The sequence below is a fragment of the Nannobrachium achirus genome (genome assembly GCF_963921795.1).
Source record: "Nannobrachium achirus genome assembly, chromosome: 18".
Lineage (NCBI taxonomy): Eukaryota > Metazoa > Chordata > Actinopteri > Myctophiformes > Myctophidae > Nannobrachium > Nannobrachium achirus.
In genome coordinates this window covers 53250389-53381926 of record NC_137825.1, presented here as the reverse complement: position 1 = coordinate 53381926, position 131538 = coordinate 53250389, and the positions used below count along the sequence as shown (strand labels likewise).

The window sequence follows — 131538 nt, the reverse complement described above, 5'->3', positions numbered from 1 at the left end:
GGTATTGAAAAGTCCTTAAATTGTCACTTTAGAAATGTTCAGATACCCTCTATACACTTAAACTTTATGCTGGTTTGTTTACTGTTGAGTGGGAAAGCAATGTTGCACATTAAGTTAATCATCTGGGGACCCCACTCTCCAAATAATTTGGATTAGCATTGCATTAGAGGAAGTTACAGTCAAAACATATGACATATTACAGTACATTTTTACATTCCTTTCTGTGCCAAGTAATATGTTATATTCCATTTCTCATTACTTTAATGAAACGCCCTTGAAGGAAGTGGAAACATTTGAATTAGAATTTGGCAGAAGCTTAAAAATATATAAAATAAGTTAGTTAGTTTAGTTTCTGAAAGGAATGTGTTTTTTGACATGGTTATATGATCCTATTACCAAATGTACAGTATTACTCGACAAGCCTTGACGAGTTGTGAGCCTGTAGATCGTCTATGTTCACTATTTGGCCTATGAAGGGAGAATTCGGACGGGGCCGGGCACATACACATCACCGACTCAAATCTCAGAGAGGGTTCTCTCCGCTCCGGGATCGGAGCGATGACAACTGGGCGTAAACCGTTGCTATGTCAACAAAAGGACATCACTGGACACTAATTTGTCCCATCAGTAACCTGACAACGTCCCAAAAGAATTCCATTTAGTGTCACTGCACATGAAAGATTCAGTGACCTACCAACCAGCAAGGGGATAAAAATAAGACACAGCTTGGCGTGTATTTCTCACTGTTGGGTAAAACGGGCAGAAACAATAAGTGATGCATTTGGCAGGAATTCTAATGCGTTGGCATTTGCCGCGGCCCGGGGCGTGAATGAACGGACACGACCGGCGATCCTGGCAAGGTGGGTATAAATAGCATGGGAAGATTTTGACAAGCGCAGACCCAGCCCAGGGGCGTCGCACCAAATTCGGGGCCCCGGGTACAAGGATTCACTGCGGGCCCCCCATGAATTTTCTTCGTAGGGGGAAGGGGGGTTTAACCCATTTAGACTGACTGGGAACACATTATTTTGAGCTTTAACTATTGAAAAATAGCAGATATACAAGCTCACAGAGTGGCACTGACTGAGACTGACTGGGAACGCATTATTTTGATCTTTAACTATTGAAAAATAGCAGATATACAAGCTCACAGCGTGGCACCGAGTGCCACGCTGCAAGCTTGTAGATTTGCCATTTTTGAAAAATCTTGAAATATTTGAATATTTCAAATCCTTCTAAAGGTTTTATGTAAAACCTAAGTTTCTATGTCAGTGGTGCTCAAACCTTTTCATGTGAAGGACCCCCAAAATGATATGTATTTGGACACGGACCCCCATCTCAAAATATATGACTCCAGGGACCCCCCCAGAAGCAACATTTGAGTTACAAAATGTTCGCTTAAAAATATTCAAAGATTTGCACACATTTTCACGACTTTTCAAAAATAGCAGATCTACAAGCTCGCAGCGCGGCACTCGGTGCCGCGCTGTGAGCTTGTATATCTGCTATTTTACAATAGCTAAAGTATAAAATAATTCATGCCCCCTACACCTTGGGCCCTGGTAACTCAGTCCCACTCCCCCTTCCCCCCCTTGTGACGCCCCTGATAGCCCACATGCCTTCCCCCCGGGCCAGCTGTCCAAGTCTCTCTTGCTCTGCGCCCGCCATATTGACAGCGAAGGCGAGGGGATCAACAGTTCCCTCGGAGCACACTGGACACCACAAGGAGCAATCCAAACAAGCTCTTCTGATAGGAAAGGGTCATAATGGAATAGCCAGATACAGTTTACACAGTCTATAGTGGGGCACTTACAGTATTGTACGTCAGTGTTTGATGTTACAGTATGAACACGTCCGGTGTTAAACTCAGAATTGTTGCTCAAACACTCAGACTTTATGTAGTTCTATCATATATGATTCTGTAACCGTGCTGTGTTCTCATTCAGGCACGTGCATAGACATCAAAGGGGGCTTGAGCCCCCATGCCCCTTTTATCCGTCTGTAAAAAGTGCCCTCTCCAGACCATGATTCCAGTTTTTACTATGGTGAAAGAAATTGACTATGCTTAGTTCAGTGTGGTATCGAGCACCGAAAATAGCCGACCTCCAAGCTCACAACGCGTCGCAGGTTGGCTATTTTCTATATTTTCAACAAAAGGCCCCTTTTCAAAATGTCAGCTCCTGCCTCTCTAACATTCTCTGCACGTCCCTGTTCTCATTGACACATTTTTTGTGACGAGTACACCTACACATCACAAAAATAACCAATGAACAAAAATCCACACTGACACATTCACGCTCCTTGACGTGGTAAGCAGGACCCTGGCTCAACCATGCCATGACATCTGTTAAAAACCTTGGCCCTCTGCTCTTCACAGCTGAGCTTTCAGCTGCTCTCGTGCACCTGCGTGTGCCGTGTGCACAAGCTTCGGCGTTCACTTCCTGTCGTGGCTCGTCCGTGGACCCGTCCCAAGCCACATCCCCCTTAACACCCCGCGTATGAGCTGAAATCGAGAACGTCGCCATTGAAGAGAGCCGCCGTGTGGCTAGCTGTACCCTAACAAGCCAAACAAAAACATACGTTACCTAAGAATAGAATCTCCTTCTCCTTTACCGACTTCCTTCCGAGTCCTGCTGAAATCACCTCAGGGGTCCCTTCGGGAAAAAAAAGAGGTCGAGAGCTGCCGCAGGTTCCCCCTCGTCCGTCCTGTGGATATTAGCATGTAGTGCACTTTGGTACTCCCAAGTTTAACCTACCGGCTTTCTGCCCACCATGTCCCCTCTCATTGGTGGGCTGTGTTGTGCGTGTGTGAGTTATGGTGCCCCCTCCCCACCCCTCCAGAGCCCACCCACGCACATTCACCACCCACTAAACCTGTCCCACAATCCAAAAGCAGGGATTACTGTGCAGTGCATGCATGCCCTGGGTGACACGTTTGGCCACAGCGACAGACAACAAGGCACACGTAAATTAAATACTTAACCACTTTAACCATTATTTTATGCTTTAACTATTGAAAAATAGCAGATATACAAGCTCACAGCGCGGCACCGAGTGCCGCGCTGCGAGCTTGTAGATCTGCTATTTTTGAAAAATCGTGAAAATGTGTGCAAGTCTTTGAACATCTTTGACCCGAGCTTTGACCCGACTTCTAAATCCTTCTTCTAAATCATGTTGTTCTCAAAGCTTTTCATGTCAAGGACCCCCGAAATTACATGTATTTGGCCGCGGACCCCCATCTCAAAATATGTTGTTCCAGGGACCCCCAGAAGCAAATATTTGAGTTACAAATATTCGCTTTTAAATAGATATATTCAAATACTTGCAAAAAAGAAATCTTGATTTTTCAAAAATAGCAGATCTACAAGCTCGCAGCGCGGCACCGTGAGCTTATATATCTGCTATTTTTCAGTAGTTAAAGCAGTCAATAATCCTAGGCCTAAATGGGTTAAACAAGTGGTTCTCAAACTTTGATATTCGAAGGTCTCCCCTTAAAGGACAACTTTGTTTTTTTTACAACAAGGGTTCATATTTTAGATTGTATATTTTAGACACAATAAACTGCTGGCTTATTGTGTCTAAAAAGTCATATTTAGCCACTTGTACGCATGCCCCCATGCGTACGCATGCCCCACATTTTAGCACGGTAAATACAACAAAAAAATATGAACCTTTGTTGTAAAAAAACAAAGTTGTCCTTTAACTTTGACAGTGTACAACCCGTTATGGTCCATTTGGTTCCGTTTTTGGTTCCGTTTGTACACTGTCCATTTAGACCCCTATAAAGGAACCTAGAGAGTCCCTGAAATCCACTTTGAGAACCACTGATAAACTCTGTATACTTCTTTGAACGGAGTCACCCAAGGGTCTATCCTTGGCCCACTTCCTTTTTCCCCCTCTACCCTAAATCTCTTCACTGAAAATGGCCAAAATGGCCACTCAGCAGAAGGCCTCACGAGGCCTTGAGCTTGTAGAGCTGCCATTTTCACCTAATGTTGCCCAATGCCCAGAATAGGGACGCTAGGGTTCAAGGGTTAAATTCAAGCACATTTCAAGGACCTTGACAGTGCAGTCAGGGTTCAGATACAGTATATGAAACATATTGAAAAGCTGTCATTTTTCAGTTTCAGAGATTCTTTAAAATATACCAAAACCTTGTCACACCAGATTTGCTTTTAAGTGAGAAACGGTTCAACTTTAAAAGTATTGGGTCAATTCAAAGGGGTGTTAGGTCACAACATTCAAGGGCCCAACTGAGATATAAATCACCCGGCGACTGGATATATTGTCCATGTCTGTTTAAAATATTTAAGTCATGAAAGGACAAGGCTGGATATTTTAAATAGCGGCTCCTTCTTCTTGCCTTGAATTTAAAACACATATATTGTCGTGGTCGGGTGGAAGTTAGTTTTGTGTATATCATTTTAAAAATTATCTAAACTAGTGATAACAGCCGATCTACAAGCACACAACGCCTCGCACCGCGAGGCGTTGTGTGCTTGTAGATCTGCTATTTTCACTAGTTTTGTGCCACAGTCTTGTGTGATGAAGCAGGGCTTTGCTTTACAAAAAAAAACATTAAAATTTGAAACTTGTCTTGGAGATACGAGGTTTCGGCCCGACAGTGACGATATAGTTCTAGCACTAAATGACCGATCTCTCCATTAAAAAGGTGCCAGCGTCCTGAATATGTAGGTTTTATTAACCCATTTAGGCCTAGAACTAAAAATGCTGCGAGCTTGTAGATCTGCTATTTTTGAAAAAGTCGTGAAAATGTGTGCAAATCTTTGAATCTATGCATTTTCAAAGCGAACGTTTGTAACTCAAATTTTGTTCTGGGTGGTCCCTGGAACTAAATATTTTGAGATGGGGGTCCGTGGCCAAATAAATATCATTTTGGGGGTCCTTCACATGAAAAGTTTTGAGAACCACTGACATGGTAGTCTCTCAAGAACAGACTAACTGAGCTCCAGTTAAGTGAAAAGGACCTTTTCTTTGACGATGGCTAAGCCAGATTGCTGACATAGAAACATGGGTTTTTTCAAAAAATCTTAGAAGGATTCAAAAGACACTTATAGAATCAGGTCAAAATTCTAATTTTCACGATTTTTCAAAAATAGCAGATCTACAAGCTCGCTGCGCGGCACTCGGTGCCGCGCTGCGAGCTTGTAGATCTGCTATTTTTCAATAGTTAAAGCATAAAATAATGATACACAATAATGTGTTCTGAATGGGTTTAATCATGCCCGTTCATTCATGCAGTGCATGTCTGTCCGCTGGCAGCGAGTCAACAATGCCACTACCTAGTTCCTCCCCACCAACGCACACATGTTGTCCCACATTCAGATGACATGGAATCGGCACATTCCCATGGGAATTAGCAACATGCCTGAGGAGGGAGTGTGCAGTGGAGGAGGAAAAAGTACTCACATTTTGTATTCAAGTAAAACTATCAATACTGCAATGCAGACAGACTACTGATTACTCATGCCATGGAGACTTGAGTTCAATAATATTTTTTTGTATTTGTCGCATTCCTAAGACAAAAATGTGATTATAGTGAATTTAGCCCCATTGATTCCGGAATCAATGGGGTACATTTATTGTAATACATTTTTTTGTCTTAGGAATGCAACAACAAAACTAAAAATATTATTCAACTCAAGTCTTCATGGTGTGAGTAATCAATAGAAAGAAGGTCATTTTGGGGGTGAACTACTCCTTTAAAGTACCAAAAGTAAAAGTACAAAATGTTTGAAAATAGCAGATCTACAAGCTCCTTAGATCGTCTATTTCCAAATAGCCTAGGTATAAAACAGGGCTAAAGTTGTTTATGTATGTTTTATAATATTATAATTCATATCTGCAAAGTAACTAGACGCTAAAGCTTTCAAATAAATGTAGTGGAGTAAAAGTACAATATTTGCCTAAGTAAAAGTATAGAAAACTGGAAATACTCAAGTAAAGTACAAATATCTAAAAATTGTACGGTACTTTGCACCCACTGTGTGGGGTTCTCTCTTTCCCTGGCAACAAGTGAATGGATCAGTGCTCGGCCAATAGGGGGGATGTGGGGTGCGGGGGGGCCGACACGTCAATGGGTTTTGTCAGTTGGGTTTCCTCTACTGTTGTTAGGGTCTCGGTGTCTATACATAGACGTTTGGATGGCCAGTGTCATTAGCACTCCTTAAGCCTTTCAGAACGGGTAGGCTACACATTTTGTGTATCAATATTTTATGCTTTAACTATTGAAAAATAGCAGATCTACAAGCTCACAGCGCGGCACCGAGTGCCGCGCTGCGAGCTTGTAGATCTGCTATTTTTGAAAAGTCGTGAAAATTAGAATTTTCACCCGATTCTATGAGTGTCTTTTGAATCCTTCTAAGTTTTTTTTTAAAAACCTATGTTTCCATGTCAGCAATCTGGCCAGCCATCGTCAAAGAAAAGGTCCTTTTCGCTTAACTGGAGCTCAGTTAGTCTGTTCTTGAGGGACTACTATGTCAGAGGTTCTCAAACCTTTTCATGTGAAGGACCCCCAAAATGATATGTATTTGGCCACGGACCCCCATCTCAAAATATTTAGTTCCAGGGACCACCCAGAAGCAAAATTTGAGTTACAAACGTTCGCTTTGAATAATACATTATATCCAAAGATTTGCACACATTTTCATGACTTTTTCAAAATTAGCAGATCTACAAGCTCGCAGTGTGGCACTCGGTGCCGCGCTGTGAGCTTGTATATCTGCTATTTTTCACTGGTTAAAGCATTCAATCAATAATTTTAGGCCTAAATGGGTTAAGGTCACGTCCGTCCCCACCCATTCATACCACTGGCATTGATGGAATTAACACGCTTTCTGCTGAACAGGGGCTTTCTAAAGCTTTAAATCAAATCAGGGGTCTTCAACTTTTACAGGCCAAGGACCCCTTAGTTGAGAGATATGAAGTTAAAGTTCTCAGAATACGGACACTAGGGTTCAAATGGTTAATATAAAAAAAGAGAAAGAAGATTTGGAGGCCCCCCAGTTGTAACTCTGAGGACCCCCTAAGGGTCCCGGACGCCCTGTTGAAGACCCTTGCTTTAAATCAAACATGGCAGGCGGCCCGCTCAGGGCAAAGTAGAGTTTAATGTTTCCATTTCGACATGTAAATGATTGGTCGTTCATTGAGCAAGCGTTCTTACTGGTATGAAAATGTACTTGTCGTGTCTCCCACGTTTATCAGTGTATGGAATTTGATTAAAGTCATGCTGGCTTGTGGTGGACATTTCTGTAAAAATTAAATTTTTGCCATGGACATACTGTACAAAATGAGTGGACAATAACACAAAGAACTCTGAGAGTGTAACAAATGGAACCAAATGGACCCTATACACTATACAGGTTCCCTTTGTACACTCAGAGTTAAAGGTGTATTCAGTGATAATGAAAGTGGCCAGGGGTCATCTTGTCCCTTACTGGCTTACAGTAAGGGACAAGGAAATGTTCTGTTTTTTTTTGTTACAGGAAATGTTCCGTTTTTTATAGATTTTATTTTTTACACCATTATAATGTTCTCGTTTTGATCATTAGACCCAATCACTGAATATCGGTAGGCCTACGTCTCCAGCTTCAGGATAGGTATGATACTGATTTACTACGAGACTATGGCATTTTATGAGTTCAGTAGTTTACAATCTAGGCATTTAGCAGACATTCTTAATTCAGAGCGACTGTGGTTCTCAAAACTTTTAAACATCATAACATAACTACGGCCATACTCTACCCTGATTGGTCGAGGACTGGCTGGCCACGGAATCTAGCTATGCTCGTAACACGGGCCATGGTGGAAGTCCATATTGTCAGTACACATTCTAGTGAGGGGAATGAATGGAAAATGTACCAATTATATTTTTATTTGAAAGAAATACAATCACTGAATATACCTTTAAAGGACAACTTTGTTTTTTTACAACAAGGGTTCATATTTTAGATTGTAATTAGAGAAAAGAAAAAGTGAGTGTTAAAATGTTTTCATTTGCTTCGTTCTATTGTTTTATCGCGTTTACCGTGCTAAAATGTGGGGCATGCGTGGCTAAATATGTCTTTTTAGACACAATATGCCAGCAGTTTCTTTATTACTATTTACAGTAACACTTATAGCCCCCATAAGTCACATACAACCATGAAAGGTTGCGTTGTATCTTGGGAATGGGCTTATTCTGTGTAAAATTACATATTTAGCCACTTGTACGTATGCCCCCAACCACTGAAATAAAAAATTCTAAAACAATAGAAAGAAGTAAATGAAATCATTTTAACACCCATCTTTTATATTCATAGTTACAATCTAAAATATGAACCCTTGTTGTAAAAAACTAAAGTTGTCCTTTAAGGGGGCCCTTGCAAATAAAACATTTGAGAACCACCTACTAGTTGGGACTCATAATGTGCCATAGAGTCACAGTAAATCAGTCATAAGTCATACATATTCTGAAGAAAACCTGGAGACCTGACATTCAGTAATTAAAGGGATATTCCACTTTCAACAGGGAGCAGTGGTAGGGCCTCTCTCCACATACACACCCATTGTAACTTCAAACTCCATTTTAACCAAGATAGATTCATTAAAATAACACCCATTATTTTTTCTGGTGACTCATACTACCCTCCTAACACGTGAGCAGGCCGCGTTTTTTCGATAACTTTTTTTCATTTATTTTTAATAATTATTTGGGAAAATGGAAAAAAATGAAATACAAAAAAAATATTATTAACTCATTTAGTGCCACCCCTTTCACCACTAGAGGGCGCCCAGTGGCCAGAGAAAATCCCATAGAGATATGCTGGTATATGCAGAAGCCCTGCAGCCATGACTTGCCTGAACACTTTCCTTTGTGCATGACTGCATGTACAGGAAGAGGATGAAGTTAGCTTGAAGTTAGCTATTGGCTACCAAGCATTTTAGAAGCCTTATTTTCGTCAACTTAGCCATGATTAAACCTTGCACACCTCATGCATGGGAAAAAAACAGAGAAGAATGAGCTCTGAAAAATCCAATGCAATCCTGGATTGCATTGGAGTGGATTTGTGCAGTTTGTTCACAGCTTTCAAACAAAAAAATCCGATTGGAAATCCGTTCAGGCATTCTTGAGATAATCGCCATTATGTTTTACATGTTATGTAAACAAACATGGCTGCCCTGTATGTTAGATGGGGTTGTATGGGGGTGGAACATGCAAAATCGCGATTGAAATCATGTTCACCAGATTTGATGGGGTCCAAAAAAAAAAAAAAAAAATTCAAAAAATTTTTTTTCAAATTTTTTTTATTTTTATTTTTTATTTTTTATATCCCGAACTTGTTCGGGATAGGCACCCTGTGATATGATCATATATCCCGAACTAATTCGGGATAGGCACTCAATGAGTTAAGAAAAAATGTATCGAAAAAACACGGCCTGCTCACATATTAGGAGGGTAATATGAGTCACCAGAAAAAAATAATGGGTGTTTTTAATTAATCTATCATGATTAAAATGAAGTTTGAAGTTACAATGGGTGTGTGTGGGGAGAGGCCCTGGGCCTGGAGGGCCTGGTAACATTTACATCAAATATCTAAATATTCAATCAAGCTATAATTAAAAACTGTTCAGGGTGTTCATAAAAGCCTGATTAGATGATAAAATTACCAAAAGTTTTTTTTTGAAAGTGAAATATCCCTTTAAGTCCTATGATCAAAATAAGAATATTATAATGGTGTGCAGAAAAGAAAATCTAAAATTTTCCACGGACACATTTGTCCGTGTACGGACATATCGATGACCTCCGAACTAGGGATGGGACATATGACATATTCATATCACGATTATTGTTACCAAATAAATTGCTATTTACGATATTATCGTGATAATCAAAATATCGACAACATCCATTATCCCCGGGCGGAACATTTGCCAAAAAATAGCCGATCTACTAGCTCACAACGCGTCGCGTTTAATCGGCTATTTTTTGGTAAAGTGATTTGGTCGAGAGTGAATAAAAGACGTTATTTCCAGGTCCGTTTGACCAATAAGAGGGTTTAAATGGCACCGGATATGCAGCTCAGCAAATAAAAGCTGAATTGATCCCAGTGCATGACGGAGGATAATTTCACCATATATTTAAATCTCCACAATACGATTATCGTTGAGTGTTTTTTTAATCACGATAAATGAAAACGATTATTGTCCCATCCCTACCCTGAACTAAACCCACTTATTGAACTGAATGAAGTGATGTGCCGCGCCGCCTCCCCCTCCCAACCATGAGCTCTGTGCATCTCAGCCAAAGAGGAACGTCTCTTCTAAATGGACCTTCACAAAAACAACTTCAAGGCTAACAATGGAGCCACACAGGAGAGAGGATAATGTACACACTGTGAGCTGGCCTCATTTTAGAGCCAAACCGCCTAATCATTCTCTCATTGTCTTCCAGTCAAGCAGAACTGCCACAGTGTTGATTTCTGGCCACCAGGGGGCCCAGGAGATAAAGCTACCGTGAGGATGTTAGTGTCATTAGATGTGTTCCAAAAGCTTTTAGCCCGTGACCCAAAAGAGAAATTAGCCCGGGACCCAAACTAGAGAAACTCTGCTATTTTCACTACTTCTTAAACATTAGGTTTTATAATTTATGGAAGTTCTTCTATTTTTTTTTTATATTTATTCCTGAAATTACATCATTACATTCATCATGAAAATCTTTGCTTTTTTAGTTTTTTTGAAAATGTGTCCGCGACCCACAAATAGGTCCCGAACCCGTGTTTGGGAAACAGTGGCGCAAATTGTTAGCCTGCCAAGGCAATACAAACTAAGTAGGACACACACACTAGGGCATTCACCAAATATTCCAATATTCGAATATCAAAGTCTATTCGACGTTGTTCACTGAAGTCGAATATTCTTTTTTATTGTTTTGTCTTTAAAATATATATATTTCTTCATGGTTTATAAAGCTTGGCTAGATAGGAAGTCATAAGAACCCTGACAAGCACTTGGAATTCTAGGTATTACATTTAATGTGACTCGGTTCCGCAGATAAATATTGTGAAAATAGCCGGTCTACATGCTCACAACGCCTCGCAACGCGAGGCGTTGTGAGCATGTAGATCGGCTATTTTCACAATGTTTGCCTCTTGCTTACTTAATATTTGACAGTTTGGCCAGTTCTGTCGAATATTCTACTGTTCGAATACTTTGAGGTCGAATAATTCAAATACTAAAAATCACTATTCGTGAATGCCCTAACACACACACACACACACGCGCGCACACACACACACACACACACACACACACACACACACACACACACACACACACACACACACACACACACACACACACACACACACACACACACACACACACACACACACACACACACACACACACACACACACACACACACACACACACACACACACACAACCGTGGATGTGTGGACACAAGCAGGTCCCCCGGCAGCGCAGCTGTGGCAGTGAGAGGTTTAGACCGGGCCCCCGCTTTTACTGCCCTCTGCATGCATATCAACATGTATTTACTCGGGTTGTCACAACAACTTTTTGATGACACAAAAAGGGGGCCAAAGGGGAGGGGGGAGGGGAGGGGGGGGCTAAGGGGATGTCGACAGAAAAGGCTAAAGGAAGTCAGGGGGCGTCTCTGCTCTGGCGCGGGCTCGTTTTTTTGCCAACGGGTCTGAGGCCCTAAGCTAGATGCAGAATAGATGTTCCAAGACTCAAATTTAGAGTTAACATTTTTAACTCATTTGCTTCTGGGTGGTCCCTGGAACAAAATATTTTTAACCACTTGAACCCCAGCTTGCCTATTCTGGGGGGAAGGTTCACCAAAAATAGCCGATCTACAAGCTCACAACTAGTGAGCTTGTAGATCTGCTATTTTTGGTGAAGAGAGTTGTCGTAGATGGAAAAAGAACTCAAGTACAGTGCAAATCAGGTCTGTTTTACTAAGCATAGTGAAGTGATATTGATGCAGTGATATCGATGGATTCCAAATATTATCAAATTATCTCGCGGCACCCCAGGGTCCCCCGACACCCACTTTGAAAACCCCCGTTCTAAATCCTAACATTTTTCTGAAAAAAAAAGAAAAAGAAAAGAAAAAGTATGTCGCTATATCAGTGGTTCTCAACCCACTTGAAATGACCCCCGAAATGATATGTATTTGGCCGCGGACCCCCATCTCAAAACATTTTTGTTCCAGGGACCCCCAGAAACCCTCTAAATGTGGGTCTTGGGATATCTATTCTGCATCTAGCTTGGGGCCTCAGACCCGTTGGCAAACGCCAGGTCACGTCTCTGGAAGGGGGGGGGGGGGGGGGTCGAATTTCTCCTCCGCATGACATCACCCAGTGAAATTGTCACATAGAGTACGTCAAACCAACCTGGTGTTTTGTACAACTTTATTTAGCTCATTTTGTCACCATTGTCCTCTCCTTTTTTCAATGCTGGAAATTCTTTAAAAAAAAAAAAAAAAAAAAAGGCAGCTAAAATTAGACGTCGAAATCAATAGAGAAGGCCTTCATTTGCAGTGACATTCATCTCAAGGTTCTGTAATGATGACAAATCCCCAAAAATATGCAGAGCTTTGTTGACGAGCCATCAAGTTCATACAGGTATAAATCTGGAATGAATGCCGACCATCGACATAGATTATGTTATAGACATAGATTATGTTATAGATGGAGATAGAATTCGAATAACTGAATGTATAGATCAATATCAGAAAATTTAAATATTGTGTAAAAAAGCATTGCAGATGCCAAAGCACCCCAAATCATAACTGACTTCGGAAACTCTCGTGTAATATATTTCAGAGTTGTATGAAATATGGACTTTTGATATTCACAAGCTGTATGCCATAAAAATTCAAAGTTTTAACAAAGGTTCGGAATAATTCACTGAATGTGCAATGCATCTAGAATATATGAAACTTTCAAGAAATAAAAGAAAGTTTCAAGAATAATTACTGTTACAAAATAATTTCAAATTGTCTGAGATTGATCGACATGGAACAAGAGTATTAACCTGGGCTCTTGGGGAAGGTGAACTTCTAACAGTTTCTATACAGCCCATTAGCGATTAAAAAGATGTTCAGTGTAAAATCTCCATAGATTCGATATTCCTGTAAAAAAAAAAAAAAAAGAAAGAAAAAAAAAGAAAAAAAAAGAAGAAATCACATTAAACCATTCTGTTTTGCAGTTGGCAATGGCTCTCTGTATTCACATCTGGACAGTTTAGAACAGTGGTTCTCAACCTGTGGGTTGGGACCCCCAGGGGGGTCCACACATAATAGGTACATATTTTTTGGTCCCCAGATAACAGTGAAGTGACAATTAGCCAGTAGCTATGCCCCTCCCCTAAAAGCTTTTGTCCAATGCTAGCTTAGCAACCGGCAGCTTGCCAAGGCTGTTGCCAAGGCAAACCTTGGCAAGCAGGAAGTTCTTCTAAGCTAGCATTGGACACCAGCTTTTTGGGAGGGGCATAGCTACTGGCTAATTTCATGACACCTTAACGCGCCTCATTCCAAGTGCTTGTCAGGGTGGGAGGGAGGGGGTCCCCAGTTCAAATATGATTATTTTGGGCGTCGCGGCCTGAAAAGGTTGAGAACCACTGGTTTAGAACAACACCTTTGCAATCTCGTTTAACCACTTTCAATATGGCGTCTTCATGTCATACTGTAGGCAAAAAAAAAAAAAAAACACGAGATCACAACGTGTCACATTGTTATCTTATTGACTGGCTATTTTAGGCTCGAGTAGATTTCCAAATTTAAGTGCATTTTTTGAATAGATATCGTTTAGAGACAAAACAGAAGAAATGTTTTTGGACCAACACACCATGGGGTAAAAGGTAAAGGCACAAACTTTCTTTTTTTTTGTTTTTTGTCGATTGATTTCCCCACACAAAGTCTGTGAGGGTAAAGCTGCATTCATCCACTATACTACACTGAACGCCTACAATGTTTTACAACCCGCTTCAAACTAACTATTACAAACAAATAACGCATTTGTTTGAAAGCATATGAAATATATTGTCGTTGTCGGGTGGAAACCTTGTATGTCCAAAACCGTTTGTTTTGTAAAAAATAAATTAAACTAGAGAAAACAGCCAATCTACAAGTAAATCTGCTGTTTTCACTACTGTTGTGCGACAGCCTTGTATGTATGATGAAGCAGGGCTTTGCTTTGCGAAAAAAAGTACGCATTTGAAACTTGGAGATACAAGGTTTCTGCCTGACAGTGACGATATATTGAATGTATGCTGGCCACAAGTATCATAAAGGAAATATCTAATAATATTGTATGAGAATGAATGACCCACCTTTTTCCATTTTTAACTATGACTATATATCCAAGCTTCTCAATGCAATCTTTCAGTCTAAAATTCTATGACAGCAAACAACACTGAAAACTGAAAAATGAAATGTACCCCAACCTATATATCAAAATCCCAGTTGTATGGCTCAATATACAACCAACCCCCAGACCTGATAATGCTTTGAGCAACACCAGTACTCTGGCGGTCAACGGTTTGCTCACATGAATCAAAACAAAACGGAAGTGAGATTTTAGTGTTTAGTCTAGTGCATTTTTTTCTAGGGATTTGATCATAATATGATGTCACCTGTTACATTGTGTTACAAGGGAATGTGTACATTCAGTGTTTCTCTCTTGCATAGAGAAGTGGAGTATCCTTTGCCGTATCACACAGCGGCCATTTTTCTTATACATCATACTCGAGCCCACCTAGATGACATAAGAGCAAAATGGCCACCGTATGAATATGGTCAATAATTGGGCTGTAACCTGACTGCTGTTAAAAAAAAAGAAAAAAGAAAAAAACATTCCCAAAATGTCTACGTATTGTTTGTAATTTGTCTCAAATGGCAAAGTAAAAGAACAAAACAAACCCAAAACACTGTTTTCTTTTTTAAGGCAGAGATATCTCAAGAGTGGATGGTTCAATTCTGAGCCCGTTACAGAAAACCAAAACAGCACGCTTAATTTCTTCTATAAATTAAAAACATTATGGAAATTAGTTTTCCGTTTGAAAATCCTTCATTAGCTAAACCTCAATCAAGCAATATACCGGGAAATCTTAAGGATTTACTTGGCTGAACTCTTTGGAAACCAACGCCTTTCAATGTCAATGTGTTGTACTTGAGAGTGGCAGAGCCATCGTGTAGCAGTCTTATTTCATAATGTAGCAGCCCAGAACCCCACAAAAATAGAGGCCTGGGGAAAGAAATGATGGTCTAAATCCCTGACGACAGGCGGGGAGAAAGAAAAGGGGGGGATAAAAGCAAGGCGGGGGAGGGGAAGAACATCTCACCCCATGTAGATGGTACTGTATGTGCTGCAGGGTAAAGTGTGTGGTGTTGAAAAAGGACCGGTGCGTCTCGTGGTCGATTAGCCCCCGAAGAGAACAAAGTCTCTGTCTCTGTCAGAGAAGTGCACGTCCCAGGTCAGCGGGGAGCGCTGGGTGCACCCTCCGGTCTCCAGATCGCAGGCGTATCCCGCGGGACAGCAGTGCTTTAGATCCGCGCAGCACGCGGCCTGCACCGGAGGGGGAAAAGCAGGTTAGGATAGAGCCGGCTATCTGTCCAGAAGCAGGCATCGCATCAAAGTACCTGAGGCCTTGCAGAGGCCACTGGGGCTCAGTTCAAACACTGATCATGAACAAGAAAACTGAAGATAAAACATCATTTAGGGCTGCGTATGGCTTTTGCAGTGTGGTCTGTGATGAAGAGGTTTTTATATAACCTGATTTGCGTCAGATGGTGGCAGTAGTGCGTAGGCTACCGCTCTACTTTACCATCTGAGATCTCTCGGGCAGACTCGATGTAAGGGGCGGGCCATTTTTTGAAATTCTTTAGCAGGTGATTGGATGTGGCCGTCTCTCTGTCACAGTCTGGGAGTGCCAACTCCAACCACTCATATTGGCCTGTCTGCATCCACGTGGTCTGCAATCAGACTCTATTGGCTCAGAGCCGCTCAGAGCCCGCCCGTAGCTGCCGCTGATTGGTCCGGCCCGGGGCTTTACGAGCGTTATCAACTCCCACCGAGAGATCTCAGATGGTAAAGTAGAGCGGTAGCCTACGCACTACTGCCACCATATGATGCAAGTCAGGTTAGTTTTTATAGTGTGCATTCACTAATAGTGATTTTTAGTATTCGAATTATTCGACCTCAAAGTACTGGCCAAACTGGTCAAATATTAAGTAAGCAAGAGGCGAGCATTGTGAAAATAGCCGATCTACATGCTCACAACGCCTCGCAACGTGAGGCATTGTGAGCATGTAGATCTGCTATTTTCACAATATTTATCTGCGGATCCGAGTCACAATAAATGTAATACCTGCAATTCCAAGTGCTTGTCAGGGTGGGGGTCCCCAGTTCAAATATGTTTATTTTGGGGGTCACAGCCTAAAAAGGTTTGAGAACCCCTGGCATAGAGCAATAACAAATTCATCCATCAGGGGCATCGACAATTCATTCTTATGACTTCCTATCTCTAGCCAAGCTTTATAAACTATATATTTTTTAAAGAGAAAAAAAAAAAGAAAAAAAGCGAATATTCGACTTTGGTGAACAACGTCGAATAGTGACTTTGATATTAGAATATTTGGTGAATACCCTAGTGTGCTTCTATTTTAATCATTTGTATGTTTAAAGTGTTTACATGTGTCTTGTCATTAAAGATGGCTCATTATATTATTTGAGTTCCAATAGCGTAAACCTGAAACTGTGTCAGTATGACCTTAAACCTGAGCTGTGTTCATCAACTTGAGATGAGATCATATTATGCAACATTGTGCTACCCAGGTGGCTGGTACAGAAAGATAAGTACACAGGGCTCTTTTCTCTATAACGATGTCTCTCTCTCTCTCCCCCTCCTTTGAGGGGAGTGTCTAATTCCTGTATGAAAACTGTTGCCTTTCTCGGTCTCTGTCAGATTGCATTATCTGAATAAACCAACGTATTATTGTACTCCGTTTTCTCTCCTGATATTTGGCTTCGCGTCTTTTACTTTTCAAAATAACTCTTGACTCAGAGCTTTTTAATTCTAAGGTTAACCCATTTAGGCCTGAACACATTATGACGCAATATTTTATGCTTTAACTATTTTTGAAAAATCGTGAAAATTAGATTTTTGACCCGATTACATAAGTGTCTTTTGAATCCTTCGAAGATTTTTTGAAAAACCAATGTTTGTATGTCAACAATCTGGCCAGCCATCGTCAAAGAAAAGGTCCTTTTCACTTAACTGGAGCTCAGTTAGTCTGTTCTTGAGAGACTACTATGTCAGTGGTTCTCAAACCTTTTCATGTGAAGGACCCCCAAAATGATATTTATTTGGCCACGGACCCCCATCTCAAAATATTTAGTTCCAGGGACCACCCAGAAGCAAAATTTGAGTTACAAACGTTCGCTTTGAAAATACATATATTCAAAGATTTGCACACATTTTCACGACTTTTTCCAAAAATAGCAGATCTACAAGCTCGCAGCGCGGCACTCGGTGCCGCGCTGCGAGCTTGTATATCTGCTATTTTTCACTGGTTAAAGCATTCAATAATGCTAGGCCTAAATGGGTTAAAAGATCCTATTTATCAGTCTGTGATGTCAGGGAGAAAGGTTGTTTGTCTGTATTCTACAACATTCAGTGATGACAAAAGATAACTCGACTGCATTAAAAATATTGATTAGAAGGTGCCTGATAGCCCAGTGGTTAGGGCACATACTGTACCACATGGCTGTGTTGCTTTTAAACAGGGGCCATTTGGTTCCATTTGTACACTCTCAGAGTTATAGAGCATCGCAGTGAGGTGTCAGAACTTCTCAGAAGTCCATTTTCCATTCATTTTCACCATAGGGTTTTTCATTATCAGCCACAAAGTCGTAGCAATTCAATGTACACTTACCACTAGGCTGGTGGTTGTAAAATGGTTCTATATGCTCCTGTAGAACCCCCGAGTATGTATGCAATCACTCTAGTTTTAGTAAAAACACATTTTAATCAAGATCGCACGGAGAAGAACTGCATTTCCCATACAGCTACATCCCATGAAATTGACGTCTGTGATTGGTCTAGCTTCTTCTTCTTTCACATATCGTGCGGTTACCGCGGAAGTAGCTACTGCCCCCTGTCTTCCCGGCGGATTATTGCACTTCAGCAGAACTCTGTGAGCGATCGTCTTTCTTTTACAAATATGATGCACTATGTTAAGGATGACGATAAGAGCGTCCACAGAGATGAAAATCACTACATTTCAGTCCATATGCTGGCCTGGATAACTAAACTGAGCGTGATTTAAGGGCTATATTTCAGGAAACAAGTGTCATTCGCAATGCATTCTGGGAGTGTAGTTTCCGCAATTTTAAAAATAATACACATATAATACACAGTCTTGTACCCTGCCCTTTTTTCAGCTTTCTAATTAATCTTTGCATTCAAAAAAAATTGAACATTGACATGATTCCTCTCCAGCCGAGGTGGCTTTGTCCCCGTCATCACCAGAGTGAGGACGGGGTGGGGCTTCAACTGCGATGCTCTATGGCAGTGATACTCAAACTCCGGCCCGCGGGCTGGAATTTTGACTGGCCCACCAGATAGATAGATAGATAGATACTTTATTGATCCCGAAGGAAATTCATTGATGAAAGCAGCCATTGAAATCGCCGATTTTCGCCGATTTTTTTCTTCTTTTTTTTACCATTGGCTCTGCCTGACCAATTAGCATACCCAAAACGACATTGTATGCCTGCAAATTAAATTAAAGAGAGATGTAGGCCTACTGTAGCTCTACTTAACAACTCCATCATTAGCCATTTGGTAGCTAAAAGGTCTGGGAATCTAATTTAAGTATTGTTTGATTTTATCTTCCTTTATAGCCATAACTAAATCTGTTTTCACAAGTTTATTTTCTGTAAAAAGCCATTTGTGTTGAATGTGGGCCAAGTCATGAATAACATTGTGAAGCAATTGAAAGAGAGATGTGCTCAGCTATATTTAATGTTATCCCACTTGATAGCAGGCAGACAGATAGACAACAACCCAGACAAATGTACATTAGTTTGTTTTAGTGTTTATGTCGAATATGCTAATTGCACAGAATTATTATAAAAGAGAGAAATTACTTTGAAATTACTTTGATTACAAATTGTGTCATTGACAGAATATAAACGGAATTACAAGCCATAAATAATGCGCATTGCACTTGTCTTAAGTTATGTGGAAATAAAGCAAATAAAAGAGAATTTATCAAGTAATGTCATTTTATCAACTGGCCCGCGGCCCCTTGACATTTCTGTAATGTGGCCCACCGGTTCAGAAGTTTGAGTATCCCTGCTCTATGGGGGTCCTACACACATTATAATGGTGTGTAAAAAAACGGACAAGACAAGGCCAAGTCTTTGCCACATTTTGTCCATGTAGGGACACATTGATGACCCCTGCTCTTAACTCTTTGAGTGCCACCCCGTTCACCACTAGAGGGCGCCCAGTGGCCATAGAAAATCCCATAGAGATATGCTGGTATATGCAGAAGCCCTGCAGCCATGACTTGCCTGAACACTTTCCTTTGTGCATGTACAGGAAGAGGATGAAGTTAGCTTTAAGTTAGCTATTGGTTACCAAGCATTTTAGAAGCCTTATTTTCGTCAACTTAGCCATGATTAAACCTTGCACACCTCATGCATGGGAAAAAAACAGAGAAGAATGAGCTCTAAAAAATCCAATGCAATCCTGGATTGCATTGAAGTGGATTTGTGCAGTTTGTTCACAGCTTTCAAACAAAAAAATCCGATTGGAAATCCGTTCAGGCATTCTTGAGATAATCGCCATTATGTTTTACATGTTATGTAAACAAACATGGCTGCCCTGTATGTTAGATGGGGTTGTATGGGGGTGGAACATGCAAAATCGCGATTGAAATCATGTTCACTAGATTTGATGGGGTCCAAAAAAAAATTAAAAAAAAAAAGTTTTTTCAAAAAAAATTTTTTTTTTTTTTTTTTTTTTAATATCCCGAACATGTTCGGGATAGGCACTCTGGTATGCGATAATATATCCCGAACATATTCGGGATAGGCACTCAATGAGTTAATACCTCAACTGTTGCCAAAAAAAAAAACCTTTGTAGGGCTTCTCCGCCATGCCCGAGGAACCCCAAGATAAGCTTTAATTTAAAAAAAATCAAACCTCGGTTCGAAGTGGAGCGGTGAATTTGAGCAGCTGTACCCTATGTGAGTGAGTGAGTGAGTGTAAACTGTGCCTGTGAGTGAGTGGTGAGTGTGCCTGGCCTGCACAAAACAGCGCCCCTCCTTTAACTAGTGTGTTGTGTGTGGCCACTCAAGGTATTGCCAGGCTACGGACGGACACGGCCACCCAGCCAGCCACCCACATACCCACGGACATACCTGTCTATTGGGAGCGCTTTCACCGCTCCAAAAAATGTATCGCAGCAGAACTAAAATAGGCCGGAACTAATCCTCCAGAATCGGTTTCAACACGGACACATTATGGAGCGGACCGATTAACATTGAGGCCGAAACAGGAAGCGGATGGTCCGTCCTCTATTCCGGCCCGTTAGCTTTCTGTGTAAACACCACGGCTTACAAATAGAGAACGGGTGGATGAATTTTCAACGGATTTGAGGAGCTGATGGAATACCCGCACAAACGATGCATAGCAGTGTCCGATCGCGCAAGATGGAAACTGGATTGCGCCCGCGTTAACAGGTAGGAGAAGCCAGCAGTGAAAGACATAGAAAAATCTTCGGTTTGCTCGGCTGTATACAACCAATGAGTTAATAAGCCTGAGGGGGAGTTTTTCGTTGCCACCGTCGCAAAAAAAACGCTTTCTCAGGGTGGGACAATATTGGGCCTCTGCTCTACATGTAAGTGTCTTAAGACAACCTGTTTTGATTTGACGCTTTAAAGGTGATACACCATGAAATTTCACTTTTCCTATTTTAAAACCTTTTTTTGGGGTCCCACTAGCACCTTCTATCCTCACAAAGTCCCATTTCTGACCGTTGTGTCTTTCTCTGGTTTTGAGAAGGCGAAGGTTAAAAGTATCCCACGGGTTCTCAAAACAGGCTATCCAGATTTGCTGCCGATTGTGACGTCATCTGCCGATTGTGACGTCATCATCAAAAAAAAAAAAATGTTAAAAAAAAAGAAAAAAAAAATCAAACGATTTGGGGGGGGGGGGGGTGGCGCAGTTCAGGCCAAAGGTGGTACTGCAGCTGAGCCATTCAAAAATGAGAGAGGCTCTCAATTCAGGAGTGGTAATTTAGCCTCAAACCTTTTGAAAAACGTTTTTGGGACATAAACAATATGACATAAATACTTTTTAAATGCATGGTGTATCACCTTTAATAAAACTGAACTGAATCGAACGACAGGAAATAAATTCACTGGGCTGTACCTTGGGGGAGGGGCAGCAGGCCCACTGCGTGGCCGAGGTCTTGCAGCACGTCTCCCGGCGGGAGCAGTGGAAGCTCCCCGCGGCGTCACATGGTACGTCCTGGTCGTCCGGGGCGGTGCCTTCCTGTTCGGGGCGGACCACTCCGGTCAGGGGGGTGGCGTGGACGACCAGGCCGCGGCCGGCCTTCTTCTCGCAGGTCTCCGTCTGCATGTTGCACGTGTAGCCCTGAGGGCAGCAGTGTTCGTGGTCGTCGCAGCACACGGCCTGCGGTGAGAGAGAGAGCCAAAGAGTGTCACCACTAGGGCTGTCACAATTATTACATAATCGTCTAATCGTGATTATTTGACATTATCGCAATTATTTTGTCATAATCGTGAATGTTGAAAAAATTCCGAAATAGTGGAAATAGCAGATCTACAAGCTCACAACGCGTCGCATCGCGACGCGTTGTGAGCTTGTAGATCGGCTATTTCCACTATCAAAGTTATTTTTTAAGTAGTAAGTTGTCAAATATGTCAGTAATTTCTTTGTATATTTAGGTTATGTGTCATATCTACCATGTACAACATCAAAGCCTAAAAGCCAAACAGAAATGTAATTATCAACGACAAAAACACAAATTAAATCGTTAATCGCCAATTATTTGAGTGACAATTAATCGTCATGTAAAATGTCATATCGTGACAGCCCTAGTCACCACGGTGTCGACTTCGACAGCAAATTTTGATGCAGTTTTAGTCATAGTCTTTTGAATAAAATTCCATTTAGTTTGAGTCATAATTTAGTCGGCTGAAATGTGTTGGTGTTAGTCTAGTTTTAGACTAACACCATTGACTAAATCAATGAATTTTAGTCGCCTAAATCAGGGGTTGACACTAAGGTCTCAGAGGCACTTGCCCGTCGGGCAAGTATAGATAATTTTCTACTTGCCCAAAGGTCAAGCCCACTTGCCCCGAAAAGTAAATAGCCCATTAGAAAATGAGGATAAGTAAAATGTAACACTTTAAAAATGTCATACCTCAATCTTGATCAAAATGCCTACATAGTTATGATTGAATATGACTATGGGTTCACACCTATTTTATATTTTTAAGCGTAGCAACAGTGAAAACGACACATTATAGGTTAACAGTGCTTTTATTTTACATTCCACAGACCAGAAGACAGAGCGCTTTGGCCATGTTCAGGTGTTTAGACAGATATCTCGCACTGTGTTTATAGACCGTTGCGTCCCCTTTCAAACTAGCACCTGCCTGGTTGGGCAACCTGAAAGCAAACTCCACCTGCCGGGGGCAGGTGGGCAAGCCTTAGTGCCAATGCCTGCCTAAATCTACAGTTGATTTAGTTGTCTGAAATGTATCTTAGCAGGCCGTGATAGCCTGATTTATACTTAGCTGCGTGCCGAAAATAGCCGATCTACAAGCTCAACGTGTCGTTTTCGGAACGTGACACCTGCACACAACCAAACAAACGACTATATGTGTCTCCACTAGTCCCTCCCTAACATTTTAGTTTAGCTGTTGTTTGCTGACGTAAAAATGTTTCATGTAGGGATGAGGCCGAATATTCGGCACCGAAAATGTTCGGCCGAAAATGGCTAAAAATGCATTTTCGGTTTTCGGCCGTATAGTTTTTAAAACCGAATAGTATAGCACCGAATAGTGTGAAGAACAGGGGTCCAGTATAATCTCTCAAAAAGCAGCCGCAGCACAGCAGCATCAGTAAACATTCTCTCTCTCTCCCCCCTCACTCACTCACTCCGTCTCGCATTCACTTCACTTCACTAGTCTGCGCAGCTGCCGGCTAACGAGTGTAGCCTATGTATGTCATTGCGACCTGTCGCTCGTTGTGTAAGCTTAGCTCCGTGCCAGGCAGCGTGCCTCCGTCAAGCTCGTTAAAGTGTTCATTGAGCAGGAGCAGAGCCTCAGCGATTTTGATTGACAAAGATAGCAGTTAGTAGAGTGCTGTTTGTCAATTCTTTGTTGCTACAGAGCATAGCACTAATCAGTGCTAAGGGCTAACAACAACAATGCATAAGGATGTCTCTGTCACTGGTGTTAGTTGTGTGAAGCTTGTCAGAGTGTTTGTCAGCGAGCGTCTCGGTTTGGCTGCAGAGTTCATGTTCAACCTCTTCCAGAGAGAGATGGAGACACACACAGTGTGTGTGTGTGTGTGTGTGTGTGTGTGTGTGGGGGGGGGGGGGGGGGGGGCATGTGCTATAGGCACATGGTTAGTAAAAAAGATGTGAGATGTAGGGTCCTGTCTGGACTCTGGAGTTAGATGGATAGATGAGGGACAGACGGTAGGAAGAGTGGGCACTAAGGAGGAGTGGGCACCTTGATATCAAGTTCTAATATTTCTATAACTGCTAAAAAAAACAATATACAACCAGTTAGACTCCCTAATCGGGAGATAATATCTCCACAAATAGGCCAAAAGTTTGTTTTACCAATTATCAAGACATACGGGCAGTTGACAGTTTGCCATGGTTACTCATTGAAGTATGGAGATCCCTAACAGAATCCCTTTTATGCCCATATATGGAGATCCCTAACAGAATCCCTTTTATGCCCATATATGGAGATCCCTAACAGAATCCCTTTTATGCCCATATATGGAGATCCCTAACAGAATCCCTTTTATGCCCATATATGGAGATCCCTAACAGAATCCCTTTTATGCCCATATATGGAGATCCCTAACAGAATCCCTTGTATGCCCATATATGGAGATCCCTAACAGAATCCCTTTTATGCCCATATATGGAGATCCCTAACAGAATCCCTTTTATGCCCATATATTATGGAGAAATCCCTGCTCTAGGTATCTGACATCAGTGTGATGTCACCTGTTTATGCCCATATATGGAGATCCCTGATCTGCGTATCTGGTTGCTATGGTAAACAGTTGGTTGCTAGGGTAAAAAAACATGGTTGCTATGTTAAACAGTTGGTTGCTAGGGTAAACAGTTGGTTGCTAGGGTAAAACCATGGTTGCTAAGGTGGTTGCTAACGTACACTAACAAACCAGCAACAACAGACTGTTGCCACAGCAACGTACACAAAGGTTTGTGTACACATGTGGTGTGATGTCATACTGATGCGGAGATATGAGCAGGGCAAAGGTGTGACGTGTGACGTGTGACAGACGGACGGACGGCCGGTGGAGGTTTTCATAGTAAACTGCTCCCTGACGGTCGCAATCATTTGGGCATAAAGAATAAGTTCAATGATAAATGTAGGGCTGATAATGACATACGTGATATGGCATGTTCAAATCATGTAATCAAAAAGTTAATTTTGAGCCCTGATAATGGTGATTATTATTATAGTTTTGTATGGTTTTGACATAAGCACGTTTGCCATAATAAGGTAGCTTTACAACAAATGGTACAAAAATGGTAATAAAAATACATTATGCGCATAATATATATTAATAATATTCGGCTATTCGGTATTCGGTTTTCGGCGAAATGTTTCCACTATTCGGTATTCGGTTTCGGCCAAGAATTTTGCTTTCGGCACATCCCTAGTTTTTTGCCGTTGACAATTACATTTCTGTTTGGCTTGTAGGCTTTGAAGTTGCTCACGGCAGATATGACACCTAACGTAAAAATACAAAGAAATGGCTGACATATTTGACAACTTTATACTTAAATAAGAACATTGATAGCGGAAAATAGCTGATCTACAAGATCACAACGCATCGTGAGCTTGTCGATCTGCTATTTCCACTATTGACTATGACGATTATGACAAAATAATTGTGACCATGACAAATTAAAAAAGTAGACATGCCTCCTCGTGGGGGCGATCACAACCGTCTCCTCCTCCAACGTGAAGCATACTACATTCATACACTCATTACTGTCCCCCTGTGGACTCAATGAGGAGTTCGATGTTAAACCTTTTTTGTAATTAATTAACTTTTTTGTAATTAATTAACCTTTTGGTTTGTTTATTCACTGCTTTTTTGCTTTGGTTACTCTTATTATTGTGCACTATTGTGTTTTTGTAACTATTTATTTGTTGTTATAGTCCAGCATTATTGTCCTTACTATTTTGAATACTTTTTGTATACTGTTTATTTTTCTTTTGGTCTTTTTGTTAGGCGTTTATTGAGGGACACTGTATTGTATACATGTTATTTTACTAGCTACTTTTTATAGCTTTAACCAGTTTTATTTCTGGTAGATTATTTAATTACAGACTGTTTAGCCCTTTCTACTGCTCAAGATCTTGTAAAAATGTTTAATACTACACTGTGTCACCCCAGCTGTTACGCATGACATTAATGTGTCCTCTTTCCGGTTATTTAACTGGCTAGCCTTCTCTGTTCTTCACTAGACCTGATGAAGACCCCGTGAGGGGTCGAAACGTTGTCACGCTGATTTTTTATTAATAAAACTACGCCTGGAGCTTCTATCCAGTGCGCGGACATTCCTCTCCTTAAATTAAAAAAGTCCCCCACCTTGACCAGAGGGCAGCAGCCCCAGTCTCCCGCGGCCAGCTTGCAGCAGGTGGTCCCGGAGGCGCAGCTGGTCTCGTCGTCGCACTTGATGTCCCCCAGGGCGGCGCTGGCGGGCGCGCTCAGGGCGGCCCGCTTGGTGGACCAGGGGATGACGTGGGGACCCCTGGCGCAGGAGGAGTGCTTGGTGTTGCAGGTGTATCCGTCGGGGCAGCAGTGGTCCCCGTCGGTACAGCAGACCGCCTGCGTGGGAGGGAGGGAGGCAGGGGAAGGTACGGTTAGGGTTCCCCACATTTTTTACCAATTCATTTTCAAAACTTTTCCAAATCTTTTCCAGAATATTGAACCCAATTTCCAGGACTATATAACGATAATTCAGCTCAATAACAAGTCGCTTACTCCTATGTGCAATGCCCAAAGACAGGTAGTGTATGCCAGTGGTTCTCAACCTTTTCAGGCTGTGACCCCGGAAATAATCATATTTTAACTGGGGACCCCGGCACCCTGTCCCTGACGAGCACTAAGAGTAGAGGAATTTTGTATAACATGTTTCTATTGTGAAAATAGCAGATCTACATGCTCACAACGCCTCGCGTTGCGAGGCGTTGTGATCAGGTAGATTGGCTATTTTCACAATTTCTGCCTCTAATATTTGACAATTTGGCCAATGTTTAATTTGTCTTTTCAGAGGTATTAACAAAATCAATAACCAAAGACAATGCATAGCTATTTTTTCCAGGACCTTCCAGGACCCTTGATCAATTCCAAAACTTTTTTTAATTTCAAAATATTTCCAGGAATTTCATGACCGTGAGAACCCTGTACAGTTAGGCCTGTCACAATGATTACACAACCGTCTAATCGCGATTGCTTGACATAATCGTTTCCATGTTGAAAAATTCACATTTTCAAAAATAGTGGAAATAGCAGATCTACAGCAGATTTCTGAAAAAACCTATGTTCCTGTGTCAGTGGTGTGCAAACCTTTTCATGTCAAGGACCCCCCATAATGATATGTATTTGGCCACGGATCTCAAAATATTTCGTTCCAGGGACCCCCAGAAGCAAAATTTGAGTTGCAAATATTTGCTTTAAAAATAGGCCTACATACAGAATATTCAAAGATTTGCACACATTTTCATGACTTTAAATTCAAAATAGCATATCTACAAGCTTGCACTCGGTGCAGAGCTGTGAGCTTGTATATCTGCTATTTTTCAATAGTTAAAGCATAAAATAATTCCAGGTCTTTAAGCATTTAGCAGACGCTCTTAACACATATGGTGCCAACCCCGAGTTTCCCGAGTTTGTATTGGTACTAGTGCTGTGCCAACCCCGAGTTTCCCGAGTTTGGGCCGTTTTTGAAAAAAAAAAATCTTTTTTTTTTTCAACATTTTTTTTTTCAAAAAAATGTTTTGGACCTCCAGAAATGTATTAGGCATGATCGCGATCGCGAAATTGCATGTTTAACCCCCACACCAACCCATTCTTTCAAACATGGCAGCCATGTTTGTTTACATCTGTAGAAAACATAATGGCTGATAAATCATGAATGCCTGCACGGATTTCCAAGCGGATTTTTTTGTTTGAAAGCTGTGAACAGCATCTACACACGTGGTGCATCATCTAGGCATGGGCGTGCACTTTTTACACACTTGCACAATTACATGGAAGTCTATGGTAACCATGGCAACGCAGGACATTGGCCGGAAAAAATCATTGCAACATTGCAAGTGTTAATCCAGAGCGAGTCACAATAAGCGAAGATTGTTGGGAAGTTAGTAGGGCTGGGACTTGATTAAAAAAGAAATCTAATTCATGAGAGGCGAATAGCCGATCTAGAAGCTTGTAGATCTGCTATTTTTTGGGCAAATGTTCCGCCCCAGGATAATGGATTTTGATTAACGCGATAATATCGTAAATCGTAAATGTCTTTTGTCACAATAATCGTGATATGACGTCAGGCCAGAGACGAGACCTCTGTGTCCTTACCTTCCTCAGGGGACAGCAGCCCCACTTGGAGGTCTTGTGCATGAAGCAGCAGGTGGTGTCCCGGGGGCAGCTTGTGTGGGGGTCGCACATGTTCTGGTCGGAGCGCGACGCCGCCCCGCCGACGGAGCGGGCCGGCGTCTTCCGGAACCAGGGGAGGCTGAGCCCGCCGGGCGTCTCGCACGTCTGCTCGGCCACGTTGCACTTGGAGCCTCGGGGGCAGCAGTGCAGGTGGTCTTTGCAGCAGACAGCCTGTGAGAGAGAGCAGGGGGAAGGGGGCAGCGGTGATTTGGTCGGCTAACACTATGACGAAAAAATATTCGTCGACTACCTTCTTTCACCGACGAAAGCTAAATGAAAACTGAATAGAAACTAAGCTATGATGACTAAAACTGAGACTAAATATTGTGAAAATGTTGTCAACAAATAAAAACAAGGCTAAAATGTTAGGGAGGAACAAGTAGAGAAGAGATCCTGTAGAACTAAAAGGCAATTCATTTTATGTTTGGTTACACGTTGTGAGCGGTAACATGTCCTTGGTTCGAACTCCCTTTGGTCCGACCACCTAAACCTAACCTTCAGTAAAACTATGCCTAAGCCTAACCCTAACCTCAGTAAAACTATGTCTAAGCCTAACCCTAACCTCAGTAAAACTAACGCTGGTGAGTAGCTGACCTGCTGACGCTGGTGAGTAGCTAACCTGCTGACACTGGTGAGTAGCTGACCTGCTGACGCTGGAACCTGCTGACGCTGGTGAGTAGCTAACCTGCTGACGCTGGTGAGTAGCTGACCTGCTGACGCTGGAACCTGCTGACGCTGGTGAGTAGCTAACCTGCCGACACTGGTGAGTAGCTAACCTGCCGACACTGGTGAGTAGCTAACCTGCCGACACTGGTGAGTAGCTAACCTGCCGACGCTGGTGAGTAGCTAACCTGCTGACGCTGGTGAGTAGCTAACCTGCTGACGCTGGTGAGTAGCTAAACTGCCGACGCTGGTGAGTAGCTAACCTGCCGACGCTGGTGAGTAGCTAACCTGCCGACGCTGGTGAGTAGCTAACCTGCCGACGCTGGTGAGTAGCTAACCTGCCGACGCTGGTGAGTAGCTGACCTGCTGACGCTGGTGAGTAGCTGACCTGCTGACGCTGGTGAGTAGCTGACCTGCTGACGCCGGTGAGTAGCTGACCTGCTGACGCTGGTGAGTAGCTAACCTGCTGACGCCGGTGAGTAGCTAACCTGCTGACGCTGGTGAGTAGCTAACCTGCTGACGCTGGTGAGTAGCTAACCTGCCGACGCTGGTGAGTAGCTAACCTGCCGACGCTGGTGAGTAGCTGACCTGCTGACGCTGGTGAGTAGCTGACCTGCTGACGCTGGTGAGTAGCTAACCTGCTGACGCTGGTGAGTAGCTAACCTGCCGACGCTGGTGAGTAGCTGACCTGCCGACGCTGGTGAGTAGCTGACCTGCTGACGCTGGTGAGTAGCTAACCTGCCGACGGTGTTCAGACCAATGGGAGTTCGAACCATGGGGCAGTCCCCGTTGTGAGCTAGTAGATCAGCTATTTACAGCATTCAACCAAGTGTAAAATCAGGCATTACGACGTCATCAAGGCCTAGCAAATACATTTTTGTGGAGAAGATCAACTGTAGATTGAGTCGACTAGGGGGTTATTTTAGTCTGATGGGTCTGAAGCTGTGCAGAGCTGAGCATACTGTAGATTGGAGCAGCCAGCTCCAGTGTAATCCAGTTAACTCATACCCTGCCAAAAAATATGTTTCTATGATAAAAACGTCTTTAAAACGTCTTTTTCACTATGGACCTCCCTGCCAGACGTCTTCTGAACGTCTTTTTAAAAAAAATAATAATAAAAAAAAAAAAAAGAAAAATTGAAAAAAAAAGTTTTTGAAAAAAAAAAATTTGGACCTCCAACAGTGTACTAGGCATGATCGCGATCGCGAAATTGCATGTTTAACCCCCATACCAACCCCATCTTTCAAACATGGCAGCCATGTTTGTTTACATTTGAAGAAAACATAAGGGCTCCTTTCTCCTGAATGCCTGAACGGATTTCCAAGCGGATTTTTTGGTTTGAAAGCTGTGAAAAGCATGCACATGCATAGTGCATGATCTGTGCACGAATGTGTGCACCAGCGTGCACACTATTTTTTTAACCCTTTGTTGGCGAACCGGCAATATAAGAGGTCATCCCACTTTAAATATGGCACCGACTGAGTTAAGTGCAAGACTGTTCTTTCAGTTTCTTTGATCTGAAAACCTAATGCTTTATTGAGTCTATGAAGTCAGACACAATGTCATGACACAATGTGCAATCAAATGTCTTTCACCTAAATCAAATGTGTTTTTTTAATCAAATAAATAACTCTCTCACTGATTAAGCCTGTCACAATAATTACATAATCATCTAATCGCAATTATTTGAGGTAATCGCAATTATTTTGCATAATCGCGTCCTATTCATTTCCATGTTGAGAAATGTTCATATAGTTTCAAACACTTTCAAAAAATAGTGGAAATAGCAGATCTACAAACTCATAGATCTGCGTAGATCGGCTATTTCCACAATAAATGTATAAAGAATAAAGTTATTATTAAATATGGCAGTCATTCCTTTGTATATTTAGGTTATTCGTCATAATATCTGCCCTGTGCAACTTCAAACAAAGCCAAACAGAAATGTAATTTATATTCATATGCTCCAGTGTTCAGCGACAAAAGCAACTATTAAATCCGTTAATCGCAATTATTTGTGTGACGATTAATCGTCAGGTAAAATGTCATAGTGGTGACAGCCCTATGGATGCTACTGACCTGAGGTAGGGGACAGCACGCCCACTGGCCAGACGTGTGTTTGCAGCAGGTGGTCCCGCCCGGACACATGGTCTGCTGGTCACACTTCTCTGCGCGTGCCTGCACGTAGGCCTCTCACAATTATTACATAATCGCCTAAACGCAATTATTTGACATAGTCGCAATTATTGTCATAATCGTTTCCATGTTGAAAAATGTTGATGTATTTTCAAAACATTTTCAAAAACAGTGGAAATAGCAGATCTATAAGCTTGTAGATCGGCTATTTCCACTATCAATGTTGACAACTTTAGTTTTTGAGCGGTGGTCACACCGTCTCCATAGCGTGGCCGTGTGTGTAGGTATGTTTGTTTGTTAGTTAGTTTGTTTGTATGTGGGTGGGTGGGTCTGTATGTAGCCTCAAGCCTGTGTAGTACCTTTTCTGACCACACATGTTAAGGGAGGGGCGCTGTTGTCCAGGCCCCACACACACACACACACACACACACACACACACACACACACACACACACACACACACACACACACACACACACACACACACACACACACACACACACACACACACACACACACACACACACACACGGGGGGGGGGGGGGAGAGAACCACCGCTCAGTTCACACGGGTGTGATTTTTTACAAGGGTTTATATTTTAGATTGTTATTAGAGAAAAGAAAAGATGAGTGTTAAAATGTTTTCATTCACTGCTTGCTATTGTTTTAGTGATTTTAGTATTTTGATTTCAGTGGGTGGGGGCATGCGTACAAGTGCCTAAATATGTCTTTTTAGACACAATAAGCCGGCAGTTTCTTTGTTACTATTTATAACAGCCCTCATGAGTCACATCTGCCCATGAAAGATTGCGGTGCATCTTGGGAATGGGCTCTAAAAATACATATTTAGCCACTTGCATGCAAGCCCCCAACCTGGGGGCTTGCATGCAAAATTGCAAATCAAAATCGTTAAAATCACTAAAACGATAGAAAGAAGTAAATGAAAACACATTTATTCATCAAAACACTCATCTTTTCTTTTCTCGAATGACGGACTATTTGTTAAGAGAAGACTGTCGCACAACCAGTGGAAATTCATTCACTCGAATGACTATATAAAATATCAACCTGTGTTGTAAAAAAACAAAGTTGTCAAATATGTCAGTTGTTTCTTTGTATATTTAAAGTGATAGTTCACCTATTTTTGACATAAAGCTGTGTGAAATACTTGCCATTAAAACAGTGGTTAAAAATGTATTAATTGATTACCAGAGTCCCGTGGTCAGAGTTCTGGTCAGTTTTAGATGAATATTAAGTAGTTCCAATGGGCTGGGGGCCATTTGGCGTGGCCCAATCATTGAAAATAGATTAATGCACAAAACTAGCGTCATTTGTATTGTTGGCCTATTTCTACCATATAGAGCGAGGTTTCGTTCTGATCAGCTGCCTGCAAAGCACCTTGTTTTGGGGAAATACGTTGCAGCGGCGTAGTGATACTGGACACAAAAAATAGTACCATGTGACAGAGGGGTCAAAGTTGAACGAAAGTTGGTCTATTTGGTAGAAATATGTCAACAATACAAATGAAGCTAGTTTTGTGGATTCATCTATTTTTAATGATTGGGCCATGAGCCCCTGCCAAATCACCAGAACTACTTTATATTCATCTAAACTGACCAGAACTCTGACCACAGGACTCTGGTAATGGATTAATACATTTGTAACCACTATTTAACCCATTCAGGCCGGGTACACATTTTAGTGTATGGGAGGGGCTTAAAGTACATGTACAGTATGTATCAACATATTTGTTTTTGTAGGCTAATTTCTGATTTGGGCCTAACTATAGGTTAGGCCTAAATGGGTTAATGGCAAGTATTTCACACAGCTTCATGTCAAAAATAGGTGAACTATCACTTTAAGTTATGTGTCATATCTGCCATGTGCAACTTCAAAGCCTACAAACAGAAAAGTTATTGTCAACGACAAAAACACAGTTAAATCGTTTAATCGCAATTATTTCAGTGGCAATGAATTGTCAGGTAAAATGTCATAATGGTGCGGGCCCTACCTGGACGACCATTGGGGCCACCTTCTCCACCCAGGGCAGGGAGGGCAGCGAGCGCGAGGGGTCGTCACAGGTCTCCTCTTCCAGGTTACAGACCGTGCCGTGCGGGCAGCAGTGGATGTGGTCGTCGCAGCATACAGCCTATGGGTGGTGGTGGTGGTGGTGTGGCAAGGAATTAATCCATTTAGGCCTAGAATTATTTAATGCTTTGACTATCGAGAAAATAGCAGATATACAAGCTCACAGCGCGGCACTCCGAGCTTGTAGATCTGCTATTTTTGAAAATCCTGACATTTTGTGCAAATCTCTGAATATCTCATTTTTAAAGTGAACATTTTTAACTCAAATATTTGCTTCTGGGCCATCTGGGGGGTCCCTGACACTATATTTACTCACAAACAATATCGATATCTAGTCAAAAAAGATGTTAGAATAATAAGATTGCGCCATTTCAGATTCGTTCATATCCCCCAGCCAACTGTAGATTTAGTCAACTCAAATCTTTTGATATTAAGTCGACTAAAACTAGACTGGAACTAAAACATTTCAGCTGACTAAAACTTTATTACATTTGTATGTAAAGACTAGGACTAAATAATACAAATCAAGATGTCCATGTCAAAATGAGGGCATTAACGACTTGTAATTTTTGCAAGTCGACTCGACTCAGTAAAAAGTCGACTGTATCGGGGCGTCCGCTGGCCTAGTGGTCTAGGCGCATACCACATACTGTATCCCTGCTGTATTCGCCAGTGTTTACATAAAAAAACATTGGAAACAGCCAGCTGTGCGCTATGGTAACACGTGGACATGTTCGCGCACATAGCAGACGATATGTGCGCAGATCATATGCCAGGCGGGTAAAAGCTACAGCTACAGCTAAAAAAAACAACAAAAAAACACGTGAAAAAATACCATGTTATAGCCGTATAACATGCCGTACAGTCAGCTTCCTTGTTTACAATGGAAACCTATGGGACCGGAGCTACAATTGGACCTCAGACCGGATATGGAAACCTAGATCCGGTCCAAACCGGAAATACGACCGGATACAGTTAGGAGGCGGGCCTAAAGAGCCAGAATCGGCTATAATCAGCGATCATACTTTTAATCGTTTCATAATGATTAAAGCTAATTAAATCTTCGGGCTCCTCGGGCATAGCAGAGTGGTACAGCGGGAAATCTCCGGTTTCGACGGGGATCGCAGGAAATGAGTTAATAGGGATTGGGGAAACAAACGGAGGGAATCAAAACAAAGTGACGCCGCTTCTTCAGGCTTGTGTTTTCCGCCTAGACTGGATCAAACCGCCCGTTGTTAACGATCACCAGGCTTTCCCCCAAGAAAGCCTGGTGAAGGCAGCGAGGTTAGTCAAAATCAACACTGCCTCAGATAGCTGGGTGTCCTACTGACCTGGTTCAGTGGACAACAGGCCCACTCTCCAGCGGGGGTCTGACAGCAGGTGGACTTCCCCGGGCAGGAGGTGGACTCGTCACACTTGTTGTTGTCCGGCGGGGTGGCCGTGGGGAGGGCAGGGACCTTGCTGTGCCAGGGCACCGTGCCGCCGCCGGAGCCAGAGTCACACGTGGAGGCCGGAAGGTTGCACACGGTGCCGCGGGGACAGCAGTGGAGGTGGTCTTCACAGCACACCGCCTGTTAGGAGGGTTAGGTGGGAGAGATTTAACCCATTTAGACCGAGAATTATTTAAAGCTATACTGTGTAAGTTGCTCAACTAGTGGTCAGTAGCTCTATAGCAAACCGCGGTCGCGTCCGCGTCTTCCGGCCGTTTTTCGCCGTGGACCGGGCCTCACTCCCCCGCGTCTGCCTCCACCTCGCCGAGATCTATCTTTAGAGGGGTCCCTGGTTCCTGTGCGTTCAGGCATTCCGGAGAAACGGACTCTTTCACCCGAGTATATGCTGTTGTTTTGTTGAGGCAAGCTACTTCCTGAGAAGTCAGCAAGATGCGCTGTGATTGGCCGGCAGTGTATAACCCTCGCTGTGATTGGCCGGTAGTGTATGATGACGTTAGCCTAGTTCCAGACCCTGAATCGCTAGCCACACCCCTTTACATTTTTTGTTTTGGCGATTCAGGGGTCTAGAAGTGCTCTCATTGAAGAGTCCTCCCTCGGTTGAAAATCTGTACGGCGAATCAGCGTCGTGAATCAGTGTCTTGTGATCAGCGTGGGTGGGGGTTTCCCAGAACTCATGTGTGTTTCCAAGTACACCAGCGCTGCCGCCGTACCGTACCGCGCATCGCGTTGCGATAAAATGCGGTAAATGGCGGTAAAATGCGATCGTATCGATCTCGCTATGAAACACCAGTAGCAGGCATGTTATGTTGTGTTTGATTACTAGTTCGTAGTGCTCCTATTCTGACTGTTTGGTTAGCAAGTAGCACTAGCAAGCTAGCTAGCCACTAGCCAGCCACACTATAGGCATGTTTTCATTGCAGTTCCGGAATTTTCCCGGCAAAATAAAGAATTATAATTAGCATAACTTGCCGGGAGTTTAGTTTTTTGGGTGTTTTCACATGCCCTCATCAGCAGCAAAAATACTGGTATCGCTCGTTTTCACTAAGGCATGAAAACCAGTGTTGCCAGATTTTGCGAGAGAAATAAGCAACCAGGTGTACAAAAATAAGCCCCAAAAAGTGATATTATCTAGCCACACGAGCACTTTAAAACTATACGCATCGCCGCATCAGCTACTTGAAAATTGCCAATCTACAAACTCACAACAAATAAACCGCAACCAGCCACTATCAATACATACAAGCAACTTTACGGAAATCAAGCCCAGAGTCGCTTATAATTAGCAGACATGGCAACACACGGACTGAAAGACCTGCAAAAAACACACGCGGGCTGAAAGACCTGCAAAAAACAGTCTCCCCAGTTCGGTTTGGTGCGTCTCTTCTCTCACCCTGAACGCCTCAAATGGATTTAACAAAATATTCTTCATGCAACAACACAAGGTTCAGAAAGGATCGCTCATGCGTTATGCAACCTGTTGGGGGAAATCTCGCTCTTAACAGCGAAACGCTCCCCCCATGCACTTGTGGCTTGTGGGCTTGTAGATTTAGCTTTTTTTTCACGCGTCACTGTAAACGATGGATGACCATGCAGACTCGATGCTCGCTGCTCTGTAATGGCTGTGTGGGTCTGTGTGTCTGTCTGTCTGTGTGTCTGTGTGTGTGTATGTAGCCTGAACTTCCTAAACTTCGGCACGCTACTAGTCCCACAGTTTTGCCACCACACACTCGCGCCATATGTCAAATCGACCGGCTTACTCGGGAATCGTGGGCTAGTAACTTGCTAAGAGAAAGGTTCAATAGTTTAATTGATATTAATTTATTAGTGAATTAATTTTCCCCATTGACTTATAATGGGAATCGCAAAAACTCACATTCAATTATTTGTCTCTCGCAAACCATAGGGGCTAGAGTTTCAAGACTTGGAGAGGAGGTTCATAATGGTTTCAAGGATTAAATAAAAAATAATTGTGTCATTTGGCCGCATGGTGGCGCCATAACACCCCACTTTACGTTTTGGCCCGTAACTCTTGAACCGTAGGTCGGAAAATTAAAAATATTTTTTCCCTGGATTCCTTGGGTCATGACGCATCTCCCCATATAGGCCACGCCCATTTGCGCCATGATAGATTTTCCGCCATCTTGAATTTTCTCCAAAACACACTTTTTGCTCCTTTTCCTACATATTTTCTTCAAATGTCACAAAAATCGGTACACATGATCCACACACACACACACACACATGATCCACACACACACACACACACAGCTCCACTTCACACGGGTGTGATTTTTTTTTCACGCGTCACTGTAAACGATGGATGACCATGCAGACTCGATGCTCGCTGCTCTGTAAAACACTTTTAATCATGCAACGAGGAGAAACTATTAACTAATGATGCAGCTCTTTGAGTTGGTAAAGATTCCAGCTTTCATCACAAGTTGCATCCCGTCTCCCGTTCTCCAGACCGGACTTGTATCAAAACCCACACAGTTTAATTAAAAATCACACTCGTGTGAACTGAGCGGTGGTGTGTGTGTGTGTGTGTGTGTGTGTGTGTGTGTGTGTGTGTGTGTGTGTGTGTGTGTGTGTGTGTGTGTGTGTGTGTGTGTGTGCAACAGCGCCCCTCCCTTAACATGTGTGGTCAGAAAAGGTACTGCCAGGCTACATACCCGGAGACAGACAGACATACAGACATACAAACAGACAAACAGACAGACAGACAGACCCACACACACGGCCACGTATAGGAGCGTTGTGACCACCGCTCAAAAATAGGCTATAGAATACAAATAAGTTTGAACCATGAGCAAGCTCAGAAGGTTCAGAAAGGATCGCTGCATGATGCAACGTGTTGCACTTGTGGGCTTGTAGATTATTAGCTGTTTTTTGAGCGGTGGTCACAACGCTCCTATACGTGGCCGTGTGTGTGGGTCTGTCTGTCTGTTTGTCTGTTTGTCTGTCTGTCTCCGGGTATGTAGCCTGCCTGCAGTAACCTTTTCTGACCACACATGTTAAGGGAGGGGCGCTGTTGTTCAGGATAGGCCAGGCATAGGCCAGGCACACTCACACACAAACACACACAGGGGGCACACACACACACACACACACACACACACACACACACACACAGGGGGCACAGACACACACACACACACACACACACACACACACACACACCACCGCTCAGTTCACACGAGTGTGATTTTTCTTCTTCACGCAACACCATAAACGATGGATGACCAGAGAAAGAAAGAAATATAGACTTCTGCTGTGTTTGTCAATGCGATTCTAGCCTAAATAATTAATCCCCTATTCAAGGTGAAGCTGTAGACCTACTTTATTTCTATATATTCCTTTACATTCAGGTCGTTTTCAATCCCAGATACAATGTTTTAAACTGTTAACTGGCTCCTTTCATGCACCTGGTTGTCCAAAAAACGGCAAATTCACGGCATGCGTTTTCACTGGAGGGAAATTTGTATTGTCACGGTACTTTCTGCAAAAATTACTAGGTATTTTCCCGTCAAATTTCAGCCCCCAAAACTGCCGGGACACAAAATAAGTGGCCGTTTTCACATGGCGTGAATTTCAAAATTGTGTTGGTCGGTGAACCAATCGCTGAAGACTGCCTCTTTTTGGCAACGCCCATCCCTGCAATCGCCTTGGGGGAAACCACTTTCAGACTGAATAATGAAGTGAAACGAAATGTCAATTCAGGCTGAGTGTCAGGCTATGATGACGTAATTTTTCCGCGAAAACCGGACCCCGGCGAGGATCACAGAAAACATATAAAGAGAAGGCTTTAGAAGCTGAAAATAACAGAGTGGGTGTTCTAAACCTTTAGCGATTTAACAGTTAGGACAATTTTAAGATTTGTTTTATAAAAAAAGTTACATGGTATAACTTTAATGCTTTTAACTATTGAAAAACAGCAGATATACAAGCTCACAGCGCGGCACCGAGTGCCGCGTTGCGAGCTTGAAAAAAGTCTTTGAATATTTTCACCCGATTCTTTAAGTGTCTTCAAAATCCTTCTAAGGTTTTTTGAAAAAAACTATGTTTCTATGTGAGTGGTGTTCAAACTTTTTCATGTCAAGGATCCCCAAAAGCATTATGTATTTGATGGGGAACCCCCATCTCAAAATATGTCGTTCCAAGGACCACCCAGAAGCAAAATTTAAGTTACCGTACAAACGTTCGCTATAAAAATACATAAATTATATACAAAGATTTGCAATTTTATAAAGATTTTTTCAAAAATACCCTCCAGAAAAATATACAATGGTCAGTATACAGCAGTGGTTTTCAACCTTTTTCATATCCAGGTCCGTTATTTAATCACAATTATATTTGAATGACAATTAATCGTCGTCGTAAAATGTCATAATCGTGACAGCCCTACTCACACACACGCGCACGTGCACGCACACACACCCACCTACCTCAGGCAGAGGACAACACACCCATGTTCCCTGGGCTGATTTGCAGCAGGTATTCCCGGTAGCGCAGGCCACTGAAGCGTTGCAGGGCACTTCACGTACTGAGAGAGATGAAAACAGTAAATCGTGAGCTCAAGGGGAATTCGGATCGATTTGACAATGCTCGGACAGGACAGTCCAAATCGATATTAGCGATAAACAAAGAGTTTCTCGACCGCGGCGATCTTATAGATCTGCCATTTCCGCTATTTTTGAAAATGTTTGAAAAAGGAGTAGCCTATGAAGATTGTTCTAAAAATACATATTATACAGATGAATGGAAAGGATTATGTGAAATGAACTGCGATCATCTCAAATAATTACGATCAGGTGATTATTTAACTCATTTACCGCCTCTCCCGATAGTCTAGAGAAAATCCCTATGTTCCTCTCTGCCGGTCCTCATAATCTCATAAAACATAAAAAAGTAAAATCGCTGTTTTATCAGCAATCGGTGTCTAATCGCAAGTGCTTCCGGTCACACTTCCGGTTCCGGCCGCATATGGTTTCTGTATCCGGTCGGGGGTGGAACATCCGGCCGGATACGCGTTAGCTTCAATGTAAACAGTTGCAGAGGGAGCTCAGTGCTGGAATGGTCTTTTTTCATTCTGATTTTTTATTTGAAAGCTGTGATCGTGTCTACACACGCCTGGAACATGATCTGTGACATCGCGCACCATCTGTGCACGCACGTCCCCAAGTTAAAAGGTAAGGACACGGCGGCAGTTAACCCATTCAGTCAATGTTTAAAAGACAGTAAATGAGTTAATAAGTGACAGGCCTAACCTGTGCTCTGTATAGCAGTGGGTGCTGTCACAGTGGGTGCCGTCACAGTGGGTGCTGTCACAGGGCTGGTGACGATCTTGGTGGCCGTGAGGCTCCGCAGGTCCACGCAGGCGCTGTGGGCCAGGTCACACTTGGTGCCGGAGGGACAGCAGTGCAGGAGGTCCGAACAGCACACCGCCTGTACACGTGGAACGGGAAGAAAGAGCAATAGAACCACTTCTGTCATACGATACATTAGACAAGTAGCACTCCCTAAGGTCGAGTAGCGACCTTAGGCCGGCGCTTTTATCTGTTGCTTCCCCTTTCAATATGACAGGGGAAATATTGACGGGCGGTCCACAAAGATTGCGACGCCACCTTGAAATCAACCCAGCTCTAGCTGGAACGCAATAAATGCAAGGGAAGGCAGTGATAGAAAACTGAAGTGGTGTTGTTGAGATTGTGGAATAATGCTGCCCCATGGCACTGTTCCAATCCGTACAGCGCGAAGAGAAAACAGATCGATCTGAAGACAGGTGCGACGCGGCTTTTGAAAAATGTTTCGTCTGAGCGGGAAAAGAAAATCAATTTCACCGACATTGAGAATGAGTCATATCGTCGTTGTCGGGTGGAAACCTTTTATGTCCAAAACCGTTCGTTTTTCATTTATCATTTAAAAAATGATTTAAACTAGTGAAAACAGCCGATCTACAAGCACACAACGCCTCGCGGTGCGAGGCGTTGTGTGCTTGTAGATCTGCTGTTTTCACTACTTTTGTGCGACGGCCTTGTACGATGAAGCAGGGCTTTGCTTTGCGAAAGAACGTACAAATTTGAAACTTGGAGATACGAGGTTTCCGCCCGACAACGACGATATGCTTTAGTCATTTAGCTGACATTCTCATCTAGAGTCACTTGACAGATAGTCGACAGGAAGGAGGATTCCGTGTCTTGCTCAAGGACACTTCCACGGGACACAGTTTAGATCTGGGTGAGATGGACTCAATATAATGTGTTTGACCAAAATATCTCTGCATCGATATACACTGCGACGATAATATCTTTAAATTGCAGATCTACAAGCTCAGAATGCATCACAATACAACACGTGAGCCTTGTACAGTGGTTTAAGCTATGTTTGCCATAAAAACGTTGTTTTGGTTGTTGTGAAACAAAGTAACAATATACATTTTATTTTTTTATTTTTTATAACTTCATAATGGTTGTACACACATACAGTATATTGCAATACAAATCCTCAGCTCTAGACTGGAGCTTATTGCATTAAAGGACAACTTTGTTTTTTTACAACAAGGGTTCATATTTTGGATTGTAATAAGAGAAAAGAAAAAGTGAGTGTTAAAATGTTTTCATTTGCTTCGTTCTATTGTTTTATCGTGTTTACCGTGCTAAAATGTGGGGCATGCGTACGCATCGGGGCATGCGTACAAGTGGTTAAATATGTCTTTTTAGACACAATAAGCCAGCAGTTTCTTTATTGCTATTTACAGTAACACTTCTAGCCCCCATAAGTCACATCCAACCATGAAAGGTTGCGTTGTATCTTGGGAATGGGCTTATTCTGTGTAAAATGACATATTTAGCCACTCGTACGCATGCCCCCAACCACTGAAATAAGAATCTCTAAAACAATAGAAAGAAGTAAATGAAATAATTTTAACACTCATCTTTTATATTATTTAATTACAATCTATAATATGAAACCTTGTTGTAAAAAACTAAAGTTGTCCTTTAACCACTTTACTTTGAAACTAGACGATCAAAAGCTCACCTGCTATTTCGAAGGCCTTGAAGATGCTATTTACTGGCTTGTAGATCTGCCATTTACTTGCGAGATCTACCCCTTGCAGATCTGCCATTTCCAAAAGAATATTGATTTCTGTAAACAAAAAAAATCAGGGGGGAAGGGGGATCCCTGACATAAAAAAAAAAAAAAAAAAACCTGATAGGGGTCCGTGGCCAAAGACCACCATTTGGGGGTCCTTGAGCTGTGGACCCCCTCAGCTTGCAGTTACTCACGTTGGGCATGGGGCAGCAGCCGTAGGTGCCATTGGCGGTCAGACAGCATGTGGTTTCATCAGGGCACGAGGACACTTTGTCTGGACAGACCACTGACAGTGACGAGAGACGAGAGTTCATGTGTTATTACTTCAGACAAGGGGAGAAGAGTGGCACGCAGTCTCATGAATAGATGATAAATCTAACTCACTGCTACAGGGCTGGGGCGATAACGAATGAACATGGCTACAACCAGTCAGTAAGAGCGAGATCATTTAGCGACCTACAACCGGGTCGCAACGTCGTCGGTAGTTTTCAGCGAACGGGTCGCTAAATCGAGCGACCGGGTCGCTAAATCAACCGACCGGCCCGGTAAATCACCGACCGCGCCGCTAAATCAACTGACCCGGTCGCTAAATCTACCGACCTGCCTGCAGTTTTAGGTCGGTAGAATTAGCGACCCGGTTGGTACATCTAGCGACCCGGTCGGAAGATTTTGCGCCCCGGTCGTTAGCGACCCGGTCGCTCGCTTTAGCGGCACGGTCGGTGATTTAGCGACCCGGTCGGGAGGTTGCGTCGGCAGGTTAGTTACTGAGGTTAAGTTTAGGGTTAGGGTTAGGGTTAGGTTTAGGGTTAGGGTTAGTAGCCCTGTCGGTGGAAAAGCGCCCCCGGTCGCTGGATTTACCTACCTGGTCGGATGTTTTAGGGTCCCGGTCTGTGGATTTAGCGACCCAGTCGAAAGATGTTGCGTCCCGGTCGTTGGCTTTAGCGTCCCGGTTGGTCGATTTAGCGACCCAGTCGATGGATTTAGCGTCCCGGTAGGTGGCTTTAGCGTCCCGGTCGTTCGATTTAGCGACCCGGTCGCTCGATTTAGCGGCACGGTCGGTGATTTACCGGCCCGGTTGGTATAGCTTTTGCAACCCGGTCGCTGAAAACAACCGACCGCGTTGCGACCCGGTTGTAGGTCGCTAAATGATCTCGCCCTCTCTCCAAACCAGTACCTATCTATGGAAAACACTGACATTTATAATAACGTTTATTTTCGAAAAGAATGTGGAAACTGTTGAGGGTTTGCCTAACGTGGTTAACCTGGAATTATTTTATACTTTGGCTATTGAAATACAGCAGACATACTGTACAAGCTCATAGCGCGGCACCGAGTGCCAAGCTTGTAGATCTGCTATTTTTGACAAATCGTGAAAATGTGCGCAAATCTTTGAATGTATTAATTTTCAAAGCAAACCTTTGTAACTGGGAGTTCACATATTTTGAGATGGGCGTCCGCGGCCAAATACCTACAATTTTGGGGGTCTTTGACATGAATTAACCCATTTAGGCCTAGAATTGTTGACTGCTTTAACTATTGAAAAATAGCAGATATACAAGCTCACAGCGCGGCACCGAGTGCCGCGCTGCGAGCTTGTAGATCTGCTATTTTTGAAAAAGTCGTGAAAATGTGTGCAAATCTTTGAATATTATGCATTTTCAAAGCAAACGTTTGTAACTCAAATTTTGCTTCTGGGTGGTCCCTGGAACTTGATATTTTGAAATGGGGGTCCGTGGCCAAATAAATATAATTTTGGGGGTCCTTCACATGAAAAGGTTTGAGCACCACTGACATAGTAGTCTCTCAAGAACAGCCTAACTGAGCTCCAGTTAAGTGAAAAGGACCTTTTCTTTGACAGATTGCTGACATAGAAACATTGGGTTTTTCAAAAAATCTTAGAAGGATTCAAAAGACACTTATAGAATCGGGTCAAAATTCAAATTTTCACGATTTTTCTCTCGTTTGACATGAAAATGTTTGAGAACCACTGACATACCTGTAGAAACAATGTGTTTTTCAAAAACCTTCGAAGGATTTGGAAGACATTTATGGAATTGGGTCAAAAATATTCAAAGTCTTGCACAAATGTTCACGATTTGCTGCATTGTGAGCTTGTATATCTGCTATTTAAGTTAAAGCATAAAATAATGGTTAAATTGGTTCAAATATAACGTTCCAGGTATTAATGGCTTAACCCGTTAATGGCCGGGAATGCATTACGCATTATTTAATGCTTTAACTATTAAAAAATTGCAGATATACAAGCTCACAAATAGCAGATATACAAGCTCACAGCGCGGCACCGAGTGCTGCACTGTGAGCTTGTAAATCTGCTATTTTTGAAAATCGTGAATATTTAGACCCGATTCTATAAGTGTCTTTCTTCTAAGTCCTTCTAAGGTTTTTTGAAAAACCTATGTTTCTATGTCAGTGGTTCTCAAACTGTTTCATGTCAAGGACCCCTAGAATATTTAGTTCCAGGGACCCCCCAGAAGCAAATATTTGAGTTCAAACGTTCGCTCTAAAAATACATATAATATATCGATGGCCAAAACGCAAAACCTCTTCGTTGGGAAAATGAAAAAATAAATGTGTGTGTTAAATACCAAAACCTCCTATCTACGATTTTCTGAAAAACATGTTTCTATATCAATTGTGCTCAAACTTTTTAAAGCCAACCACCTCTAGAATTATGTGACCGCGGACCCCCATCTCAACATTTTTTGTTCCATTTCCAGGTGAAAACCCTCTATCTGCAGTCAACAACATGCAGATAGGAGGTTTTTACCTAGAAATAGTTAGGCTATTCTTTTTGTTAAATAACACTTTTTACAGCACTTAACTCATTGAGTGCCAATCCCGAACTAGTTCGGCTTTATTAGCGTATCGTAGTGTGCCGATCCCGAACAAGTTCGGCTTTTAAAAAAAAAAAAAAAAAAAAAAAAAAAAAAAAATTTGAAAAATTTTTTTTTGAATTTTTTTTTTTTTTTTTGGGACCCCATCAAATCTGGTGAACATGATTTCAATCGCGATTTTGCATGTTCCACCCCCATACAACCCCATCTAACATACAGGGCAGCCATTTTTGTTTACATTACATGTAAAACATAATGGCGATTATCTCAAGAATGCCTGAACGGATTTCCAATCGGATTTTTTTGTTTGAAAGCTGTGAACAAACTGCACAAATCCACTCCAATGCAATCCAGGATTGCATTGGATTTTTTAGAGCTCATTCTTCTCTGTTTTTTTCCCATGCATGAGGTGTGCAAGGTTTAATCATGGCTAAGTTGACGAAAATAAGGCTTCTAAAATGCTTGGTAGCCAATAGCTAACTTCAAGCTAACTTCATCCTCTTCCTGTACATGCACAAAGGAAAGTGTCCTTTCCTTTGTAAAAAAAGTCATGGCTCCAGGGCTTGGGCATGCATTACCAGCATATCTCTATTATTCTCTGGTCACTGGGCGCCCTCTAGTGGTGATAGGCTGGCACTCAATGAGTTAATTGAAATCCAGACATTCTACAGTTCTGTTACAAGTATTACCATTAACATTGTTTATCAAAAGTTTCACCCCCTGACACCAATCATTAGCAATCAACAAGGCGATGCAGAGAGGAGGGTTTGAGCTTCATCATTTTGCCACTTTTGCAAACCTGTCAAATGTCATGTTCTTGTCACATGACATTTTTGTCAAAATGAGGGGAAGAACGATCTTGCAGACAGACTGACCATGTGCAGCATAGCCTGTTGTCCTCATTTCAAGTGAAATCCAAAAATCATGAAATTTGCAGATAGGAGGTTTTGCATTTTGTATTATTCAAAGATTTGTACACATTTTCACGACTTTTCAAAAATAGCAGATCTACAAGCTCGCAGCCGTGAGCTTGTATATCTGCTTTTTTTCAATAGCTAAAGCATAAAATAATTCCATGTCTTAACACATCTACTGCCTCTTAATCTGAAGGTTGCTTGGTGCCTCGGCGCCACGTCGTTTCCTCCGTCGGCCGCCGCTATTATTTTGAAGGGCCGGAAGGGGGTTGTTTTTGTTTTTTTGGATTATCACTTGACGGCAACGATTACGTCATCTAGTCACATGACAGTGTGCGACAAGAAGATGAAGATGGCTGCGCCCTGCCTTGAGCCTTGTTTACATTTAGATCTGCTGCAAAATGTCTCAAAATGGCTATTTTGTTTAAATGAAGTTTCTTTATGGGCCTCTCCATTGACTTAACATTGAGGAGCTTCACTTCGCGTGCACGCCCAACGTGCGTTGTAAACAAATCGCCGACATTACCGATGCGAGCGGGACCGGAGCGACATTAAGTAAGTAATAATATCTTTACTGTATATACAGTAAGATTCACAGTCCTCACCGTCAACGGCGCCATGGTATTAACCCTTTCAATGACAGTCCTCACCGTTAACGGCGGCAGAACAGTTAATATGGTGAGATTGCAACCAGGTCTACAGCACAGCAGCTCTTGCTAAAACGTGCTAACGTTCTCACCATCATTGGGCAGAGCGGTGAACTTCCTGGTCAGAGGGAGCCGAGTGTCACCAGACCTGCACATCTCATGCTCCAGGTCACATGTTGTGTTGCCCGGACAACAGTGCAGCTGGTCGCTACAGCACACGGCCTGTTTGGCGCACGCACGCGCACGCACACACACACACGCACACACACACACACACACAATTGAGCTTTATTGGCATAAAAAAAAAATCTGTTATCCTGGGCACTATACTACTCTCCCTCTGCCAACCTGGGGAGAGCCCCGAACTGAGCTCATGCTTCCTTCAATGCATTAGCATCTTATCACCTGACAGGGGCGAGTTTCCCCTGTAGGACGTAGCAAGTGGAAGGAACACGTTATTCCAACCAGTTCCTTTCCCCTCCATCAGGCGCCCCGGCTGGCCAGGGGGACGCATTATAGAGACCAGGATTACTGCATGTTTTTGTGAGGGTACCTAACCTAGGGAACACGGGGAGAACATGCAAACTCCACACAGAAAGGCCCTTTCGCCAAACCCACTTAGGGTGTGATGACGCAGAGGAGCGGAGGAGATGTCAGGCTTACAGTTAGCCCTGCACCTCACACTTAACTGCACATTTTGACGAAGGGGTGGCAGTCGAGGGATGGTTCATACAGCGCTAAAGCCCATGTACTAGAAGCACTGGTTGTCAGGAAATAGATGCTAAGGTTACAACCCAAGACCATGCTGTCCAGTCATGTGATACAGTTACTTGTATTCTAGATTGCATAATTATGAATTGACTATGTTGCTGTGAATCAACATTTGCTGGTGAAGAAATATATTTCCTATATAAGTTCCTCAGGCACTTTTGATACTAATCTGTCCCATTTTTTTGGACGATGGGTCTTTTTGCTTTGATACTAAGCAATAGCTCTGAAAAAGCCTAGTTTATCCCTCTTTAATATTAAGAATAGTGTAATGTTATACCTTTTTTAAAGACAACACCCTTAAACACTTACAATTGCAAGGTGCAGCAGCAAAACACATCATTTATAAGATGTTTAACAGAAACTCACCTTTTTTTCCATTACATCTCTAACAAGTGACAAAACTAGGCCAGTGTGTCAGTGTTCAAGTTTCGTCAGATTAATTGAAACCCTGCCAGGTACACCATAAACAACTGCTGTCAATTATTTGCTGCCTTCTTACACGATAATATAGTGAGTTTGCAGTACCCTGTTATGAGTTTTGCCATTTTAGTCGTCTAGTAGTGGTTCGCAAACCTTTTTGTCTCAGGGCACCGCTGTAAATAACTTTAATAACAGCACCGCACATTTATGTCAAATATGTCAATCTAACCTCCCAAGATACAGTATGTCACGAGGAAAACCTGAGAGAATATTTGTTGCCATTAAGAAACTTTTTATATTTATACACCAAAGTTAGCCAATCTACAAGCTCACAACTCAGGGATCAGGGATCTCCATATAATGTGGAAGAATTGTATTTTTTGATCAACGTTTGCATGTTATCTCACCTATGTTACCACATCAATACAGCATGGAATTGTGGATAAAATGTTATCCAACGACAAAAAAATGTTTGTAGGTTTTGGGTCTGAGAGGCTAAATCTCATCAAATGGTGGTCTGCGGCTCAAATGATGAATAAATAATGAACCATGATGTGAAAAAGGTTGAAAACCACTGCTGTAGAAGAACCGAGGACGGGTACAGAAGTTGTCTTTTGGGGACAGAAATGAAGGGAGCTGTGCATACCTCTGGGTAGGGGCAGCAGCCGTAGTCACCGCTGGTCAGTAGGCAGCAGGTGGTGCCACCCGGACAACTGCTCTTACCACCGGGACAAGTCTCAGCTGCAGACAGGAAGAACACAAACACTAGTTATTAACTCAACCTCTGCCAAAAAAATACCCCTTTGTACCCCTTCCCTGCCATGCCCGAGGAACCCGGAGATTTAATAAGCTTTAATTAAAAAGAAATAATTTATCGAAGCGGAACCAAAATAGGCCGGAACTAATGCTCCTTCTACACGGACACATTATTGAGCGGACCAGTTAACATTGAGGCTGTGAACCGGAAGCGGATGGTCCGTCGTCTATTTTGGCCTGTTAGCTTTCTGTGTAAACTCTGCGGCTTACAGACGGAGAACTTATTGATCGATTGGAAAAAATGGAATACGCGAACACACGATGCATAGCAGTGTCCGATCACGCACGATGGGAACTGGATGAGCGCCCGCGTTAACAGGTAGGAGAAGCCAGCAGTGAAAGACATAGAAAAATCTTCGGGCTCCTCGGCCGTAAACTACGAATGAGTTAAGGTGATATCACCAGCATAATCATAGAACAATAAGACTACCCTGGCATTAGCCAGACTGACGGATTCACTCACACGTTCCTCCACGCCACGGTATTAGTCTGGACTTTGGCCCATAGGGAGCCAGTATGAGAAATCAGAAAATGACCGGGCCAATCAGTGGCTTATCAGTCTGGCTAATGCCAGGCTACAATAAGACTGCAGTTGTACCTTTCTTCTTTCTCACTTTGTTCTGTGGCTTGAGACATAATAGTGTGGTTTGACGGACTGGTTGGTTTGTAACGTTATAACTAAGGCTGGGACTTTAACTGATTAATTGCGATTAATTAATTACAGAAAATTAACACGATTAAAAAAATTAACGCATTTTAATCGCACTTAGTTTTTGCACCACAGAACCTTCAGTTTCGGCCATACCGATCATAGCGATGCACCAACCAAGAAGAGACAACAAACGCAAAGGGAGAAGTAGCCGATCAGAACGCTTTGCTTGGCCCACTGGATGCGAAATTTAGATTTAAAAAAACTCACTTGTTGATTCATTCATACAACAAAATGAGTTTTACTTATACTTCTCAGGTCAAATATCGATGTGCGATTAAAATGTGATTAATTGCGATTAATTAATCACAGAGCCTGTAATTAATTATCATCCCAGCCCTAGTTATAACATATCCTCAGTCTTTGAATGCACCGCACACACACGTAGACAGAACTAACACACACAGACACACCTGGGGACTTATACTCCTGCCTTCTGGCAGGCAACTTCTCCAGCATGGGGAAGGACTCCAGTGTACTGGACACACACTTGGAGTGGATCAGGTCACACTTGGTTCCCTCTGGGCAGCAGTGTTGCTGATCCTCACAGCACACGGCCTGCGGAGAGGAGAGAGATCAGTACTTCTTGGTCACTTAGGATTCCCTTAAATAGCATGCGCTTTTTACACCAGATAACGGTAAGACTTGGAGGTCTGTACAACACAACCACTTCAGTGTAGGGCCGCAACTATCCATTATCTTTTAGCCGTTGTTCCATTCTTTATTATAGGGGTGGGCAATATGGTGATAATTATCGTTGAGACGATACAATGTCTTCACGATATGCCTTTTCAGAGGTATGGTATATATCGTGATACAATAAGGGAGCCTGTTTAATCGTTATGATTCATAAATACAGAGATTCATTGCAGAATTCAGTTTAAACCTGCATTTTGGTCTAAATCAGTAGTTCTCAAACTTTAAAAAGTCAAGGTCTCCATGTAACTCTGACAGTATACAAATGAAACCAAATGGACCCTTATGGGTCCATTTGGTTTCATTTGTATACTGTCAGAGTTACATACTTGTAAAGTTCAATTTAGACCTTCCAAGAGGAACCAAAGGGTCCATTTGGTTCCATTTGTATACTGTCAGAGTTACATACTTGTAAAGTTCAATTTAGACCTCCCAAAAGGAACCCAGAGAGTCTAGTTTTTGTTAAGTAACTTGAAAAATAAACATAAAAACCAACGTGAAAAAGAATCGTGATAAGATTGTGTATCGTGATACAGCTTGGGAAAATATCGCGATATTGTATTTTTCCATATCGCCCACCCCTAATTCTTTACTTTTTTTAAATTCCATGATTTTGTAACCCATTTTTCACCCAGTGCCAATTATCTGATGTAATCCTGGGCGCTGCACTCCCTCCTACACTCCAACCTGGGGAGACAACGGACTGACCTCATGCTTCCTTCTATGCATGAGGAGTCCAAGTTGTTTCTTTTCACCTGACAGGGGGGAGTTTCCCTGGTTTGGACGTAGCGCGTGGAAGGAACACGTTATTCCAACCAGTTCCTTTCCCCTCCCTCATGCGCCCCGGCTGGCCAGGGGGAGGCAGTATAGAGACCAGGATTACTGCATGTTTTTGTGGGGGTACATTTTTACCCTAGGAGACATGGGGAGAACATGCAAACTCCACACAGAAAGGCCCTTTTGCCAACAACGGATTCAATCGTTCGTTTCACCGTTGCACCCCTACTTACGAGCATTAGTACCTGGCAAGCAGTTTTGATTTCGTCTTTGAAAAACTTTGACAAAAACATGTTTGCCGACTACCCTTTTTCAATGACGAAAACTAACTAAGAACAAAATAAATGATTGAAGCTAAGACTAAATATATTAACAATTTCCTAACAAAGAGAAACTAGACAAAAATGTTAGGTAGGGTTTAGTGCAGAAGAGATCCAGTAGAACTAATAGACATTTTCATTTTATATTTGGTTGCACTCGGGTGTTGCGCTCTGAAAATAGGCACCATCAAGGATCACCAAAATACTTATTTGTCGACAAAACCAACTGTAGATTTAGTCGACTAAAATCTTATATTTGGTCGACTAAAACTAGACTAAAGCTTTTCAGACGACTAAAATGGGACTATGAATAAAGCTAAATCAAAATGTCCTGTCAAAATCAACGCTGCTGCCAAGACAAATACCAAAACTGAATACAAAGTGTACTGTAGGCGTGTCAACAGCGAGATTTGTGAGCTGCTGTGATCGGAGAAAGATATCAAATGGAACTGATGAGGTGCAGTTATATGATGTTATATTGTTTAGTAGTGAATACATAAAGATAAATAAGACAATTTTGCATAAAATGGAAAATTATCTTTGGCACACAGGCAGTCAGTCAGTATACAACAATAAAACATACATAAAATACACAATGCATTAAAACTATACAAAATGCATCCAATGCAACAGTGCAACAAGTGATCCAAGGGCTGTGGAGGTTGGAGCTCTTCAAACTTTTTGGTTATGGTGCGGTTGTAAATATCCTGAAGTTGCAATTGTTTGTTTCCAATGATCTTACTTGCCTGATTAACTACCTGGGTGAGCTTGTTCCTATCTCTAACTGAGAGGTTCCCATACTAGGAGACAATATTAAAAGTGAGAACGCTCTCAGTAAGTGACCTAGTGTAGACCATGGTCAGGGTGTGTTTACTGGCATTAAAACTTCTCAGCTGTCTGAGAAGATAAAGCCGCTGCATTGCCTTCTTGTAAATGCTATCTGCATTGGTCTGGAAGGTGAGTTTATTATCTATTATTGTTCCCAAATACTTAAAAATCAGTGACCGGCTCCACTTCCTCCCCGCTCATTGTGACAGGCCTGAAGATGGACATTTGTTAGTTTGAGTGCGAGTCCTAAAGAACCAGTTGTATATTTTAGAGCTTGACCCACAAGACAAGACCGACTTGCCCCAACCCTGACTCTCAGGTCATAATTGGCTGAAGCGAAAACAATAACACATTCTCTTCTCTACCGCTCTGGTTAAAAGCCAAGAACGTATCTCTTTCACACAGCAATAAAACAAAGGGGCCGCTGACTGCAGCAGCATCCATGCACTCTCTACCTCTCCTCCCTCATCCTAGCTTATCAGCAGCTGTGTCTCAGGGTCATGTTCTGAAATATACAACTGGTTCTCAGGACTCACACTGACTCAAACTAGCAAATGTATTCACTACTAAACAATATAATATAATAATATAATTGCACCTCATCAGAACACAACCACCTTAAAGGACAACTTAAGTTTTTTCATATTTTAGATTGTAATTAAAGAATATAAAAGATGAGTGTTAAAATGATTTCATTTACTTCTTTCTATTGTTTTAGAGATTCTTATTTCAGTGTTGGGGGCATGCGTACAAGTGGCTAAATATGTCATTTTACACAGAATAAGCCCATTCCCAAGATACAACGCAACCTTTCATGGTTGGATGAGACTTATGGTGGCTAGTGGTGTTACTGTAAATAGCAATAAAGAAACTGCTGGCTTATTGTGTCTAAAAAGACATATTTAGCCACTTGTACGCATGCCCCCATCAGGGCTCCAGACTAACTTTTTTCACCTACGTCCCGGGACCGTCCCAAAATACAAATTGAACCGTCCCCAAATGAATGTAATCCGTCCCAAAAAATAATAAAAATAATAATAAATTATTGCAGGCCTATTAGTATTACTATTATAATAATATTTATTATTATTGTTATTGTTGTTATATTGTTGTTGTTGTTGTTTTTGTTGTTGTTGCTGCTGGTGAAATTGGCTTGACAATCCTTTCTATTTTTATACTGTCATTTGTGGCTTCTAAAAATCTTACCTCAGCCAGTTTGCTGGTGTGATTGTCATATACGGTAAACTAAAGAACCAATCATGCACGACTGTTGGAGGAATTACGGTAAAACTGGGTTTGTACTTTGTCCGTACGAACGTGTTGCGCACTAATCTACAACCCTACAACTACGCGCATCCTCAGGGCTTTGAGGGCTTTTAGATCGTCTATATGCTCACCGCACCGCACAACACCGTCGTACTGAAAGAAGTATAACCAGTGCCATCCACGCTTCATCGAGTGGAGAGTGCAGACGCGTGCAGTCTGCTCTGTGCTTCACAGCAAGCGATTCAGATGAACTGCTGCCGAAATAGAGTTATTTATTATGAGTGGACCGGTTGTTTTTGAGAGTTTTAGAGACACTACTGGACTGGAGAAAATAAGCTGCCACACGGCACGGGAACTTTGTAAAATGAATGCCAGCTTGCACGGCTCACGGCTGGTTGTGATGAAGTTGATTAGACGATTAGACGAACATATTCACGTGACATAACGTCTTGTAATTGGGAATATAGGCTATAGGTTTATAGAGATGACAAAAGTTAAACAAACCGTTGATTTAATTACAATGTGTCCTACTCCAATATCTAAACAACTGCTCGTGCTGCTCACTAAACGTAGGCTATGTGTCTGTGCTTGGTGCATTGACAGTGTTCCGTTTTACATTTTCATTAATAATCACAATCCAAATCATATAACGTTACTCTTTATGAGGCGAAGCAGGGGGCGGGGATGCTAAGATTTATCTCTCAGCCACAGCTTGTAGATCGGCTATTTTCCACTAGTTGTAACCCAGACAGTCTGTTCTCTGCCTCATTCTGCTAGTTAATCTCTTCAAATTGCGCAGCATTTTAGCAACTAAGTACCTGAAAAGGATGATCAGCACTGCCTGTGGTAACTTCTTAAACATTCTGTTTACATCATAGCCTATTCATTTTCTGTGAGTCTCATGCTGCGAGTTTGCACACCATGGTTTGAGCAGTGACATTGATATGCGCCGTTGGCTCAAAAAAATCCTCTACGTCCCGAATGCGTCCCAGGGGAGATTCATTTGCGTCCCGAACACATATATTTAAGTCCCTGGAACGTAGGGATGCCGTTAGTCTCGAGCCCTGGCCCCCATGCGTACGCATGCCCCATATTTTAGCGCGGTAAACGCGATAAAATAGAACGAAGCAAATGAAAACATTTTAACACTCACTTTTTCTTTTCTCTTATTACAATCAAAAATATGAACCCTTGTTGTAAAAAAGTTGTCCTTTAAAGACTATTAATCATTGTATATATCCCTGCACTGCCTGCATGTAACCTAAGATAAGAAAACTGTTAAGCCTCTATCAGAGTCCAGGGTGAAGAGCTATTCACTTCACCGCGGTGTAGTTTTCTAGCTATCACCTAAAAATACATAACAAATCCTAGGTGATAGCTAGGAAACTACACCGCGGTGAAGTGAATAGCTCTTCACCCTGGACTCTGATAGAGGCCTCCTTTCACCAGTACATATTTTGTTCTAATTCTTGTATTGTATTGTATTGTGTACACGTAAGCAATTTATCATGAGAGGGAGTGGAACAATCCACGACCTTGAATGGTAAATTGCTTTTCTACCACTTTTCCAATATACATGAAAGAAAACACATAGTTGTAACTTGCAAGGATCTTAAGTTACAATCATTATTGCCTATAAAACCTCCGCCACAACAGCAAATAGTTCCACAAACAACATTTTCTAGTCACCACCAGATGGCGACAACTCCATACTTATCCATGCTGAGGCTGATGTCTAGCTTACAGCTAAGCTAACGTCAGTTAGAAGCACCGTTTCGGCCGTAAATAGAGGCTGTTCGCTTCCAGAAAGGCATAGGTTCAGAGAAAAGGGGCTTTAAAGTTGGCGGATTGCATTGGATCCAAATAAATCGGCGACGATAGTACGTTCGCTAGTAAACATAGTACGCCCGCGACCGTCATTTGTTGGTTGGGGAAAGGTGTTCCGACTCCTTTCTGAAGTCCCCGGATGCGTTACATCACGTATTGATCTCGGAAATGTGCCTCATTTACATGTGCATCCGGGATATTGTGCCTCATTACCATGTACATCCGGGCATTTCACACAGATGAGTATTGTTGGCTCATTTACTACTGTTTTAAGCCAATCACAATCCAGTATTTGAACATGTGACTAGAAAAAGTGGTAGAAGTCTGCTTTGGCAATGTAAACGTATGTTTTCGCACGCAACGCATAAAAACCTTTGAATTGAATTGAAACAGAGAGAGATGCAACTATGGGTCCAACCTTGGCCAGCGGACAGCAGCCCCAGGACCCGTCAGGAAGCTGGCAGCAGGTGGTGTCGTCCGGACATTCTGACGACTCGTCGGGACAAATGACCGCCTTCACTCCCTCCTGCGGGGACCAGCCACCGTGAGCCATGCATACCAATGACACCAACACACGTGCAACAACGGACTAGCGCTCACCGACTTGAAAATGACTGAAAGACGGCGGTATTTAGTGCTGAAAAACCTCCTCTATTGGGATGTAAAATGGGAGAATAAAGCTTTGAAAAATACGCATTCAAAGGTTTTCACGATTTTTCAAAAATAGCAGATCTACAAGCTCGCAGCGCGGCACTCGGTGCCGCGCTGTGAGCTTGTATATCTGCTATTTTTCAATAGCTAAAAATAATTCCTAAAAAAAAAAACATGAAAATTTGTGCGAGTCTTCGAATAGTTTTGACCCATTTCTATAAATGTCTTCAAAAGTCAGAGGTTCTCAAACTTTTTCATGTCAAGGACCCCCAAAATTACATGTATTTGGGTGCGGACCTTCCAGGGACCCCCACCCCCCCCCAAAAAAGCAAATATTTGAGTTACAAATGTTTAAACTTAAAAAGATATATTCAAAGATTTGCACAGATTTCCATGATTTTTCTAAAATAGCAGATCGACAAGCGTGTGGATCTGCTATTTTTCAATAGCTAAAGTATCAAATAATTCTAGGTTAATGGGTTAATTCCTGCTATTTAATGGGTTAAATAGCAGCCACTTTTTACACCAGATAACGGTAAGACTTGGCGAGGTGTACAACAACCACCATGAGCCATTGAGCCATGCATACCAATGACAGGAGCACACGTGCAGCGGACTAGCGGTTACCGACTTGAATATGACTGAATGACAACAGTATTTAGTGCCGAAAAACCTCCTCTATTAGGGTGTAAATGGAAGAATAAAGCCTCAATTAAACCGTGCTGTTTTTCTTTTTCTCTATAGCTCATGACAACTGATTTGACATTATATTTCTGTCGGAGAGAAAGTTTCTGCAAGCTTGTAATAAATAGTGAATGTTTATTTTCTGAAGGGCTGTCCAAACCGTCTCCGACCCACCGGACTCTTCGTCGGAAAGGTCCGGTTTAGGGCTGTCACAATTGTTACATAATCGTCTAATCGTCTAATAAGCTCACAACGCGTTGCATCGTGACGTGTTGTGAGCTTGGAGATCGGCTATTTCCACTATCAATGTTCTTTTTTAAGTATAAAATTTAATTTCTTTGTATATTTAGGTTATGTGTCATATCTGCCATGTGCAACTTCAAAGCCTAAAAGCCAAACAGAAATATAATTGTCAACGACAAAAACACAATTAAATCGTTAATCGCAATTATATGAGTGACAATTAATCGTCATGTAAAATGTCATCATCGTGACAGCCCTAGGTTCAACTACAAAATGATGTCACTCGCATTTTCTGAAAAGCGCTACCCGGAATTAGTGTTCGGATAGCTGCGCGTCGGAGCGTCAGAACTTTCCGACGAAAACTTTGGTGGTCGGAGACAGTATGGACAGCCCTCGAGTCCTGCCACAGTATTTCTGAAATGTCCAAAAGCATTAATAATTATTCTAAACTTTCAACACTCTGAAGGCGCGGGTTGTTTGCCCCTCGACAACAGCAACAGCTTCTATTGAAAAACATCTCTTGTGCTGCCGTTTCCTGTATGACTGTGTCGTGCATACGCCATTCGTTGCATTTTGGCTTATCTTTTCATCTAGCTGAGTGCACCTGTAAAATGAGACTGTGGTTTCAGACGGGAAGTCCCTATGCGAAACATTATTTCTGAACTTTTGTCAGCATTAGTGGAGGGCCCGAAGGCTGATCGAATTTCCAAAGATTGCCATGCTCGGAGGGAAAAAGGGCACAGAAGCAGCTAATGGCAGCCAAACGTAAAACAAATGCCCATGATTTGCCAGGCACATGCAGGTGATGAAAGCATCGGGGCGTATTAACTCTACATAACGCTATTGGCGTACAAGGTTGATGGTTTGATGCGAGAACCAAACGGCTTGCTGCCAAAACCTCAATTATCATTTACTTTGGCGAAAAGGTCAAACTGAGTGTGATAAATCCCTAGCCCATTAAAACCTGGAACGCATTACGCATTATTACTTTTACCATTATTTTATGCTTTAACTGTTAAAAAATAGCAGATATACAAGCTCATTACACAGCTCACAGAGTTGTGCATTGCAAAGCTCACAGATACTGTATACAAGCTCACAGCGTGGCGCCGAGTACAGCGCTCTGAGCGCTGCGAGCTATTTTTGAAAAATGTGTGTGGAAAATTCTACTCGGAGGTACAAGAACTGAATCAGAATAGGCTTTGCCACTTGAGAACGACCTGGAGCTCAACGCTCAATGTAACAATAGATAATAAAACATGGGAAAGAATCTTGCTTTTACCCTCCAGAATTTCTATATGCAATAGATACAGGGAGATGCAATATAATATCCTACATAAATGTGTACATATCCCCATATACAGTACGTACAGTAAATATACAGCAGGCGTCTCCCCAAACTGTCCTAAATGCAAAGTAACAGCTGGAACTAGATTCCATTGTCTACGGGAGTGCACACATATTCAGACGTTCTGGAGAGTAATAAGCAAAGAAATCCCCTTGTTTGCCTATTAGGAATATATCCCAGATTCTGTGAAGATGCACAAATATATAGTTATATATCTTTTAATGTTAGCCAGGAAAACAATTATGACAAAGTGGGTCGGAGATGAATCCCCGTCTATTCATGTATGGAAATCTCTAAATATGTGAAGCAGCCATTCTAGAGAAATTGAGATACCGTATTAACTCATACTCTGCGATCCCCTTCGAAACCGGAGATTTCCCGCTGCACCGCGGTGCCATGCCCGTCGACCCCGTAAATTTAATTAGCTTTAATCATTATGAAAGGATTAAAAGTATTACCGCTGATTTTCGCTGATTCTGGGATACAGCGTGGCAACGGATATGTCTATTTCAATGGGGTTTTTTTTTATTCGAAAGCTGTCACCGAGTCTACACGTCTACTAGATGAGTCGCGCACAGATTGTGCACGGTGCGTGCGCGTGCCCACGTTAAAAGGTAAGGACAATTTGGCCGCTGCTTACTACAGCTATGTTTAAAATGGCAGCAAAATTGTTAAAGGAGTCATTCAGACCAAAACACATACAGGGTTAAATCTGCCTTTTATCGTACCCCTTCATACCTGCTTTAGTCGATTTTTTCATAGCTGCCCCTTTTGCTAGATTTCGGCTGCCCCTGTTGCTAGATTTCGAGGGCTCTCTCATAACTAACACAGTGGATTGTCCTTAGGCTAGTGCGGTTATTTCTTTAGCTTCATAGTTAGTAGTTTTTAATTGGATTGTGTTTACACAACATCCTGAGACCAACCAGCTATGAAAAACAATCGACTAAAGCAGGTATGAAGGGGTAGGATAAAAGGCAGATTTAACCCTATATGTGTTTTGGTCTGAATGACTCCTTTAATGAGAAAACACAGCTGTTCTCTAGAATCTGGGAGAAACCACTACATTTGTTGGGACTAAAACTCAAAGAGTTATGAAATGTATTCGTTATCAGCGGCATGTGTGATCTGTCTGGTGCTCTTAGGTATCACTGTGGACAATTGATTGTTTTGATGAGGTGTTTGTGTGTCTTTGTATGTGATGGAGTGTTCTCACAACTCTGTACAAAAATGTTAAATCTATAAAAATAAAAAATAAAAGAAGAAAGAAAAAGGATTGGAAATCTGAGCTATATGTCTGTAAATGTGTCTGTATGTGCTGTGTCTTTTTTTCTTTTTCTTTTTAAATCAAAAAAACAAAACAAAAAAAAACTAAGTCTTCAAAATCCTTCTTCTAAATCAGTGGTTCTCAATTTCATGTCAAGGACCTCCAAAATGACATGCATTTGGCCGCGGACCCCCCCCCCCCCCCTCCCCCACCCCCCCAAAAGAAATATGTTGTTCCAAGGAATCCCCAGAAGCAGAGATTCGAGTTACAAAAGTTTGCTTTGAAGAATATGTGTATTCAAAGATTTGATCTGCTATTTTTCAATAGCTAAAGCATAGGATTAGTCAGGTGAAAAGGGAATGTGTATCAGTCTGAAGTAAAAAAAAAAAAAAAAAACTAGTTCTGTAGGTGAACTGGTCTGGAAGTACCTGCAGTGGCCGCATTATGGGCTGCTGGGCAGGCCGTCTGCTCAGCCAGGGCAGGGAGACCGTCTTGTTGACACACTTGGAGTGGACCAGATCACACTCTGTCCCCTCATAGCAGCAGTGGAGGTGGTCCGAGCAACACTCGGCCTGCAGATGGCGGCATTGGACACAAGTACACAATATTGCATATTATTGCAACCCATTTAGGCCTAGAATTATTGAATGCTTTAACCAGTGAAAAATAGCAGATATACAAGCTCACAGCGCGGCTTGTAGATCTGCTATTTTTGAAAAAGGTCGTGAAAATGTGTGCAAATCTTTGAATATATGTATTTTCAAAGCGAACGTTTGTAACTCAAATTTTGCTTCTGGGTGGTCCCTGGAACTAGATATTTTGAAATGGGGGTCCGTGGCCAAATACATATCATTTTGGGGGTCCTTCACATGAAAAGGTTTGAGCACCACTGACATCGTAGTCTCTCAAGAACAAACTAACTGAGCTCCAGTTAAGTGAAAAGGACCTTTTCTTTGACGATGGCTAGCCAGATTGCTGACATAGAAACATAGTTTTTTTTTCCAAAAATCTTAGATGGATTCAAAAGACACTTATAGAATCGGGTCAAAATTCTTATTTTCACGATTTTTCAAAAATAGCAGATCTACAAGCTTGCAGCGCGGCACTCGGTGCCGCGCTGTGAGCTTGTATATCTGCTATTTTTTTATATTTAAAGCATAAAATATTGCGTCATAATGTGTTCAGGCCTAAATGGGTTAACTATGACAGTGGTTCTCAACCTGAGGGTCGGGACCTCATATATTATATTCTAAATATTTTGGCCACATTTTGTCCAACTTAAACAACCAAACACGATGAATAACGTCCTGTGCGACCTCGGTTGTCGCCCTTAGGCGTCTTGCTGGTATTAAAATACCACGTAATGTTACAATCTGATGTCACAGAAAATATTACAGTCCACAATTTGGCTGCAACATATGGCAGATGGCATCCTGGCATACCGAGAACAAAATGAATACACCATTCTACTACTGGAAGACCAACATGACAACATTGAAAGAGAACGTTACAAAACAGGAAACAGCCCGGCAATAACCTGACTCAGAGTGAGTGGCTTTGCTTGTATTGCAAACTGAGACAGACAGTTGTGTTGACAACGGTCTTGAGATAACCTACTGATAACATATGTGCACAGTAATTCAGATAGGGGTGTGTGTGTGTGTGTGTGTGTGTGTGTGTGTGTGTGTGTGTGTATGTGTGTGTGTGTGTGTGTGTGTGTGTGTGTGTGTGTGTGTGTGTGTGTGTGTGTGTGTGTGTGTGTGTGTGTGTGTGTGTGTGTGTGTGTGTGCGTGTGTGTATGCGTGCGTGCGTGTTATTTAGATAGCATATGGTCTAGACAGATGCTAGGATTGATGTTTAGCTTAGCAAACTGTTTTCTTTGTTTGCGAACTTTGCGCCCTGTTGTATATGACTAGGGTTCATACTTCATCAGGATAAAAGCATCTGCTAAATGCCTAAACTGAGAATTGTATGTTAGGATTATTATCATTAGCTCTTTTCTTCGATAGACCTTTATTGAGCCCATGGGGCAACTGGTATATTAATACAATGCAGTATTAACAACAAGTATCAATCTCAATAGCCAAATACTAACTCAAAGTTTTCAATGACTCTATCATGGTTACAATGGAGTTTGAAGTTACCATGGGTGTGTACGGGGAAGGGATGGGGAGGGCCTGAAGCAAATGAAAATCTGTCCAGGGTGTTCACAAAAGCCTGATTAGAGAACCCGAACCCGAACCCTAACCCTAACCCGAACACCCTTTGGTCCGACCACCAAAACCTAACCTTAACCCTAACCTCAGTAAAACTATGCCTAAACCTAACCCTAACCCTAACCTCAGTAACCGTGACGCTGGTGAGTAGCTAACCTGCCGACGCTGGCGAGTAGCTAACCTGCTGACACTGGTGAGTAGCTAACCTGCCGACGCTGGCGAGTAGCTAAACCTGCCGACGCTGGTGAGTAGCTAACCTGCCGACACTGGTGAGTAGCTAACCTGCCGACGCTGGTGAGTAGCTAACCTGCTGACGCTGGTGAGTAGCTAACCTGCTGACGCTGGTGAGTAGCTAACCTGCCGACGCTGGTGAGTAGCTAACCTGCCGACGCTGGTGAGTAGCTAACCTGCCGACGCTGGTGAGTAGCAAAACTGCCGACGCTGGTGAGTAGCTAACCTGCCGACGCTGGTGAGTAGCTAACCTGCCGACGCTGGTGAGTAGCTAACCTGCCGACGCTGGTGAGTAGCTAACCTGCCGACGCTGGTGAGTAGCTAACCTGCCGACGCTGGTGAGTAGCTAACCTGCCGACGCTGGTGAGTAGCTAACCTGCCGACGCTGGTGAGTAGCTAACCTGCCGACGCTTGTGAGTAGCTAACCTGCCGACGCTGGTGAGTAGCTAACCTGCCGACGCTGGTGAGTAGCTAAACTGCCGACGCTGGTGAGTAGCTAACCTGCCGACGCTGGTGAGTAGCTAAACTGCCGACGCTGGTGAGTAGCTAACCTGCCGACGCTGGTGAGTAGCTAAACTGACGACGCTGGTGAGTAGCTAACCTGCCGACGCTGGTGAGTAGCTAACCTGCCGACGCTGGTGAGTAGCTAACCTGTCGACGCTGGTGAGTAGCTAACCTGTCGACGCTGGTGAGTAGCTAAACTGACGACGCTGGTGAGTAGCTAACCTGCCGACGCTGGTGAGTAGCTAACCTGCCGACGCTGGTGAGTAGCTAACCTGTCGACGCTGGTGAGTAGCTAACCTCCCGACACTGGTGAGTAGCTAACCTGCCGACGCTGGTGAGTAGCTAAACTGCCGACGCTGGTGAGTAGCTAACCTGACGACGCTGGTGTGTAGCTAACCTGACGACGCTGGTGAGTAGCTAACCTGACGACGGTGTTCGACCAAACGGGAGTTCGACCTATGGGACAGTCCCCATCCTGAGTCACACATTCCAATGAATACTTGTACCTTTTTCCCCCTTCATCATTGGATGTTCTGGGAAAGACTCACATTTGGTAGGGGACAGCATCCGTATCCTCCGTCAGGGGTTTGGCAGCAGGTGCTCCCGTCCTCACACATGCCACCATCAGGACAGATCAGAGCTGTGCACAGGCCCACCACAGCCAGGCACAGGAGTCCCACCCTCAGGGTCTGGTGAGGCAACAAACATCACTAGCGACTCGTAGCCAACATACAGTGGTTTTGTGGTAAGAGGAGACTACAGTATGTGGCTAGGGCTGTCACGATCATCACATTTTACGATGACGATTAATTGTCATTCAAATGTAATTGCGATTAACGATTTAATTGTGTTTTTGTCGTTGACAATTACATTTTCTGTTTGGCTTGTAGGCTTTGAAGTTGCACATGGCAGATATGACACGTAACCTAAATACACAAAGAGATTACTGACATCTTTGACAATGTTATACTTTTAAATAGAACATTAATGAATTAAAATGAAAATATGTGAACATCTTTCAACATGGAAACGATTATGAAAAAATAACTGGGACTATGTCAAATAATTGCGAGTGGACAATGATGTAATAGTGTGACAGGCCTATATATGTGACGTATGGAAAATAAAATGTACCATATCTTATTTTCTACCCATTTTTGTGGTTTCTGGAGTATTTGGCCACCAGGTCCCCTAGCATACACAGTATTTACCACAATAAAGAAATGTTTTACTAAAGCTTTTACTATGAGGTTCATGTCCCCTTTTATCTATGCATAGCACTATAGCCTTGGACATTTTTATATCAATCATTGATATAAAAAGGTATGTATTTGAGACATTGACAATGTCTCAAATACATACCTTTGCCTAACAATGCATGGGGTTAATTTGTAGATGAGTTATCTTAACCATTATCTTTTATACCTTGGCTATTCAAAAATAGCAGATATACAAGCTCATAGCGCGGGACAGATTGACGTGCTATGAGCTTGTAGATCTGCTATTAAAAAAAAAAAAAAAAATCTTTGAATATACTGTATATAATTTGACATTTTAAAGTGAACATTCATAACTCAAAATCTTTGCTTCTGGGAGCGGCCGGTTATGTTCTATCACACCCTTAGTTCCTCTGCTGTGTATCTAGCAGTTAAACAAAACTAAAAAACAAAAGGGCACAATGTGATTTGACTTCATATTGACTCCAAATATATATGTTATTTTTCAATAGTTAAAGCATAATAATGATACACAATAATGTGTACCCGTTCTGAATGGGTTAAGGCTGTGTGACCCACATACAGCGCAAGTGTTTTTCTTACCATTGTGAGAGGTGTGCAGGCGGAGACAGGGAAATGGAATTCAGCTGTTATTCACCTACACACTCAGCTGCAAAGCATGCTCCCTGTGAAGAATGAACAGGGCACAAGAAAACAACTTGATAACTTCTATAGAGCATCGCAGTTGAAGCCCCACCCCGTCTTGACTTCCCTCTGGGGTCGGAAGCGTTTTCTTCATTCATTTCTTCCATAGACATTTCATAAAGTATTTATTTAAACGTTTTTAAGCCTCGGACAAGCCACCTCGGCAGGTGAGGAATCATGACAATATTCTTTTTAACGATTAATTCAAAAGCTGAAAAAAGGACAGGGTACAAGACTGTGTACATCATTATTTTAAAAATTGCGGAAAACTACACTCCCAGAATGCATTGCTAATGACACTTGTTTCCTGAAATATATCCCTTAAATCACGCTCAGTTTAGTTATCCAGGCCAGCATATGGCCTGACATGTAGTGATTTTCATCTCTGTGGACGCTCTTATCGTTATCTTTAACATAGTGCATCATATTTGTAAAAGAAAGACACTCGCTCACAGATTTCTGCTGAAGTGCAATAATCCGCCGGGAAGACAGGGGGTAGTAAACTACTTCCGCGGTAACCGCAAGATACATGAAAGAAGAAGAAGCTAGACCAATCACAGACGTCGATTTCACCGGATGTACATTTTTAGCAGTATGGGTAATGCAGTTCTTCTCCGAGCGATCTTGATTAAAACGTGTTTTTTACTAAAACTAGAGTGATTGCATACATACTCGGGGGTTCTACAGGAACCATTTTACAACCACCAGCCTAGTGGTAATTGTACATTGAATTGCTACGACTTTGTGGCTGATAATGAAAAACCCTATGGTGAAAATGAATGGGACGTTTACTTCCGACACCTCACTGCGATGCTCTATCACAAGCAGTGTGGCGTAAAGTAACTAGATGTACGTATTTAAAGCCATACTGTGTAAGATGCCCAACTAGTGGTCATTAGCCCTATAGCAAACCGCGGTCGCGTCCGCGTCTTTCGGACGTTTTTCGTACCTTCAGACCCCCGCGTCTGCCTCCACCTCGCTGAGATCTATCTTTTAAGGGGTCCCTTGTTCCTGTGCGTTCAGTAATTCCAGAGATACGGACTCCTTCACCCTGCCTGGTAGGCGAAATTACCTAGAGAAGGGATGGTACAAACGGGCGACAACAAATATGGCTGCCATAGCGACCCCACTTCAAGATGCGCTGTGATTGGCCGGCAGTTGTATAACCCTCGCTGTGATTGGCCGGTAGTGTGATGACGCAATTTTGGCGCGAGATCCGGTCCACGGCAAGGATCTCAGCTTACATACAGAGAAGGCTTTACAGGCTGAAATTCACGGCGCGGATCTTCTAAAACTTTTGTGATTTAATAGTTAGGAGAATTTTAAGATTTGTTTTATAAAAAAAGTTACATAGTACAACTTTAAGTGCGGTGTACTTTTACTCTCCACTACATTTTGTTGAAAACTTTAGTTAGCCTACTATAGTTACACTGTAGATATAACTTATAAATGTATAAAACATACATTAACCTATCTAGGCCTATTTTATACCTCGGCTATTTGAAAATAGACGATCTGAGCTTGTAGATCTGCTATGTTCAAACATTTTGTACTTTTACTTTTGGTGCTTTAGCTTTAAAGTAGCCTACATTTTGATGCCGACACTTCCATACTTTTTACTCCAGTTCATTTTTAGAATTCCAGACTTTTACAGAGAATTTCTGTACAAAAGTTTCATATTGGTCACCAACACTCCCCCTCCCCCTGGCACATCACTGACTTGGCTCCACCCATTCTCTCACCTGCACTGATTCACCACACCTGCACCCACTCAGCCCAAATCAGTTACCTGGTGACTATATATACTGCCCCAATGCTCAGTCACTCAGTTTCTCTTTGGCAGCAGCAACAACACTCATGGAGAGCCCTGTCCTGGAAGAGCCTTGCCCTTGTTTATGGTCAATGAAGTGAGTTCAATGTTTTCCTATATGACTTGTACGGTTTGCCTAATGCCTATATGACTTGAAAGGTTTACCTGAATGTCGAGCCTTGGCTTATGGTTTCACCTTGAGTTGTAATTGTATTTATGTGTAGTCCTTATGCCTTATAGAGTATTGACCTTGTGTTGCTATTTATATGTATTTACTGTAACTATGTTCTCTTCATTTACTGTATGTTCTTTTTATCTATTTTATAGAATAAAACCATTAACTTTATAAATCACAACCATCTGGAACTCTTCTTCTTCGCACTCTGACCGGTGCAGCCAAGGCAGTGTTGAAACCAGACTCAAAACCTGGAAAGATCCTACCCTTTGTAACATGGTCCTTCGACGCCGAGAATGTCAACATTGCATGGCTGGAGAGGAGCCCATGATGTCTACCACTACTTCTCCTCCAGGGCGCCGCCTCCTCCGGAGCCCGGGCTTCCTTCGTTGTCTCCGCCTCCTGCAGCCCGGCACCCTCCTAGTCTCCGCCTCCTGCAGCCTGGCACCCTCCTAGTCTCCGCCTCCTGCAGCCCGGCACCCTTCTAGTCTCCGCCTCCTGCAGCCCGGCACCCTCCTAGTCTCCGCCTCCTGCAGCCTGGCTCCCTCCTAGTCTCCGCCTCCTGCAGCCCGGCACCCTCCTAGTCTCCGCCTCCTGCAGCCCGGCACCCTCCTAGTCTCCGCCTCCTGCAGCCCGGCTCCCTCCTAGTCTCCGCCTCCTGCAGCCCGGCACCCTCCTAGTCTCCGCCTCCTGCAGCCCGGCACCCTTCTAGTCTCCGCCTCCTGCAGCCCGGCACCCTTCTAGTCTCCGCCTCCTGCAGCCCGGCACCCTCCTAGTCTCTGCCTCCTGCAGCCCGGCACCCTTCTAGTCTCTGCCTCCTGCAGCCCGGCACCCTCCTAGTCTCCGCCTCCTGCAGCCCGGCACCCTCCTAGTCTCCGCCTCCTGCAGCCCGGCACCCTTCTAGTCTCCGCCTCCTGCAGCCCGGCACCCTTCTAGTCTCCGCCTCCTGCAGCCCGGCACCCTCCTAGTCTCCGCCTCCTGCAGCCCGGCACCCTTCTAGTCTCCGCCTCCTGCAGCCCGGCACCCTTCTAGTCTCCGCCTCCTGCAGCCCGGCACCCTCCTAGTCTCCGCCTCCTGCAGCCCGGCACCCTCCTAGTCTCCGCCTCCTGCAGCCCGGCTCCCTCCTAGTCTCCGCCTCCTGCAGCCCGGCTCCCTCCTAGTCTCCGCCTCCTGCAGTCCGGCACCCTCCTAGTCTCCGCCTCCTGCAGTCCGGCACCCTCCTAGTCTCCGCCTCCTGCAGCCCGGCACCCTCCTAGTCTCCGCCTCCTGCAGCCCGGCACCCTCCTAGTCTCCGCCTCCTGCAGCCCGGCTCCCTCCTAGTCTCCGCCTCCTGCAGTCCGGCACCCTTCTAGTCTCCTACTCCTTCTCCTGCTGTAAGGCCTCCTCAGTCTCCTCCCCCTCCTGCAGCCAGGCCTCCGCAGCCTCCCCCAGCACCTGGGCCCCCTCGTCCACCACCACCTGAGCCCCCCCAGCCCCAATCCGTGCTCATGGGGCTGCGACACCACTCATCACCAATATGACCTTTTTAGATTTGTAAATACTGTCGTATTTGGGGCGGCTGTACAAAAGTTTCATATTGGTCACCAACACTCCCCCTCCCCCTGGCACATCACTGACTTGGCTCCACCCATTCTCTCACCTGCACTGATTCACCACACCTGCACCCACTCAGCCCAAATCAGTTACCTGGTGACTATATATACTGCCCCAATGCTCAGTCACTCAGTTTCTCTTTGGCAGCAGCAACAACACTCATGGAGAGCCCTGTCCTGGAAGAGCCTTGCCCTTGTTTATGGTCAATGAAGTGAGTTCAATGTTTTCCTATATGACTTGTACTGTTTGCCTAATGCCTATATGACTTGAAAGGTTTACCTGAATGTCGAGCCTTGGCTTATGGTTTCACCTTGAGTTGTAATTGTATTTATGTGTAGTCCTTATGCCTTATAGAGTATTGACCTTGTGTTGCTATTTATATGTATTTACTGTAACTATGTTCTCTTCATTTACTGTATGTTCTTTTTATCTATTTTATAGAATAAAACCATTAACTTTATAAATCACAACCATCTGGAACTCTTCTTCTTCGCACTCTGACCGGTGCAGCCAAGGCAGTGTTGAAACCAGACTCAAAACCTGGAAAGATCCTACCCTTTGTAACAATTTCTATATTGCTGAATCAATATAATTAATTAATAAGTTCCACCACTGATCACAAGATCACAAGTGCGATCAAGTCATCAAGAGAGACCCTATATCTGACATTGATTTTCAGTGCAGGCTGTAATTTGACTATAATCAAATTAGAAGACACTCTAACTGGATGTATTTTTACTACACTTTTAAACATTCATTCATATACACCAGGGGTCTTCAACGTTTTCAGGCCAAGGACCCCTTAGTTGAGAGAGAGATGAAGCAGGGACCCCCACAACCTGTTCATAGATTCCATATACCGTAGTTTCATTGTTTTACAACACAATCATCAGTGTATTTTGGATTCATGTCAATTTGTGTTTTCAGATATCTAACCACTTGAACCGTCAATACTTAATAAACTTGACCTTTCACTCTGTACTTAGTCTGCTCTTTTTCGCCTCTACACCAAAGATCTGCTATTTTTGGCTAAAGTTCTCAGAATATGGACCCCCTGTAGTAACTCTGAGGACCCCCAAGGGGTCCCGGACCCCCTGTTGAAGACCTCTGATATACACTGTAAAGGCAAAAAGATGTATAGGCTAGGCTAGGCGGCTAATAATAATGCTAACTAACTAACCTGCCGTGCCGTGCCGGGGGCTTGAGTGACACATCGTCAGCAGCATCGTGTTGCAAAACAACAAGAGCAGCCTTACTTCTTACCTCGTGTGTTCAGTAATCAGCACATCAGCTCCAAATGGCACATGTTGTGTTGTGTCAGCCGTTTCCTTGCTTCAAATGTATATATAACCTGTCGATCCAGCAGTAAAAGATGTATCTATTATCCTTATCCTTCCCACAACAGAGTCTGACTGGCAGTTTCTCCACAACACAATTGAACAATCACATGACACGCTGCATCATGTGACCCATGTGGATCACTGGTTCCCAAACTCTGGGTCGGGGCCCATTTGTGGGTCACAGACACATTTTCATGGGTCGCTTAATTTTGTGTTTCCTTTTATTATATATATTTTTATTTGTGTTCATTGTTTAATTTGTGTATTTTTCATTTCATTTGTTTTGATTTTGTGAGAAAAAGAGCATGTATTGTTGCATACATCTATATAATTTTGTTTGTGTCTTAAAGTAGTTGTTCACCCACAAAATGACTTTTTTCACACTATGGAGACTTGAGTTCAATAATATTTTTGGTATTTGTCGCATTCCTAAGACAAAAAATGTATTATAGTAAATTTACCCCCATTGGTTCTGAATGGGGACCCAAATGCATTTGGGTCCCCATCCAGGGTGAGTTACTCCTTCAATAATGACATTTGTTCAAATAAAAAACACTTGAAACTACATTTTGTTTTGAATTATTATTATTATTTCAGAACATAAAAAAAATAAATAAATCATGATTTCATAAAGAAATCAAAGAAAAATCTAAGAAATTTCATAAAAAATAAAACAAATGTTTAAAGTGATCCCTGACTAATACGACAAATATGCCTTAATACATTATAATTGTCCTCTATAACTACAATGTAAAATTAAAAACACCTTAATTATTTTATTTCTTCTAGAAATAGCTAATCTTTCACTCAACAGGGGAAATGCCTGTCGCAAGTTGATGATGTCATAAATGTCATGTGTGATCTATCCCTATGGAATTTATGGCATGCATGTGCAAATAAAAACAAACTTAATACTTCATATGGTTAATATGAGCATCAACTCAATATTTCAAATGTGTTTTTTGCACATGCATTCCATAAATTCCATAGTGTTAGATCACACATGACATTTATGACATCATCAACTTGCGACAGGCATTTCTCCTGTTGAGTGAAAGATTAGCTATTTCTTGAAGAAATAAAATATTGAAGGTGTTTTTAATTTTACATTGTAGTTATAGAGGACAATTATAATGTATTAAAAGGCATATTTGTTGTTTTAGTCAGGGATCACTTTAACAACTACCGACACCAGGCTAAAACATTTGGGAACCACTGATCTAGTTTCTCATAGCCTGGAAGGACACCAGCACTGTGATTGGCTAGTTGGTAGGACAATGTCGGCTCCAGTATGCAGTTCCCGTGACAGCCCACTGGCCATTGTGGCCAATCACAGAGCGACCCTCCGGGCGATGGGATCTGGGTTTTTAAAGGGAGACCACATGAACCACACGAATCAAGAACTGAGATTTTAACATGTAGGCCTACACTGACTGTTATCCTAGAATGGCTGTGATATTACATCATAGGCAGTGTATCATAGGCCTAAATAAGATATCTGAGCGGCTAGATATATTTTATATGCGCAGAATTACAATTAAAATGTGGTGAACCACAGTTACAAGGGGGCTGACCCAGGCGTTTCTTCTTGAAATGCATAGAATTGGATCAATCAGTAATTTAGTAGTAGAGTCTCAGCAACAACTACACCAATACCACCTAATCAAGTGCTGTCATCAGTATTTTAAAAATACCCAGAACCATTTTTCTATTATTGTTTGATGTGCAACATCTTTATTATTCAACCTCCGCCCGCCAGTCAGTCAGTCACCCCTCATGTCACGCTCCATATATGGCCATCCTTGTCCCTTTTTATGCCCATACATGGAGATCCCATTCTGACCATCTTGAATTAGGGCCGATGCATATAGGCCTACTCCACTTCAGAGCCGATTGCCGAATTTCGGTTCGGCTCTGTCTAAACTACAATATGGCGTCATTCAGAGGTTCTGGGGACGTGTTCTGCATTAATTCGTCTGTTCTGGCCTGGTGTTTGGGCTCCTGGGCCTGATAGGCTCAACCAGGGATCCAGGTCACCTCTGAACATAATAAGCCCTTTTGCAAATCCCGCCCCATTCTGCCCTGTTACTATGATAGGACATTTGACCCTGGGCAGATTGTTTTTATAGTGGCAGTGAATGGGATTTTTTTTCCCCTTCATAGCCTCATTACAGCTATATAAAGTACCAAAGGAAAAACATCTAGGTGATATTAATAAAAAGGGAAGACAAAGGTACAGTAATTACATAGCAAAACAGTAGTTTTCCCCCCGAAAATAAATGTTTTAATTAGTTTAATCCTCTGGATCAGAAAGAGAATAGACCGCGCATTGCATCCTGGGTAGGAAGAGGACAGAACTATAATCCTAACCTCACATAATAGGCTGGCTTTTCATAATTCTGCCCATTTAAAATATATGTACCCAATCGTGACTCTTAGACCATTGATATGGTCCATGTGAACTAGTTTGTTGAAGCTTATTCATTATGATGAGCGAGATCACGGCCGAGATCGCGGCCGTACCGGGCGATCGCCGTGTCGCGCACTGCGGACAGTTTTGAAAGCCACATTTAACATTCTCCAGAATCTCCACTGCACAAACTCCACCCCCGATAGCAAAAAGTGAATGTTTTTTTCTGGTTGGCCAGTCAGGGAGTCTCAGGGACCAATCAGAAGGCTGACAAACGGTCTATTTGGGTCATTGTTGAATAGTTGCGGTCAATCGATGCGTTTTAAAAAGTATCGTATTTTCCGGACTATAAGGCGCACTTAAAAGCCTTTCATTTTCTCAAAAAACTACAGTGCGCCTTATAGTCCAGTGCGCCTTATATATGGATCATTCATTGACATTGACATTCCCTTTAGCACAGCTCCATCTGTTGGATGCATAACGCGACGGTAGCGTCTATTATGTGCGCCTTATAGTCCGGTGCGCCTTATATATGAAAACAGTTAGAAAATAGACCATTCATTGACAGTGCGCCTTATAGTCCGGTGCGCCTTATAATCCGGAAAATACGGGTAAACACATAAAAGGTTTTAGCGATATATTGCAGCCTAAAACATAGTTTGAGTTGTTTTCAACACAGCGCTTATTAAATAAAGTCACAAAACAGTGAAATGACCGTGTAAACCATTTTATTTCTATCTTGTTCCAAGTACAGAAAGTATCAATGTACAGTTTACAAACAACCGACCAGGATTCATGAAGCAAATGATTTTCAACGCATATATGTCGGCCTACAAAGTAGGTGTTGTATTAAACAGGCCATACATCAGGAACCAAGCAGAAATCAGCATGTTTCCAGAATGCCATCAGGACCGTCATATATACCCAGCAGGGACGTGCTGGCCATTGGGAAAAGCGGGACAACTCCCGAACGGCCGGTTCATTCTCGGGCTGGTCCAGGCCGGGCCATTATGAAAAAATTCAACTGTTTGCACAAAAGTAACAATTTAACTGTTTGCACAAAAGTAGTGAAAACAGCAGATCTACAAGCACACAACGCCTCGCACCGCGAGGCGTTGTGTGCTTGTAGATCGGCTGTTTTCACTAGTTTAAATAATTTTTTAAATGATAAATACAAAACAAACTGTTTTGGACATACAAGGTTTCCACCCGACGAAATATAGGCCTAATTCATGTAATTGGCCCACTGGCTTGTCACTTGTCATGATCTGAAATGGCAAATCTAGTAGCAGCAGCGCTATAGAGAGAGATCTCTCTCTATAGCGCGCAATGAGGGCCTCTCCAACTCTTTTTTCCCGGGCTGAATCAGGGGCCCAGCACGTCCCTGATCCCCAGCACTCAGCATTTGGTGTAAACCCGTTGCCGAGCCGTCCCGTTGTAAAACTGTCCATATATCACGAGTTCATAAACATCATTCAAGAAAATGTCATCCGAGAAGAAAACCTTTCTCTAAATAAACAAAGACCAGCAGGGGAAAGCCACGATTGCACAACTTAATAGTAGCTAACGTCGTACCCGTTCCAAAAAGGTACATTTACAGCAGAACGACAGAACCACTCAGTAGCAATTCACTCAGAACTGGGTTGATCTCCACACTTGGAACCTACGACACACCTTCAGCTTTGTACCGGAGGCTACTGACACATGAGGCTTAAGAACAGCAAGCAAAATGGTGAAAAGGACAACATGACTTCTACACAGTCTTTAACCACTTAAGCCCTATATACTTTGTCATTATGATGAATAGCAAAAATTGGATGGCGACGCGTTGTGAACTTGTGGATTGCCCTTTTTTTTATGATTGGAATTTCACCTACAGTATAATGATGCCCCAAATAGGCATGCAAGGTTGAAAGTGGTTATGGATTTCCATCATTTTCATTTGAACATCAACATGTCTCTCCCTTTACCAAAACTTGACTTACCGCAACAAAAATGTTATACGATTGAAAAAAAAAAACATACATTTTGTTCTCTTTAGTTTTAGTATAGGAAAGCTATTAATAATCAATGAATGTGATATCGTCACTGTCGGGCATAAACCTTGTATCTCCAAGTTTCAAATTTGTATGTTTTTTCACCAAGTAATCCCCCGTTCCATCATACAAGGCTGTCGCACAAAAGTAGTGAAAACAACCGATCTACAAGCACGCAACGCCTCGCACCGCGAGGCGTTGTGTGCTTGTAGATCGGCTGTTTTCACTAGTTTGAATCATTGTTAGAATGATAAATGCAAAATGAACGGTTTTGGACATACAAGGTTTTCACCCGACAACGACGCTATATAGCTGAACAGTTCACAGTCGTTTATGCGTCATAGGCAGTGATGAAGCTACAGCTACAAGTGGGAGCATGTTGGTCAGTGTGTTATCGTTGTAAACATTCACGACCGGAAGTGGATTTTGTTAGGAGTGAATCGAGGTGAAACTTAGCTAAGTTAATTTGGCAACATAATAAATTCAATGCTCTGATGATACGTCATTATTCTGTGCCAAAACAAAAAAGTCCTGGACTGATTCAAAAAAGTTTCATTTAAAAACACCCTATTCTACATATTACATGCACATATACACATAAAATCTCATATAGTTCAAGTTCATACCATTTACAAGTTTGGTGGGGGGGGGGGGGGGGGGGGAGGGTACAAGAAATGAGGAGTATACCAAGACATATTAGGTGCAAAAACAAGTTAATTTGTCATCGATTTTGGCAGGCATGCTCCCCAGAGTGACGTGTGTTATTCCATAAATGCAGTGTGCTTATTAGTGTGCATCCGACAGGTTAGTTATGTTGACATTGTCACTAACTGCATTTAAAAAAACAAAGAACCTGCATGCCTATCACCGAACCCTATGTGAAAGAAGGCACTTACAGGAAGAGGGGGGGGCAGACCTCCATTCAGAAACACCCCCACTTAGAAACATCCCTATTCAGAAATACCCCCACTGAGGTTAGGGTTAAGCCCGTATCAGAGTCTACAGTGGAGACCTATCCACCGTAAATTTGAGGTGGAAACTTTTCCACCTCAAGTCAGAAAATAAGTGCAGGCCATCATAGTCACGGCCCACGGTGAAGTCCTTTACCCCGTCTAGACCGGTTCAGGTCGACCAATCAGTGAACGGGGTGTAGAGCCTGCCTGTCTGATAGTAAAAACAGAGAGATGTGTTGGGACTCACGGTGGAAAGCTCTCCACCGTGAGGAATGATGTAATGTAACGTTGAAGTTTCATGACTCAAAAAGACTCGAAAAGACTACACCGCGGTGTAAAGCCTTCCACCGCGGACCCGACTATGATACGGGCTTTAGGGTTTAGGTTAGGTTTAGGTGACAGCTCCATTTAGAATAATGGAAGTCAATCTTCTGAATGGCAATGTTTCTGAATGGAGATGTGGCGCTGCCTATAGGAATATCGCTTTAGTAGATATTTGGATAACTGAATAGGCAGCACTGTGAGTAACATTAACCGCTGCGAGCTTGTAGATCTGCTATTTAAAAAAGAAAAAAAAACATGAACATTCGTGCAAGTCTTTGAACATCTTTGTCCCGATTCTATGAATGTCTTCTAAAACTAAAACGTGCGTTTTTGAAAAACACACGTTTCTACGCCAGTGGGACCCAAAACCTTTCATGTCAAGGAACCCCTAGAATTTAATTTAGCCGCCGTCTCAAAATATTATGTATCGGGGACCTCCCCCAGAAGCAAATATTTGAGTTACAAATGTTCACTAAAAAAAAAAAGATATATTCAAAGATTTGCACACATTTTCACGACTTTTCAAGAAGAGCAGATCTACACGCTGGCAGCGTGGCACTCGGTGCCGTGCTGTGAGCTTGCATATCTGCCATTTTTCAATCGCTAAAGTATAAAATAATTCCAGGTTCCACGCCTACAAGCTGAACCTATACACGCTTATTGGGGGGATTAGGGTGTCACCTGTTCAGGGGGCCCAGAGAATCGTGGGAACTTTCGGTGCCTTTCCGCTTATTTCGTACATTCAAATACATGCAAGCTTCCTATTACCAAGTGGTCTTTTAGATGCCAGGGAGTCTATTTACACACACGGAACATCACGACGAAATCCTCTGTCGGTAGCGGAAAAGGTCTCAACAACAGTAGGAAGGCGGAAATGCAGTAATTTGGCAGAACCGTAGGGTCAGTCAGGGGCGTCACATCAAATTCTGGGCCCTGGGTACAAGGATTCACTGCGGGCCCCCCATGAATGTTAACTATTGAAAAATAGCAGATATACAAGCTCACAGCGCGGCACCGAGTGCCGCGCTGTGAGCTTGTATATCTGCTATTTTTGAAAAAAATCAGGGAAATGTGTGCAAGAAACCTATGTCAAGGACACCCAAGATGATTATGTATTTGGCCACGGACCCCGATCTAAAATTTTAGTTCCAGGGTTAGGGTTTCACACATTTTCACAATCTTTCAAAAATAGCAGATCTACAAGCTCGCAGCGCGGCACTCGGTGCCGCGCTGTGAGCTTGTATATCTGCTATTTTTCAATAGATAAAGTTATTAGGGCCCCTCCACCTTGGGCCCCAGTAACTCAGTCCCACTTTCCTACCCCTTGTGACGCCCCTGGGGCCAGTGGTAGCCTACTCTTAAAGTCAATGAATTACACGAGAGGACAAGGTAGAGTCGAACGCGAGGAACAACGTTGCAAATCATTAACCATGGGACTAATCAATTACACCACGAAGACACAGTAGTAGAAGAAAGAGGAAACCAATTACATCCCTGAAAGGAGCAAAATGCACAATGAACGTTGACGTCTCAATGAACCGTTGACGGTAGGGGTGTGTGTGTGTGTGTGTGTGTGTGTGTGTGTGTGTGTGTGTGTGTGTGTGTGTGTGTGTGTGTGTGTGTGTGTGTGTGTGTGTGGGTGTGTGTGTGTGTGTAAGGTGGAGTGTGTGTTTGTGGCGGTTACACGTAAAAAAGATTGAAGGCAAAAGTAATCAACCGACACACAATATCTGGAGATATTTGGGGCCTCTCTGTGCACGTCATTTGGGAAACCTTGGTCTTAATTACAAACACATGGCAGCAGAGTAGCCATGGAAACACATGTGCACGTCTACTTTCAACTCTCTACGCTTCAATTATTCGTATAAAATCGTAATTCAATTCCAAACGCTGGACGAATCATCGCACGATCACTCAGTGCTGTAAGTGCTTTATTCTCCTCCTAACTCGTGTTTTGCTCTTTGCGATGGCTATTTCCAAAGTCAGTTTATGCAATGGCTCAGACATTGGTTGAGTGGTGTATGGGGGCTGTAACGATTATGACATTATGACGATTAATTGTCACTCAAATAATTGTGATTAACGATTTAATTGTGTTTTTGTCGTTGACAATTACATTTCTGTTTGGCTTTTAGGCTTTGAAGTTGCACATGGCAGATATGACACATAACCTAAATATACAAAGAAATTACTGACATTTTTGAGCACTTTATACTTAAAAAAAGAACACTGATAGTGGAAATAGCCGATCTACAAGCTCACAAGTTGTGAGCTTGTAGATCTGCTATTTCCACTATTTTTTACTTTTTTTTAAATAAATATATGGACATTTCTCAACATGGAAATGATTATGACGATTATGAAAAATAATCGTGATTATGTCAAATAATTGCGATTAGAAAATGATGTAATAATTGTGACAGCCCTAGTGGTGTATATATAAGTGATAGGATTAACAACAAACTGGATAGGTTTCAGGCTATACGAGTGAAAACCAATGGGGGTGGATGACAGCGAGACTGAGAGAGAGACCCGACCATTGGCCAGCGGAGCATGGTTGTGCTTATTGTGATCTCGCTTTGTTGAAACGACACTCTCCTTTTCCTCATCGTCCACGTTTGAAGAGATCAAGGAATTTCCCACTCCGAGGATTGTAAAGCGAGATTTATACACCAAAAAAAAAAAACAGCGGCTCCACAAGCTCACATCGCGGCACAGCGGAGCGCGTTGTGAGCTTGCAGAACAAGGTATAAATCCGGGGGAGGAAAAAAGAGCTCCATTTGTTCGACCCCAAAACAAAGATGCTTTATTAGTGGCCAAGCCACGGAGTGGCTGGGGGCCACTATTGATATTGAAGTTTCTATCATTACTTCTTGGGGTGGAAGACCATGAGAGGCCTGTCCTCGATCTTCTGCCACGGGCTCTTCTTGTTCTCGTCCTTGTCGTCGTTGAAGTCGTCCTCGGGGCTGGTCATGGAGTCGCGGCGGTTCTCGCTGTTGTTGCTGCTGCGGCTGCTGTTGACGCGGCTCCGCGTCCCCCGCCGGGGGATGGTGGAGCCGCGGGAGGACGGCGGGTCCTCGTCCAGGAGCGGGGTGAGGGAGTTCTCCTCGGGCGACACGGGGCGGCCCTCGCTGCTGCTGGGCTCGCTGTGGTCCGGGTAGGCCAGCTTGGAGTAGGTCTTCCCGACGCCGTGTCCTTTCCTGCCGCCCGTGCCCCAGCCACCGCCGCCGCCTCCGCCGCCGCGCTCGTCCTTCCCCTTCCGGTGGGACGCCGCCGCCACCTTGCGCTCGTGGGCCTCCTGGGGCGTCTCCAGGTTGACGTCTCGGATGCCGCTGCCGGGACCTCCGCCTAGGGGTGGGCGATATGGTGATAAATATCGTCGAGACGATACAATGTCTCCACGATACAATGTCTCCACGATACAATGTCTCCACGATATGCCTTTTCAGAGATATTGTATATATCGTGATACAATGAGGGAGCCTTATGAAAAAATCCTGTTTGTTAATTGTTAATACATCATTGCCGAAATCATTTAAACCTGCATTTTGGTCTAAATCAGTAGTTCTCAATCATTAAAATGTCAAGGTCTCCCCTTAATGGTTTCATTTGTATACTGTCAGAGTTACATACTTGTAAGGGTCAATTTAGACCTCCCCAAAAGATTTTTGTTACCTTGTAGTTGGTTGAGTAACTTAAAAAATAACTATAAAAAACAACATAAAAAATAACCGTGATAAGATTGTGTATCGTGACACAGTTTAAAAAAATATCACAATATTGTATTTTTCCATATCAGCCACCCCTACCTCCGCCGCCCCCGCTGAGGTCGTTCCCGACGTCGATGTAGGAGTGGCGCACGTGGGCGTTGTTGCGCCCGTCCAGGGAGATGAACCAGGCGCGCGGGTGCTGCTTCACGCCCAGCTCCATCAGCTTCTTCTCGGCCATGGCCTGCAGCTCGCCGTTCATCTGGGCCATGGTGGAGTCGTTGAAGAGCACGGGGAAGGTCATGGCGCCGCCGCCCGGCGAGTCCGAGGCCCAGCTGGGCTCCTCCGAGTCGTCGCCCTGGGATCAGGGGTGCAACGGCTCATCGGTTAATCATAATCAAATGGATTATTAATCGGTTAATCGTAATCGAATTGATGAATTAGTTGCAAACTAATTTAAAAATCTCAATCCATGGGGTGCCCGCTGGCCTGGTGGTCAAGGCGCATACCACATACTAGGCTATGATGCCTGCTGGCGTCGCCGGTTCGATTCCCGATCCGGACGACCTTTGCCATCTCTCTCCCCATTTCCTGTCAGTCTACTGTCCTATCAATAAAGGCATAAAAAAGCCCAAAAACAAATCTTAAAAAAAAAAAATCTCAATCCAATCGGCAACTAATCGCTGGGTCAAAATCGGGTCAAAATTCTAATTTTCACGATTTTTCAAAAATAGCAGATCTACAAGCTCGCAGCGCGGCACTCGGTGCCGCGCTGTGAGCTTGTATATCTGCTATTTTTCAATAGTTAAAGCTTAAAATAATGATACACAATAATGTGTACCCGTTCTAAATGGGTTAAATAATAATTTAATTCATCGCTTATGAAAAGAACCGTTAGTTTGCAGCCCTACCTGGGAGCCGCCCTGCTGCTGCGACTGCTGGTGTCCCTGCTTCTGCGCGTGGTGGTGGTGGTGGTGGTGCTGCGGGCCGCCCCCCGTCTGAGCGCCGTCCTTGTCTTGGTCTTTGGGGTCCTTGTCGTCTTTCCCGGAGAAGTCGGAGGAGAAGCGCATGTAGTGCGCCGGGATGACCAGGGTGGGCACCATGCTGCGGTACATGTTCTCCTTCATCTGCTCCAGGGAGTGGCAGAAGATGATCTGCCCCGGCTGGGTGTTGAGGGAGGTGGGCCGCGCCAGGTTGTTGTCCGCCGCCGCCGCCGAGTACTCCGGGGGTTTGTCCGACTGGCTCGGCATGTATCCCTGGAAGTAAGGGGTGGGGGTGGGCGATATGGAAAAATACAATATCACAATATTTTCCACAAGCTGTATCACGACACACGGACGATCTTATCACGATTCTTTTTCATGTTGGTTTTTAATGGTTATTTTTCAAGTTACTTAAAGGACAACTTTGGTTTTTTACAACAAGGGTTCATATTTTAGATTGTAATTAGAGAAAAGAAAAAGTGAGTGTTAAAATGTTTTCATTTGCTTCGTTCTATTGTTTTAGCGCGTTTACCGTGCTAAAATGTGGGGCATGCGTACGCATGGGGGCATGCGTACAAGTGGCTAAATATGTCTTTTTAGACACAATCAGTCAGCAGTTTCTTTATTGCTATTTACAGTAACACTTCTAGCCCCCATAAGTCACATCCAACCATGAAAGGTTGCGTTGTATCTTGGGAATGGGCTTATTCTGTGTAAAATGACACATTTAGCCACTTGTACGCATGCCCCCAACCACTGAAATAAGAATCTCTAAAACAATAGAAAGAAGTAAATTAAATCATTTTAACACTCATCTTTTATATTCTCTAATTACAATCTAAAATATGAACCCTTGTTGTAAAAAACTAAAGTTGTCCATTAAAGGACCATTTCACCTCTGGGACAACCAGATCTTATTTTATTGTTGTTTGTAGCATGCTGAAATACTAAAATAACTAAAACACAATAAAATAACAATAAAATAAGATCTGGTTGTCCCAGAGGTGAAATGGTTCTTTAACAGTACAACCACCTACAGTACAAGGTAACAAAAACTAAAAGAAAAAGGAGTAACAGATCATTTAGACCAGTGGTTCTCAATGTGGGGTCCAGGGACTCTCTGGGTTCCTTTTGGGAGGTCTGAATAGGCCCTATGCACAGCAGCCATTTTGGAGAGAAGTTGGATGGTCTTCTCACTTCCTTCAAAGGTGTTACCAATGATGCTAATGAAGGCTCTGTTCCATTTCATGTTGCACAGTGGTTCTCAAACCTTTTACGCCTGCATTTGGTTCCATTTGAACACTCTCAGAGTAACACCTTTTAAGGGGTCATTTGAAACCCCCAAGGAAGCACGAGGGTCCCTGGGCCACACTTTGAGACCCACTGGTGTAGCAGAGTGTTTCTAGTGAGCCAACATGCACAATATCAGCACCCTGACTCTGTTTGAGCAGAATGGAACAGAGCCTTCATTAGTATTATTGGTAACACCTCTGAAGGAAGTGAGAAGACCATCCAACTACTAGCCAAAATGGCTTCTGTGCATAGAGCCTATTGATCCTTACAAGTATGTAACTCTGACAGTATACAAATGAAACCAAATGGACCCGTTAAAGGGAGACCTTGACATTTTAAAGTTTGAGAACTACTGATTTAGACAAATACAGGTTGAATGAATGAATTCTGCAATGAATCTTGGTATTTTCAATTCAACAGGATTTTTTATCACGTTATATACGATATCTCTGAAAAGGGCACATGGTGGAGACATTGTATCGTCTCAACAATATATTTATCACCACATCGGCCTACCTGGAAGGTCAGCCGCGGCGGGGACGGCGGATCGGACGAGTAGCCCCGATTGTCGTTGGCGCTGTGGTGTCGGTGATAGTCGGACTCCTTGTCCTCCATGGGGCTGTAGCTCCGGCCGTAGTCTTCGTGCAGCAAAGGGTTGTCCAGATTGTTGGTCTCCGTGGCCCGGGTGACCTTCATGGGGAAGCTCTCGCCCCTTTGCGGGCCCGAGGCGTTCTTCCCCTTGGAGTGCCGCAGCTTGTGAGCGGGCACGTTCTTGGTGAAGTCTTCCCTCGAGCTCTGGTAGTCTCGCGACGGGGACATGTCCGACTTTCCGGAATCGTTGGAAGGGCCGGATTCGACGTGGCCTCCGCAGATGAGATTCAGCCGCGAGGTGGACGTGCCCTGGTCTCTCTTTGCCCCGTTCAGGTTGGAAGAGTGGGGTTTGCCTTGCTGTCGGCGTGGTTTCAGACACTTGCGCCTAAAATTGAAAAGTAGACACCAAATGTCAGAAAACTAATACAAGAACTTACTGGAATCCCCATAAAAGAACTAAATAATGATCAGCCTTAATAGTTAAAAGTATAAAAAGAATATGAATATAGTGTATGAATATTTACTCTGTGATCGTCACCATTATAAATCGAAGCTAATTCTGTAGCAGATATAGAAGCTCACAGCGAGTGCAGTGCTGTGACAGATATACAAGCTCACAGTGTGGCACCAAGTGCCGCGCTGCGAGCTTGTAGATCTGCTATTTTCTAGAAATCGTGATCTATATAAATGTCTTCTAAATCCTTCTTCGAAATCAGTGATTCTCAAACCTTTTTATGTCAAGGATGTATTTGGCCGTGGACCCCCATCTCAAAATATGTTGTTCCAGGGACCCTGCCCCCAGAAGCAAATACTTGAGATTTGCTAAAAATATCAAGATTTTTCAAAATTAGCAGGCTCACAGTGTGGCACTCGGTGCCGCACTGTCAGTTTGTAAATCTGCAATTTTTGAATAGTTAAAGCATAGAATGATGGTCAAAGTGGTCTTAAAGGGGTATTTCACTTTCAAAAAAACTTTTGGTAATTTTATCATCTAATCAGGCTTTTATGAACACCCTGAACAGTTTTTAATTAGCTTGATTGAATATTTAGATATTTGATGTAAATGTTACCAGGCCCTCCAGGCGCAGGGCCTCTCCCCACACACACCCATTGTAACTTCAAACTTCATTTTAACCATGATAGATTCATTAAAAACACACATTATTTTTTCTGGTGACTCATACTACCCTCCTAATATGTGAGCAGGCCGTGTTTTTTCGATAACATTTTTCATTTATTTTTAATAATTATTTTTTTGTATTTCATTTTTTCCATTTTTCCAAATAATTATTAAAAATAAATGAAAAAAGTTATCGAAAAAACACGGCCTGCTCACGTATTAGGAACGTAAAATGAGTCTCCAGATAAAAAATAATAAAATAATGGGTGTTTTTAATGAATCTATCATGGTTAAAATGGAGTTTGAAGTTACAATGGGTGTGTATGTGGAGAAAAGCCCTACCACTGCTCCCTGTTGAAAGTGGAATATCCCTTTAACGGCTTGTAGTGATCTCAACAGCACGTGGATAAGAAGCGTTAAGGTGAGACCTGCGCCTACGCTCGCCACACCTGCAGTAGTAGAGCAGCACACACAGCAGGATGAGCACCAGCAGGGCCAGCGAGCCCAGGATGGCCAGCAGGAACAGGGTGTGGTAGGTGGTGATGTCCCTCAGGCCCGGGTGGCCCAGACCCATGCCTGGAAAGCAGCGGTGGGAGAGAGGACTCACGGTTTGTACTTAAAGGACAACTTTAGTTTTTTACAACAAGGGTTCATATTTTAGATTGTAATTAACGAGTATAAAAGATGAGTGTTAAAATTATTTAATTTACTTCTTTCTATTGTTTCAGAGATTCTTATGTCAGTGGTTGGGGGCATGCGTACAAGTGGCTAAATATGTAATTTTACACAGAATAAGCCCATTCCCAAGATACAACGCAACCTTTCATGGTTGGATGTGACTTATGGGGGCTAGAAGTGTTACTGTAAATAGCAATTAAGAAACTGCTTGCTTATTGTGTCTAAAAAGACATATTTAGCCACTTGTACGCATGCCCCCATGCGTACGCATGCCCCACATTTTAGCACGGTAAACGCGATAAAACAATAGAACGAAGCAAATGAAAACATTTTAACACTCACCTTTTCTTTTCTCTAATTACAATCTAAAATATGAACCCTTGTTGTAAAAAATCAAAGTTGTCCTTTAAAGAGGTGGTGCCATAGTTTTGTACTTTTTCTGTTTTGTATGTGTCTATGGAGTAGGGCATTTACCAAATATTCGATTATTCGAATATCAAAGTCACTATTCGACGTTGTTCACCGAAGTCGAATATTCGCTTTTTTTTCTCTCTCTCTCTCTTTAAAAATATATATAGTTTATAAAACTTGGCTAGATAGGAAGTCATAAGAATGAGTTACCAATGCCCAATGGTGGATGAATTTCTTACTGCTCTATACCAGGGGTTCTCAAACCTTTTTAGGCCGTGACCCCCAAAATATACATATTTGAACTGGGGACCCCCACCCTGACAAGCACTTGGAATTGTATTACATTTAATGTGACTCGGTTCCGCAGATAAGTATTGTGAAAATAGCAGATCTACATGCTCACAATGCCTCGCAACGCGAGGCGTTGTGAGCATGTAGATCGGCTATTTTCACAATGTTCGCCTCTTGCTTACTTAATATTTGACAGTTTGGCCAGTCCTGTCGAATAATTCGAATACTAAAAATCACTATTCGTGAATGCCCTAGTGTGTGTGTGTGTGTGTGTGTGTGTGTGTGTGTGTGTGTGTGTGTGCGTGCGTGCGTGTGTGTGTGTGTGTGAGAAATCAACATTGCACATTAAGTTAATCATCTGGGGACCCCCCCAACATAATTTGGGGACCCCGACCCACAGGTTGAGAACCACTGCTCTCTACACCACTGCCTGGTAGAAACCATGGCAGACACATCCCCACTCAGATACACTTCCCTCCTCAAAGTTCACGCCACAAAGTGCTTTGGTTACTTGAGGGAATGGAAGGATGATATTCACAGAGGAATATCGTCGGTGTCGGGTGGAAACCATGTATGAACAAAACCTTTCGTTTTGTATTTATTGTTTTAAAAATGAACTAAACTAGTGAAAATAGCAGATCTACAAGCACACAACGCTGTTTTCACTACTTTTGTGCAACAGCCTTGTGTGATGAAGCAGGGCTTTACTTGGTGAAAAAACATACAAACTTGAAACTTGGAGATACGAGGTTTCTGCCCGACAGTGACGATATACTGATGCTGATGAGAGTGGAATATTCCTGGATGAGAGAATGTCCCCATGCACAGGAGTATGAGTGCTCAATTATAATGAATGTTGATAGGTTTGAACATCTCGCAACGCTAGGACTGTTGGCCTTCTGAAAAACGAGAGCCCAATAGCCGGGGAGCCAAAGGCCCAAAAGCTCAAAGAATAGGGTTTTACCTGTGACGTCATGACATACTTTTTATTTTTGTTTTTGAGCGGTGGTCACAACGCTCCTATACGTGGCCGTGTGTGTGGGTCTGTCTCCGTCCGTCTCTGTAGCCTAAACTTCGGCGTGTAACTAGTGCCGCACCATTTACGCCACTCGCGCAATATATACATCAAAATGTGCGGCTCGGCTGGGAATGGTGTGCTATTACCTTTCGTTCCGCCTTACCATGCCGACGTAATCGGCAAAAAACGACGCTTAATTGTCCCCATTGACTTATAATGGGACAATGCAAGAAATCACTTTCAAGTATTTTTCTCTCGTAAACCATAGGAGCTACAGTTTCAAACCTCGGAGAGGAGATTCATAATGATTTTAAGAATGAATCGAAAAATAATTACATCACTCGGCCTCATGGTGGCGCTATAACGGCCCACTTTACGTTTTGCCCCGTAACTCTTGAACCGTAGATCGGAAAATTAAAATTCTTTTTTCCCTGGATTCCTTGGGTCAAGACGCATCTCCCCATATCTCCCATTATATGGGGAGACTATATGGGGAGATCTCCCATATCTCCCCATATAGTCCACGCCCATTTGCGCCAGGATAGATTTTCCGCCATCTTGAATTTTCTCCAAAACACACTTTTTGCTCCTTTTCCTACATATTTACTTCAAATGTCACTAAAATCGGTACACATGATCTATGAGGTGGGTAAACCACCGCTCAGTTCACACGGGTGTGATTTTTTCTATTCATTTGGTCATTAAAGCTATACTGTGTAAGTTGCTCAACTGGTGGTCTGTAGCAGTATAGCAAACCGCGGTCGCGTTTGCTTTTTTCGTCCGTTTTTCGCTCGCGGACCGGGCCGTCAGACCACCGCGTCCGCCTCGCCTCGCCGAGACGCTTTCAATGAGGTCTCCCGTGTCCTTCTACGAGCAGCGGTTGGGGAGTTACATGCTAGACTCCTCCAGTGTAAACACTGCAGTGTACTTCCTGAAGGCGTGTTTCCTAAACCCACCAGAGAGCCCGGCAGTGTATGTTCTGCGCTGTGATTGGCCGGCAGTGTATAACCCTCGCTGTGATTGGCCGGTAGTGTGATGACGCAATTTTTCCGTGAAAACCGGTCCCGGGCAGGGATCATAGAAAACATATAAAGAGAAGGCTTTAGAAGCTGAAAATAACGGAGTGGGGGTTCTAAAACTTTAGCGATTTAACAGCTAGGACCATTTTAAGATTTGTTTTATAAAAAAAGTTACATGGTATAACTTTAAGGTACACAGAATGAGAGGCCTGCTCTGCCAGAAACTCTGCGAAAAAAAGTTATGACCATTTGTATATTCACTCCATCGACTTCAATATACAGGAAAGAAACACACCAAAAGAAATATGCTTTAAGTAGCATGTGAGGGGTCAAACTAGGGGTTCTTGATGATTCTGAATCCATTGCAAGCATTTGTTTTGCATGAAAAACATTCCTGGGCTAGAAAACGGACCAAAATAACGGTGAAAAGTGATGACTCACTTTTCACAGGTTTGAGAGGCTGGAATCTAGCCCAAGGAATGTTTTTCATGCAAAACAAATGCTTGCAATGGATTCAGAATCATGAAGAACCCTTAGTTTGACCCCTCACATGCTACTTTTTTTGGTGTGTTTTTTTCCAGTATAGTGAAGTCAATGGGAAACTTTTTTTCGCGCAGTGTTTCCGGCAGAGCAGGGCAGGCCTCTCATTCTGTATACCTTATTGACCAAATGAATAGGAAAAACTAAAATTTGGAGTATGTCACATCACAGGTCTTCTCTCATTTTGGCACAGTGGCTCCCCGGCTACAAGACAAATTTCTACCTAGAAAATAAGACATTCATCAAAGAGGCACTCTTCTTGCAAAAAGTTATGAGTGCGTTGCAAAATGCAATGTTACTGTAATAGGCGGATATTCGTCTTTTATACGGTAGTTCCATTTTCAAGTAGGGATGGGACGATCTGAAAACGTCATATCACGATTATTGTGACCAAAGAAATCGCGATTTACGATATTATCGTGATAATCAACATATCCCCAATATCCATTATCCTGGGGCCAAAAAATAGCCGATCTACAAGCTCACAACTTGTTATAAGTATTATAAGTACATTTTACCAATAGAGGGTTTAAGTGGTAGCGGATATGCAGCTCGGCAAATAAAAGGAGAATTGATCCCAGTGCATGACGGAGGACGACTTCACGATAAAATAAAACTCTACGATACGATTATCGTGAGTGTTTTTTATCATGATTGATAACCGATAATATCGCTTATCGTCCCATCCCTATTTTCAAGACACGTGAAGGGACCTCGAGCACAAAAGAAGCTAATGAGTTGAGGAGTGAGTCCGTACCTGAAGACGACGGAAAGGCAGCCAACCAATACCCCATCTGAGGCACCACCACGTTCCACATGAATTGCGTGCCTTCCTTTTTGATGTACCCGGTGCCATTCCTTATCCACAACCCTGGAAATCATACAGGAAAAGCATACGCATTTAAACCCATTTAGGCCTGAACACATTATGACGCAATATTTTATGCTTTAAATATAAAAAAATAGCAGATATACAAGCTCACAGCGCGGCACCGAGTGCCGCGCTGCGAGCTTGTAGATCTGCTATTTTTGAGAAATCGTGAAAATTAGAATTTTGACCCGATTCTATAAGTGTCTTTTGAATCCTTCTAAGGTTTTTTTTTTAAAAACCCTATGTTTCTATGTCAGCAACCTGGCCAGCCATCGCCAAAGAAAAGGTCCTTTTCATTTAACTGGAGCTCAGTTAGTCTGTTCTTGAGAGACTACTACTGTATGTCAGTGGTGCTCAAACCTTTTCATGTGAAGGACCCCCAAAATGATATTTATTTGGCCACGGACCCGCATCTCAAAATATTTCGTTCCAGGGACCACCCAGAAGCAAAATTTGAGTTACAAACGTTCGCTTTGAAAATACATATATTCAAAGATTTGCACACATTTTCACGACTTTTTCAAAAATAGCAGATCTACAAGCTCACAGCGCGGCACTCGGTGCCGCGCTGTGAGCTTGTATATCTGCTATTTTTTTATATTTAAAGCATAAAATATTGCGTCATAATGTGTTCAGGCCTAAATGGGTTAAACCAAAACCACAGAACACTTTTTTTTTTTTAATCATTTTTATCACACGATTTTTGTAACCCATTGTTTCACCCAGTGCCAATTGCCTAAGCTGTAATCCTGGGCTCTGCTCTCCCTCTGCCACGCCTGGGGAGGGCCCCGAACTGAGCTCATGCTTCATTCAGTGCATGAGGAGTGAGCTAGCCGCTTCTTAACACCTGATAGGGGGAGCTTCCCTGGTTGGACCTGAATTCGCACAGGACGGAATTCATTATTAATATACTGTATATCGGACCAGTTACCCATATATGGAGATCCCCGATAACCATATATGGAGATCCATGTATATGGAGATATGGGCATATTGGTTGGATCGGCAGTTCTAGAAAAAAATGGAGTTGAACAGGCTGTCTTGTTGTGTTACCCTGCCTCTAGCCTCGGAAACCCAGACTTTTATTTTGGCGATAGGAAGACCCGGCCTCTGACGTTACCCTCTGACAGGATCTGCAGATTTTCATCGTATTACTGCGACCTACGGTCGCAATCATAAACTCATCCCCTCCCCTTTTACCATACACCCAACACTGTGGGTGTGGCTAACTTCAGCTGGGTCACCACCCACCTGGCAACCAGGCATACTTAATGAACTAGTGGGTGTGACCACATAAAAACATAATTTGAACACTTTCTGTACAGCTTTTTGGAAAAAATCTTCCTCCTAGTATAATCATAATACCTGATCTTTTAGCGGAGGGAAGAATCATGGCCCCCCCATCTTGAAGGACACACGTGGAACAAACAACGTTTATTTCTTTCACTTACCCGTCTTAGGCTCGTACACCCAGGCCGGTACACTCGTGGCGACCCTGTTGCGGGTATCAGAGGGCAGTGGCACGGAGACGTTGATGGGATCGGAGACCTCAACGGCGCTGCCATCTTCGTCAAAGAGCTGGATGCTGACCACTGCCAACGCTGTCAGGTCTGTCCATCCGGTTCCTGCCCCAGAACAGGGACGTGCAGAGAATGTTAGAGAGGCACGGGCTGAAATGTCTAAAAGGGCATTTTGGTGAAAATATTGAAAACAGCCGACCTCCAAGCTCACAACGCGTCGCACTGCGACGCGTTGTGAGCTTGGAGGTCGGCTATTTTCAGTACTTGATACCACACTAAACTAAGCATAAAAAAGGCAATACTGGAGATGTGGCGTACGGCATAGATTTCTACACAGTGAAGGCAAATCTTTCAGATACTGCTTTCAAGTTCAGGAGAGTTTGGACAAGGCAATTCTCTTGAATGCTGCCTTTTGGTATGGCATGGAAAGAGGGCATTTGCGTTTCTTTCACCATAGAAAAAACTGCATTCATGGTCTGGAGAGGGCACTTTTTAACAGACGGTTAAAAGTGCAGGGGCTTAAGCCCCCTTTCATGTCTATGTGTGCACGTGCCTGCCGCAGAACATAAAACATAAAAGAGTCTTTCATAGCTTCCTCGCCGCCGCAGAACTTCTCTGTGTTCTTATGTAATTTCTGTTATATAACCAATAGTTGAAATAGTGTCCCTGGCTGTTGTCTGTTACATCACCATGTTCTACTGTATATTTCCAGCTACAACAAGACAAGGAAAGTGTCTAACGTTACCTCCGTAGACCAAGGTCTGCAAACACTACTTCAGATGATTGCACATTTTCCACTGATGCTGAATTTCCTTTTCATTGAACACTGTGTGTGTCCGGGGACACGTAATGTACCATTGACCCAGTGTTGATTTCGTCGACTACGAGCCGTGGCTCTCACTGACGAAAACTAAATTAAAACTAAACAGACTAAGGTATTATGACTAAAGTAAGACTATATTGACAATTTCATCAACAAATAAAAACTAGATTAAAATGTTAGGGGAACAAGTGGAGATGAGATCCGGTAGAACTAAAAGACATGTCATCTTATGTTTCGTTGCGCTCGGATGTTGCGCTCTGCAAATAGCAGATCTGCACGCATCATCAAGGCACCACCAAAATAAAGAAATATTTTTGTAGATTTAGTCAACTAAAATCTTGCGATATTTAGACAACTAAAACTAGACTAAAACTAAAACATGCCAGATTACTAAAACGTGACTAAAAGGAATTTTATTCAAAAGACTATGGGCCCTATTTTTGTCCCCAAACTCTTTTGCCATTTTTTACTATTCTGAATAAATAAATAAATATTTCAAATAGCTGATCTACAAGCTCACAAGGTTTCTATGTATTTGAAGTATTTAAAAAATGTTTTGCAAAATAGTAAAAAAAAAAAGAAAAGAAAATAGCAGATCTGCTATTTTTTGGCAAATGTTCCGCCCCAGCAGGTTAATGGATGTTGGGAATTTTTTGATTATCGCGATGATATCGTAAATCGAGATTTCTTTGGCCACAATAATCGTGATATGACATTTATCATATTGTCCCATCCATCCCTATATGTCAGTCTCACATAATCCACACACTTGCTTTCCCAAACGGATGCCCCACCTGAGCTCTTGGTCTCGAGGCCCAGCAGGTAGGGGAAACCTCCTATTTCATACTGGCTGGTGGCCGTGGTCAACACCGCGGTCAGGGCTGTGTAGTTGGAGCTGGCCGGGAGCTGCAGAGACTTCCGCTGGAGTTGCACCAGCGGCTGGTTCCTTGCACCTGCGGAGATACAATGACACTCCCTATGCTGTGACTGCTGTCCCGTGCACCGATGAAGCCAATTTGTGTTATGTAAGGGATAACATCTCGCTCAGCGGTCATTATCGAGTGATAGGAGCCCAACAGGTTGTTGATATGCATATCAACCTGAAGGGCTCCTATCAATCGATAATGACCACTGAGCGAGATGTTATCCCGCTTATTGCACGGTTACTGAAATAAATGAATACATTGACCCAAGTAAAAAAAAAAATATATATGTCCTTGCTTACAGTATAGTGAAATTGTTGCACTGGCCGAGAGTGGCCGTCCGCAGAGCCCAACGTCGTCTCAACGCAAACAAGGAAGTGTTGATGAAATAGAATCCATATTTGGCTACTGCATTGTCTATTTCTCGCTTCAAATGTTTTCAAAATCATTCTTGAGAGCAACGTTTAGTTCTAAATGCAGACATCCCAAGTCTCCCGGATGTTGCAGGAGTCTCCCGGAAATCAGCGTCTCCTCCCGGACACCCGCGAGTGGCACTGAACCTCCCGGAAATCCCGGCCGCTCCCGCAAATGCTTGCCATATCCGCCTGGATCCGGTCTAGAACCGGATCTGCTAGTTACGAAGGGACCATCAGGGTAGAACAAGTCAGTCTATCTTTGTGCCTTGCTGTGACAACATGTCTGATGTGTGAATGTTACAGCGCTGTAAATACATCTTTCTATACCATTTTATATTGCATCTGAGTCAAAGTGACCTGATCTTTTGAGAGTTTCCAATTCCGCTAGACTTAAAGATGGGAGTCCATAAATGATTCCACGTCAGTATATATATGTATATGTTTAAATGTGATTTATTTATTTGTAATTATTATTACTATTTTTCAATATCTGTTCCAACTAGTATATGAGTGGTAGAGGCGAGGTGCATGTATAAATAAGATTCGTAGCAAGGTACAACTGGGCTGCCAGTTGTTGCTATGGCGACAGAGGCAGTGAATAATACAAGGTCACCTAAGTGTTGTTGAGCTGTAAAATCTAAAAAAAAAAGGTCCAGGGGAGCAGGGAAGCCCATGCAAGACAGCGCCCATACCGTAGAGAAATAAATATACTGCATATCGTTGTTGTCGGGTGGAAACCTTGTACCGGTATGTCCAAAACCGTTTGTTTTGAATTTATCATTTTAAACTAGTCTATCATTCTAAACTACTACTAAACTATCATGATTTAAACTTGTAAAAACAGCCGGTCTACAAGCACACAACGCCTCGCGGTGCGAGGCGTTGTGTGCTTGTAGATCTGCTGTTTTCACTACTTTTGTGTGACGGGCGGCCTTGTATGATGAAGCAAGGCTTAGCTTTGCGAAAAAAACGTACACATTTGAAACTTGGAGATACAAGGTTTCTGCCCGACAGTGACGATATACCTTCTTAATATTGTTGGCAGCTGCATGTCTATAAATATCCCTTTTGTTGCGTGCTACAATGTCAAGTCACTGACCTGACGGATGAAACTATGCAAAGCATGTGGTTTGAACCAGACCACACAAACCTAATGACACCAACTCTTAACTCATTCACTACCAGAATTAAATTCATTTAGAGTGTGTTATACGATGTCCAAAAAGACGGGAAGATTTCTTGAAACGCTGGGCGAAGAAAAAGTGACCGCGATAATCCATTCCATTGCTAGGCTCGTTTGAATGTAGCTTGCTTACTGCAAAAACTCGCGGGGGAAATTAGATTCGGAGATAATCTACCCTTTGTGGACGTAAACACTATTGACCTGGACGTAGATCAGAATCTTCGGATACGGAAATAAGCCTACCCTGGCCTAGCGGGAACCGGATGCAGTGTTCAGAGGCGGGACAAGAGCAAGGACTCGATTAAACACAGACAAAACAATAATCTGTCAAATCTCGTCATTGGTAGTGGGGACCTTATAAAATGATCTGTCATATCTCGTCAATGGTAGTGAGTGAGTTAAGCGCCTTACAGACGGGGCACGGTTGCTGCGGGCTTTCTGGCTCGGATCAGCAGGGATCGCACTGCGGTGGAGACACAAACACAATCGCTCCGCGAGTGAACGCCGGGCGGTATTTCACAAATACCGCCCGGCTGGATGACCACAATCCAGCTCTTGCTGCCCGCGAGCGCGCCCACGAAGGAGAGCACGCGAGCGAGAATTTCACGGGACCGCGCCCGCTCGCCTCGCTGCACCTCAACTTCTCCGCACGTCCCAAAATAATCGCCCGCCCTCACAGCATTCCTCTCAAAACCGCTTTTGTTTCTTACCTGGAGAGCCGGACAGCAGTTGCAGGACATCATCGTACAGAATAAGCGTGCCTGGCCTCTGGACCAGTAGGTACAGGCTTACAGATGCATACACTAGAAGCAGAGAGAGAGAGATGCCAGAGTCATCCAAACACACTAACGGGGGATGATGGGTGAGCTTTGACTATCTTTCACATGTCGCTTCCAATAGATCCACCCTTTTCCCCCGCCTCCCCGTTCCTCTGAGTTTGTTGTGTAGAGCAATAACTTCCAATCGTATGGCTTTTGGAATGGTTGACACATCGGCTAAGAAACGTGGTTCACGTTACGACGAAGCTGATCAATATCTGATCTATTTATCATTGTTTTGCCTTTTGTGAATTTTATTTCCATTTCATTCATTTTCTTCTCTCTCGCCCGCGTTTTGCATGTGCTTTGTGTGTGCTGAAGCGATCATTGCCCCTCTGTGAGCGTCGTGCTATTTTCTTTCAATTTCATTCACTTTCTTCTCTCTAGTTTGGATTCTTTGAAAGATTTCCGACCGGGGAGGCGGGGGAGCGGGGCCGATCTACTTGAAGCGACATGTGAAAGACAGGCAAGCGATGCGTGAGGACACATGGGTGCTGCAAAAGTACAAAAACCGACAAGCCCCATGGCCTGTTCATCCTAAATCAGTTCTGTTCTGCTCTCTTTTGAGGGGCAACCGGATGTGACTTACAGGGGATGCGGTTGGAGTGCCACGGCACCGAGTTGGTGACGTAGTCCTGTTTGGACGCCGTGATGATGACCCACGTCCCCGGGCGGTACAGGAAGTCCACTCGCAGCACGCCGTCGCTGCCCGCCTTGCTGGACGCCAGGAGAGTCTGGTTCCCGTGGATTTCCACCAGCGCATCGGCCAGCGGGGAAAGGTCGCTGTTGTCAAACACCTGGACTCTTACTTGGACCTCTGCAACAGGCACGTGCACACATAGACATCAAAGGGGGCTTGAGCCCCTGCCCTTTTATCCGTCTGTAAAAAAAGTGCCCTCTCCAGAACATTAATACTATTGTGAAAGAAATGCAAATGCCCTCAATGCATTCAAGAGAATTGCGTTGTCCAAACTCTCCTGAACTTGAATGCAGCATCTTATGTTGAAAGAATTGTCCTCTCTGTTTAGAAATCAAGCATCGAAAATAGCCGACCTCCAAGCTCACAACAAGTTGTGAGCTTGGAGGTCTGCTATTTTAGATAGGCCCTTTACAAGGCCCTTTAAGAAATGTCAGCCCCTGCCTCTCTAACATTCTCTGCACGTCCCTGCTGTGCAAGATGGTGGAGAGAGCGCTCTATATGCAATTTAACGTGTTACCTCATGGTTCTGTCTACACACCTTTTTACTTTACTTGTTGTTAATGCTACCCATTCCAGGAATGTGAACCGGTTGACCAGCCAACCAGACACAAAATCATTTTTCAGCACATTATTCTCATTTATTTGCATAATATTAACCGGTGGAACAGAATAGACATCTTCTGTACAAACCACATTCAGAAACATTTCTTGACCTCGATATGGCTCGCGCAAGTCCGATTACAGAATCGGATCGGTAATCACACTTGACTATGCCCCATATTAATTTACCAAGTCACTTGTGAGTTACTGTCTTTCAAACTAAGCCAAATGGCCTACACAGGGAAGGGTAAATTATAGTAGCATATTATAAACAATCAAAACGACCAACAACCTTGGGGGCATTGCAGCGTGACTCGCTCCAGTCGGGAGCCATGTCTGCATTTGCACGTTGCAGACAACCTCGTGAACACCCATCAAATAAACACACCCTGTCGTCTTACTGTATGCGCCTTGCACATCTTTCACAGCCTCGAACATTTTGTTTCCCCCCCTCTTCTCTTGGACCACACTGATACACGTTCAGTGGGGGACTGTTTCCATGGACGCATATATTGACCTGCCAAAAGCTTTAAAGTGGCTTGTTGTGCTTAGCTTCCTAGAATGGACCATCATCATCCCCTGTAGCGCTATAAGGCAGGGAGGGGTCTTCAACGTTTTCAGGCCAAGGACCCCTTAGCTGAGAGGGAGATAAAACAGGGACCCCCAGTACATGCTGTATAAAATTGTGTTGCAGAGGGGCGCCCGCTGGCCTACTTGTCCGGGCGCATACCACTTTAGGCATTGTCACATACGTAGGCATGGATACGTGGCGGAGTTGCCTGTTCGATTCCCGATCCAGATTACCTTTGCCACATGTCACTCCCCGTCTCTCCCTCCCTATATCGATATATTCATACATAGACTTGTTTGACAGGACTGTCATCAGTCTAATTCGTGTTAATGTGTTTTTCAGACATTTAAATCGTCGATGCTTAGTAAATTTGGCCTTTCACTCTGTAATCTTGGTCTGCTCTTTTTTACATCTACACCAAACCTATTTGCCAAAAATATCAGATCTACAAGCTCTCAACGGCTCGCAGCGCGAGCCGTTGAGAGCTTGTAGATCTGATATTTTTGGTTAAGGTTCTCCTCAGAATAGGGATGCGAGGGTTCAAGTTCAATTAAAAGAATGATCCAATCACACAAAGATTTGGCGGCCCCCCCTGTAGTAACTCCGAGGACCCCCAGGCCTAGGGGTCCCGGTCCCCCTGTTGAAGACCCCTACCATAAGGTCCCCCACTCATCATCACCAGTTCAAACCCGTTGATGCAGAACGTTTGGATGACAGTCGCCTCGATAATGGAGGCATTCAGACACTAGTGTAGGTTGTGTGTGTGTCATTTGTGTGTGTGTGTGTGTAGATACTGAGGCATGCATGCATGGCGGTGTGCGCGCGCGCGCCGCGCAGGGGCGGCACAAGGGGTAGGAAAGTGGGACTGAGTTACCAGGGCCCAAGGTGGAGGGGCCCTAGTAACTTTAGCTATTGAAAAATAGCAGATATACAAGCTCACAGCGCGGCACCGAGTGCCGCGCTGCGAGCTTGTAGATCTGCTATTTTTGAAAAGTTGTGAAAATGTGTGCAAATCTTTGAATATATTATGTATTTTTTAAGCGAACATTTGTAACTCAAATTTTGCTTCTGGGTGGGGGGTCCCTGGAACTAAATATTTTGAGATGGGGGTCCGTGGCTAAATAAATATCATTTTGAGGGTCCTTCACATGAAAAAGTTTGAGCATCACTGACATGGAAACATAGGTTTCTTGCACACATTTTCAAAAAAACAATCAAAAATAGCAGATCTACAAGCTCGCAGCGCGGCACTCGGTGCCGCGCTGTGAGCTTGTAGGTCTGCTATTTTTCAATAGTTAACATTCATGGGGGGCCCGCAGTGAATCCTTGTACCCAGGGCCCAGAATTTGGTGTGACGCCCCTGCGCGCGCGTGCTCTCCTCCCTCACAATAATTGGGGCATTGAAAGCTCCCTTGTGTAAAACATGGAGAGGATTTCCTCAATATGGACTGAACACTCAACACATTGCCAGGGGCGTCAATTGGGTATGGCAGGGGTATGCAACTGCATGCCATACCCTGGGTCCAGGGGGAAAACTAAAGTTAATTTTAAATATAAATCCATGAATGTCTCTTTGTCTATCTGTGCTGGTTATTATGTTGTTCAATTACAGTAAAATAACTACAAAATAGGGATGGTCCGATCAGGTTTTTTGGAACCGATCACCGAGCACCGATCACAAAAGTTTGATCACCCGATACCGATCAATCACCGATCCGATCAAGTTATTATTTATATATTATTTATATTGTCTAAATGTTAATGTTTTAACTTTAATTAATTAATTCACTCATGAATTCATTTATATATTTGCCTTATAGTTATTTACCAGCATACATGTATGTATTTATTATCATAGCAGTAACTAATTATTCCTTCAGCACTGTGGAAATCAATACCCCAAAATGGCCTCAAGTGGGCATACTGAACGGCTGGTTGATCGGATGCACCGATCGGATCGGATCGGTGAATTTACCTTTTGATCTAAACCACCGATTATCGCCGATCACGCTTTGATCGGCCCGATCCGATCCATTGCCGATTGATCGGTAACATCTCTACTACAAATGCAACATTTTACAAAATGGTCACTTTAACAAGGTATTATAATTATATTCTCCACACTGTTCTCCCCATCTTGACAAAATGGTATATTCCCAGGTTCCACAGGTCAGACGCACAGGTGCAATGCATTATTGTTAATTGTGGCACGTTTACTAAAACATGCCAAGTTTAGCTGCCCAAGAAACCGTAGAAACGGGGGGGAAAATTGAATGTACTTCTTAAAATAAATGTATCATGCCTGTTGCTAAGGTATGGCAACATGACTGGTGTCAAGACACCAGTCATGTTGCCATACCTTAGCTTTTTTCTGAACTGACGCCACTGCACAGTGCTGCTTGAAGAGGCTCCACTGGAGAGAGAGAAAGACTGACAAATAATGGTCAAATCAAAATCTTAATGGCCTTGAATTGTTTGGCTGCATCTTACAGTATAGGTTTATCACCCAAAGTGCATGTAATGCAGCTAATAGTGTGAGTGAAACAACGCAGATTCAAACGCCACATGGAAAACTAAACTTTTGCTTTTAGTATTATAGCGCTCTTATCAATCATTTACAGTAGTGATTTCTGAAGAACAAAGAATCCATTGGTTCTCAAAGTGGGGTCCTTGAGGCAGTTCCAGGGGGTCCTCAGCTAGGAACCAAATGGACCCTTAAGCGTATGTAACTCTGAGAGCAAATGGAACACCAAATGACATTTTCATTTGTACACTCTCACAGATAAATTAACATTGATTTTACATTAAAAAGAAAAATAGGTCCCAGAGATATAAAAGCCATTAAATGGGGGTCCGTAGCCTAAAATGCATGTCAAACTGGGGTCCTTGAAATTGAAATGGTTGAGAATCACTGCTATAGAGCCGTAAAAATCTTCTCTTTATATGGGGGTCCCTGGCATTCCTTTTCAAATGGGGGTCCGTGGGCTAATAAGTGTCAATTTAGGGGTCCTTGACATGAAAAAGTGTGAGAACCACTACCCTATTAACTTGTTGGGAATTATAATTGGATTGGTAAAGGCCAAAGATGTCTATTAAAATCCCCACCTCCTCTTCTTGAACCATGCATGTGCCCCGTGGGCCATGCTGCTGACCCACAAATTCCACAAGACTGCACTTAGACAATCAGATTGTCCTCTTGTTGTTTACTGTGTACAATAGCATGTAGAGTATAGGCTATAGCCATAAGCCCATAACGGTTTCAAACCATTTCATAATACAAAATGCATGCCTCCATTGACAGTGGAGACTGACTGTTTAGGCCTACTGGAACAGTTATAAACACAGTATAGGTGCAGCATTTTTCATCATGCCATTGCATTCAATCCAACGTGGACCATTGTTGTCTCATAGCATATTTTATGCTGTTTGTTGTTGTTTTTAACTGACATATATAGCCTACTGTTAATAGGCTACTCACCCCACACCCCACCATGCATATTACACTGTCGTTAAGCAATTTTTTACACGAAGGCCTGCATATTACAGTGGGGCCTGGAATTATTGCTACATGAAAGAATATCACAGGCAGAACCAACATAAAGGCAAGCCGTCATAAAGAATTAAGATTCTCAAGCGACTCATATAGTCCTATTCATATCCATGTTAAAAACACGTAGGCCTATTTAGCTTGAAATTGACTTTGAAATTTGAAATTATATTTCGAACTATATAGGCTATAGTCAATAACTCAATATTATTCAATTCATATAGGCTATGGGTTAACGGAGCGGTTTATACCAAAACCATTCAGTGGATTTATTAGTAGGCCTATAGGCTATATTACTGCTCTTTTGTTGAATACACATCCTCAAATATGTATTTTCACAACGCCCACATGCCTTTGTTATTATCCACGCGAGAATCGACGGGTTGTCAACAAAAGCCATGTTAAAAAAAGGCTCGTATATTTCATGATTTTTCAGAAAATAGCAGATCACATTTTTGACTCAAATCCTTCTTTCTGGGGGTTACTGGAGCAAAATATCTTGAGATCGGGGGGGTCCGCGGTCAAATACATAGAATTCTAGGGGTCCTTGACATGAAAGACCACTCCCATCGTGTCGTTGTGCTGCATATCCCCCGTATGGCGAGCTTACCGAATGCTCCTTGATCATGAAGAGACTGGCCGATCGTGAAGAGACTGGCCGAGATGGAGACCCAGAGGAGCACACGAGAGATGCAGTTGGGTGGCATCCTTGCAACTACATCCCTCCCTACTAGTCCCAGGTCGGCGGCCATGTATCCATATTTCTCCCCCGGTCGCTGCTTAGAGCTGTAGACTATTATTCACACATTTCTCGGATGCCTGCTCGCTGACATCAGAACGCTGCTGAGATGCTGTCGTGGTGGGAACTGGGAAAGCTCAGCTCTGCCTTGTTTTTATTGTCTGGGCTGGAGGTTGGAGTTGCCCTACATTACCCTCTACTGCTGTCAAATGGAACAGCGACCAACTAACAGCCAACTGAGTCAACTGAATACAACCATGGAAACATATCCCAGGTCCAGTGGGACCTGTAATGTTAACATAATGATAATGATAATAGTGATAACAAAGATAATAATGATAATAAGACCAAAATGGAAACGATATTAAAGTCCGCAGGATTTGGGGATTTGTTATAGGCCTACTTTTAGCCCAAATGTCTGAATGTCTGCAATATGCACTATATAAACCATAGAAACACTGAACTTGAGAGAAAGACCCACTTTCACCCACCCCCACCCACCTCCACTCACTTTCTCCCTCCTCCATCCATCCACATCCACCTCCACCACCTCCACTCACTTTCACAGGGCTGGATTAACCATTGGGCCGGTGGAGCCGTTGCCAGGGGCCCTTGGCTCTCAGGGGCCCTTGGGGGAACTGGGCCACGTGGTCATTGACAATTTACTCAAATGAAATGTACACGTTAACTAAAAATCAAATGTGTGGGCCCTTCCTCTGTTGTCTACAGGTGCTTTCTTGGCCCACAGATGATCATCATGGCTTAAAGGAGTACGTAGTTCACCCCCAAAATTACTCACACCATGGCATGGAGACTTGAGTTCAATAATATTTTTTTTGTATTTGTTGCATTCCTAAGACAAAATGTTGATTATAGTAAATTTGCCCGCATTGATTCCGGATGGGGACCCAAATGCATTCGGGTCCCCATCCGGAATCAATGGTGGTAAATTCATTGTAATCAAAAGTTTGCCGTAGGAATGCGACAAAAAACTAAAAATATTAGTGAACTCAAGTCTCCATGCAGTGTGAGTAGAAAATAAGTCATTTTGGGGGTGAGCTACTCCTTTAAAATCCGAGCTGGGTAGTGCACGTCGGGAGGGAGGGGGGAGCCCTATAAAATTATCGGCCAGGGGCCATCGCTGGGGTTAATCCGTCCCTGCACTTTCAGCTACCTCCACCCAACTTCACGCACCCCACACACCTCCACCCACTTTCACGCACCCCCCACCCAACTCTTCCCCTGTGCTGTTACCTTGTCGTGGTGGGGAAGCTTGTGTGTCTCCGTGACCCGGGTAGCTATACCGACGGGGGCCTAGCCCCCAGCAGGTTTAACCATGTCGGGCAGGTATTCCGGGTAGAGTCCAGACAAAAATCAGCAACTGGTCCTCCAAGTTGGGGGTTGGGCGTGGGGCCAACGACCCCACCCTGTTAAAAACATCTTTGTTACGGAAACTTTAACGAAAAACACTGACACGGATCTAGCAGTAGACTGGAGCCAACCAATTGGCGGCATGACCTCTTCTGATGAAATCCTCCAGCAGGAAGTCAGGAGAGCGAAAACCAGTCTGCTCGGGCCCAAAACTACAATTCGCCTAGGTGCATGGAATGTCCGCACCAGCAGAGTTGGGATCCGTTACTCCAAAAAGTAGTGCACTACATATTACATATTACCTCTGAAAAAAGTAGTGCCTTACACTACTTCATTACTTCCTGGAGAAAGTAACTTGTTACACTACTCGTTACACTACTTTTGCGTTACTCCATAAAAAAGCCTGAGATGCATTGGCAACATATATTAGATGTATTAAATATTTATTATATATTATTATAATATCTAATACAATACAGTTATGTTGTTCAATGAAGTGAGCAGGGCTCACTGGTGGTCATTTGAATGAGTCTAATAATAATAATAATAATATTAATAATACGAAGTTATAATAATTAATCAAAAGTATAATAATTAAATTATTTCTGAGCCCCTGTGGCCTTATTTAGCTCACATATGAGTTTATTAATTTATTTATGGACATACAAGGTTTCCACCTGACATTATATAGCCTATAGTTCTGTATCCATATGTCAGTCAGTTTAAGCAGATTTCATTCCATTTGGCTCCTATGAATTTTCCAGTCCAGGGGTGGACATGACCTGGCGGAGATTCTCCCCCCACAGAGCGCAGCAGGTCATAGTAATTATTATAATTTGTATTAGTAAGTAGGTAGTTCTGTAGTCAAATACAGCTGGGGGGCTTATTACCCCAGGGGGGGCCTATTCCCCCACTCTACCCTACTGTAGCGGGCGAAAGTGATGGAACTACAATGAGATGACTCCGTGTGCAGCAGAAGCACTAAAACAATGTCAAACTAATTCTAGCAGCGGAAAACTTCCCATTTGCTTAAAAAAGCAACATAACAGCGATGGTTTTGCATAAGGAATTATTAATTGTCCGTCATCATCAGCTCATGTCAGAGTCTCAGAGCAAAGGTGAGGTGCTCTTTTTCCCTCTCTCTCTCAGCCTACCGTACATTTCCAGTAGGCTAATTCATTCTTGTGGCTCGCTGGATATTTAATACTCACTATTTGGGGGTTTTAATGTATCTTGTCACGTGTAGGATATTAATCTAGGCTGTGATTCAAACGTCGGCTTTGCGCACCTCGTGATGCGCTGCCGTGCCACTCTTTTTTTTCTCTTTTCTCTCTCTCTCCCTTTCTCTCATGGGCAAAAGGTAACTCATTTCTTTGCTTGATATTATAAATATCCGTATTTGGGGGATTTGCTGTTTTTAGTCCCTTGTATTAATCTATATGCGATGGTTATCAAATGTCGGGTGGCTGCTGGCTGCGGCTTGATTGCCACAGTGTCACCGTGACCTGCTGCTGCGCTGACAATCAAATGTGTTTGATTACCTCTTCTTTGGTTAGTTATTTTAGAGAAATGGCAGTTCCAATGTTTTAAAAGACAAGTGATGATGTTTACAATCGGTTCCTGCTGAAGGCAGAAGCAGAAACTGCAGGCACGAAAGTAGCGAGTAGCGAGTAACGCGACCAGGCAGTATTTGTAGTGTTATTATTTTTTCGGAGGAGTAGTACCGTTACACTACTCGTTACCGAAAAAAGTAGTATTATTACAGTAACGCGTTACTTTGTAACGCGTTACACCCAACTCTGTGTTTGAGACATCCAAAACAGCTCAAGTCATCTGCGAAATGAAGAGATACAGACTGGACATCCTGGGGATTAGCGAATGCCGATGGACCGGCTCCGGACGCAAAGTGACAAGCGATGGATCAGTTATCCTCCACTCTGGGCATGATGATCAACACGCACGAGGCGTGGCCCTCATAATCACAAAGGAGAAGGCTAATACCTTGTTAGAGTGGGAACCCTACAGTGACAGGCTTATCAGGGCCCGCTTCAACTCCAAGCACTGCAAACTCACCATCATACAGTGCTACGCACCAACCAACGAAGCGGAGGAGGATACTAAAGATGACTGGTATGAGGAGTTACAGCAGGCAGTCTCCATAGTTCCTCAGCATGATATGCTTCTGATCATGGGAGACCTAAATGCCAAGGTGGGAGCCGATAACTCAAATTGTGAGAGAGCTATGGGAAGGCACGGGTGTGGAGTCATGAATGACAATGGCGAACGTCTAGTCGACTTTTGCATGAACAACAACTGTGTCATTGGCGGCACCATCTTTCCACATAGAACAATCCACAAGCTCACATGGAAGTCACCTGATGGTTCTACCATCAACCAGATTGACCATATCATGATAAATGGAAAGTGGCGCAGGTCACTTCAGGATGTTAGAGTTTGTCGTGGAGCCGATGCCAACACTGACCACTATCTTGTAACAGCCATCATCAAGCTGAAACTAAGAAAAGTGGCAAAGCAGAGTCAGACCATGAAACATCTAGATGTAGCTAAGTTAAAATGCCCCAAAACCAACAGGGAGTTTGTAGTGGAGCTGAGGAAACGCTCTAGTGCTCTTGCTAACTCTGTAGAAGACCCAGATATTAACAGTGACTGGGATACCATCAAAAAGCTATACATAGAGACAGCCACCAAAGTCCTAGGCTACAGAAGGAGGAACAACAAGGAATGGCTAACCCCAGACACATGGAAGAAAATAGAGGAACGGAAAGAACTGAAGGCAAAGATGTTGTGTACCAAATCACCCAGGCTTCTAGAGCGAATCCAAGAAGCCTATAAGGAAAAGGACAGACAGGTGAAGAAGAGCGCCAAAAGCGACAAGAGGGCCTTTGTAGAGGACATGGCAAGTACAGCTGAACAAGCTGCAGCGAAAGGCGAGATGGGTACAATCTATAGCATCACGAAAAAGCTCAGTGGCAAGTACACCAGCCAAACAGCCCCTGTCAAAGACAAGGACGGCAACATCCTCAGGACAGAGGAAGAGCAGACTGCGAGATGGGCGCAACATTTTCGCGAGGTACTGAACTGCCTGCCGCCAGATGACCCTTGCTAACCCTCCACCAGCAGAGGATGTCCTCAACGTTGACACCAGTCCCCCAACTAATGAAGAGGTTAAACTTGCCATCAAAGCAATGAAGATCGGGAAAGCTGCCGGCATAGACTCAATACACTCAGAGATGCTGAAGGCCGACCTTAATATCTCAAGCAAGGTGCTCGCAGACCTATTCAAAAACATCTGGGAGAAGGAAATGATACCTGAAGACTGGGACATGGGTCTGATAGTCAAAATCCCCAAGAAAGGAAACCACCAAAACTGCGACAACTGGCGTGGAATCACACTGCTGTCGATACCATCAAAGGTTTTCTGCAGAATCCTAATTGGCAGAATTGGTTCCGCTGTTGATCAGACCCTGAGAGAAGAACAAGCAGGATTCAGGAGGGAGAGGGGATGCACAGATCAGATCTTTGCTTTAAAAAACATCATTGAGCAGTGCATTGAATGGAACACCGCACTGTACATCAACTTTATTGACTTCCGCAAAGCATTTGACAGCCTGCACCGTGACACCCTGTGGAAGATCGCGAGATCATATGGAATTCCTCCCAAAATGGTTTCACTTATGGGGTTGTTCTATCGTCACTTCAAATGCAGTGTCCTTGTAAACGGAAAACCATCAGAGTGGTTCGCAGTAGAGTCTGGCGTACGACAGGGGTGTATTATGTCCTCCCTCCTCTTCCTGATGGCCATTGACTGGGTCATGAGGAAAACAACAGCCGACAGACCCAGGGGCATCCAGTGGACTCTGTTCTCCCAACTAGAAGACCTTGACTTTGCTGATGACCTTGCGGTGCTCTCCTCAACTCATACCCATCTGCAGGAGAAAACTAACAGACTTAACAGCTTTGCCATACAAACAGGTTTGAACATCAATACTTCCAAAACACAAGTCATGTGCATTAATGCCATTCCAGGTACACCAATCACTGCGAACGGGCACACGCTAGACTATGTGGAAGAATTCACTTACCTGGGAAGTGTTGTTAGTAAGGAGAATGCAACTCAAAAAGACATCAGGGCAAGGCTGGGGAAAGCTCACAGTGTCTTTGTTAGGCTCCAATCCATCTGGAAGTCAAAGCAGTACTCGCTGAAAACCAAAATCCGACTCTACAACAGCAATGTGAAGTCAGTGCTGCTGTATGGATCGGAATGCTGGCGAGTCACAACAAGTGACATGAAGAAGATTGATGCATTCCACAATCGATGTCTCAGGGAAATCTGCCGCATCTTCTGGCCTGCGAGAATATCTAATGAGGAGCTACACAGGGTGACCAAGTGCAACAGCGTGGTGCTGGAGATCAAGCGCCGCAGGTTCAAATGGCTCGGGCATGTGTTCAGGATGGCCCAGGATCGTATCCCAAAGATCGCTCTCAGATGGACCCCCGCAGGGAAAAGAAAGAGAGGCCGGCCCAAAACAACCTGGCGACGAACTGTAACAGCTGAGCTGATGGAGATGAACCTGACATGGGGCGAGGCACAACATGCAGCACAAGACAGGTCCCGATGGAAGCAGATCGTTGAAGCCTTATGTCCCACTTGGGACGAAGAGGATTAAGTAAGTAAGTACCCAACTCTGCCCACTTTCACCCACACATTCACCCACTTTTCTCCACCTCCACCCACTTGAAAAAATATCTGACGTAGAACAATAGCGTGTTGCCTATAGCAACCACAAATTATTTATCAAAAAAAAAAAAAAACATTTATAATTCCTGCAATGGGTTTCAGCTTTACACAGCTGAGGTGGTCATATCTAACACGCAGGAGAGCATCGGGGCTTTTAAGCCGTGACATCATTTTGTAGGCAGAGGAGAACTCTGCCCCCAGAGCATTTTCTGTCCCTCGCTATTTCAACAGATCCGAGACAGAAATAACGACTAAAGTATAATTCTAACACTTTCCTTTCAACAACAAAGAAGAGAAGAAAAATGTGTAAATAGTAAAAATAGTAAAAAGATTCACGGAAACTGGGGGCAGAAATTCTCCTCTGCCTACAAAATGATGTCATACTTAACAGCCCCTTGATCCAATCCTTGACCTTCGGCTCTTTCCTTTGAGTTAGAGCAATGGCCTCCTGTTTGGTGTCTGCCTGGTGGTGACAATAAAACATGTCCTTCCGTTATGAACCAAGCAACAATATTTTAGATAATTGGTTTCCAAACCTTTTAGCCTGAGACCCAAAAATGATGTCTTCGAGGGACCCAAACTAGTGAAAATAGCCGATCTACAAGCTCACGTGTTTCTACCCACACACACGGTTACCGTTTTCCCATTCAAGTCAACGGGGCTGCTGTGTAAAGTTTTTAGGGTTACTCTATAATGTTTTGGGGGTTACTCTATAGAGGTGACGCCACGAGAATGCTGCTTCCTCATTGGCTAAAAGTTACCCTATAGCCGGGGACTCAGTCACCCAAAGATGTGAGATGACCTGTGATGGCATACCGTACTTTTAATTTCTGTTTTATCTATCAGTTTGGGCATTAAGGTCCACAGAATGAGAGGCCTGCTCTTCCGGAAACATCGCGAAAATAGGTTATGGCCATTTGTAAAAAAAAAAAAAAGATAAAATCTGCTTTAAGTAGCACATGGGGGTTCTTGAAATGAAAAAAGGTTTGAGAACCACTGGATTGATGATTGATGATGGACAATAGATCATTAATTCTCAAACCTTTTCATGTCCCCCCCCCCCCAGCATGCAAGATAATTGCCCTGTCCAAACTCTCCTGAACTTGAATGCAGCATCTTATGTTGAAAGATTTCCCTCTCTGTGTAGAAATCCATGCCGTACGCCACATCTCCTGTATTGACCATAGTCACCTGGCGGCCATGTTTGAAATTTGCATTGAAAACTGTACGGGGGCAACTAGGGTGGCAATTCACCCTTTGTCAAGTCCCGCCCATTGTCCCGTCCCTCTTCACACCCATTGGTTGCAGTGTCTCGGTGGGACATTCTCCATCCACTATCATTCTAATTCAGTTGCTTCGTATTGTTATTCTGTGTGTTCAATTCTAATTTCAAACTTGGTTTCAGTCAAATGGAGCTGCTCAGTGGCAGTATAGTGACTCAGCATGTTTTTAAATGTTTTTATTTCTCCAAAAATTATGTTTTAGCAAATTCAACATCAAAAAGGCGGAACCAGGGTGGGACAAGGCAGATAGAGCCTGCTGGTTGGTCAGTCAGAGACCAACCAGAAGGCTGACAAAGGGTGAAGTCTTAATGGCAAGATGGCCGCTGTGTGAATATGGTCAATTGATTTGATTACGTGCTTAGTTCAGTGTGATGGTATCAAGCAACACGTCGCGCTTGTGAGCTTGGAGGCCTGCTAATTTCGATATTTTCACCAGAAGGCCCTTTTAGAAATGTCAGCCCCTGCCTCTCTAATATTTTCTGCAAGTCGTTGATTGATAGGATAGGTGTTTTTGACCCTGAACCACCACACCCTCCCGATGGCGGGTCGGCAGTGGTGGCCAAATCACTGCCCAATGTGCCCATCTCCTCCTCCTGGCCAAGGCTAAACTCCTCTCTCCTGTTTACTCCGCTGGGGAGGTATTGGGTGGGTCCCTCCTGAGTTCTTGAGGTGACACAGGTGCATATGTGGGGTTATTGCAGCCTGGAGTGCTGGAGCTAGAGTTCTCAACGGGCCTGAAAATTAAGGAGAGGTTGGCACCTCTCCAAAAGTAGGCCTACCGCCAGGGACGTGCTGGCCATTGGGAAAAGCGGGACAACTCCCAAACGGCCGGTTCATTCCCGGCCGGTCCAGGCCGGCCATTAGGAAAAGATTAAAAATAAAATGTCGGCCTTCGTTCCATTTTGGGGGCTGTGCGGCCAACAAAGCAAAGCCCTGCTTCATCATACAAGTGTGTTGCACAAAAGTTGTGAAAACAGCAGATCTACAAGCACACATGTGTGCTTGTAGATCGGCTGTTTTCACTAGTTTAAATCATTCTTAAAATGATAAATACAAAACAAACGGTTTTGGACATATAAGGTTTCCACCCGACAACAACGAAATATAACAAATAAATAAATAAAATTGATGGCCTCTCCAACTCTTTTTCCCGGGCTGAATCAGGGGCCCAGCACGTACCTGCCTACCGCATTCACCGCTGCAGTTCATTGGAGCCACGTGTAAAAAATGAAAGACAAAAATGCAAAAGTGGGGAAGGTACGCTGGCGCCCCTCAAAGTGATTACTGGCCAATCACATAGTGTCTTTCCAGGACTTATCAATTCAAATTTGGCTGCAGACAACCATCAAAATTGTATTTGTGCCAGGAGCCCCCATGCATGATCAACGTAAATATATGTTTTTAAATAGCCCAAATAGGCCTATATACTGTAGGGTTAAAGTAGTAAACTGATTTTGATGCTATATTTATTAAGGACCCCAAGGGGTCCCCAGATCTCACTTTGAGAACCAAGATGAGTGCACATCTTAAATTGGAACTATATTAAACAATGAGAGTATAACATTAGTCTTCAAAGATTTGTAATGTCAACAGCCAGGCAATTAGTCATTGGCATAACATTATAATTAAAAAAAAGAAAAAAAAAAAGTCTACATCACTGCCATTAGTAGAACAGACAGGGTTGCTTCCCAAGTGCTTCTCCCATCTTTTACTGCCCTCTAGTGGCAATACAGTGAGTCTGCATGGATGCAGACTTCACTTGTGGAAAGGGTGCATTAGGGCACGCTCACACTGGAATAATATTCGGCCTATATGAGAGTGGATTGTGCCAATGCATATTATATAACAGAGAGGTCCTCTGTTACTGACATTTGCACATAAACCTTATTTATTGACTATTTTGCATTGGCACTTTAATTGTGGGCTTGCTGGAAGCGAGCACACGTATGTTATCTTCATTATTTATCTATATCAAGTTCTCCTCAAAAATGACGTAATCTATCAGTCAAGTTCTCCTCGGCAGTACAAAGGCAGGGCCCTTAGCCAATGAGGTGCATCCAAAGAGTAGATCTTTTTGCCCATACATGGTGTTACATGCGAGCCCACAGGGGCGCTGGAAGTGGGGTGCTGAGGGAGCTGCAGCTCCCCTGGTGGTGGGGAGAAAAAAAAAAAACATTTTTTTTTCTTTTTTTTTATTTTTAAATAAGCCTATATATATACACACACACAGAGCTATATTAAAACAATAATGTATTTGACTTTGGGGAATAAAATATGTTGAAAAAAGGTATTTGATTATCACATGGTGACCTAATCACATGGTCACCTTGCCACTTCCGGTCAGAAGGGAAGTCAAATTTAAATCCCGCTTTGATGGCACACCAGAGTCTATTTATTTGAGAACTAGAAACTGTCTATAGGCTCATTGTTGCAAACTAACACTGTTGTATATGGGGAATAAAAAACAGTAGAAAACTGTTACAAAAATAATACCCGATTTTGTAGTGTGTGCGTGTGTGACTGTGTGTGTGCATGCGTGCTGTGTGTTGCACTGTGTGCTAAAATAACTAGTAACTATACAGCTCCTTGTTACACCGTTGTGCTGGGAATAAGCACCCGAAACCGTAATAAAAATAACCCAAAACCGGATTAAAAAACGTGAATTTTTCGGCGTGCGGCCTTTGGCCGCACGCATGAACTCCTCCAGGCTCAGCTCCCCTTGGGATTTGGGAGTTCCAGCGCCCCTGCGAGCCCACACTGTTTCATATGAACAGTATTTCTAGTTGTAAATGCAATGTTAAGAGTAATGTTTAGTGACATGAGACGTGCAATGTTTAGTAACATACCATTGTAGCAAATTGCTTGCTCAGGGTGGGGGCCCCGGGCCTGTGAGGTATCCACTCGAGTTCTCTCGGGGGGGTACCTCACAGGTACAGGTTCTGCTCGGGTTCTCTCTCTCCTCCCCCCACCCCCCCTACCCTTACCTCCCCCTCCCCTCCCCTTCCCCTCCCCCTACACACGCGTGCGCATGCAGCGCTTGTGTGTGTGTGTGTGCGTTCGTTCGTTCGTTCTTGTACATACGCATGCGGGACCTGTGTATGTGTGTGCGTGTGCCCCTTGTTGTCTTTCCCTTGTCTCTCCCTTGTTTCTCCCTCTCTCCTCTCTCTCTCTCATGGCTCTTTAGCCTTTGTAAAGTGTCTTGAGATAACTTGTTATGATTTGACACTTTAATAAAATTGAATTGAATTGAAATTGAATTGAATTGAAGTGCAATAGTATGACGTTTTATTGTTGAGTCTGATTGCCTGATAGCCTGGACTGTGTCTAGATTGGGCTGGACCATAGTCAGGATGTCAGAGGGTCTTTTTATGTTTCGACATTTAGACCAGACCCCTTGATTGGAATGGTGCAGTCCAGGCTAATTAGCTCACTTTTTTTTTTTAAATCGTTTGAGAATTGAGGGAGGTATGGATTCATGGTGCAAAGAGCGTAAAATTGATATTTTTTTAATGTGCGATAGGCAGTGTTTGGAAAATTGTAATTACATGTAATTGAATTACTTTTTTTTTTTTTTGCTGTAATTTGAATTGCATTCATATTTGTGTACCGCGTCAAGTAATTAAATCATTTTTTTGGGTCATTTTTGAAGTTTAATTACTCAATAACTCAATTACAAGATTGGCCAATAACATCAACATGAAATTGTCTTAATATATTCATTTTGATTTTACCATTGCTGTGATCTTGTACCACCAAAACCCCCTTTGGAAAGGAAGAAGTGGACTGTTATTTCTTATGGTTAGAGGGTACATTATACTACACTGGTAAGACGCCTCAGGGCGACAAGCGACGGTCGCACCATGTCTTGACCATCTGCAAAGTGATGTATATCAGACTAGTTACGGAGACCCCTGGTACCCATATATGGAGATCCATGTACTGTATATCAGTATATGGAGATATGCTGTGAGAGCCCAAACATGCTTACTCAGTTATTCGTTATGTGAAAGTCCTTGACATCTGACATCATACATACAATCCCTTTTATGCCCATACATGGAGATCCCTGTCTGTAGAACCAGCCACACAGATATAAGCTGTCTTGGCTATCTGTCTTGGCCGTATATGGATTCTGTTAGCGTGGTATGTGGCCGATGTGGCCTCCATTTATGGGCATTATATGAAGTCCTGTTATAGGGCTTAATATTGATGACATCAGGGATCTCCATATGCAGGAAAGGGGATTCTGTTAGTGTGGTTCCCCTGACATCACAGTGAAACCCATAGACCGTAAAATAGGCGTGCACGTCCAGACAGACAGACAGACAGACAGACAGACAGACAGACAGACGGACACATGATGTGCTGTTTGACATACTAAACTGCGACCTTCGGTCACAATTATACCTATATGCTGTACATTGTAGTTTCAGTATACTGCGTATAGTAAATACTGGTGGGACTACACTGAGATTGACGATCAAATGTCATACAGTTTGTTTTTATTATATAGTAGCCAATTATATGTCATACATAAAGCACATGGTCTGCCCAACGTGGCATAGATAGAACTAGTAACTAGGCCCCCTTTTGTTCAATTAAAACTCACTTGAAAGGTATATTTCTGCTGGCATGTGACTTTTTTGTGGGACATTATATTTTGTTTCAGCACATGTACATTCTCTCAAAAAAAAAAAGAAAAAAAAAGTAATTGAAAGTAATTTGATTACTTTTTAAATTTTACTGTAATTTTGCAAATTACATTTCTCCAGGGATAATCATGTAATTCACCCTTTGTTAGCCTTCTGGTTGGTCCCTGACTGACCAACCAGCAGGCTTTATCTGCCTTGTCCCGCCCTGGTTCTGCCTTTTTTTTATGTTGAATTTGCAAAAACAAAATTTTTGGAGAAATAAAAACATTTAAAAACATGCTGAGTCACTATACTGCCACTGAGCCGCTCCATTTTACTGAAACCAAGTTTTAAATTAGAATTGAACACACAGAATAACAATACGAAGCAACTGAATTAAAATGGTAGTGGATGGAGTGTCCCACCGAGTGTCCCACCAAGACACAGCAACCAATGGGTGTGAAGAGGGGCGGGACAACGGGCGAGACTCGACAAAGGGTGAATTGGATCAAATTACGGCCATGGCAAATTACATGTAATTCTACAAATTACACTTTCAAAGTAATTGACCCAAGACTGAAAATAGGGGCCCATGTGTGAATACGCTGGTGGATATTCAGGTCACCTAACTGACTAAAACTCTTGCCACGGTGTTTACAGCTGAAATGTTTTTCTCCAGAGTGGATAAGCTGATGTCTCTTCAGAAGTTCTAAATTACTGAAACAGCTTGTGCAGCAACATGTCAACAACATGTCAACTTATCACACAGTCCACGACCACGTTAGTGTACCAAATAAAACAGTACAAGTATGTCCGGTATGAGCAGTATAGCAGTGTATCATTTTACAAATTGTGTTCATTATTAAATAAAATAGCTACTTTCAATATTGGTATCACAGTTGCAGCCTACAAGAAATTTGGTACGAGAGATATTTGTTTAAGAAGTGCCAATAAGAATAAACCATTTGATAATCTCTGCTATAATTTCTAAATGGCTACAAAACATTTGAGTTTGATGCAGGACAATAATTCTTTTAATTTGATTTTATTTCAAGTAATGAACAATAAGGGAATATCAGTGAATAATAATACTTAAAAAATGTCATTTTTTAAAACCCCTTTTTGAAGCGGTGAAAGCCGCTTCTAAGGAGTGGCTTTGTGTGTCCCGTAACATGTCCATATATGGTCATTCCAGTCCAGGACCAGAATGAACAGGTTTTATCTGTCCCGTACATCCAGAATATGTGTGTACCGTCCGTCCCGGTCTGATGATTGGATGATTAAAAATGTCCAATGAGACCATACTTTGAAGCTTCACCCGTGCGTCCAGAATTGAGGATTGGTCAAGCTTCACATGACAATTCGGCCCTCCAGATAAAATCATTCAGAATTCATAAACAGAACTGAAGCACATAGAAATATAGATCTAGAACACAGAGTTCATAGCTCTAGAACACATAGAATAAACATTCACCGAACCGAGCTTTGATTTTTAATTATTATTTTTCAAAATTTTGAAAAAAATACGTTATTTTCTTAATATATGTGTAACTGAGTGCAGTTCGGATATTGCAGGTATGTTCTTAACATTCCAATCAATCAACACAATTGTCGCCAGCTGGTCTCTGTGTGAGGGGGGAGAAACCTAGACTCCAGTGAGCATTAGTTGGTTAATTCTTTAAAAAAAAATCATGACTCTTGACAGGAATGGGCTAGAGACTTACTTTCTTTTCCTAAATGCTCAGAAATGCCATGGGGGGTGGGGGTCAGTGCACCGCCTCCCCCCCCCATAAACTCCACCTATGAGAGGAAAGGTTCCCCCCAGTGTGAATACGCTGGTGTGTCTTCAGGTTACCTAACTGATTGAAACTCTTACTACACTGTTTACAGCTGAAAGGTTTTTCTCCAGTGTGGATAAGCTGGTGTCGCTTCAGGGGACCTGGCTGATTGAAACTCTTGTCACACTGTTTACAATGGAAAGGTTTCTCTCCAGTGTGGATACGCTGGTGTGAATTCAGGCTACTTGAGTGATTGTAACTCTTGCCACACTTTTTACAGAGGTAAGGTTTTTCTCCAGTGTGGATACGAGCAAACCTAACTTACGGAAACTCTTACCACACGGTTTACATATATGTGGTTTACTTTCCTGCATGAGTCATCAGATCTGTCGTTACTTTTCATGGCTGAGTTAACGTTGTGGTAAGACTTTGGTTCGTCTGTGTCATCTCCTCGTTTCCGGCTTGCTACAGATCTGGCAGTTTGAGCGGCCACTGGTTCATCGTCAGAGCTGCTGCTATCCATGGACTGTGATGTGGAAGGAGTCAGAGGTTCTCTTAGGGTTTGAAGATTCGTCCTTTACAGGTATGTCTCAGAGATATTTGGGTTGTGATGCCCCACACATGTAGGTTGTCATTAGAGGTGTGCCTGCCTTGCTGACTGTCTCCAAATAGGTGAGCCGGGTGGGGCCTCATTGGCTCGTTGGGCTAATGGCTCATTGGAGAGCACCTGGGCCCGGTGCCTCCAGGAGTCTATAAAAAGCCAGCCCATGCCATTCTGAAGGAGAGATCCGGAGGAGGCAGATGTCTCCACCAGCCTTTGCGCCATGCCCTTGTTCTGTTCTGTTAAGTTAGTTCTAGCTTTACTTTCCATCCAACACCCTGCACTACACCATGTTCCACTCATACACATTTACACCACTGATCACTGACTCCACACTTCATAGGATCCTTTTTGCCTTGGTTGCTGTTGACAACCTTATTTAGGTTTATTGTCCTAGGCCTATCTTTAATAAATACACTTTGTTACACTTTTGCCATGTCTCCTCTCCCCTTCGTTTTGTTACTGCTTGAGCCAGCCGTGACATAAGGCCAGATATCCCAAGTCGTCTGGCAGGCTATGTGGTCTCTCCGGAAGCGCTGGCCAATGAATGACTATAGGAGCCGTGTCGGTGCAGAGCTTCGGCTGGCATCTCAACCAGGGGGGCGATACCCACCCTTTATATAGCGCCCATCTGTGTACTGTGTGACATCAGAGCCCGTCATACTGATGTCACCAGCGAGATGTCTTACAAGCTCCTTATATGGAGTTGTAAGACATCTGGTGAAATCAGTATGAGAATGCTGCTTCCTGATTGGCTATGTTGACCGTAATAATGTTGCTGCTTCCTGATTGGCTATGTTTACGCTGTTTGTTCCGGACTAGAACAATAGTCTGGTTGCCCTACAGGCAACCACACTAATAACCAGTAAGACGCCTAAGGGTGAAAAGCGACCTCGCACTTCTATGACTTGGCCAGTGTGGCACAGAGTCACAGTGATGTCACAGTGATGTGGACATCAGTGATCTCCATATATGGCAATAAAAGGGATTTGGTTCCCCTGACATCACAGTGATGTCAGAGTGTGAGAGTCAATCAACAAAAAAGACAAGCATTACCCATACGTACGTACAGATAATTGTACGTAAACTCAAGATGTGACGGTTCTGATAGTAAACTGCGGATCTCCATATATGGGCATAGAAGGGACACATATACGCCCTCTCCCTCATTACCTTCAAACCACACTCAAAACACACCTCTTCAGGATAGCCTTTCCCAGTTGAGGCTGTCTCTCCAACACTTGCTAACATTTTATCGTCTTATATAATTCTTATTATTGCGCAAGCAGAGTGCGCAAGTACAGTAATCGGCTGGGTATGTATGTAGGTGACTGGGTTTTTTGATGTCCGTAGCCCTGAAACGGCTGGGATTCTGGGAATGTACTGTATGTATGCATGTAGGTGTCTCTCTACAGCCAATGAGGGACCAGCATTCCTGGTGATGATGTCAGCATTGTTTGGTATATAAGAGAGCTCTTGGTAATGTCTTCATTAACAGGCGAAGACATTAGGGACATGAAAAAAGGAAACTGACATGCACATCCCTAACCCAAGTAGGGCAGGTGCTCAGCGACGGGTAGATACTAAAAGAGAAATAAAACGCTAGCACACTGAGGGCTCATATGCGAACAAGTGCTTTTATTGCACCAAGTATTTGGTGCAATAAAAGCACTTGTTCGCATATGAGCCCTCAGTGTGCTAGCGTTTTATTTCTCTTTTAGAAGACATTAGGGACAACGGCCAGCAGCGGACTGCTTGTGCACAAGACAAGTAGGCCATCTGTGGCCTGCTTGAGCGGGTGGCGCAAGTTGGCACCTCGACAGTGCAGTTAAATGAACACCCTACTTACATCTTACAACAGTGTCACAGAAAATCATAAAAAGTAGCAGACTACTGTCATAGTGTGCATTTTATGTTGCTCTTAGATTTGAAGATTTTTTTGGGGGGAAAGATCTTTCCCCACCTTCCTTCTACTATCGCTCTATCATCATCAATATATCTTCAACCTGAGTTGAAATGACCCAGTTTCCCCTCTGGGATGATCAATACATTTTCTTTTATCTCATCTCGTCTTGTCGAGAGATGTAAGATGGATTATTTCACGACCAAGGCAGCTTGGAAACCTAGATTTTCCTCAGCATGTCTGCATGCCTTTTCCCATGGGGTTGTACGAAGAACATTGAAACACAGGAGTACAAGTACAGATTTCCATAGAACGTAAGACCATACACGCACACACACACACACACACACACACACACACACACACACACACACACACACACACACACACACACACACACACACACACACACACACACTCGACCATAAATCTTGTGAGCAAAAGAACCAAAGGCTTGACACCATCATTGATTTATTGATTCATTTCACAAGGCGGCTGTTCTGACAACTCATATCACAGAGAAAGAAACTGTGCATCAATGAAAACTGATGAAAGCAAGGGCGTGTTTGAAGTGCAATGCTTTCAGTGCATCAAAGAATCAGCTTCTTGAAAATATAACAATATTAATATGAATATAATAATAATAACATATGTATTAACCTTTAGCATAACATTCAATTCAATTCAATTAGAAAAACAATGGTTCTACAGTATGTCTCCAATTTGCAATACATCAGTGTCTGTGTGTCTTTTTTTTCTTTCTTATCCTATTATACATTCATACTCATGTATGAATTATTGAGTTATTGCCAGGGATATGGGGCGGGCAACCCAAAAACATAACACCTCAGACCACGGCTGTCATTGGCAGAGGCATAGCAAACTGTATTCATCCACAAGAGTCAGCCGGGTTGCCGGGCACACAAACAACAACAACAGAGGAGAGGTATCTGTCGACTGTGTCGAGAGAGGTACCTCGTGGGCACAATGTGTCAACAGCTGGCCCTGTTTGATGCTATATGGCCAGACCGACCTACATCCATGACACTGACCCGAGGCTAATTGGCTCAAAAGCTGTGTGCAAGGCACGGTTGGGTTTGTCCAGGGGTGTCGCACCAAATTCTGGGCCCTGGGTGCAAGGATTCACTGCGGGCCCCCATAATGTTCTTCATAGGGGGAGGGGGTTTAACCCATTTAGACTGGGAACGCATTATTCCGCATTACTTTGTGCTTTAACTATTGAAAAATAGCAGATTTACAAGCTCACAGCGCGGCACCGAGTGCCGCGCTGCGAGCTTGTAGATCTGCTATTTCTTTTTAAATCTGAAAAATCGTGAATATTTCAAAACCTTCTAAGGTTTTTTGAAAAACCTATGTTTCTATGTCAAACTTTTTCATGTAAAGGACCCCCAAAATTATATGTATTGGCCACGGAACCCCATCTCAAAATATTTTGTTCCAGGGACCCCCCAGAAGCAAAATTTGAGTTACAAATGTTCGCTTAAAAAATACATTAAAAGATTTGCACACATTTTCACAACTTTTCAAAAATAGCATATCTACAAGCTCGCAGCGCAGCACTCGGTGCCATGCTGTGAGCTTGTATATCTGCTATTTTTCACTAGCTAAAGTATAAAATAATTAAGGCCCCTCCACCTTGGGCCCTAGTAACTCAGTCCCACTTTTCGCCCCCTTGTGACGCCCCTGGGTTTGTCCACGGTTTTGTCCTTTCATTGAATTCAGTGAGTTATGCCTCTCTTGAGTCTTGATACTTGAGCTCACATAACATTGAATATCGGCGAGCCGGGGAAGTGACTTTTTTTAAAACTAGTTCAAGTAGCCTATCCGAATGAAAGGCGTCTGCTAAATACGCGGAGGTCGGTGCCTTTCGAGTTCTTCAACTTCCAGATCGTTGTGCTTTAGCTCTCCCTCTCTCATTTCCGGCTGGATGGACTTGTTGTTGGATATATAGGGTCGGCCGTGGTCACGTCATCTGAGAATGTCAGCGGTTTGAGGGATGGAAGCGCGAATTGGGGGGACAGTCGCTGGTTGCGGGAGAACAGAGGGGACGGGAGGGCACATTGCCTAAGGAGGACATGTATTATGCAACAGCCTTGGCTCTGAAACCCAGGCGATATCTTTTCATGTTCCATCACAGGATAGTCATAGTCACACATTCACACAATATACAGCCTACTCCAGGGGTGGGCAACTTTGATGCTGGAGAGGGCCATTATATTTTCACACACTCCAGAGGGCCGCAATACATATACAGTCAAAAATAGCCGATCTACAAGCTTTTTAATTAGAAATTTTAATTTCAAATGCATGTACAGGTTCTTATGTTGCTTATGTTACTTACTACTTTATGAACTTAAATAACAAATGCATTGGACATAAAACAAAAGATTAGTAGTAGGCTATACTAGTCATCAAGATACTATACAGTAGACTGAAATAATTAAACAGCTGAAACCAATAATATGTCAGAATTCCTGCAGGCCGCATTAAGTGAAGATGGGGGCCGCATGTGGCCCCCGGGCCGCCAGTTGCCCATGTATGGCCTACAAAGTCAAATCCTGAGTGTTGGGTAAAAAATAGTTTTACACCATTTCACTTTTCAGAGATAAATGAACATAATAATATTAGTAAAGTGGTTCCCGCGGAAACTGTAGAAAATGTACACGTCCCTAGACAGACTTTCGATTCAGCTCAAGCCCGAGTAGAAATCTCAAAAAGTATAAGAATTTATAAAGATTAGAGTCAGTAGACAGTATACAAGTACAAGAAATAATAACTGCATAAAGCTGAACAAGTTGAAATTTGAACAAGATTTGAAGCTAGTGTGTGCTCACTAAAGCGAACCCACAATAATTATAATATAGGCCCCACTCCTTTTGTCCCAGTTGCACATAGTTGCGATCTTCAGGTCGCATTTACTATGAAAAGCTCCACCGGCTGTCTGTCAGTCCGTCCGTCCGTCAGTCTGTCTGTCACGTCACACTTTTCCCCTGCACATATCTCCGCAACCGTTGCCCCGATGCAAGCCAAATTTTGCACACACACTCCTTGCCTGCCAAACCACAACCTCCACCCGATCAATTCTCACATGACCACCATGAGGCCGGTTCTTGCTAAACACATTTATGAACACAGCTCCTATAATCTTTGCCCAAAAATCACGCAAATCGGTACACAGTATGTCTACACTCATGTCATCAACATGGATCTGTCCCATTTAGCGCCACCTTCAGGCCGATCTTTTAAAACACATTTTTGGACACTGCTCCTACAGATTTTGCCCTAAAATCACGCAAATCGGTACACAGTATGTCTACACTCATCTCATCAACATGCATCTGTCCCATATAGCGCCACTATCAGGCCGATTTTTTCAAAATCCTTTCTGGACACTGCTCCTACACATTTTGGCCTAAAATCACGCTGCGACCTGACGGTCGCTTATCTCCCGATTAGGGAGTCTTACTGGTATATACAAGAAATGTGTCCTCTGTGTTTACCCATCCTATAACAACTAGGAGCAGTGAGCAGCCATTGTGCGGCGCTCGGGAAGCGATTATGGCAGGGGGTCTTCAACGTTTTCAGGCCAAGGACCCCTTAGTTGAGAGAGAGATGAAGCAGGGACCCCCACAAACTTTCCACAGATTCCACATGGTTTCATTGTTTGACAGCACAATCATCATTGTATTTTGGATTCATGTCAATTTGTGATTTCAGATATTTAACCACTTGAGCCTAATAAACTTGACTTTTTACTCTACTTATTCTGCTCTTGTTCGACTCTACACCAAACAGCTCTTTACCGAAAATAGCCGATCTACAAGCTCATCTACAGTCTTGCTCAGGGACACATCGACACATTGCTGGTCTGGCCTGGAATCGTACCTGGGACAACCAGGGGCTCTGGCTCCCCAAGTGGGTTTACTAACCACTCTACTATGGCCACACCACATTGATTTCACTGAGTGACTGAAAGGTTTTACCTGCTGTGGAGGGCGACTGTCACAAGCAGGCTCACTGAATTTATCGGATAACCAAATGAAAGTGTCATGTGAAATTTGGGTGTAATCAGCGAATGGACGAGCCAGTTAGTCACACTGTGATTCTCGCCACTGAGACGCCATTACGCTGTAACAAATAGTCACAATTATTGTATAGGGGAGAACGGGGTAAGATGAACCGCTGGGTAAGTTGAACCACCCCCTTTATCTTTAAAACTATACACATGAGTTGTCATTTTGTCACGTGGGTCAACTTACCCCTTTACTTGGATCAACTTACCCCTCACCTGGGGCAAGTTGAACCAAATTACCACTTTTTTTAATAAGTCATATTGTTATGGTCCTTTGTCATAGACAATTACTTGCTCAAATTATAGCAGACATCCTAAAATATGTCTAGATGCTTTAAATTTACTGCCATCTCACTTTATGTTGCTTCCAGGGCAACATAAGCAAAAAGTGGTTCATCTTACCCCGTCCTCCCCCTATAGCCCATTCCATACAACATGACACACCACGTTTTGTGCAATACATTATTCATGGCAGGCTACAGTCATTGCTTAAGATGCTGACTTGTTTTGGCAAGTCTAGCCTCGCTCTGATCAAGGCCTAGAATGACCGTCTTAAATGATCGGTCTCTTGTGAATTGTGGGCTATGAATAAATGATTGTGTTCCGTAAGCAGTCTGTCAGCTTTGCCTTATACTTTTGGGATGTGCGGCCATATTTGACAGTTACTCTGACTCTGAATACAGTGGCGTCAGTTCAGCAAAAGCTAGGGTATGGCAAAGATGGGAGTCCTCATGGAAAAGAGGCATTACATTTTGTATAACACGGTTCTATTGTGAAAATAGCAGATCTACATGCTCACGATCGGCTATTTTCACAATGTCCGAAATAAACGGGTTTTGACAGTTTTTTTACACAGGTTTCTACGGTTTCTTGGGCTGGATATGGCAGCCTGGAATTGTTGTTCAAGTGCAGCTAAATTTAGCATGTTAGTAAACATGCCACATGAATTGCACCTGTGAATTGACCAGCTCAGTGGCCTTGTGGTTAGAGTGTCCGCCCTGAGACTGGGAGGTCGGGGGTTCAATTCCCCGGCCGGGTCATACCAAAGACTATAAAAATGGGACCCAATGCCTCCCTGCTTGGCACTCAGCATCAAGGGTTGGATTGGGGGGGTTGATCACCACCAATGGGGATCCTGTCTGTCTGTCTGTCTGTCTGTCTGACCAGCTCAGTGGCCTTGTGGTTAGAGTGTCCGCCCTGAGACTGGGAGGTCGGGGGTTCAATTCCCCGGCCGGGTCATACCAAAGACTATAAAAATGGGACCCGATGCCTCCCTGCTTGGCACTCAGCATCAAGGGTTGGATTGGGGGGGTTGATCACCACCAATGGGGGTCCAGGGACTACAGATGAAAATTAGCCCACGGCGGGCTAACTCTGGCTCATTTACATTGAAGTGAAAACTGACATGTCCATTAATGAGCACGGTCCCTGTCAAATAAACAGATCTTAACTCTTAACTCTTAGCTGACCTACAGAACCTGGGAATTTACCATTTTGTCAAGATGCGGAGAATACAAGTGTGGAGAATATAATTATAATATACCTTGTTAAAGTGACCATTTTGTTAAATTTTGCATTAGTTATTTTACTGTAATTTAACAACATAATAACCAGCACAGATAGGCAAAGAGACATTCATGGATTTATATTTATTCATAACTTTTATTTCCCCCCCTGGACCCAGGGTATGGCAGCTGCATACCCCTGCCATACCCAATTGACGTCTAAATATCCTTTTTTGGCAAAGCATTGAAGAACTCACAATAAGTGACGATAGAATTCAATTCATCGACATAGCACAAAAACTAAACACAATAATACATTATGTACAAAACACTATGTACAAAGAAGAGGAGGGAAAAAACGGCAGCAGTGAATGACACCTCGACCCTTTGATGGGAATTTCCATTTACCTCCCCTCGTGGCACGCTGATAGATTTTGTTCAGGCAATTTGGAAAGAAACCAGTGATTGACGTCTTGTAATGGATGATGTCATTGTCAGGGCATTCCACATTTTGGTGGCAGTAGTAGTAGAATGAGAATTGTCCCATGCTTGTTCTATATTTTGGGTAGTGCCAGATTATGGTCGCTCTCTGTTGTGGCTATGTGGGTGTCACTCACTTTGGAGAAGTAATACGTCTTATGAGGGCATCTTAATTATCTTATACCAATTCCATTTTCATTTGCTTATAAGCCTGTATTCTACCTTGAGCCAAAGTAGCAAAGTCCCATTGTGATAGGTTCAAAAGTTCTGGTATTAATAGCCAATAAGGCAGGGGTGTCCAAACGTTTTTCCAAGGGGGCCACATTAGAAAATATTAAAACACCCAAGGGCCCGACTACATCTCTGACATAATGTACTTTCGGTCACATACATGTCGTCGTTGTCGGGTGGAAACCTTGTATGTCCAAAACCATTCGTTTTGTATTTGTCATCTATAAAAATGTACTAAACTAGTGAAAAAAGCCGATCTACAGTTGTAGATCTGCTGTTTTCACTAGTTTTGTGCGACGGTCTTGTCTGATGAAGCAGGGCTTCGCTTTACCAAAAAAAGTACACATTTGAAATTTGGAGACATGAGGTTTCTGCCCGACACTGACGATATGCATCTCATTTAAAACATTTATTTAACTGGCATCATCAATATTTAATACCAATGGTCTTTAGTCAGGTGTCTGCTCTGAACAAATCACAAAAATCAGCCTTATTTCACATTACCAAATGTAACCAGACGTGCTACTAAATACAATAAAATAGCCTTTCTTTGACCATTCATAATGAGACAACAGGGAATAAGAAATCCTGACAAATTATACTCTTATTATATTCTTGTTTGACAGTGCTGGCAGGCCGTTTATAATCTGAGTTCCCAGGAGTTCTTCTAGGGGGGCGAGAAGAACTTCTGGGATAGAAACCATTATATCTCCGGGCCGGAAGTCAGCCCAGCTCAGAATCTCAGTAGCAGGAAGTTGGATAGATAGATAGATAGATAGATAGATAGATAGATAGATAGATAGATAGATAGATAGATAGATAGATAGATAGATACCGTTATTATCCCAAGGGGGAAAATCTGTTGCCCAGAGGCAGCACAGCAGTATAAGGTTATTTACAAAGTTACAGAGAAGTATGAAAAAGATAAAGATAAAAGAAAAAGAGTACAGTAAAGAGCAAGGTACATCAAGAGAGGGAACAAATAATATATACATATATATATATATATATATATATATATATATATATATATATATATATATATATATATATATATATATATATATATACATAAAGCACAACTATCAAAATAGTACAGTGTCCAAATCAAAAGTGACTTTGATTGATTGATTGAAGACTTTATTAGAAGTTTGCATAGAAAAAGGTACAGTTTCATGACGGTACAGTTCACTGGTACAAGGTCTACTAAAAGGAGATCCATGAAAAGACTAAGCTTATTTCCACTGGAGACCATTGAAGTATCTCATATAACATTGAATGACAGACAAATAGAACACAGTACTATGCAGTAGATATGTAAAGAAAAACAAAAAAGAAGACAGTAAGTCTAAAACAAACAGTATATACAAAGAAGGGGCAGGGGAGGGTAGGGTTGGGCTAGGTTCATTTTTTACCAGTTGCGAACGGCTGCTGCCTGTAAGTGGTTTTTCAGGGCAATTTTAAAAGATGCTAGTGATCCACACTCCTTTATGGCCTTCGGTAAGGCTTTCCACATTTTGGTGGTATAGCAGAAAAAAGAGTTTGACCCTTTGTTGGTTTTGACTCTGGGTTGAAAGTGATCTGTGGCGCTGCCTCTGGTGTTGTAATTATGGACATCCTTAATGTTTATAAAGTATTTTGATAGGTACTTGGGTATCATAGTGGTGTAGTGTATCTTGTACACCAGGCCCATTGCAAGTTGCTGTACTCTGTCATCTACTCTGAGCCACCCCACTCTTAACTGGTGAGTAGCGGTGAGGTGAGTCTGATAGGGAAGGCCAAGCAGGACCCTAATTAGTTTATTTTGGGCTGTTTGGAGTTTAGTTTTCAGGGCTTGTGGTGCGTCACGATACCATACGTGGACTCCGTAGTCAAAGAGGGGCTGGATTATTGCACCAGCTATGGTCTTCAGTGTGTTGAAATTGACCATCGGGGCGATCCTCTGTAGGAAACGAGTTCGTTGGTTGATTTTATTTATTACTTTAGAAGTCATCTTTTCACTGGAAAGATTAGCTTCAAGGATGCATCCTAAGTAAGAGATTTCGTTTTTTCGTGTTATGACCTTGTCACCCACTTTGATTGTGAAGTTCTCGACTTTTTTGAGGTTATGATTTGATCCAAAGAGGATGGACTCCGTTTTTCCCAGGTGAATTGATAATTTGTTGTCGTTAAGCCATGTGCAGATCTTACTTAGTTCAGAGTTAAGTGTCTTTTCAACCTGCAAGTGGTCCTTGCCCGAGACTAGGAGAGCCGAGTCATCCGCGAACAGGAACAGGTTGCAGTCGCAAGCAGATGCCATGTCGTTCACGTATATTAGGAACAACAGAGGTCCCAGTATGCTACCTTGAGGAACACCACAGCTTACTGGGAGGGGGGGGGCATGCGCGCAGGGGGTAGGGGGGGACGGGGGGGATTAACACCTCCACTTTTTTGGGGTGGGGGGGATATCCCCTCCAGTGTTCAGGACCTCTTTAAATTTTTAAAATCGCTTCATAATTGCCCGATCTATGAGGAATCAATCTGCAGTTTTGCTTTGCTTCATATAGATGCGTGATCGCTGATCGCGATGCGTCATGCCAATTTAGCCAAATAAGAAAAGAAAAAAAGCTCTCGAAGCACTATAGGCTATACATGGCATGTTGACAGCTTTTAGGTCTAAATATGTTTTTTTCTGACACACACATGTACAGTAGGCCTATGTGCTACAGTTCAAGGACATGCAGCAGCCGTCTGGCTGCCATTAACTAGGCGCTGAATTAAGTAATTAAACAGCCCTATTCTTTTACATCTCTGTCATTTTTGGTCTAATTTTACAAATGTAAATTTCTAAATAATAAATGAAATGTATTTATTATTACTGTACTCAATATCAAACTAAATCAGGTGGGATATGTTTTATTTCGTTTAATTAGGCTACTGGTTCCATCAGATTCCCTTTTTTTTTGGCAGGAGGCTGCCGTTCCGTAGCCTATTAATTAATAGGCCACTATGCGTCCATTGTTCACTCAACAAGGCCAGCCTATGTCACACTGACACGCTGGCATGAGATGAGAGAGACAAATAGATATGTGGACGTGACAAAAAAAGTATTATATTAATATAGCCTTCTCTCTCTCTCTCTCTCTCTCTCTCTCTCTCTCTCTCTTTCTCGCCTTTTTTTCTCTATACGCAAACAATGTAGGTTCTAATAAAACAGACCTTATTGAGTGTGAGATATTTACAAGCATGATATCACTGTGATATGTGAATAAGCATTAGCCCCCCCATCCTCTGGTTTTATGCCAGTTAAATGGAATGACGGACAAGCTTCTGATTGGTGAATGTACCTACAGCGGTCATGCCATCGGTTTCCTCACACGTTTCCATGAAAACACACCCATGAATAATTTTTCACGTGGTGAGCGCACAATTACGATCATCGCAAATCACATAATCAGCTGCTGAGCGTTATTCATGCGTCAAACGCGATCGTCGGCAGTCGGTATCTCCTTAGCACGGGCGTTAATTACCGCCTTCTTAATTGGGCCCTGAGTAGTTCTCATTTCAAGGCGTATTACTGCCCTCTAGAGGCACAGTCCCACCAGTGCAGTGCAGTCAGCTCAGCTCAGCTGTTCTGAATGAGTTTAATTAATGCAACGCGATAGTGACAAGCAGGCAGGCAGTGGCAGAAGGAGACCGTCATTGCAGGTGCTGGACCTGCTGCTGGTGTGTGTAGGCTAGTCTCACATCATTCTCAGTCAAAAAAACAAAAAACGATAACGTCGTTCTTTAAATCAAGCAACAATGTAAGTACCTTTGAACAGATGCATAATGGAAATGCAATTTCGTTTGTCAACACATTTTAAGTTACGTTTCCTCTTGTTACTGTGGGGGGGATACAGTAACAAGAAAAAAAATGCCTTGAAATCTGCGTAAAACAACTGTGTAATTCAGCTCAAGTGGAGGGGATATGTCCCCCCCTCCTCGGGGCAAAAGTGGGGGGGATATCACCAAAAGTGGGGGGGATACCCCAAAAATTTTCGCGTGCGCTATGCGCGCGCACATACCTCCCAGATGTGTCCCCTTCACTTTTAAAATGCCTCCTGCGCCCCTGGGGGGGGGACAGGGTACCGTTAATCTCCACCACCTGTTCCCTCCCCACCAGGTAAGATTGCATCCAACTCACTGCTGCGCTGTCAAGACCGATGGCTTTTAGTTTCTCAATCAGAATAGAATGATTTACGGTGTCAAATGCCTTCTGGAGGTCCATCATGACCATGCCGCTATATTTGCCGTCATCCGCTTCGCGTTTGATTTGGTCGGTCAAATAGAGAAGGCATGTGTCGGTGGAATGAGATTTTCTGAATCCAGATTGGAACTCGTAAATCAGATTATTCTCATCGAGATATCTTGCAATCTGTTCGTAGACTATTTTCTCCATGACTTTGGATATGGAGCTAAGAATGGAAACGGGACGGTAGTTTCCAGGGTCTAGTTTGCTACCTTTTTTATGCAGGGGGGTTACTTTTGCTAGTTTGAAGTCCTGTGGGACATTACCCTGTTCGATGGAAAGGTTAATTATGTGGGTAATGATTGGAGCAATGGTGGCGGCTGAATCTCTGAGAAATCTAGCTGGAATTTTATCAAGGCCAGTGGCCTTGTGTTGAGGTAGGGCGCTCAGTTTTTTAAACACTTCATCAGTTGTCACTGTGGCAAGTTTAAAACTGTCTTTTCTGACGCCCAGTTTATTGTAGAATTTCTTAACAAATTTTACACCATACCGCCCAGATGGGGCAACCAGTCTTTCAACCAGTGAATGGGCCATGGTGGTAAAAGTTTTGTTAAGATGGGTAGCCACTTCACATTTGTCAGAAATGAGAGCGGCGTCCGTTTTGATGTTTATGCTGTGGCATATGGTTTTAGGTTTTAAGCCTAATTGGTTGTTAAGCAACTTCCATAGGTCTCGTGGTTTGTTGACCACTAGCATTGACCATAGCAGTCAATGCTAGTTAGTGCAACAAGTATCTCACTGTCATGTCAAACACAAGCAAAAATACCCCAAACTACTAACACAACCTAATAGTGCAGTGTCAAAAAAGTCAGTGCGAAAATAAAAACTGGGAAAATAAACTAGAAAGGGTGTCACAGCCAGACGCACATGAGCACCCTCCCTGTAACCAGAGACAAAGATGGAGGAGGTTACCTATGTCTCCAAAAGCCCACGTATCAAGGGAAATCCTCCAAGACTAGGCTGTTTATAGTACAATCTAGGAATGAAGCCGCGGGCCGTATAAACTTTGTCCTGGGGCCACATTTGGCCCCCCGGACCGCACTATCGCACACACTCCTGCGATAAGGAAAGAAATTAGGTCATTCTACGGCCACATTTTTTACAATTCTGAACAGTAGAAAGACATTTTGGTGAGATTTAGTGCATGGGATCAAAGTCATGCAGCAGGCTCACCTCTTACAACCATCATGTTTGGAGCATAATCCACCATAAGGGGGCAGAAGAGAGCTTGATAAATGATCTCTTGCTGTTGTGACCTAATTCACAATAATAGTGTTGTTGTAATAATGTAATCACTAAATCACCCGAAGCCCCAAAAAGCTCAACGTAACCTTGCGTATTATCAACCGAAAGGAGCTTTTTTGTATATCTCTCTTCACACTAAATACTTTAAAAATTTCCCTTTAGCTCGACAAAATACAACTTCAAAGTATGCCGACAAAACGTGGGGACACTTTCTTGGCACTGGACCTTGAATTCAGGACCACACATTTACAACTGCACGCACAGCTTAAAGGCTTCAGATTGAATTAAGTGGTTGGGTTTAGAAGGTAACACATCTATTGAGCTGGGAACACTCTCAAGTAAATTACGTAACAATATATTGTCACTGTCGGGCAGAAACCTCGTATCTCCAAGTTTCAAGTTTGTATGTTTTTTCACCAAGTAAAGCCCAGCTTCATCATACAAGGCTGTCGCACAAAAGTAGTGAAAACAGCCGATCTACAAGCACACAACTGCTTGCAGATCTGCTATTTTCACTAGTTTAGTTCATTTTTAAAACAGAGACTGTGTCACTGGTGCAAGGGCATTGTCGATCATTGCTTTCATGTCTTTGGCAATTAGCGACCGCAAGGCCTGCATTTCTCCCGAAATCTCGGGCTCCGGCCGTGTTGCGTGCGGACGCCATGTTGTCAGACTCAGCCGCTTCAGGTTTTGGACATACAAGGTTTCCACCCGACACCGACAATATATTTTCCTGAGCGAATCAAACCTTCATACTAGGAAGGCCAGAACAAACCTGTGTTGACAGTAAAGAAGCTCACGCCGAGCACGTTGTGTTTGTGTCACATGTACGAAGAATCAAATTTGGTTCATTTATCACTTTATTCATTAGGTACGGAGCCATCTGCTCATGTACGTTGTGCAGGCCCACACACACACACACACACACACACACACACACACACACACACACACACACACACACACACACACACACACACACACACACACACACACACACGTGTACGTATTCATAAATGCAACACAGACACACCCACATACAGAACACACGTGAAACAAACTAATGCACACAAACACAAACAAACCATGATGAATAGCAATGAACCCACACTAAGAGCATGGCTGTGCCATGCACAAGCGCACATGCACACACACACACACACACACGCGCGCGCGCGCACACACACACACACCCACACACACACACACACACACACACACACACACACACACACACACACACACACACACACACACACACACACACATACACACACACACACACACAGTGACACGCACACATACTGTATGAGTCATTCTATAGCAGTACATAAACATTCACACTTTACGCCACATTGATCACACGCATCCATCATTCATTCATTTTGTGGGGTAAACTGTAACCCGAGACAATGCCTCCTCTGTCAGGAGCAATCAGAAACGTTTCCTGGCTCCTTGGGAGGCAGGCAATTGAGGCAAACAGGGACGTGCTGAACCCCTGATTCAGCCCTGGAGAAAGAGTTGGAGAGGCCCTCATAGACGGGTTTCTTGTTTACAAACATTGAGTGTTGTGGAAATTGAACATTTCCTCGGTGAGAGAATGAAGAGTTAGACACTGATATGTCTATAACATATTTACTCAATAAAACAGATGACAATAATATCACAATGATTCCTATGTAATATAATAATGAGAAGATGAGAGTAAAGAATAGAAAGAACAGAGGAGAAAGGAAAAAGAGATGAAAGAAGGATAGGTGGACAGGGTCCAGTTGTCTCGGAAGGCAACGGGAGTCTGACACCGATCTGGATGTTGAGGCAGCTTAAATACAGATACTGCAAGGATACATACACATTGTTAAGATAATTCTGAGGACTGACATTCCTTCTGTCTGACCAAAAGATTTGTTCTCTCAACACTTGAGTATGGAAGGTCACTTCTGCCTAACTATGAAATGTGCTGCTCAACGCTCAGCGACTGAGAGCGGCGACACTACCCTGACCAATGCTGCATGAACATGTGTTCCAGTCTTATCGACTGAGAATGGAAGGCCCTCTGCTCTATGCCGAGGCTGTAGTGTGTAGAGTGTAGTCACTACCCTAGTCAGAATACTGACGCCTGATATAAGAAACATTCTCCTTGCGTTCATAACACCTTAACTTGTCGTCTTGCTGTCTGGGTCTGCCGCTTGCCTACAAGGGAATAGCTATTGGACTTGACCTCACTGTATGAGCCTGCTGCTGCATAACTACGTGTACACAGTACACTGAGGCCTAAACTCATAAGACATATTATAATATTAATTTACTTCCCATGCATTCATAACATCAGCATACAGTCATATATTAATATAACAGAAGATGAATATTAGATATACAATCTATATCAATCATCGATAACTCAATAATCGATAGATCAATAGCCTGAAAGGGAATATAAATTGTATTTCCATTACATTGAGACTAAATGCACAGGTGACTGTATCATGTAATCAGTCCGTCCAATCTCCAAACCTGTTGTTTTGGGGAGTGCTGGTTAAGCCTGGTTTCATTGGCTAATTTTGGTACCGAATCAAACGTGACGTGGACCAGAAACCCGTCTATTGCGCGCTATAGAGAGAGATCTCTCTCTATAGCGCTGATCTACGTGCTTGTAGATCGGCTGTTTTCACTACTTTTGTGCGACAGCCTTGTATGATGAAGCAAGGTTTGCTTTGCGAAAAAATCTTCAAATTTGAAACTCATTTTGTCCTAATGGCCGGCCTGGACCGGCCCGGAATGAACCGGCCGTTTGGGAGTTGTCCCGCTTTTCCCAATGGCCAGCACGTCCCTGGAGGCAAACCTGACAGGGGGCCTTATCGAACCCTGGGACCTCCTCCGCTCAATCCGTGGTCATTAACTTGTCTCCTGCCTCTGCGTTTGAGCTTTTCACTAATTCGCTTTGCCCACTCAATCACTCGTGCTCGCACACACTCTCTCCCTCTCTCGCGCACGCACACACACACACACACACACACACACACACACACACACACACACACACACACACACACACACACACACACGCTGTGTGTCTGTGACACGCACATAGATGAGTCACTCTATAGGCCTGACACAAACCCCATCACATTAATTCCCGGGTAAGGTTTCATTTTGGTGGGAAGAATATATTTGTGAAGGAGGACACCGTTTAATTGTTATTTTCGATCGGTCTCTGGCCTATACGTTTGACTTGGTGTGCGTCGCAGGCAGCACACACAGTCCCAGATAAATGGATATAGCATTCTCTAGGCCTAGGGGAGCTCATCCATTGACACCTATGCATAACAACGACCACATCTAAATGGCCACAAACAGGGACATGCTGGGCCCCTGATTCAGAGAGAAAAAGAGTTGTAGAGGCCCTCATTGTGCGCTATAGTGCTGCTGCTACTCGAAGATTTGCCATTTCAGATCATGACAAGTGACAAGCCAGTGGGCCAATTACATGAGTTATATTTCGTCATTGTCGGGTGGAAACAGCCGATCTACAAGCACACAACGCCTCGCACCGTGAGGCGTTGTGTGCTTGTAGATCTGCACCGCGAGGCGTTATGTGCTTGTAGATCTGCTGTTTTCACTACTTTTGTATGACAGCCTTGTCTGATGAAGCAGGGCTTCATGCTTTGCGAAAAAATGTACAAATTTGAAACTTTGAGATACAAGGTTTCTGCCCGACAGTGACGAAGGCTTTTTTTTCCTAATGGCCGGCCTGGACCGTCCGGGAATGAACCGGCCGTTCGGGAGTTGTCCCGCTTTTCCCAATGGCCAGCACGTCCCTGGCCACAAACATGGAGCCTTTTCACGTTTCCACATGGTGTGGAGGGGGGGGGGGGGGGACGTTATTTTTAGCTCCTCCAATCTTTGATTAAAATACGGCTCTCTTGTTGACCTTCACACCTGCCACGGCACTGCCAGGATCGCGGGAATATGGCCTCATGATAAATAAAGAGGGCTGCCAGTGGCGCTGACAAGCCATAATCAATTCTCAGGGAAACTGGGCTTTGGGCCTACTCACTCCGGTGCCATTAAACCATGGCAGACTGATGCAGAACCTTTTGTCTGCTTGCACATATCTACTTTACCACGCCGGGGGTATGGGTGGCTGTTAGGGATGGGGACGATATGAAAATGTCGTATCACGATTATTGTGCCAAAAGAAAATCACGATTTACAATATTTTTTGCGATAATCCAAATCCGTTAGATTGAGGCAGAACGTTTGCCAAAAAATAGCAGATCTACAAGCTCACAAAGCGTCGTGTGGCGACGCTTTGTGAGCTTGTAGATCTGCTATTTTTTGGCAAAGACATTTGAAAGACTCAAAAAAAGTACATATATTAGAAGTAAGCCATTTACCAGGAGAGGGAGTGGGTTGTTGGCTGATTTACCACTGTTGGCTTCGCCTCGTGCCACAACCCTGAAACAGTGGTAAATCAGCCAACAACCCACAACCCTCGAATGGTAAATTGCTTTTCTACCACTTCTACCACAAATGAAAGAAAACACAGTTGTAACTTGCAAGGTTATTTAGTTACAATCAACTGCAACACAACAGTGGGCGGGGTCCACGAGCCAACTCAAGGTTGTTGACTGATTTACCACTGTTTTAAGCCAATCAGAATCCAGTATCTGAACATGTGACCACAAAAAGTGGTAGAAGTATCAGAGGGTTTAAGTGGTACCGGATATAATATGCAGCTCGGCAAATAAAAGGTGAATTGATCCCACTGCATGACGGAGGACGATATCACAATAAATGAAATCTCCACGATACGATTATCTGAAGTGTTTTTTTTTTCATCACGATAAACGATAACATCGCTTATCGTCCCACCCCTAGAGGCTGAATGACACACTCTATTGCATTGTGGTTCCAGTGGATTCTTTTAAATTTTCCAAAACCCCAGGGTAGAATATTTTTTTCTTTTTATGTGCGTGTGTGTCGGTGTCTAGGAACAATGGATCGATATATAGACGGAAAAGACAGGCGGACAGATTT

At 43.2% G+C, this 131538-nt stretch overlaps 2 protein-coding genes across 4 annotated transcripts; both read right to left on the bottom strand.

Annotated features, from left to right (window-relative positions):
- Positions 1-13547: 13547 nt before the first annotated feature.
- Positions 13548-68341, bottom strand: grnb (granulin b). Of its 3 annotated transcripts, XM_080748099.1 has the most exons (18): positions 68187-68341; positions 63244-63326; positions 61972-62112; positions 58901-59044; positions 54701-54808; positions 48982-49126; positions 47690-47784; positions 45945-46074; positions 41631-41722; positions 39612-39789; positions 38790-38887; positions 34225-34464; positions 32817-32954; positions 30750-30848; positions 27930-28178; positions 25941-26180; positions 21471-21734; positions 13548-15592 (listed from the first exon to the last, which is right to left on the bottom strand). In XM_080748099.1, the coding sequence occupies exons 2-18, from the start codon at positions 63244-63246 to the stop codon at positions 15446-15448; spliced, it is 2511 nt and encodes an 836-aa protein (XP_080604225.1). In that variant the 5' UTR covers positions 63247-63326; positions 68187-68341; the 3' UTR covers positions 13548-15445. The 3 variants fall into 3 exon arrangements, with proteins under 3 accessions (XP_080604225.1, XP_080604226.1, XP_080604227.1); XM_080748100.1 differs by lacking the exon at positions 30750-30848; XM_080748101.1 differs by lacking the exon at positions 54701-54808.
- Positions 68342-76852: 8511 nt separating this feature from the next.
- On the bottom strand, positions 76853-98316 carry fam171a2b (family with sequence similarity 171 member A2b; the record flags this gene model as incomplete). The annotated part of the gene is made up of 11 exons (XM_080747553.1): positions 76853-77334; positions 77790-78051; positions 78605-78949; positions 80486-80945; positions 82130-82256; positions 86395-86508; positions 87960-88133; positions 89646-89804; positions 92084-92176; positions 92781-93008; positions 98220-98316. The coding sequence occupies 11 exons, from the start codon at positions 98314-98316 to the stop codon at positions 76853-76855; spliced, it is 2541 nt and encodes an 846-aa protein (XP_080603679.1).
- Positions 98317-131538: the final 33222 nt, after the last annotated feature.

What these genes read in the sequence shown, in the direction of transcription:
- grnb (XM_080748099.1), bottom strand. An exon ending in TGTGTTGTCCTCTGCCTGAG is followed by an intron (nt 34,465 to 38,789) that starts GTAGGTGGGTGT and finishes CCCTCCTAACAG; the next exon opens with GCGGTGTGCTGTGAAGACCA. An exon ending in CCTGCTGCCCCTCCCCCAAG is followed by an intron (nt 15,593 to 21,470) that starts GTACAGCCCAGT and finishes CCTCCGGTGCAG; the next exon opens with GCCGCGTGCTGCGCGGATCT.